This window comes from Dama dama, chromosome 32 (assembly GCF_033118175.1).
Source record: "Dama dama isolate Ldn47 chromosome 32, ASM3311817v1, whole genome shotgun sequence".
Lineage (NCBI taxonomy): Eukaryota > Metazoa > Chordata > Mammalia > Artiodactyla > Cervidae > Dama > Dama dama.
The window spans coordinates 13,283,987-13,389,211 of record NC_083712.1 but is presented as its reverse complement, the minus strand read 5'-3'; the positions used below and the strand labels follow the sequence as shown (position 1 = coordinate 13,389,211).

Here is a 105,225-nt window from a genome sequence, read left to right as displayed (position 1 = left end):
TGATGCTGAAACTGAAGCTCCAATATGTTGGCCACCTGATGGGAAGAACTGACTCTGAAAAATACCCCAGTCCTGGAAAGATTGAAGGCAGAAGGAGAAGGGGACGACAAAGGATGAGATGGTTGGATGGCATCACTGACTCGATGGACCTGAGTTTGAGTAAGCTTCGGGAGTTGGTGATGGACAGGGAAGCCTGGCGTGCTTCAGTCCATGGGGTTGCAGAGCCAGACATGACTCAGTCTCTGACCTCAGGTATAAATAGTCTCAGAATGTCTCCCCAGTTAGTAGAAGTAATGGATTTACTTAACTATCCACCAATTTGAAAAAGCATCACTGAAATCTTGGGGATAATGTGATGTTGTAACTACTCTAAACTGACACAGATAAGTGATTGCAAAATGGCACACCAAAACATCTGAATAAAAAGTTTTAGATTCAGTCAATGAAGATTTTATCTATGTTAAGGTGTTAGGTTCAGTTACTGTGTTTATAAAGACAGTTATACTAAATGGTAACGTAATATTCACAGTCAGCCAATCTTTAGTTTAAAAGTAGGTGTAACTCATAATAGAGACTGTCCCTCCTTCAAATTCCTGCTTACAAGCAAAGATATGTAAGTTACTACAAGGTGGTATCTGGAATATGTGCCAAGAAAACCTCTTCCTCAAGCTAACACTTGAAGAACAAATCTTATTAGGATTACAGTTTATTTTTACTGTATACATTTGCAATTGTACACATTAAATCCTAGGATAGACATTTTTCCGTTTTCTCAAATGTGAGTTTGCTATACATCTGGCAGTTACTTTGCACCTATGCTTCATGGGCAAAGGTTATACAACATTTCTTAGTTTTAATGGTCAATTTATTCAGATCATTTTACTGATATGGACTTATTCAGTGAAGGTAAGTATAAACCATATAACATTATGAAGGAAACAATAAAATTTATGTAACTTGGATATTACTTTGAAATCAAAGGTCCATCTAGTCAAAGCTATAGCAGTAGTCGTGTATGGATTTGACAGTTGGACCATAAAGAAAGCAGACTGCTGAAGAATTGATGTTTTTGAACTGTGGTGTTGGAGAAGACTCTTGAGAGTCCCTTGGACTGCAAGGAGATCCAACCAGTCAATCTGAAAGGAAATCAGTCCTGAATATTCATTGGAAGAACTGATGCTGAAGCTGAAACTTCCAATACTTTGGCCACCTGATGTGAAAAAGTGACTCATTTGAAAAGACTCTGATGCTGGGAAAGAAGGCAGAAGGAGAAGGGGATGACAGAGGATGAGATGGTTGGATGGCATCACCGACTCAATGGACATGAGTTTGAGTATGCCCTGGGTGTTGGTGATGGACAGAGAAGCTGAGCAATTGAACTGAACTGAACTGAATCTAGATATAAAGGAGAATTGTACCACTCTAAATGAAAAATGGCTTCCCTGGTGGCTCAGACGGTAAAGCGAAAAAAAAAAAATTACATGGAAATGTTACAGATGAAAGAAGTCACCAGTACATGTGATGTAAGGATCAGTCAGATTCGTACTTGACTCACCAACCTGGCTAATTTTAAGCATCTGACACATTTCAGTGTGGTATCTTAGTAATTACAAAATTGTCAAGCAATTAATAATTGCCATACATCTTACAAGCTTCCCTGGTGGTTCAGATGGGAAAGAATCTGCCTGTGTCGGGAAGATCCCTTGGAGAAGGGAATGGCAACCTACTCCAGTATTCTTGCCTGGAGAATCCCATGGACAGAACAGCCTGGCGGGCTACAGTCCATGGGGTCACAAAGAATCAGACACAACTGAGCGACTAACATTCATTCATACATCTTATAAAATATACGGATGACCTTATATATCCAAATTAACACATTGTATCACAATTTTGAAGATTTTAATGTACTTAAAAAAAAACTCAAAACTATTTCAGAATGCAGAGCCAATCATGAGGCCTATTTTATGTAAAGAGAGACCGTTGGTGAATTTTTGAGTCACAAAATGTTAAATGGCACAGACATCAGAGACAGTGAAAGATTTTATTCTCTTTTACTTTCATCCAAACACACCCTTTTGTGAAAAAGATAAAAGCATGCACATTGACTGCAGTCTTTTAAAGAAAAAACAAGTAACTTAGCTGTAAGTCAACAATAATATAAACAAAACCTTAAATGATATTATGTGAAAAGATTTACTGGTATATGGAGTTCTTAATTTCAGAAAATAATAATTCAAGTCATATCAATACATGTTAAAAAGAAGCTTCTAATTTTTGAAATATTTTGATACAAAAAAATTTTGAACATTTTATAGACCTTTTGTGAGAAAAATATAATGATAGTTATAAGAAACATGCTGTTCAAGTATCTTGTGCAGCTCACTTTGCCTTCTTCAAATCAGTTACAGTCAACATAATTCCAGTGGTACTGCTTCTTAAAATTTAAATTTAGAGCATATCCATGACATTCAAAATAAGTTACACAATTTACATTTATTGTGATCTAATTAGAAATAGTTCTAACTTTAGGACTGTTAAAGAGTATTTTAACAAAGACATGGCATTGACATAATTTCACTTTAGAGGGTAAGAGAAAACTGCAGTGTGGCATAAGAACAAAACTTTTACCTGCACCTCATTTATAATGAGGCCGATGGTATCCTGTGGGACTGTGTGTACACACACACATTACACACTCATGTGTGTATATACATACACATACTAAACTATGCACAAACCAGTTCATACTACCCAACTTTTCAGAGGGGTTTCTTGAAATAACTTACTCTGGTTCTGGAAAAACAGACAAAATTTATCTTAATTATTATTTCTATTTTGTTCATCATGATTTAAGAGATGTATTTCATCTGGGGCACTGATACAATTTTGCAGGAAAAATCCATTACCCGGAAGCAGAAATGGGTATCTTAAGGGACTAATAGGCAATCAAGTTTGAATTGTAACATAAAAGTAGAGCAGATCACACTTTAAAAGGTCCTCTTCTTGAGGGTTTGTTGTTCCAGGACTGAAAACTGTGTGACTGGTTCCTGAAAGATCACTCTTCTTTTCAGGTGACTCAGATGAATTACGCGGCCCCATTAACACTAATGGGAACTAAAATACACTCTGTCCTGATGGATTAAGTCTGTATTCAAGAAGTCGCCTTCTTGACATAAAACAACACAAAATGTCTTTGCTGCGGCTCACAAGAGCTTAAACGGTTGAAGCCTGCCTCAGGACTCAGCACTTCCGGGTGAGGCCTGCGTCAGGACACAGCGCTTCCGGGTGAGGCCCCGCGGCCGCTGTGGGCAGCACCTCTGCTGATGCTCTGGAGGAAAGGAACTCAAGTACAACGGAAACCGACCATGATGACATAAAAACAAGATTTTTGGATTAGACATTTTGCTGAACCCAAGGGTAACAGGCAAAAGGCACATGCTAGTAAGTCTAGTCAGGTGTCTGAGAGCTCCCACCATCTTAAATGTGGACTCAGGTCTAACAAAGGTTCACACTGATTATTTCGACATAAAAAATAACAGGAAATCTTAAGGTTTTCAAGTACTTATGGCACAAATGTCATGAAGTTCTAGGAGCTTAGCCTAAATCTTCAAAAAGCTGAGCAATTTAAAGTTCCACTACAATGAATCAGGATCACAATTTTAACTTAATTCTCTTTTTTTTTTACATTATTCTTTTGTATAGAGCACAGGGTGTGCAAATGAAGCTGTTTCAGTAAATATTAGAAATACTACTTTGCAAATATCACATGAAATCAACTAATAACACAATACAATAATAGCCCGTGCTAACACAGAGCTTCTCCCACCAACATTCCCCGGCCCTTTCCTTGTGCCCTTCTTGATTCTTAACTGTAATTTCTTTCATTGACTTGGAGAAATTAAACAAAAGGCAAAATATTTCACAGTTGCAAGACACTAAGTACTTTAGTGATAAGAATTGACCCAGTCAAGTCGTTAAAAAAAAAAAAGAAAACGAATACAGTAAAATATATTGCAAATTAATGTTCATGAATGCAGCTATTTGAATTACAACACAACAACAAATTATACAATCCTAACAATCTTCTGCAGTTGACATTAGTTCATAGGAAATGGCAAGAATAATATAAACTGTTTACCTTTTCCCTTTCCAACAGCTTCTGGACTAAAGTTGCAAAACCATGTATGTTTGCCCAAGACCAGCTGAATATTGGCTTTAGTCAGAAAATCTATTTTATCCAATGTTCAATCAACAAGGCTTTATTTACACTTCTTATTAAATTCAGGAGCAATCAGATGTAACGTGCAGCCACCAACAATAAACAGCGTAGCGCATCCCACCGCCTGGAGACAGCTACTCGTTTATGCTTTAATACTAACCCACAAGCAGCCAATCAAGGTTCCATAAATCCAGGTTTTCACATATAGTTTCCTTCCAGCCTCAGTCATAAGCAAACCAGCAGTCAAACCACTTAAGATCAAGAATGATGGTAAGGTCTTCTTGAGACTTAGCTTAGAATTAACACTTTCTCCAGGAAATTTGTTTCTTCTTTCTGGGTCCGGTGAATCATAGAATTCTATAAGCAATCTATGGCCAGAATGAAAATGAAAACTGCTTTAACTTTCAGATTTAGTCATTTCAATATTTTAATTCAACAAATATTCATTGGGTGCCTGTTAGAGAAGTTACAGGTCCTTATAAGGAAATACCCAAAGAGTTGCTTTAATTGGAGTTTCTAGACATTAAAAAAAATCATTTTAATGGTGCATCCTATAACTCATAGCTCCACTTTTTTCAAGAAGAGGGAAAACAGTATCAATATTTAAAACACAGCATTCAAAAAACAGGAAAAATATCCACTGACAGCAAAACAAACAGTGAATAAGTAATATATCCTGAAGTTTTCATCCAAGAAAATTCAATGTCTAAATATCATCTCTAAACCTAAGAGCTCAGTTTTTATTTTCCTAAAAACAAAATTCTAAAATTTCTACTTTTAGGAATTTGTGTAAATCACAGGGAGTCTCACTCACTATCCCCTGCCCCCAGAGGCCCCCACCTGGTACTTAGAATAATGGTCAGCACTCAGCAGGAGAGACACTGGGTCAACCCCAGAAACTGTTTAGGCCCCAAAACATTAACAGCAAAAAGACACTTTGGTCACAAAAATGTCAACTGCCCCTTCTTCTTCCAACAAATGCACTGGGGTCAGTTCCACATCCATGTGAGGCACCATCCTCCACCGATGGCCGGATTCTCCATGCCACGCTGGCCCTCAGGCCAGACACCCTCCCCCAGGCCTGGAGCATCACAATGCAAAGCTTTCTGTTTGTTTCTTTTTGTAAAAAAAAAACTTTACATCTTACACAAATTATTGAAATGCGGTAAATAATGATGGACAGCCCCCCATAACAAGATCTTTCACAGTGACTTGTAACTGTCAAGGTTAAAACATGAACAGACGGAAGCATGGAATGAGATTTGAGTTTGTAAAAAGCATTCTTATGACAATAATCTGTTTCACATTGTTTACTATAGTGAAGAGTTGAGCCAATGTATTCGAAGGGAGAGAACTGTCATTACTCACTTATCTTTTATTTCAAAACGCTCATGAAGCCATCTTTTCATGGATACTTGTTCTTCTGGGATATTTTTTTTGTCTATACGATCGATGTGAATATGAATTTTTGGACATTCTTTGCAGAGAAATTCTAACAAGAAACAAAAATATTTCATTTTTATTAGTTTAGAATTCAGTTATTTAAAATACCAACGAAAATGAGGTTTAAAAGTTTTAAAACAAAGTTCAGAGTCTTTCTTTAGCAAAGACAAAAAAAAAAAAAAAGAAAATAAAGATTACAAACTGGTGGTCTGGGGTTTCAGGCTGAAGCAGTATAATTTCCAAGTCTCCCATAGTTACCTAGGTCATGAGTTAATCAACCAGATGGTACTTCTCATATACCAACTGCAACAAATTGTACCGGCAGCCCAGTCAGGAGGCTAGCCTCTACCAGAAGTATGCACCCACCCTCTAAAGGGATCCCCATGTGCCAACCACCCTCGGGCCCACTGGTCGCCTTCATGGGGCCACCGGTCTCTGTTCCCAAGCCGGTGCTTGTCACATGTCACTGGGACAGGATGGATGTGCCTGGGAAAGCACTGGGCACACGGAGCCACCCCACCCCTCAGACCCCAGCACTGAGCTGTAGCTCCTGCCAGGACTCCGCAGGCCTCCACCCACCCCCCAGCTCTCTGAGCTGCCAGTGATTTCTACTCACTGATATGCCTTGCTTTCCTGATCCTTGCCGTATTTTAACATATTCTAGTTGCTCTGGGAACCCAATTTCTTTTTGTGGAATAGCTCTGGGCCTTTCAACAGCTAGTTCCTAAAAAATGCTAACCTAAAAATTAGCAGACAGTCCTTTTTTCTGCCCAGGTTGCACAAGGGATGAGGTCAGGATTTATTCCAAGATAAGAAAGAACTTTGAGCCCGGAAATTTCCTTTTTTGGATGTGACTTTCTGTGAAGACATGACAATGCTAACATAGTTAAATTCCTGGAGAAGGAAATATTGCTAAGAGATTTAAGGGGCTACTATGTTCCCTGGGTGGGCATGCAAGTAGGGGAACAAGACTGTTTATCTCAAGTGGAAATGTGCTCGCAGGTGTGTTCAGGAAACTGGCTGGTGTGTTGTGCAGCTGGAGGAAGACAGGAAGCTGATCCTGCAGGGCTCCACCTCTGGACCCCACACACAGCTCTTCTTGTGAATTCTCTCTGCAACTGCTTTCCTCCACTTCTGGTGTCAAGCCTCAGTAACGCATTTCAGTCATCAAAAATTATCTTATTGTTTATATACTCCCAGGAGTGAACTAGCTTTGATGATAAATGTGCAAAACATTGCCATAGGAAGATTGTACTTTCACAATATTTTCCTCTTTCTTCTCCTCAAGTTCCGTTTTCTTTAAACCAAAGACCAGCGTAGGAAGTGCTTTCAGGAGCAGAACTGTGCACGGGTGAAGAGCACAGACAGTGAGTCAGGCGGCCTGGGCTCTGACCCCTCACCTGCCTGGGCAGATCTCAGCGTGCAGCCTCTCTGCACACCTTTCCACGTGCATCCAGCCACAGGACGTGACGGTAGCAGACCCGGCCCGGGAGGCTGTCGTGAGGGTGAAGGGGCAGGACAGGACCCAGCACACACACTGGAGTGTCAGTGATTGGAGTTTGCTGGCTGCACATGGCTCTTCACCTAACCCTATTTCTATTTCTGATACGTAAAAATGCAGGAGCTGACACCAACTTTCCTGCCTTCCCTTAATCATCTACACCTACACCTGCCCCTAACATTTCCTGCCCCTTAATTAAGTGGGTGTCCGGTTGACACTGCATTTATCCTGGATGTCCCGAGTCCCGGGGCACAGACATACAGAATCTGCAAGGACACGAAACCAGCTGCATTTCTGGGGTCAGAAATGAGTGTGTGTGAACTCGAGTGTTTGGAACATGCCACCCATCCTTAAAGACGCCAGTGTGAGAAAGGACCCTCAAGGTCCCCTGGGTGCTTTTGGGTTTTTCTCACCTAGAAGGTACATGTGAAAGTTGCTCAGTTGTGTCCGACTCTTTGTGACCCCGTGGACCATAGCCCACCAGGCTCCTCTGTCCATGGAGTCTCCAGGCAAGTATTTTGGAGTGGGTTGCCACTCCCTTCTCCAGGGGATCTTCCCAATTCAGGGATTGAACCTAGGTCTCCCATGTCGCAGGCAGATTCTTTACAGTCTGAGCCACTAGGAAAACCTAAGAATGTACATAGTGCTTTGGTATTTACAACACACATTTGTGCACATCACTTCACTTGACCTTCGTGCACTTCTGCAGGCAAGGACCATCATTCCTTCGTGGGGGTGAAGGGACCAAGCCCCAGTGTCATCAGCAGTGGAGTCAAGCCAAGTCCCTGTGGTCAGGAATCCAGATACAGACCATACAAGCTCAGCTCAGCGCCAGCGACACCCAGGAGGTGCTCCCACCAGAGACAAGGAATGAGTGACGGAAATACTCCCCTCAGTATTTCATAAGCTCCTATATCTACTTTGGTAAAAACTATTTTAGTTGGGGCACATTTCACAGGGCATGAGCAAAAATTATCCCATAATATTTAGGGAATGTAGGGAAAATTGTTCTAATTAAGGTGTAATTTTTTTCTGACTACAGCTTTCCCAGCAGGTCCCTAGAGTATATTGATATTCCAGGGCTGTACAGGAAGTCTTCCAAGGCTCTAGACATGTCACAAGGCCTAGTCTCCGGAGGAACCGGGTCTCGGTGCTCTGTGCCTGTGGAGCCAGGCGAGAGGGGCAGAGCGGAACCCAGGGGCCCAGGGCGCCCGCGGGCTGGGCGGGGAGCTGGGGCTGGGCCCGAGCCGGCCTCCCACTCTGCTCCCTGCCTGGCTCATCACCCGCCCCCGTCCCTCTGGGTGAAAACAAGAGAAGAACAATGTGACCTAAACCCAATAGAAAACTGAGTAGGTAAATGGTTATATGTGCACACCAATGAACACTACGTAGCCATTTAAAAAAATCATGTTAAGTGTACATAATGACATGTAAAGATGTTCATGACACACTCTTAAGCCAAAAAAATAAAAAAGAACGACACACACATAAATACATACAGGCAGATATATACGCCAACATACAGACATTACAGAAGACTTTGAGAAAAATATCTGAAGTGTTATCTGGGGTTTTATCTGGACAGGTGAGTTTGTAGAGTTTTTTTTCCTTCTTCTGAGTTACCTGTAATTTTCCCCTTCAAGTATGTCTCATTTTCTTATAAGAAAATATTAAGAGAAAAAACTTACCTGAGAATTATATAACATACTTAGAGTATCAATTGTTGTCCTTTAGCTCACAATTTCTTCCAGTATAGCACTCATTTTAGAAACAGGAGTTATAAATCAATTACACTCAAATGGCCCTGTCTCACCTCTGCCCAATGGACTCTGTCCACAAGAGCACTTGGACACTGTTGGAAAGACCAGGCGAAGCACAGGACACCCTGATGGGCCCTGAGCGTACCCACCTTACGATGACACGGACCATGAAACAGGAAGGACGTGGCTCCCTGCCTCCCGCCTCCGGCTCTGCTGGGAGGCCCCGGCTGCCAGATGCGGGTCATCCCCGCAGGCTCACCCCCGCAGGGTCACCGGCACACAGCCCCGCCCCGGCTCAGAACAGCCTGTGAGCGGCCGGGCTGAGGCACGCCAGGGAACTCGGACAGAAGTACAATTCCCCTGCAGGGCTGGGAGCAACACTGGCCTATGGCACATCAATGAACGATCTGGCAACTTTGTGGAAAAAATTGCTGCACTCCTATCGACAAAGCGCAAAAGTCCCTGGGATACTCTACTCACCACAGGCATGGTATCTAACCTGTTATTTGGGGTTTCTGCCAGTTTGATAGGAAAAAATGGTTTTTAAATTTTTTTTATTATGAACAATTTTCTTCTGTGAACTGGCTGTTCTTACCCTTTACTCATTTTTCTATTGAGTGACCGATCATATCAGTTTATAGGCACACTTTGTACATTAAGGAAGTTAGTCTTTTTTCCTGCCATCCCCTTGTCTTCAGTCTTTACTCTGGTGTGTTTTTGCTTGAAGAAATATTTATTCTTAATTGACTGAAATGAAATAATTTTTTTGTACGTGGCTTCTGAGTGGAAGAGAAAAGCCAACCTTTTCAAAAGTAGAGGCCCTGTGTCCAGACGACCCAAAGCCAGCTCAGGAGCTGAACAAGCGGAGCGGTGGGAGGAAGGGCCGGGCCTGGGAAACCCAGGCCTAAGACGTGTGCCCCCAAGGGCACTTCTGGGCTAACTGTGAGGAGACGGACTCACCAACACCAAGTGCTACCTTCCATACACGCTGTGCCCTGGGAGTGCAAAAGCCCTGTGAGCGATGAGGGGCGCCTTTGTCAGGGAGAAGGTCACAGGCTCGGATGAGGGCGACGGCAGGAAGGTGGCCCGGCCTACACTCAGCCCCCAGTCTCAGAAGCCACCGCAGGCGGTGTGGGAGGGTCTCCATGATGGGCAGGAAGCCAGCAGCCCCAAAAGCCCCAAGCAGGAGGCGACAGCGTGAAGGAGCTCGGGCGGGGCACCGCGTCCCCACACAGCAGCGCCCTGGGGACCCTGGGGACGCTGCCCGGCCCATGGGTTCTTACCGTGGGACCTCGACTCAATAAAAGCAGCCTTCTAAAAAGGTTATTATGGGAATTACATCTGGTATCCATATACAAAAAAATATATTCAGTCTTGTTTTCTAAATAATGCTTGATAAACTTATGGCAATACTGTTGGATAACTACATGTCTGTCTGTCTTCAAATGTAAAACTCGGTCAGGGACTCTTTCAATGGTTCAAAAAGAGTAAAAAGTATTATATGTTGCCTTTTGTTTGTAAATTAAATTTGTACCTACAATACACAAGTGATGACGACATAGGGTACCCGGGGTTGGGGGGACCAGGGGGATGGGGTCTGGTAGACAAGCCCGCACATTTTCGCGGCAGCTCCCACTTCGCTCTGCGGTTAGGGAGTCACGAGAGCGGTCAGTGCTCCACAGACGAGGCCCCTCCGGGTACCCTTCCTCCGCCGCGGGCCGCTTCCCACCGTTCAGCCACAATCTGCTCACCCCCCTGTCCTTTCCCCTCCTTCCTCTGGGAGTCACTCTCCCTTCTGAACATCTGCCTTCAAGACATCCTGCTGAGATACTCTAGACAAGCAAGCTGGTTCCACGTCCAGCAGCTGCCAAGGGGAAATACGAGGCCGCTACCTTGAAGAGGGGACGAGAAACTCCACACGCTTCCTGCTGCCCAGCCCCACATCCAGAGGTCTCCAACAATCAAGAGTGCGTTTATATTGAACTAAAGCATGCTGCCCACTTAAATCCTGGCCCAAAGGTTCTTAATACTGAGCCCATGGTTGAAAAAAGAAAAAGTCATGTGTGATGGTCCTTCTTCTTGTCTGTGATAATAGAGTTCACAAATGTTACATGAAAAACACACATAAAGAGAACACTGACCATGAGGGCACAACTCAGTGTTGCTATTAGCATTTTCCCTGGTCACTCCTTCCTCTGCTTTATGTAGCTTTTCCATTTCTATGTGTGAACCTTGGGCAGAAAGAGGCCGAGTTAACGATACTGGGCAAATCCAAAGGACTAATGGGACAGCCGGGCAGAGCTAAAGAAATTACTGCCGTTACAGATTAATAAAAAATACACCAAATGTACATATTTTGAAAATATATCAATGTAACACAATAGAACACACTTACCCTTTTTAAAAAATATATCCCACATTCATAAACATATACGACTTACTTGAAAACAAACTTACCAGCCATGGATGGCGCTTCCTTCCGCTGCCCTTTATCATCCACAGACCCTTCAAAAGCCACTGTAACATCATAAACTGCATCCAAATAATCCTTCATAGAATCAAAAGCAACGTGAGTTGCCTTTATTCTTGGTGTCAGCACATGTTTTAATACTGGAAGGCCTAGAAGAGAAGTTGAGTCAGCATGGCCATATATTAGTTACAAAACACTCTGGTAACAGACTGTAACTTCTAAACTGTTTTTATAGGAAAGTTTAGACAGCACTCAATTTAAGCCAACATTCATTTAATACACTTACCACATACCCACATGTACAAGACCATGCAGGAAGCTGTTGGAAAACCTGCCTTCAAGAAGCTTATAGCCTCTCAGAAACCCTCCAATTTGGAAAACTCAGACAACAGCAAACATACAGTCCTCATTTCTGGCGACAGAATAAAAGTGGTAGCACCTTGCCTGTGAACTCAAGATTCAGGAATAAAATTCCTAATTGACTTCAAGTCCAAGATTCTTTCAGTTTTATTTTTACTCAAGTAGAGATGGAGTGCGATTACCCAAACAACCCCGACTATATAGCATTTGCCAAACAACCCTGACTATATAGCATTTGAACTAAGAGCTGATGTGATCCATATATAAATACTGACCTGATACTTACAGGATAACTGAAGAATCTAGTTTCTCAGTAAACATTTTTTAAAAATCTGAAATCTAATTCACACACCATAAAATTCACCATTGTAAAGTATACAATTCAGTTGATTTTAGTTTATTCAAAGGGCTATACAACCATCACCACTATCAAACTCCAGACCGTTTTCATTACTCTAAAGACCTTTCACCCCAGCAGACACAGCACGTATCCTCTTCCTTCACTTCACTCCCCATTACCACAAAGCTACTTTCAGTCTCTATGGATTTCCCAATTATGGGCAAATCATATAAATGAGATCAAAGTTGTGTCTGGTGTGTACATCAGTACTTCATTGCTTGTTATGGTTGAATGATATTCTATTGTATGGATATAACACATTGTGTTAATCCACCGCCTAGCTGACCTATGTCTGGGTTGTTTTCGCCCTTTGGCTATTATGAGCAACGCAGCTATGGACGTCCATGTAAACTGCATACGAACAATGCACACAAACAAGTCTTGGCATGAAAGTACAATTCCGATTCTCTTGGGTATATTATTTACACACACACACACACTTTTAAAAGTTTCTTTAGGTGAGAAATACTACCATTTGTACACAATAATTCAACATGTTCATCAGTGCTCCCATGAGTGCTAAGAATTGGCTCCTTTTCCCTCCCATTTCCTAGGAGTTGGTGAATGACAGGGAAGCCTGGTGAGCTGCAGTCCATGGCGGCACAGAGTCGGACACGACTGAGCAACTGAACTGAACTTCCTATTTCCTATTGCCCCCCCCCCCCATTCCTGGTTTAGAATATTTATTGACAATTTAACAGAAAAGTGTAGCTCTCTGAAAAAGTGACATGAAAACAAACCATTAAAAAAAAAAAGCTCAATTTCTACTGCTTCTCTCCAGGGAAAATTAGCTGCATAAGAAAGAACAGCTATAGCATGTTGGGATCTTCCTGCAGAAGAATTTTTAAAATGCAGAGTGGTGTGGGAAAGAAAAAGATTCCCACAACCACATATCTGACTTGAGTCCCTGGGGCAGAAACAGTTTAATTTATTCACAAACTTATAACAAAAACCTGAACAGTATACCAGGCTGGGAAACATTTGTCAATTAAATTAGTTAATACTTCCTTTTCTGCTCTTGGAATTCACCCAACTTTATGAAGTCCACAGTTCCACGGTATCACCTGTGGTAATTAATTATTAGAATCTAAGTAAGTCAGTAAGAAGGTAAGAAGACAGAAAAGTAATACTTCCCTAAAAATGAGTTATAACGAAGGTTTGGGAAAATCGACCGGCAGAAGAGTAAGAAACACCCATCACTAGTAGGTGAAGGAAGTGAAGGCAGAATGTTCTCACTGTGGAAGGCATGGGGCCGCTCCACTATCCCCAAACCTTGGGTCATTATTATACAACTAATTTCACAATAACACTATAGAGACCAGTTAGAATTTCAGTACAGAGTCAAACAATAGGCATTCACGATGGCATTCGTAATGAACTACTTGAGCTTGAGCCCACCATACTGCCTCTAGGGAACTCAGAAAACCCCTGAGCCTGAAACAGGAAAATGTTAGCGAATTAAATTAATTCTTCCTAGTCAACATCTAACCTCTGTTTTAATATCTGCTTTGTCTTGCTTCCACCTCCAGATCTCCTGACTTCTAGCTGGCACTAACAATACTCTAGCTTACCCGTGACCAAACTTCTCCCTGAGGGCCAACAGGGTGATGCTTCATAGAATTGAAATTTTGTTGTTAAGTAAATGATACCACTGAATGGAAAATCTTTATTGATCCAAGTAGGAAATTTTATATTATATATGTATGTGTATATATTGCTATATATACATACAGACATACACAGGGCTTCCCAGGTGGCTGAGTGGTAAGGAATCTTCCTGCCAAGTAGGAGACAAGTTCGATCCGTGAGTTGGGAAGATCCCTTGGAGAAGGACACAGCTACCCACTCCAGCCTGGAAAAATCCCATGGACAGAGGAGCCCAGCGGGCTACATTCAACAGGGTTGCAAAGAGTTGGATATGACTCAGTGACTGAGCATACACACACACATTCTGAGGACTTATACTTAATTTTCGGGAGTCAAGTGAGATGAGGTGTGTGTGTGTGTGTGTGTGTGTTTAGTCACTAGGTCATGTTGCCATTTCTTTCCCCAGGGATCTTCCTGACCCAGGGATTGAACCCACATCTCCTGCATTGGCAGATGGATTCTTTATCACTGTGCCAACTGGGAAGCCCAACATAAAAACATTACTCACACTTAAACATTTTTTTTCACTTACTCACACCAACTGGTAAAAGCTTGAGGAAAAGGAGCATGCTGGAGAAAGGCCAAGATAGACGCCTGTAGGGTAGAAAGTGGGGGAAAGCCCACTGGATAGATGACCAAAGGTGAACTAATTTATTTGGAAATATGAATAAGTCTTTCTTTAAAGGAATGACTACCAGTTTCAAGTAAAAAGGGAATTTAGAGATCATTCATCTAACAAACTATGAAGTACAGAGTAACACTGGGTCATCTATAGAGATACAGGTGTGAACCTGGAGTCTTCATTGTCATATAGAGTGAATAAGTCAGAAAGAGAAAAACAAATATCGTACATTAACGCATATACATGGAATCTAGGAAGATGGTTCAGATGGATCTATGTGCAGGGCAGAAATGGAGATGCAGATGTAGAGAAGGAACCTGCAGACACATGGGGAAGAAGAGGTGGGGTGAGCCGAGAGAAGCACTGACGTACACACACCACTATGTGTACAACAGATAGCCAGTGGGAATCTGCTCTAAGGCACATGGAGCTCAGCTCAGGGCTCTGGGATGACCCAGACAAGTGGGCTGAGGGGTGGAGGGAGGCCCAGGAGGAAGGGGCCGGATGGTGCAGGTACAGCTGATTCACACTGCTACACAGCAGAAACTAATGCACTTTGTAAAGCAATTATAATCCAACAAAACAACCTAAGAACACTCTAATTCAGACATACCTTAAATAACAACTCCAATTATAAACAAACATATTTTGTGACTAACATTATTTCTGAAGGAAAATACTTCTAGGAAATAGTGACAGCCCGGGCCTTGAAATATTTAGGATTTATTAGACAGACAGACATACCCACATCCACCACTTCTACCTCTTAAACCAGCCATCACCACATCAGTGGTGTATGGTGTAATGACTTCCACATGTAAACAAGTATGAAATGTTAAAAATCCAAATTTAAAAATGTTGGTTTTGGTTTGTTTTTCTATTGGTTTATTACTAAGTCAGATTCAAATGAAGGTGTACTTTAGGAGCAAAATTAATGTTTTGAAGCAAAACATACAACAAACAAACAAGAAGTGCTATTAAGTTTCAATTTTCCAGAAGAAAAATTAGCTTAACAGCTGGAAAAACGAGTTCGTTTGTTTTTATTTTCAAGCAATCTCATTTAGTTGTGAGCTAAGAGGAAAGAAAACAGGAAACACTCTTTCTAGCTATACTGTTCACAAATCAACTTCCTTTGTGTGTGGTGGAAAACAATTACCATTAGAGTTATAAGAAAATATATTTTTAATAAATAGCGAGTTTTCCCAGTTACAGGATTTAAAGAATAGTTAGTTAGCAGTTAAAATTTGTATCCATGAGAAAAATTATTTTTTCCCCTTTTGGTAACTGAGAAAGATCTGTAACTCACAGAAAAATGAACAGACCAGTAATGGTCAGTTATTGGTGACTAAGGTATTATTAGATTTTAAAAAGTTATAGTATATAACATTATTATGCTATTTTAAGAATTACTTACAAATACTTGCTTTAGCATTATAAAATTAGTTTGGATTTTTTAAACATAAGTAACTTTAAGTAGTTATATATAAGCTACTAAATTTATAACATAAATAATACATGTTTGTGGTTTTAAGTCACTACAGTGTAGGATAATGTGTTACACATCAGTGAATAATAAATACAATCATGTTTTCTCTCTCCTATTAAATCATAAACTCCTGAAAGACATTATACAGCTAGTTGTACCAGCTTAGCAGACTGTGTTACATATTTAGAAATAAAAAATGAAATAAGCAGTCGATGAGGACTTAAAGCGCTCAGGGTTAACTTCTCCCAAGTTCACTCTGCTCAACTCATTAAAAACACATGTTCCAAGACAGTTGATTCCTTAATCACAACAAAATGTACCAGATTTTACAAGACACATGAAAAGTAACAATAAAAATATTCCCAAATACTAAGTTTATTGTTTCTCTTTCATCTCATCTAACATAAAATTCTAATTCCCAAACAGAATTAAAGTGGGCATGAGATGACACATAAGAGTTTCTGAAAATTTATATAGTTTATTAGCCTTCATAACTTGAGACTTTATGAAGAGTCTCAAACAAGTTCACCTATAAACTCTTTTAAGCTTCAAAGAGTAAAATATATATTTTGTTACAGTCAGGGCTCAGCAATGTAGAATCGTTAGAGAAGGAATAATTTAGGAGAGCTGCAATATTCTGAAATCCTAAGAATTTACTCCATAAAAACCCCAAATTTTGTGTAACAATTCTAGGTCATTGTTTTCTTTCTTATATAAATTTAGTAAACAGCTCCTTAAACAAAATAAGACATTTTTACAATAGAAGTTTTCTGAGACTAATACATACGAATGTGAGTAACTCTCCAAGGAAAGGATATAAATGCAACATTCTCTAAACCCACTTGGACATGGAACCCTTTCCCCCTATCCCCCGCAAACTCTTGTAGGCTGAGTTATCACATACTTTAGAACAAGGGAATTAAGATGGCAACTTCTTAAATAAAACACAATGAACTAATTAAAAAGAATACTGCTCAGTGACTTCCCTTCAACTCTGGCATGAAGTCCAGACCACCACGCCGGACAGAATCCAGAGTCTTCTGTGGTGGCTGAACTCACACAGCTCTTCTTCGCTCATCCTGGGCTTGAAGACATCAAACTCTCTGCTCATAACTCCATGTCTTTGCTATTGTTGTTTCTTACACCTAGAATCCCTTCCTTTCACCACACATGTCGGTCTTAATTCTACCTTTCTGATGGACACCCTCTGTCAGCTGGTTCTCTTTCCCTTCAACTCCCACGGACCACTGTTTGTGCTTCTCCCACCTCACCTCTTTATACATCACAAACTATCCACTATCGTTTAAGGACTCCTCTGCTTTGTAAAATAAGTTATTTCTTAAAGGAATTAGTCTTTCTATTTTATCCCTTAGGATCAGCTATAGCTTTCTGCCATTATTAATAGATTCACCTGTGGCAAATCTCCACATTCTAAGTTAGAAGTAATGACTTAGTAAAGGTATGTATATGTAATATACATATACATATATCAGAATTTCTATAAACATTATGTCACTGAACCTCACAAATGCCCTATGAAGAAGATAATTCCTGATACAAATAAGAAAACAGACCAAAAAGTAAAGCAACTTGTCTAAGGTTATATGAATAATATATGCCCGAGAATGCAGCCCAAAGCTAATGTTCATCTAAGACTCACATTGGTTCAAGAAGGATACTTGATATACACCATAAAGCAAAGCTGGGAGAAACTCGGAGAGAGAGGCCCAGCTGACAGGTGTATGAGTGCGGAGAGAAGCCCTGCATTTGACACGCCCAGGCTGGGTCATGCCTCTGAGCCAGGCAAGTGAAACGCTGTACTGGGCGACTGTACAGGAAAGTCGAGAGTCGTGCAGACACGCGTGGGTGAGAGACAGTTTTCTGTGAGGCATCAGCAGTCAAACAAATGGTGGTGACAGCTATGGATTTAGAGGAGGGTGCTATGGATTTAGAGGGCCACCATGAAGACCACAGACAGTGAAATAAACGAAAGAGACCCGGGTCAGACATGGGAAACAGCACAGGAAACAGGAAAGGATGAAGCAGAAGAGGACAGAGAGGAGATTAAGTGGGAAGCGCCAGAAAGGTGGGAGGAAAGGAGACAAGCGTGAGAGAAATCTCGGGAGAGAACTTCAGTGAGCACCAAGGATTCCACCTCCAAGCATGATTAATTAACCAAAATTAACTAGAAGCAAACACTCTCTTTCTCTGATGCACCAGCCCATTTCAACTGCTCACTGCATAGGGGTCAGAACAGAGACACACAGCAGATTCTCAGAAGCACCACAGAGGCCCCGGCCAGCCCTGCGACAATGCACCCTCTCAGTCAGACCCCGTGTGATCCAGCCAGCCTCCCAGACACCTCTGGGGGCACAGCCCACCTGGCTAAACTGTACACCTACCGGTATATCAGCTATCCAGGTCTCTAAAAGATGGATGCTAAGAACATCCTCGTTACCGGGGACATCAATAGCTTTAAGTACTGTAGACTAACTTTGTATAATATTCTCCATTAGAAGCTTCACATTATCTTTAATCCTTACACAGATTTAGGTTTACCCATGGGAACAAGCATACCCCCCCCACCCCCACCCCCGTATCAAGTTTTGCTTTTTGGAACTTCCTGAAAAAAATTTTTAAAAATATTTTCCACCTGTGGTTGACTGAATCCATGGATGTAGAATCCACAGATCTGGAGAGTCGACTATATGTTTTTTAAGAGGTGGGCCAACTGATGCTCAGTAACATCAGGCAGCTTATGCCCATATGGCTAATAAATGTCAGAATCTGGATTCCAGTCTAGGTCTGTCAACCTACAGAAGAGAAACTCTGTCCATCACAGAGAAGCCACACTGCAGACAAAGGTTCCATCTAAATAATCATGTCCCTGGATAGATTCTACCTGAATCTATGGTACCAGAATACATATACAGCAAGCACTTAAATTTACTCTTAGACACATTTAAAAATAATAGTTTCAAATGTAGTTAATTTTTTACTTACCTTCTTGAGCAGCAAATGCTTGACTAGCTGAAATGACTTTTGTTAGTTCTGGATTATATCTTGTTCCCTCCGGAAAAATCACAAGATACATCTGTGAAGACATAAAGAAGAATTGGTTTGTTTTATGCGAGTGTTTCTGTTGTTGCTGTTAACTTGTCAATGATAACCCTGTTAATCCTAACAGTATTTCCCATGGCGGTGAAAAAAAAACTCAATTACCTATGAGCTTCATTGCAAGCAGAACAACCAAAACGCACAAATTCAATTAAGTCATGACATAGCATAGACTATATTTGAAATGCAGTCCTACATTTATTCAGATGTCAGTCATTAATAATCTAACAACATTTCTAATTACATGCTAATATTTACTAATTTAAAAGCTTGCCATGAAAGGCTGACTCATACAAAGCCTCAATTCATTAATAAAAGAGGTTCCCCCCACTAAGATTCTGTAAAATCACTTTTGAAAAGGTGCAAATTTTAGACTTCAGGGTCCCTAAGTACACCTCATCTGATGGAAACCATATATAAATATATAAATCTCCATAATATAGAAGATAATAGGTGTTCATATTTCAAAAAATTCACATAGCAATGTTTATTCAGAAGATGTATTTCTTAGTAACTTTTGGGAAAAAAATCCTGCAGTCTCTCAAATAATGTACATGCGTGCTAAGTCGTGTCTGACTCTTTGCGACCCCATGGATTATAGCCCTCCAGGCTCCTCTGTCCACGGGATTCTCCAGGCAAGAACATTGGAGTGGGTTGCCATTTCCTACTCCAGGGAGTCTTCTTGACCCAGGGATTGAACTCAAGTCTTTTATGTCTTCTGCACTGGCAAGCAGGTTCTTTACCACTAGTACCACCTGGAAAGCTTTCTCAAATAATACTACTAGTGAATAAGAGCTGATTTAATCATTAATCATTGATTTCAGTGAGGAATAAAGTCACATGGAAGTTGACTTTATAAATATATTCTACCTTGCCAATTATGTGATTAACTTTCAGAAACAAAAGAGCCTAATAAAGAGTCTGAGATATACTTAGCTGTTTCACAGCACTTAAATATTAAACAGTGAAGCGACCACCCAGATTCTATGAACGTGGCCTCATCCCCGCAGTGACCTGAGCGACAGCCACTTGCAGTGCTGCCTCGAGAGCCTGGCAGTCCATCATTCAGTGTCATTGCGTGACCACCAAAACACTAGACTCTTGCCCTTGAAATAAAGAAATGCTCTCTGGGAGCCCAAAGTGAAAGACTAGGTTATTTGAGGGCTTCCCTCGTAGCTCAGCTGGTAAAGAATCCACCTGCAATGCAGGAGACCCTGGTTCAATTCCTGGGTTGGGGAGATTCCCTGGAGAAGGGATAGGCTACCCATTCCAGTATTCTTGGGCTTTCCTGGTGGCTCTTGGTAAAGAATTTGCCTGCAGTGCAGGAGACCTGGGTTCGAGCCCTGGGTTAGGAAGATTCCCTGCAGGAGGGCATGGCAACCCACTCCAGTATTCCTGCCTAGAGAATCCCTAAGGACAGAGGAGCCTGGCGGGTTGCAGGCCATGGGGCTGCAAACAGTCGGATGCAACTGAGCGACTAAGCACAGCACACAGCAGGTTCTTTGAACTGACTTTCCTACTGAAAACAATTTAGAAAGCTGGATATTACATCATCCTAAGAGCATCCAGGAGCTGACAAGATGTAAGACCAAAACCAAAGCAAACACAGAGAAGCAGAAGCAAGCCCAGAGAAGAATTTAGCTCTACGAGATACAAAAAGTGAGGGGACAGACACCTAAGGCCACAGATCTTCTGTTAGAAACAGTAAGAGTGAAACAGAAGTGAAGGGAACACCAAAAGGGCCACACTCCTGGGGTAAAAGCCAGCCAGGTAGTCACGCAGGTCTCAGAAGGCCCTGTCTCACTGCACGGCCCGGGTGGTCCAGGGAGCCTCGAGCTCAGGCCTGGGCTCGGGTGGGCCAGGGGAGAGGCGCCTCCAGGGACCGGGCTAAAACAAATGCCAGTGTTCTCTTTCATCTTATGCTCGAGCTGATTTCTGCAAATAATTTTTCCAAATACAGTCAACAGCAAACAAAGATCACCGAGCACATGGGGAAAGGAGGCACCGTGAGCCAGGGAGAAGAGAGAGGGAAGTGGAGAGAGAGGGCAACTGGGGCGAGGAGGAGGGGACAGGCGATGAGGAAGGAAAAGGGGAGAGAACCTGAACCTGTGAGCTACGTTCCGGAGCACCAGGACAGACAACCACGCAGGGCCCCAGGGAAGGACGCTCAGGGAGGCCCGGCTCCCCTGCGGCCCTGTCCTCAGAGGGAGCGGAGAGCCACGGGGAGCAATGAGCATTCTGCAAGGAGGATGCAGAGGCTTCTTCTGCGGGCAACAAGGTTTTATAAACTAACGTCTACATGCAGCGTTCTTCATTTGCAGATATTCATACTTTTTCTGACTTTTCAAATAACTCAGTAGATACAAGAAATCCAAATTCACACTGACAGAAAACAGTAGTTCTTCTAAAACTCCACCCGACGCTGAAGAAGAGGAGTCAGAGGAGTTCCTAAGTAGCTCAAGTGTAAGGTTACAAGGGCAGTTCTGTTTCTAATTATAGGCTAAAGACACCAAATGTTCTCCTTACTCCTCTTTAAGGTCAATACTGACAACCACCTGCAAAGGATCGAATCGCCGGCAGCAACCTTTCTGATGGCCAAAAATAACTGCTTGCCTATATTTAGAAGGTTTTTTGCTGCCTCAAAAACTCTGAATTATTTATTACACATGGGATAATATATTTTCAAAATAATTCTTAAATGCTAATTTAATCCTTAAATTACAAATTGAGAGTTGATAAAAAAATAAAAATGAGAGTAATCTTACTGGAGTTCCTGCATTGATGTAGCGCTGCAGCTTTTTCCTCATCTGATTTTCATTAAATTTGGCACTTCTTTTTACATAGATTCCTCCATGCTGCCATGAAAAAAAAAAAGGGGAAAAACATATTTACTATTAAAATGTCCAATGGCCAGTCATCAAAACGGTTAACTTTATTTCCAAAGGGTGAAGAACAAAATCACATTTTAGGAATTAAGTTGTATTTAATACATTCAAATGTTAACCTTTAAATAACATTAGCTGAATTCTGTGTTTTCAATACAATTGAAATAAAACCATGTGTGGCATTTCATAGGAAACTACACAAACATTTAGTTTTGCTGGCAATTAAAAATGCTTTCTTACCTTAAAAACACTTTTTTTCCATATGAAAAATTCAATCAAATGGATCTTAGCTCTCAGTTATTCCACTGACTTCTTATGTTGAAGCCCTAACTCCTAAATGTGACTATATTTGGAAATGAGGTTTTTAGGAAAATAATTAAGGTTAAATGAGGTCGTAAGAATGGGCCCTGATCCAATAGGAATGGTGCCTTGTAAGAGATTAGAACACAGACAAAGTCACGTAAAGGACAGACAGAGAGAGAAGACAGCCACCCGCAAACCAAGCCTCAAGAGAAACCAACCCTGCTGACACTTTAGTCTTGAACTTCCAGCCTCCAGAAACTGGCAGCAAATAAACTTCTGTTGTTTAAGTCAGAGTGTGGTATTTTATTATGGGAGCCCTAGCGGGCTAATACAAACACCACCATAAAAACTGTTTAGTCACTCAGTTGTGTCCGACTCTTTGTAACCCCAGGGACTGTAACTTGTCAGGTTCCTCTGTCCGTGGAGTTTCCCAGGCAAAAATACTGGCATGAGGTGCCATCTCCTTCTCCAAGGGATCTTCTCGACCCAGGGATGGAACCCAAGTCTCCTGCACTGGCAGGTGGATCCTTTACCACTGAGCCACCAGGGAGGCCCTCATAAAAATTTAAGATAACCTTAATTAAACCTCATAAGTGAACATCATTGGAACTTTGCATCAGGTCGGTCTTTTTTTTTTTTTTTTTTTTGCCTCCCTCTACTCTAACTCAAAAACTCATCTGTAAAATTTGAACAGACTGGCTGAAATTTGATTTTGTCTTACTCAAGAATATGAGTAAAAGGAAATAAAGAGAAGCAAAGAGGGGAAAGGATATAGAGGGGAAGGGGGGCCTTAGATTCTGGATGTGAGCCTTAGATTCTGGATTCACACATGAGCTGACTTGCCTGAGTACAGAAAAGAAACTCCAAGTGCTCTAAGAGTGCAGGTACTTACCCAAAGTAAGCAGTTTGGGTACTACTCACCCAAGTAAGTAAGTAGTAGTTTGGGTACTACTTACCCAAACTAAGAAGACTGATGAGGATAAAGTCATTCTTAATGAACTCTTTAGAATTAGAGCCACAGGATACACATACTGCAATGTGAAACTGCCCCAAGCTTTCAATGACATTATGTCTCTTCTTCGCACACTATTTCCTACTAATCATTTAATGTGCTTATTAAACTCAATTTTCATTTAAAAAAAATCTGAGTTCTTTCCCAGGTATATTGAAGCTACAGAAGTCAAGACCAGCTATCTTTCCCTTTGGAACTCCCCGATTAGTGATGAAGCAAAATATGTATACGAGTGTAATATAAGAGAATGAATACGTGTCACAATAAAGATGGCCAGAATTGAAAGCAGAGTGGAAGAAAGGGTAGAGAGCTCAGGTCAGTCACAGCCGTCACACATATCTCTAGTTACACTCACAGGACTTAAATGAGAAAAAGCTCTCTAGTGCCTTTTTGATTTTTTAACACACAGTAAGGTTCCCAAAACATCTGCGTCTGGTTGGGATGAGGGAGCAAAGAGGATTCTGTTCTATTCCAAAGCTAAACTACACCTGTCAATGTTCACAAGCTGGTGGTTTAGAAATGTTTAATTTTCTGAATATCTATATATTAAAATTAAAGAGGGTGACAGAGGATGAGATGATTGGATGGCATCACCGATTCAATGGACATGAACTTGGCAAACTCCAGGAGACTATGAGGGACAGGGAAGCTGGTGTGCTGCAGTACATGGGATTGCAAAGAGTCGGACATGACTGAGCGACTAAACAACAACAAAACATTTAAAATACAACACCACCACACATAAAATAAGTAAAAAACTTGACTGTTTCCTCATATTTTGCTTGTAAGTAACTATTTTTGAATAGCATTATTTCTACTTCATACAGACTGTAAAAAAAAAAACAAGTCTGCTTAAAAGAAAATCTTACTTCTTGGCATAAAGTTATGCAACCCACTCCAGTATTCTTGCCTGGAGAATCCCATGGATGAAAGAGCCTGGTAGGCTACAGTCCATGGGGTTGCAGAGTCAGACTCAACTGAGTGGTAATACAAAGTCCACTCTTTTTAATTTATTTACATTTATACATGAACAAAATAGTTTAAAATACTTTTCATCAAAATATATTTGAATTTTATTTTCCTTTAGAAGGAAATAAGGAAAAGAAAGAGGAAATGGACAGTCAAAACTCTAACCTCCAACACCACAGGAACTCTCATCACGGGACTTGTGGGTAGCATAGACTGTCCAAGGGGTCGCCTCCAGATTTCTATCTTTTCAGGGCTTACTGTAACTTTAGCCTCTCTTCTTTAATCGAGTATTAAAGTCTTATTATGAAGCATGTCTTCCATACAAATTTCACTCTTAATATTTAGAAAATTGCAAGTGTATATGTATTAGTCACTCAGTTGTGTCTGACTCGTTGCTACCCACGGACTGTAGCCTGCCAGGCTCCTCTGTCCATGGGATTCTCCAGGCAAGAATACTGGAGTCGGTTGCCAGAGCCTTCTCCAGGGGATCTTCCCGACCCAGGGATCGAACTCATGTCTCCTGTGTCTCCTGCATTGCAGGAGGATTCTTTACTGCTGAGCCACTGGAAGCTCAGCAGTAAAAGCCCCCAGAAAATTGCATAACCATGATTTATTCAGAAAAGGCATAGAAAAATGCTAGTAATCCCCTTCTGAATATTAAAGAACCTGTTGTATAGTTTCATGACCTAATGGTTATTATGTGATTTTAAAGGACTTTTATAAAATAACATATACTGAACATTTATTATGTACCTGACATTTTTTTATATCCTACAGATAATTACTTTTTAATTTATTAAGGGTCCATCACATTGTTTACCTTTAAAATTTTTTACATGATTTTTGTAGTTTGCATTTTTTATTTAACAATTTGGATAATCAGACATATATATAAATACACACCATTAAAAATGCCAAATAAAACCACATTAACTTAGAATGAACTGGTAAACTCATTAAAAATAAACCCCCCCCAAAAAAATAAATAAATAAACCCCCAAACCTTAAACATCCATACATATATAAAGAAAGCAGCATGGAGAACAGTTACCTGAGAAAAATAACACCCATACAACGGGAGCCATTTGAGCCCATCTTTCAGCACGTAGCGCACGTGGCCGAGAGCATTCTGCCTGACGGCCAGGATATCGGCAATGATCCAGTCGACTGCGAAGACAGAACCCATCAGTCCTAAGTGATCCCCGCCACAGAAACAGAGCCTCTTCACAAGACTGTTATGAAGACGTGCTTTGAAAACATTACTCAAAGAATTTTTTAATTTTTTTAAATCAACCCCGGACATTTGAAAAATACAAATTCTGTGGGTTTTTTCAGCTTTGTTTTTACATTTCTTAAAAGCTTATTTCAGGGATATAATGCAAAAGCCATACAAATCAAAGTAATACAAAATGATGCAGGAACAAAGAATAAGATAAGCTTCTCTAATTCTTAAAGTCTCGAAAACATGAAATGATAGGCAGAGATTGGCTAAATGAAGCTGTCACGTTCAAGAAAATATTCCATATATACTAATATGCTCAACAAAAGGCAAGGACATTTTATCTTTACCAGTGACTTTCAGGACACAATCATAGGCTATAACAGACAGAATTCAAAACAAAGATGTCTCAAAGTTTACAACTATGCTGGGCACATATGTATTCTTTACATATCAAAGGACAAGTGGCCAAGCTGCTAAAAATTCTAGTTATGTAGATATATTATTACTAAAAGGTAAATAAAAACAAAAATAAGAAGGCATCAGTTAAAAAAAAAAAAAAAAAAAGGCATCAGTGAGCTGATAACACCAAACCCAAAAAACTTGTAGGAACAGAGAAGCTGTTAATTGATCTTTCCAGCAGAACAAATTCTGAACAGAGGAACGAGCCCTTCCTTGCCAAAGCAAAGAAACAGGGGCCAGCAAAGGGTGTAGAAGATGTCAAACAGAGGAGATGGTTTAAAGAAATTAAGAGAAAATGAAATGAAGTTAAGAAAGCAAATGGTAAAGAGTCTTGAAGACCAGAGAAATGTGATTTGAAAACAAATGGCTGCAAACTACTCTATTCCTTCATAAGAATGAAAATGATAAAAAAGAAATGTGAGGGAGACTGTTCTAGTATCTACAGATGAATTGGAAGATAGGGATACTTGAAAAAAACATTGATAAGAATCTGAAAGGATTCAGTCACAGGATTACAGGTATGTTCAGGGTCAGGTGAATGAGAACAAAAGGAATAGATTCTTGGAGGAATATGGTTTTGTTAGGTAGGAAGGTACGCATGAGCCATGAGGGGTGGCCTAGCTAAAAAGGATGCAAGCTGATCTCTAAAGCCCACTCCAGACACAACCAAGAGAGCTCACAGAGAGACTTTTCCAACTTCTGCACATGCACCCTGGGCACAGAGGGATACAAACTAACCACAGGGGCTTCCTCAAGTAACCTTAGAAAGCTAGAAGCCCATTAAGGGCTCATAAATATTCTATATATAAATACACCTGATTGTAACAGACTGAATTATGGGAAGACATGCACAACAGACCCTGTTGCTCCGTAACTTGCAACTGTCAGCGGCCTTGAGTGTGTGCCCACTTGCATTCCCTTTGTTGATGGGTGGCGGGAAAGCCCGATTTTGCACAGGATACGACCAATAGGAGGAGATGGGAAGTATGAAAAGGGGGAGCCGGGAGGGTCCTTACGATCAAGTTTCAACCAAGAAGGATAGCTTTCCCGAGGGTTACAAGAGGATGAGCTCTCAGCTGTGTGGAATCCTTCAGGCGCCGCACCACGCTGGACGGAGCACGTCACACAAGATTCAGTCGATTCAAACACTGAAATTATCCTTCTGGAAAGGTGTTTTATCAACTAGTATAAATCTTCCTTGTCTGAATATTTCATCATTTAACTCTTTCTTGATTTCAGAGGTACAACTAATACATCTCTAATTTCTGTCATGGCTCCCTTTAAACAGAGGGAAGCAAAGATGTCCCCTGCAGCAAACGAACGAGCCCCTGTGTCTGTCAGGCAGCAACGCCTACTCTATTGAACATCAATTATCACTTTTCTCCAAAGTATGTACCTTCCCTTAGAAGTCATCTCCCTACCCCCCTCCCCTCTAATTCAAATTAAACAGGCACTGATAAACACATTTCTTCCTAACCATGTCATAGAAACTAAATAATTAAATTTGTTAAAACTATACCTAATGTAAAAGTAGAGACTCAGAATAAATGGAGAACGCAGTGTATTGTTTACAGGCTACAGAATATTCTGAAACAAATTTTGGTACAAGGCTAAAAACAAGATTTGGTATCTTTTCCGGGGACAACCATTTTTTTAAATTTGGAGGAATTTGAAAATTCATTTTTATATTAAACACATATGGCTATACTATGGCCTAGATACACCTTCCAGTAACTTGAAGGACAAAGTGTCAAATTTACAAAATATGTCATGTTTGTAATGAACTTTCCTGGGCTATGCCCTTATACTTTTGAAATATTTAGCGAAAAAGTTTAAGAACTAACATAAGTAGTCAAAGGGATTCCCTGATAGTTGGCAAAAGAATCGCCTGCAATGCAGGAGACCCTGGTTTGATTCCCGGGTCAGGAAGATCCACTGGAGAAGGGATAGGCTATCCACTCCCGTGTTCTTGGGCTTCCCTTGTGGCTTAGCTGGTAGAGAATCGCCTGCAACGTGGGAGACCTGGGTTCGATCCCTGGGTTGGGAAGATCCCCTGGAGAAGGGAAAGGCTACCCACTCCAGTGTTCTGGCCTGGCGAATTCCATGGACTATACATACCATGGGGTCGCAAAGAGTCAGACACGACTGTGTGACTTCCATTGAAGTAGTCAAAACACACATGCTGGGTGCCTCCAATTTTTTCAACTCAATTATCTTTTTTTAAATTGTTTAAAATTCTCAACTAGGTTTCAGATAGAAGACACCAGCTGAGTTACTGATGGCTGGGATAAGACCTTCTTAATTGGCCACCTGATGCAAAGAGCTGACTCATTTGAAAAGACCCTGATGCTGGAAAAGACTGAGGGCAGGAGGAGAAGGGGACGACAGACGATGAGATGGCTGGATGGCATCACTGACTCAATGGACATGAATTTGGGTAAACTCCGGGAGTTGGTGATGGACAGGGAGGCCTGGCGTGCTGCAGTTCATGGGGTCGCAAAGAGTCGGACACGACTGAGCGACAGAACTGAACTGAATAACTATTCAGATTTTGTGTTCTGGCATGAATAACTTAATTAACAGATGAAGAAATGCAGCTGTGTAAAAATTCTTCCATGGTGATCCAGCTCAAGCAGTGCCACAGTTTATATTATTAACTTGGAAGAGAGGAGGGAAGGGCAGAGGAGAGGCAGCAAGAGAAGCGAGGCTCTTCTCACCTATGTGACTAGGGAAGAAGAGTTTCCAATTCTTAAGGGCACCGTGTTGGCTGAAAGGAACCCTGCACGTGAGGTACTCGCCTATCACGGATGCAACGTGACCTGGAGATTAGCTGTCATCAACACCATCACGCCTACTGTTGGCTGCCCTTGAGCCAGGCTCTCTGTGAGGTTAGAGCCAGGTTACGGAAACTGCCTACAAGCCCTGACCAGTAGACATGACCCACAGCTGACCAACAAGGCTCAGAGAGGCTAGGTCATTGGCCCACAGACACACAGCACGCTGTACAACGGCATACCAACTGGGGTCTGACTCCACAGCCCGGGCCTTTTAATGAAAGGCCACCATTCACGCTGTTAGTTAAGGAAAATGTCACCCAGACCAAGGAAAGGGAACGTTCCATGAGATTAAAAAGGTCCAGAGTGTTCAAAGCAGAGAGTTAAGGAGGGCGGGGGGAAAGGAACAGTGGCCACCGCAGTCCTGCTGACTCTAGAGAAAAGTCAGTCAACAGAGACCGAGAATGCAGAGACGGCAAGGGCTCACCGCAAGTGAAGACAAGGGAGCAGAGGGACAAATTCAGATGCCAGCTCTGCAGCCAGCCGGGCCAAGAAAAGCCTCTTGCGTTCTGGCAGGCCTTGGAGAGCATGAGCTGGGAAGTCTAAACTCAACAGCAGTCTTTGAAATGTTCTTTCTGCCACTGACACTTTCAGTTTATTCGATGGTGGTTTTCAGGGTCTCAAAAGGGTTTCATAAAGGGCACCCAAACAGGCCAGGGCCCATGTCCCTGGGTAAACGAGGGGCCTGCAGGACCTCAGACTGCAGGCAGAATTTTATGTGCCCATATTCTAACTGAAGCCTGCAATTCTAAAGTAATTTAAAATCTCTGTCTAGTTATGTTTCTAAGCTACGGGTTTTTTATTTATGGTCATGCCACCAGCTTATAGGATCTTAGCTCTCCAACCAAGGCTTGAACCCCGGCTCTCGCTGTGAAAGCACAGCGTCCTAACCATGGGACTGTCGGGGGATTCCCTGGATTTTTTAAAGGACTCAAAAAGCAACCCTCCCCGCTCCTAATGGCTGCCTGACGTGGGGCCGGCACCCAGGTCGGGTGAGGGTGTGGATGGCCGGATTCTCGAGGAGATGTGCAGCTTTCTCCCATCAGCCGGGGCTGACTGTGGACCTCACACTTCCCGTTCTACCCTTGCAGTCCCAAACATGGAAGAGTTTTGAAAAATCTGTATTCCTCCAAATGTTTTCCCCAAAGTCCACACTCGGGAGTAAGGGATATAAAGGCCAGCACACAGCGAGCACACCCAGGAGAGCAGTGGCCTCGGGAAATGTTCAGAGTCCTTACTCTACAGGTTTGTCCTGGGCCCACGGCTCTGTCCCTAGAACACTCTTTCCATTGAAGCCTGCAAAAAGGCAAGTTGGCAGGGAACCTAACCAAGGAATTTTAAGAGAGACCTTTTAAATAGAAAGCTAGCTCAAAGTGAAATTAACCAGGGGCTCCATATAAAGAAAAATGGGTTAAATGAACCACTCCCTGCCCTAGAACCAGAAATCCTTTTTATCTGGATCTTGGAAACTTGGTAAAGATTGGCCATCGCTAGCAGGACCAGAATAGCAAGACTGTGTCACTAATAAAAAGCTCGATAAGACTGGAGAAAGCGTGAAAATAAAGGAGGAGATCAGGCTGCTTTATGGACCAGAGTTAGAAACAGACTCTGACCATATCCTAAAGTCAAATGTAATTAAGTCAAACAGTCTTAGCAGTAAGAGTAATAAGATTCAGTTCAGTTCAGTTCAGTCACTCAGTCGTGTCCGTCTCTTTGCGACCCCATGAATCGCAGCACACCAGGCCTCCCTGTCCATCACCAACTCCCGGAGTTTACTCAAACTCATGCCCATTGAGTCGGTGATACAGGGAAATACAAACACAAATACATCAAATTCCTATTCACTCTTTGTAACATCAACTCTTGACCTAGAAAACTGAGTGTAACTACTAATAAGCTAAGTTGAGAAAGAGGCATTTCTCCTTCATAACTGTTCCGAAGGTACAGGTAGTGATAACAGTAACTGAAGACACACAGCTGACAGGAGAAGATAAAGGACAGCCACAGGCATCAGTGATTTCCCAGTGAGGTGTTACCATTCATTAGTCTGTTTTTAGTCTTGAACTTTTGCTTACTACATTTTTTTTTTGCTACATTTTTAAAAGTAATAAAAATGGAATTTAGGAAGTGTGCATCAAGAGCAGTTACAGCTTTGAAAAAATAATGAAGTCAGATGTCTTTTTGATTGAAGTATTTGGAGAACTAAAAAGTACCTGAATTTCTTAGTTTGGATACTGTAGCATAGTTATATAAGATGCCACCTTTGGGAGAAACTTGGTGATAGAGTCATGGGAGACTATGTACTATTTTTGCAAATCCTTGTGAATCTACAATTATTTCAATATAAAAAGCTTTTTAATTTTTTCTTTAAAGCACCTTGACCTAATTTAAAGTACACACTGCTATCCTGGAGACCAGAGGCTTCGGTGATTCTTCTGATAGAAAAGGGAGCTATAATTAAACCAAAACATTTGAAGAAGCAAAAGGAAGTGCAGACATCAGAAAATAATACTGTGTTTAGTAACAAATACAAATTGGTACAGCCTTTCTGTAGCCTAACAATAAAAAAATCTAAAATGTTCATATAGTATGATCCACAAATTTCACTTCCAAAAACAAAACTTAAAAAGGAAGAATACATGAGTCTTTAAAGCGATAGTCAAAGAAAGAGAAAAAAGGAAAGAAAATAGCTTATATACACCCAGCAGAGGGACAAGGAAAACTCATAGCTTTCACAGTCTTATTTTTCCTAAACAGTAAAATCACAAAAATACAAGGTCACATATAATATCTGCATTGAAAATTCAAGTTTCAACAACAACAAAAAAATCCATTTAAATATATCAGAACATTACTTTGAATTACTTCTCTACTGTGTGTGGAGAGACCCAAGTTTCATGCAAATGAAATACAAACCTGTGCTTTGATGATTTGCTAAATATATTACATTTTCTTTATTTTTTGGCAAATCTCCATATAGCAATATCTAAAAGATAAAATAAAGAGAAACATTATGTTGATATTTTAAAACATGAACTACAGTCACATACAAAATATGACAATGTCAAAACACTGATAAAAACATGATGTCATGAATAAGTCATCCACGATTAACAACTATTTGACTTCTCTTAGGAGCCTTCGAGACCATCAACAACAGCATATGACTAGAAAGAAGCTGAGCACAGGGCAGGTTAATGGTCGTTAAGAGAAACAATGATCAGTCATCCTCCAGAATTTTTACTGATTTCTCACAATATCTGAAACCCTGTTCATAAGGTACATCGTCCTTCAAAGAGCCTACAGGGGAAGACACAGGCGTGCACACAGCAACTGTGATGAAACATAATGCAAATATTATGAAAACACAGTCTATTTTAAAGACCTGTCAACCGCAGAGCTGCAGTAGCATTTGTTAGGTGTGACAACAGTATGGGAGATGATGAAGGGATGACCATGAAGAGGGGAATGAAGGGATGGAGTGGCAGCATCTGGGGCCAGCATGGGTGTGCCTGGCAGGGTCTCGTCACAGCCAGGCTGCATACAGTCAGGGAGCTGGCGCAAGCGGACCGGAGGGAGAGCTCAGCCAGAACGCAGTGTCCTCTGAAAGCCAAGCTAAAGACGAAAACTTTATCCGGGAAGTAATGGGGGAACCTGGATCCTGATTAGGACTCTATTATGACTCCATACAGAACTCCCTAGATGGACTTCAAGTGATCCCTAGGAAGGGGGGCTGCAAGAGGGGGAGGGGGTACAAGCAGGCTTCAACTCCAGCTTCCATGCTTTATGTCTTTAAGTGGGTGGTGGGTGTGCAGGGGCTCCTTACACGAGTCTTTCTGTAGTTCTGCATGTCTGAAATACTTCACAGTAAATCATTTAAAGAAATTGGGAGTATATTTTTAAAGGCTTCAAAGGAAATGACTCCTAACAGTGTAATTTTTTTATTCAGGGCATTTGTTTCCATATCTTGTCATCATGGATTATTCAAGAATATGAATTAGCTACAGATCTATCTTTTTCCTGATGCTAGGGAAAACTGAAGTCAAAAGGAGAAGGGGGTGGCAGAGGATGAGATGGTTAGATAGCATCAGCCACCCAGTGGACAAATGAATTGGAGCAAACTCCAGGAGAATTCGGAGGACAGAGAGCCTGGTGTGCTGCAGTCCATGGAGTCACAAAGACATGACTTACAACAACAACTGAACAACAACTATCTTTTTAGATAGGCACAGAGATTGTCTTTTGAATGCAACACTACTCATTAATATCTTAACAACAGAACAAACAAAAGGACTCTGTTATCTCTGTAGATACATGTAACTAGATGACAAAGTTCTGGAGACCAGGGACTCAGAATGAGATTTCTATTATCTTCCTCAGAAAACCATACAGTGCTATGTGGGTCAGTCAGTCAGTCAGTTCAGTCCCTCAGTCGTGTCCGACTCTTTCCAACCCCATGGACTGCAGCTCGCCAGGCCTCCCTGTCCATCACCAACTCCCGGAGTTCACTCAAACTCATGTCCATTGAGTCGGTGATGCCATCCAAGCAGCTCATCCTCTGTCGTCCCCTTCTTCTCCTGCCTTCAGTCTACGTGGGTAGTATGTGTTTAAATATTTGCTCAGTAATTTTTTTAATATAAACATCCCCTCTTGAGCCTCACTCCCCCCACCCCCACCATCCGACCCCTCTAGGTCATCACAGAGCACCGAGCTACTTGCTCAATAATTTTTTATTAATAAAGTCTATCAAGACCAAAACAAAAAACCAAAATCAGTGACTTGATCCATGCAAGGTTAAAAAGTGGAGTCTTAGTTTGTGAGCGATCTACCCTCTCAGCAATGAGCCAGAGTTGCTTTGGGAACTCTAGGTAGGACTCACTGGGTTCAAAGCACTGCGACCGAGAACTTCTGGCTTGACTTCCTTGGACAGGATACTCACAACGACAAGCTGTGGTTTAATTGATTCAATCGGAAAACCACTCTTTGGAGACCTGCCTGCCCTCAGGCCGAAGGCAGTACTCAAGCCACCCAGGCGACGCTCCTTCCCTTTCACTTCATTAAGAGACCACAGCCTTTGAAGGCAGCTGACAAACAAGTTATTAAAAGGATTTTTTTCTTAGTTTGATTGTGGCAGTCATTTCATAACGCATACCTATGCCAAAACATCACAATGAATAACATGAATAGGTAGAATTTTTATGTGTCAAAAACAAACTTAAACATTTAAATAATGGCTGGAGAAGGAAATGGCAACCCACTCCAGTACTCTTGCCTGGAAAATTCCATGGATGGAGGAGCCTCTAGGCTACAGTTCATGGGGTCACAGAGTCAGACACAGCTGAGCAATTTCACTTTTACTTACATCATTTACTAATGCTTTCTCTTCTTCCCTGCAACCAACCTGGTCCAAACTATCACCTCACTTGTGCAATACCCTTCAACCAACTTCGTTCAAACTATCACCTCACTCATGTAATATCCTCTTAATCAGTTTCCCCAGATCTGTTTAAAAAAAAAAAAAAATTTAAATAATGGGTATTCACAGGATGATAGTTATCACTCATACAGAAAACATATAGCACTGCAAACTTTATTTCCTATACAACTAAATATATTCCACTTTAAAAGAAAACAAGCGTGGTGAGGTGAAAAGAAAACCACAGATGTAACACAGTCATCTAATCTCATGACAAACAGTCTCCAGCAGTGAAACCGGTCAATACACGCACCGGCAGCAGACCGGCATTTGGCCATCACCTGGTCCAGCACCACAGCCTCACACGTCAGCAGGCCTAGCACAGAACCACCACGCTGCCTTGATCGGTGACCCGTGATGAGTCAACAGCACCACTTAAGAAGATCCCACACCATCACTACTTGGGCTGAGTCCACATACTATATGCCACATTGGCCTTAAAACATCAGGTTCCTACTTTTGTTTACAGACACAACCATGAACCAAAAAGCTTTGCAGGAAAGCCACCTCTGCTTTCCCTGAGGCTCACTAATTTCCCCCATCCTTAAATAGCTTCCAAACAACTGACATTTTCAAAATGTAGTTTGATTATCTCAATAACAAAGTTCAACAGGCCCAGTGTTTAAAAACAGATCTTCAGTGGTATCTAGAAAAAATAAGACAAGTAACGAATTCTGGAGGGCAAAACAGGTGAGCAAAATGTGAAAGGAACAAAATCTTAATTCATAGCCACTAAAGGGAAAATAAATGCATAGTTCATACTTTTAAAGATTATTCTTCAATATGCATCTCACTGAAATAAAAGCTATTTCCAATTGAGATGCAAAAGAAGATGGTAAGCCTCTGACATGAATTAGGATCTCAAAGCAGGTATTTGTATTCAATGCCTTTAAGGTTTTTTTTTTTAATTTGTCACTATAATTTGTTTGGAATTCAACAGAAATGAAAGTTACAAAGAACTGCCCTTAATATTTGAAAATGTAAAAGCTCTAAAAGCAAAGTAAGTGAAATGATGAACTGCAAACCTTACTGCAATAGATGCAGCCCTTGATTACTAAGTACTTCAAGTAAATATTGATTAGCCAAAAAAAGAAATACATGATTGTAATGTTTATGTACCAAACATATGGGCATATGTACAAAAGACTCTTGAGAGTCCCTTTGACTACAAGGAGATCAAACCAGTCAATTCTAAAGGAAATCAACATTGAATATTCATTATAAGGACTGATGGTGAAGCTCCAATACTTTGGCCACCTAAAGTGATGGGAGCTGACACTTGAAAACACCCTGATGCTGGGAAAGATTGAAGGCAAGAGGAGAGGAAAGAGGGCAGCAGAGGATGAGATGGATAGACAGCATCACCAACTCAATGAACATGAATTTGAGCAAACTCTGGGAGATAGTGAAGGACAGGGAAGCCTGGCATTCTGTAGCCCATGGGGTCACAGCACTTAGAAAATACCCATACATTTACATTGTTAAATGACTATGATTAATTAAAAGCCACCTGCACTCTCTCATTGCAGTCATCTTAGATCAGCTTTTTCACATTTATTCACCTCCTCACAGAAGCCCTCCTGCCTCCTAATAAGCTGGACCCCAAGATTCATCACTTCCCCTTTTGCATCACAGTAAACCCTGTCTCCCTGTGTACCCCTATCTCTAGTTCACATCACATTCCCCTTGAGACCCACAAGCTCCTCAGGGGCAGGGACCTCATCCCCGTTCTGCCCAGAGCCCAGCACCCAGGTGCTTTTCAACAGATGTTCACTGAATCAACAGGCTGCATCTGTATTTCTCACAAGTGGATAAAGCTACGCCTCACTTTCAGCAGTAAAGGGTTGGGGTAGAAACAAACACTTTAAATGCACCAGTGACTTATTTAAGGCATCATTCTGTGAGTCTTCTGGTACATGTATTTCAAATTACAATCACTTCACTGGCAGATAATTTGTTCCTTCAAACAAGGCACATGAAAAACATGGCCCTTTTGGTTCTTCCTAAGTTTCTGAGTAATTTTAGGTTCATCACAATTGTTCAATTTTGGGTTCATCAATATTTTAAAAACTCATGTAAAATCCCTCTAAAGAAAAATAACAATGTTCTCTTTTAATTTTATTAACTTAACAGACAATGAAAATGCTCTTTGATTACCTTCACTGTGACTGAAACACACTAGTTACAGCTCTGCTCCAGTCAAACAAGCTCACAAAGGTTGCACAAAGAAAGCTTTCAGCTGACCTGGGTTTAGGCAACACTGTCCTCTCACCTGGATCTCACCTTTACCTTTCTTTTGGTTTGTTCCCATGATTTGTAAACTACTTGGAGACTCCCTCATTTGTATCCTGAAAAGGGATGGCAGAATGGAATCTAAAGTAATCATGTTTCTCACACAGTGGAATATCCACCCAACAATGCCTTGGGGACATAAAACACAGTATACTTTCTCTTCAAAAAACAAACAAAATTCTTCATTTATCTCAATATTAAAAAGCAGAGACACTACTTGCTGACAAAGGTCCATATAGTCAAAGCTATGGTTTTTCAAGTAGTCATGTATGGACATGACAGTTGGACGGTGAAGAAAGCTGAGCACTGAAGAATTGATGCTTTTGAACTGTGGTGTTGGAGAAGACTCTTGAGAGTCCCTTGGACTGCAAAGAGATCCAACCAGTCCATCCTAAAGGAGATCAGTCCTAACTGTTCATTGGAAGGACTGACGCTGAAGCTGAAGTTCCAATACGTTGGCCACCTGATGGGAAGAACTGATTCACTGGAAAAGACCCTGATGCTGGGAAAGATTGAAGGCAGAGAAGAAGAGGGCAACAGAGGATGAGATGGTTGGATGGCATCACCGACTCAATGGACATGAGTTTGAGCAAACTTCAGGAGGTGGTGATGAACAGGGAGGCCTGGCATGCTGCAGTCCATAGGGTTGCAAAGAGTTGGACTGAGTGACTGAACTGATCTCAGTAATATCTATTTTCTTTCAGCATGCAAACTGAAATACAAATTTTGTAAAAAAAAAAAAAAAAAAAAAAACTTCCTTCACTGTCCTTCAATATACATGATGCTGTAGAAAGGGCTCAGAATATCCACCCCAAAATATGCCACTTTGACAAGAGGATTATTTTGAGCTGAAGGCAACTGAGAAACAGCACACATAGCTCGCTGTTCTCCCCCTAAGCTTCCCTTTGTAAAGGTGACACTAAACTCCACTCATCAATGGGTGTTTACACCCTTATCGTGCATCCATTTCCCAGGGACCATCCCACCATTTACCAGCTTCAAGAACCCAACACACCTCTCCTCTATCTAGTTGTGTCTCCACAGTCTATTGTCCTTTGTTATTAATAAAATGATATACACACCCCTGGGCAGAAGAATTCCATGGACAGAGAAGCCTGCAGGCTATAGTCCACAGGGTCACAAAGAGTCAGACAGGACTCAGCGACTAACACATATACATCCCTGGGCTGAGTCTAACCACCTCTTATGGTTTTTACTTCTTTTCTGTGATGCTCCAATAAAAACACGCTTATTTAACATGTAAAATACTAAAATATTTTTTAAATACTTACATCAATGGAATTTGTATGCCTTTTCTTCTATTGTGACTTCTGTCAATTTAATTTGTGGGCCCAGCTACAGAACATTTTGCCTCCTCTATGCTGCAATATAATCATTATTAAGACACAAACAGAAATGTTCAATTCACACGAATGAAGACGGGGATTTGAATCCTAGTCCATCACCTTACCAACTTTATGAACTTCAGCACAAGTACCTAACCTCTCCTTGCCTTTTTTTGTTTTTTGTAACCTGTAAAATTAATGTAATAATAGTAACTACTCCCCACAGGTCCTGGTGAAATAACCGAGACCATGTAAACTACTCCACATTATTCCTAGTAACGCTTCCCCCAAAACGGTAACTGTTGCTATGAGTAGTAATGTTAGTCCCTCAGTCATGTCTGACTCTTTGAGACCCCATGCACTGCAGCTCACCAGGCTCCTCTGTCCATGGAGTGGGTTGCCATTCCCTTCTCCAGGGGATCTTCCAGACCCAGGGATCAAACCTGGGTCTCCTGCATTGCAGGCAGATTCTTTACCATCTGAACCACAAGGGAAGCTCATGTTGTTATTATTATTATCCAATAAGTTGAAACTGTTCACTCAAAACTGTGTTAAATGATGAATGGGTAAGAGAAACAGATATCTAGTTTATCTTCCTTTAAAAAAAAAAAAGGTCTGATTATGTAGAAATGCAGCTATAATTTCAGCATAAATAAGTTCACATATGTAATTCACACTGTGATTATTTATAATTATTTAAAGTGAATTTTTAAATGTATTTCTATGTCAATGAAATACATTATTTCAAGATCACACACAAGATTTCTACTGTAATACACATTAAACGATGGTCTTTTTCTGCCCAGTTTGAAACATTTCCCTGAACAGGAAAAGTATGATGCCCTTCTGAAACAAGGTTAAAATATAAACATAGTCATTTGTCTAATAATCAGTATAAAAATAATTATTATGCAACATTTAAGTGGAACCTTACAAATCACAAAGCTCTCTTTATACAATATATTCATCACAGGTATCGCTTGATACTGTCTTCATTTACAGATAGTGTTTTTCCTGAGTATCTGTGATGGATCTGTCATTGAGCTAAGCAGCTTCACATATTATCTCAGTGTTCAAAATAACAGGAAAATCAGAATTCCACTTAAGAATGAGAATACTGAGTTGAAAAATTGGTTTACTCAAGTTAACAGAGAATGGCAAAGAACTAGGAATTACACCAGGTTTCTCACGCAACATCCAAAAATCTTTTGAATATAACAAATTACCTGCAAAAATTCCAAATAAAAATTGTCAAATGAGAAGGAGTCCCGTGTATTAGAAGCTTATGCAATTTTTTTCACTTTGAACATTAACCACAAGGAGGTAAGAAAGCCTTGAGTAAAAATTTAAAAACTGACATAAAATGTTTTCCTACAGAAACACAAATTAAGAATGGGAGCAAAGCAACATGTAAACACATGAGGAACTGGCTTCATCACATAGCATCTAACACAGAAGAATCACCTTCCCCCAGTGAAGTAACCACTTGTATTCAGTTATACTCCAGTGTTTCCTCCACTCTTTGCTCATTTTGTCATTTTGTAACATCCCATTATACATTCATTATTTAAAAAAAAACTGACTTCTTTCTAACTGCTAAATTGTATGCTGGGAGCAGAGGCTATTTTATCAATGGAAACGGTGCCTCACATGTGGTTAGCACTTAATATCACCCTGTTTCCAGGTATCACCCCCATCATTTCTCTCTGCTTCTATCACATACACTTACACACACACACACACATATAGCCCTCTAAATCTCCAGGCAACACTTATTTATTTGGGGTTTTCATTGCTAATTCATGGAAAGAAGCATAGTAAACAAAATAAACCTGACAGAACTGGTTATTTTTAAAAATTGCAAAGAAGTGCAGGTTTTTATTGACAAGTATACAAAAGTATCGATACTTTTGTATCGATACTGTTGTATTTATATTTTGTAAGTATACAAAAGTCTCTATATTGCTAGATGTTTCAGAACTCCTTTTATAAGGTCTCTGACCTTATTCTCAGTCTTTGGTCAACTATTAGGGCCATTCAAGAGCCCCCATGCATTAAAAGTGAGATGTGCCCGCATTTCCAAAGAAACACAGATCGGCGTCCCTTGCAGAGTGCTCTGCCCTTTTGCTGAAAGGGAACCATCAAGTCAAGTCACTCTTGCCACTTCCAAGGAGCTACAGTCATGGAAAGGGGACTATATGTATATATATTACAATATGCCCCTGCTATGTTAATATTACAGGTTAATGTTACACGTAAGTGATCCTGACATTGAGATGGGGTGAGATCGTGACAATCGAAGAGGAAAAGTGCCTGAGCTGGAAGAAAGCATACTGAGAGAAGAGCAGCGCAAAGGCGGATTCTTGAGAAGGCACGGTGAATGGGGGAGCGGGTGCTGGGAAGGAAGCAGCAGTTGCGCAAAAGTGAAATCAGTGAATGGAAAAGCTGGCCAGGGCGGCACTGTGACAGCCTTGAAGGCCATGTGTAGGAGTCTTCATTTTTACTCAGTTATCAACGGAATAAAACACAGCATGTTACTCCTGCTTGAAGTATAAAAGCTCAGAGTGGTTCCTAACAATTGCTACAGCCTTCTTGAATAATCTAGCAGAGTCACAAAGACTCTATAAAAGACTCTATAAAGTCTATAAAACTAGACCAATTTAGGAAAGAGGGAGAGTAAACTGGATATACAGAGAGTCCTCTTTTCTTTTGTTTTCCATCATAATGGCACAAAGGTGTCCCCAAAGGTTAGAGTATATTTAGTGCTACTATAAAACCCATCCAAGAAGTTAATTTAAAATGGAGAAGTCTCTCCACAATTCATACATTTATTTAAAAGCTCCTGGTAGAAATCCAAAGTTACACACCAAACTGTTGCAGGCTGGAGGAGGGAGTGTAGATAAGGGAACTTTAACTGTCTCAAAATCTTTACGCAGTGTTTGAATATTTTATTGCACCTGTAACTTAGAAAAATAAGGTAATTAAAAATTTTTTATATGGATGCAACCCAAAATAACTGTGTTGCTTATAGTCCAGGATTGATATTTCTAGACAGTATAAAAACAAGGTTCTAATTACACTTCTCTAAGATTTTCTTATAAGTCTGTTCCCTGGCCGGACTTAAACTGTGTTAGATTGGAATCATATTTGATTGAGAAATGTTTAATTTCCTCTTTCAAAGGCTGTGTCATTCTACTTAAGCATCTTCCGGGTTCTGTGCCTCCTAGCTAAACTGAAGGTAGTAGTCTAAGGTCTTTAAAAGTCTTCACGAGGATGATAAATACGTAGAGAAAAGAGAAAATAAAAGGAGACAAGGAAAAATTTATATTCTACATAGGACCACTGATACTTGAGAAGAATCTGGGCAACATTTTAGCAGAAATGCAAAAAGAATCCAAACGTGATAAAGAGCTTGGACTTGTGAGGTCCCTTCTCTGATTCTAAACACACGATTCATTCTAATAACTAAGCTGCTTTTACAAGCTGCATGCTCAGTCATGTCTCACTCTTTGAGACTTTATGGACTGTAGCCTGCCAGGCTCCTCTGTCCATGGGATATTTCAGGCAAGAATACTGGAGTAGGTTGCCATTTCCTTTCTCCAGGAGATCTTCCTGACCCAGGGATGGAACCCGTGTCTCTTGCATCTCCTGCATTGGCAGGAGGACTCTTGAGCACTGCGCCACCTGGGAAACCTGCTTTTTACAGGATACAGAATACAAATTTATCTCATTAAGAGTTTAGCACTACTTTTGAGGACACGGTGCTACCAAAATAACTACTTATAAACGGCCTCCAGATATGAAGGCCTTGAGGGTTTCTGAGGAACTTGAAACAACCTTTCAAGTAAATGTATAAATTATTAGAGTATTCTAATTGGACACATTATATAAACATCAAAATCTTAGACTTAATTCTGTCTTACTTCTAGTGTTATTTGAACTATTTTATATTTGAAACAGGTCAATTGAAAAACTAAACTTATTTCATATCAAATTTCATATTTGACTGTTACAATGTATCATGTTAGCATTTAGGGAGGTAGGGATTAGCAGTCATTAGTGTAAAATCTATTTTAAAGTAAAACAGTTGTTACTAACTGATTTAAGCAGGAAGAAAATGGTAACTAAAACACTTAGGTTTTAATGAGGAGGCATGTTGCATATCACTACTTATTTCGGTCTGCAAATATCAAAGTTCAGTTTTTCATCTGTTCCAGTAGAAGGAGGAGAAAGTGCAACATTTTTTTAAATACACAAGAAAAATGAATCCTGACATTTAGAAGATTATCACTAGATACTGGTTCTTTATGTATTTATAAAAGGATGTCCGATGGTCTCAAGCATAATTCAAAATTTTATTTAGCATGCGTGGGTCCTTGATGAAGTCTGTTAGGAATCCTTGAATTGAACAGAACTGATCAACAGACTAAACTCTTAAAAAACCACATGCTGAGGTCTATACTGAACAAGATGTGAGATATACAACTTCAGAAACACCGGAAAGTTCAGACCCATTTTTTAAAATAAGAAACTTATTATACAAATTACTTCAGCTATATATGTCGTATTGCATGGGACATGTTACACGCTTTTAACCAAAATTAAAAAACAAAAAACAAAAGAACACTGTAGGTAGAATTATTTTTCAAAGAGGTAAATGACTGTGTTATATTGTTTTGAGTCTGTTTCCCAGCCTGCACCTACTGATATATGATGTAAAATTAAATATGTATCATGACAAAACCATATGTTTAGACAACTGTGGTGAAGTAAGAACACAGTGGGGAAATGACTGTTCTGAATTAGTGAAAATTTAAATGAAGCCCATTGTAAAAGTCAAAGATCAGCAAACCATTATCCGGAAAAGCAGTCTTTCTTTCCTAGGAAACACAAATACTGATTTAAACAGAGGCCCTGGCTTCTAGTTCCCACCCCCCAAACCTCCAACTGGGGCAAGTTCAGAGTCATCGGGCATTAACAACAAGGCAACTGCAAATTCAAAATAGTAGCTGGTGGACAAGAGGGTATAAGCAACAGCACTAGGGGGTAGTAGAAAAGACAAAATAATGCCTTCCCACTCACTCCAATCCATCCGCAACAAGAAAAGAAGAGGGCCGGGTATAAGGAAAACCAAGAATTAAGCTCTATTTCATCCCCCCCCCCCCCCCCAAGTGGAGAACAAAAGGAAAATTAACAATTTTTTCCCACAGTTGCTATTTTTGTGTAAGACTTCAAAAAATTAAATAAAAAGCGTGTTCTACTTTTGTTTGTTTTACAAATTTAATCTACAAATAATCCATTCTCTACAGAGAAGGAAAGGAACAGAAAGACAAAAAAGATTAGCCACACACTTAAGCCTAGTCAAAGTTGGCAAGAAGGTTATCTCCGGTAAGGCTTCTACAGTAACAAATGTATTACTTTTCATGCTCAGCTTTCAATCATCCTGCAAAAGAACGCGAAACACAAAGTTGCACTGCCTGTCCAAAGAGTAACACCGATCTGTCTGCAGAGAAGGTCTCCGATTTCTAAGAGCGCACTTTCGAGTTCCAGCATGACCATCTCCTCTCAGACCAAGCGCCAGAAACTGTCAACTGCCTGCCCTACTTAAATGTCCATGTGCACCGACTTCGCCAAGCACGAGACAGACAGCTACAGAAGCTGGGAGACGGCGAGGGGAAGTGGTTGATCCCACTTGTGGCCCCAGAACCGCGTTCCTGCAGCTATACCTAGAGACTCGGGGTGCCCCCACCGAAGCATCGGGCCAGACCCCGAAGCGCGACCGTGAACGTGGCGGGCGAGGATGGGGTGGCGGCACGTGTTCCCAGGGTCGGACCTGCACCGGCCGGGAGACAAGGGGCGGGTCGAGGCTGGGAGATGCGCCCGCGACCCCCCACCCCGCCGCCGGGACCCCCGACAGCGGCAGAGGCGGCGGCCCGCGCGCGGGGACCTCACCTGCACCCCGGTGTAGTTCTCGAAGAAGAAGAGCACCATGCTCTGATAGACGCAGTAGAGCCGGTCGTCCACCGCCTGGTAGAAGCGCGAGGGCAGCAGGGCGGAGAGCAGCCGCCAGGCGCCCCAGGCCAGCACGTAGGTGGGCGCCGTGCCCAGGAGCACGGCGGCCGGCAGCACGCAGCGCACCGAGTGCATGTGGAGCACCAGGGACAGCAGCATCCTCCCGTCTCCGCGCGCCCGGCGCTCCGCCGGCCCTGCGATGCCCCGCCGCCTCCCGCCGCCGCGAGGCCCTCGCTCGCCGGCCAATCAGCTGGCCGCGCCCGGCCCCGCCGCCGCCCCCTCACCTCGCCCGGCAGCCCGCCGCACCTGAGACGCCCGGCCCGCGCCCGCTCGGGCCTCCGCCCCCAGCCGCATGGGCCGGGCCGCCGCCGGAGGGCGGGCGCGCTGGCGAGCGAAGGGCGGGGCGCGCTGATCGCGGCCCGAGGCAAGGGACGCCGCGGCCCTCAGGGGCTGGGGAGCTCAGGACCGCTCACACCCCATGACCCTCTGCCCCGGCCGGGGGCGGGGCTCCGCGCCAACAACACGCCTCCCGATAGGCCGCCCGTTGCCATAGTCCCCCGCCGGGGGCGGGGGCCCGCGGCAAGAATTCGCCTCCTGATTGGTTGAGCGCTGTACACGGTTGAAACGCAACGGCTGCCCAGCCGCGTGGACGGCCCTGTTCAGGCTACTGCGCATGCTCCAAAGGTCTCCCAGCCCCGCCCCCCTCTGGGGGCGCGCGCGCGGGGGCGACGCGGTGACTGGCTGTAGCGACGCGGTGAGGTTGGTCCGGGCCGGTGAGGGGCTCGGGTGGCCGTGCTCCCCGTGGTCGGGCTCTGGGCACAGGTGGGCTTGAGGAGACGCCCCACCACCTACTTGCACGTCCGAGGGCCCCTGGACGCCGGGATGCGCCCTCGAGCCGAGACGTCCCCTTCCCCTGGGGCGCACAGGTGAAGCTCGGCACCTAGAAGGTGCTGCACACCCTGGCTGCCTGGCTGAGAGATTCGTCAGGCCGGCTGGGTCAAGGCCAGCAGGAGACAATTGGGGTAGTTACAGAAGAGCCACAGGGGCTCTCGGGGCTCTCGCCCTGGGTTCTACAGTCAGGCCGCGCTTCCTTTTCACGGCGGCGCCCACCCGCTCGCTCGCCTCGGCTCTGCCTCTGCTCCCCGCCGGGGTCCCAGGACCCCGCTTCCTGCCCTTCACTCGCCCTCTAGCGTGTGTCCGAATCAGGTCCCTTCTTTCTCATCACTGTACGTTCACGCGTAGCTGGACAGCCTTTTAACAAGGTTCATTAGTTTGTCTTATCAGATTCACTCTTATTCTTTTTTTAAATTGTTGGATGCCAAATTTTGTTTTTAAACTTTTTATTTTATATTGCGGTATAGCAGATGAACGGGCTTCCCTGGTGGCTCAGATGGTAAAGAATCCGCCTGCAATGCGGGGAGACCTGTGCTCTGATCCCTGGTTAGGAAGATCCGCTGGAGGAGGGCATGGCAACCCACTCCAGCATTCCTGCCTGGAGAATCCCCATGGAGCCTGGAGGACTACAGTCCATGGTCCAAAGACTCGGACAGGACTGATAAGCACAACACAGCACGTAGCAGATTAACAATGTTGTGATAGTTTCAGATGGACAGCAGCGGGACTCAGCCATGCATATACATGGATCCATTCTCACCCAAACTCCCTTCCCTTCTAGGCTTATCAGATTCACTCTCGCTTCACTTTCCCAGGCCTGGCTGTTTAATGTCTTCCTAATAGCTTATGCTTAGCCTCATTTTTTGTGTAGTTTTTGAAGGTACTTGCAGGGTGGTGGTGGTTCAGTCGCTTCAGTCGTGTCTGACTGCGGCCCCATGGGCTCCTCTGTACACGGGATTCTCCAGGCAAGAGTACTGGAATGGGTTGCCATGTCCGCATGGACGTGTGGAATAAAGTACTGACATACTTCTGTGACCTTCACAAAAATCTAAGACATCAGGGCAGGTGTTTTATTGTTAATGAAAACAGATTCGGAGGCCTTCTGAATTATTCTACCGTCCTTTGACTACAGTGCGTGTGGTTTACTGTGTAATCCTTTAAGTGAAAAAAGGAAAAACTTTTTTTTTTCCTAAATGCAAGCCTGTGAAAGTGTCTGACTCTTTGCAACCCAAAAGACTGTAGCCCACCAGGCTCTTCTGTCCATGGAATTCTCTAGGCAAGAATACTGGAGTGGGTTGCCATTTCCTTCAATAGGGGATCTTCCCGACCCATTGATTGAACCCAGGGAAGCCCAGCCAAATGCATTTAGTGGCATTTCAGTGGAAAATTGTAATCAGGTCCAGAACAGTGGCTACCTGATTTGACTGTCTGCACACAGTTGACATGGAACATGACTGACAAATGGTCACCCTGAGGGACAAAGCCAGATGCATGGAAATTGCTCAAGGAACAAGTGTTTGCACAGGTATATTGCCAGCAGGTAAGCATCCACAGTACAGAGATTTTCAACAGGATTTTCGGTCTTTTCTTTCTTTTTTTTTTTTTAATATGGAACACTTCATGAATTTGCATGCCATCCTTGCACAGGGGCCATGCTAATCTTTTCTGTATCATTCCAATTTTAGTATATGTGCTGCCAAAGCGAGTGCTCCCCTCTTTCTGTGGAAAGCAATGCCCAGTGAGAACTAGATTCGTACTGGAGGGAAAAATTCATGTGCACAATCAGTGGTGTCCCCATGCTTCCTTGAATTAAATGAGACCAGACATCTGTACAATTAGGGAAATGTATGAAGGGATAAGCTTCCCTGGTGATTCAGAAGGCAAAGAATCTGCAATGGAGGAAAGCAACAGAAAGAAATCTTCCCAATCCCTGGGTTGGGAAGATCACCTGGAGAAAGAAATGGCAATGCTCTCCAGTGTTCTTGTCTGGAGAATCCCATGAACAGAGGAGCCTGGTGGGCTATAGTCCATGGGGTCAGAAAGAGTCGGACACAACTGACTAAGCACACAGACATGAAGGGATAAAACTGGTTCAGTGTTAACATTATAGTCTGTACACATGAAGTCAGTAAATGTGTGTGATATGTGTAAATATGTTACTTCTTGTGGATTATCCCTGTATTACTGTTGGTCACCAGGTTGTAAAGTTTTGTGCAAATTCTGGCATGGGGACATTGAGAACTTGAGCTGCCCTTGTTTATATCCAAACTCGGCCCCTTCGATTATCCCCTGTGCTCTGTGGCCTCCTTATCTGCAGACTCCGTCACAAACTTACTCTCCTTTCCGCCTGCCCACCTCTTAGGCTGTACTCAGTCCACACCTTCTGCCTCTACTTCCTTACCTTGTACATACTTTAACCCTTTGCAGTGGGGTGAGCTTTATGTAAAGGGGGAATTCACGGTACCATAGGGACATATAATAAGGAGATCTCATTTAGTCTGGGCACATAGAAGCCTTCTCAGGTAGAGTTGACATGAAGTTCTAGGGGGAGCTTGCCAGGGTAAAGCTAGGGATGAGGAAGAAGCACCTTCCAAGTGAGAACATGTCTGAAGGACTGAAGTTAAGAGCTAACAGTTTCTCAAGGCTGAGGAAAGCTGTGTGCAGCAAGTAATGTGCCCTACTTTTTTTAAAATTCAGATGCCCCCTAGAAGTATGTTGTTTATTTCCCTCACTTGTTTTTAAGCTAATATCTACAATTATTTTTATCATAAGTTTGATCAGTTAAAAAGTAAGTTCCCATGAGTAGTGAATAAAATTTTTAAATTAAATGATTACAGAATTCTTTTAAGTGGACCCCATGGGTTGGCTTAGTGGGTAAAGAATCTGCTTGCAATGCAGGAGACACAGGAGACTCAGGAGACTCAGGTTTGGTCCTGGGGTCAAGAAAGAGCCCCTGGAGAAGGAAATGGCAATCCACTTCAGTATTCTTGTCTGAAAAATCTCATGGACATGGAAGGCTGGAGTGCTGCTGTCTATGGGGTCTCAAAGAGTAGGACACGACTTAGTGACTGAACATCAACAAGATTTTTCCCAATTAGAATTTTACATTGATCCTTTATCTCCTTGAAAACATTTTCATTCCACTTCTGCCACATCATTTTATCTTCATGGGATATATTTTATGCTTCCAAATCTTTTATTGATCAGACTGTGTCATCAGGGTCCTAAGAGTTAAAATTTCTTCTGGATTGAGCTATGGCTGTTAGCAATGTACAATTTAATCATTGTATATCACAAAATCTGATAATTATTGTAAATAAAGTTTGTGTTAATGATACCTCAGTTACCAAGTCAATGGACATGAGTTTGAGCAAACTCCAGGAGATAGTGACGGACAGGGAAACCTGGCATGCCACAGTCCATTGGGTTGCAAAGAGCTGGACATTACTGAGCAACTGAACAACAACAGTTAAAGCAAGTTGTCTGTAAGGCAATTATCCTTCAATAAAAAATCATTAAAAAGGAAATTAAGTTACCCTCTGTGTGCTAAAGTTATTACATCTTTCCCATCTGAGTGCAGAATGTTATGGAAGATGGAGGGAGGGGCAAGTGAATGGGACGTTGTGAAATGCAAGGTGTTCTGGACTCCTGGAATCTTCCCAGGCAGATCAAATGGACAGATATCACTGACTCAATAAATCTAGTTAAATGAACAGTCAGTAGCAGAGTGTTTACATGAATACACCAAGATGACATATGAAATGAAATGCTACAAAGCAGTTTAAAAAGTAGACCCAAATATATCATCATAGATCTGCATGTTAGGTGAAAAAAGCAAGTTGCTGGATAATGCATGCTCAGTAGAGTCTGACTCTTTGCAACGCTATGGACTGTAGCCTGCCAGGTTCCTCTCTCTCTGGGGTTTTTCAGACAAGAATACTAGAATGAGTTGCCATTTCCTCCTCCAGGGGATATTCTGGACCCAGGGATCGAATCCGAGTCTCCTGTGTCTCCTGCTTGTCAAGCAGATTCTTTATCACTGAGCCATCTGGGAAGACTACTGGATAATATATGCACTATTATCCCATTTCTGTTTAAAAAAAAAAACAAAAAAACGGTATTTCCAGATGTAAATATCTTAAAAACTACTGATGACAGTAGTTTTCTCAGGGGAGGGGAAGTAAGATTAGATGAAGGTCAGCTGGACTTCCTGTATCATTTCAAGTTTTTACAAAGAAATATTGATTTAGCAAGTATGTATCCAGCATTCATTCCACATCCCACTTCTTGCAGGGTGTCAGAGATAAAGAGAGAACAGATAAAGAGGCCATGACCTTTGCTGGTCTGAGGTGGGACGATGGGATTAATTTGTTACAGAGGCAAATAAAAATAATACAGAAAAACAAGCCAAGAGGTGACTTTGGCAAGAGATAGCCAGAAGGTGTGATCCGAGGGAGTTACTTGACCTTAGTGATAAGGAGGGGAGGGAAGGGTGAAGGATGCCTCTCCAGTTTCAGGCTTGAGAAAACCAGGTGGAGTTTGGTTTCATCCTTGAAGGGTGGAAACAGGTTCTGTGGGGCATGGAACTTCCTCAGTTGGGACAATGGAGAGCACTTTAAGAACATAAGTTTAGGGAGGGGAAAAAAAAGAACACAACTTTACAAATACAAAATTGGATTTGAATGTGGATATTTAGAATGAGAAATGTTTACGGGCTGTCATACCACAAAAATAAAATACTCAAAAATATTTTATTATGTAACTGTATCATGCGAATGTCTGCATGCTAAGTTGTTTTAGTTGTGTCTGACTCTTTGCGGCCCTTGGGACTGTAGCCTACCAGGCTCCTCTGTCCATGGGATTCTGCAGGCAAGAATACTGCAGTGGGTTGCCATGCCCTCCTCCAGGGGATCAAACCCATGTACTTACATCTCCTGCATTGGAAGTGCCATCTGGGAAGACCAGCTGTATCATAGATTGGTGATAAAGTATAACTTTATTTTGATTGTGAAAAACATTTTATATTTTATGTACAGGAAAGTACTCACCTTTCCAGCATGGTAAATGTAAACTTGGTTTTTATCCTTGATTATTAGGGTTCATGATATTCAGCCTCATAGTTCAGTTCAGTCACTCAGTCCACCTCTTTGAGACCCCATGGACTACTGCACGACAGGCTTCCCTGTCATGCACCAACTCCCAGAGCTTGCTCAAACTCATGTCCATCGAATCGGTGATGGTATCCAACCATCTCATCTTCTGTCGTCCCTTCTCCACCCACCTTCACTCTTTCCCAGCATCAGGGTCTTTTCCAGTGAATCAGTTCTTCACATCAGGTGGCCAAAGGTTTGGAGCTTCAGCTTTGGGCATCAGTCCTTCCAATGAACACCCAGGACTGATATCCTTTAGGATTGACTGGTTTAATCTCCTTGCAGTCCAAGGGACTCTTGAGAGTCTTCTCCAACACCATAGTTCAAAAGCATCTGTTCTTTAGCTCTCAGCTTTCTTTGTAGTCCAACTCTCACACTATGACATTTCACCTCACACCATGACTTTAATTTTTTTTGTTGTTCAGTTGCTCAGTCGTGCCTGTTTGTGACCCCATGGACTGCAGCTGGCCAGGCTTCCCTGTCCTTCACTATCTCCCTGAGTTTGCTCAAACTCATGTCCACTTAGTCAATGATGCCATCCAACCATCTCATCCTCTGTTACCCCCTTTTCCTGCTGCCCTCAATATTTTCCAGCATCAGGGTCTTTTTCAATGAGTCAGCTCTTCGCATCAGGTGGCCAAAATAATGGAGATTCAGCCTCAGCATCAGTCCTTCCAATGAATATTCAGGACTGATTTCCTTTAGGATGGACTGGTTGGATCTCCTTACAGTCCACCAAACTGGTTTTATTTTGTGGGGGCGAGAGATGCAAAGGAAAAGGACATAGCGGGACTTAGAACAACAGGACAGGAAAGACTAGAGATACAAAGGGGAGGGACTTAGAACAACAGGACAGGGAAGACTAGAGATACAAAGGGAAGGGACTTAGAACAATAGGATAGGAAAGACCAGAGATACAAAGGGAAGGGACTTAGAACAACAGGACAGGAAAGACTAGAGATACAAAGGGGAGGGACTTAGAACAATAGGATAGGAAAGACCAGAGATACAAAGGGGAGGGACTTAGAACAACAGGACAGGAAAGACTAGAGATACAAAGGGGAGGGACTTAGAACAACAGGACAGGAAAGACTAGAGATACAAAGGGGAGGGACTTAGAACAATAGGATAGGAAAGAACAGAGATACAAAGGGGAGGGACTTAGAACAATAGGATAGGAAAGACCAGAGATACAAAGGGGAGGGACTTAGAACAACAGGACAGGGAAGACCAGAGATACAAAGGGGAGGGACTTAGAACAATAGGATAGGAAAGACCAGAGATACAAAGGGAACACATGTCCTTTATCGTGCCCGTGCAACAATGGGCATGGTAAAGGACAGAAACGGTATGGAGCCAGCAGAAGCAAAAGATATTAAGAAGAGGAGGCAAGAATACACAGAAGAACTGTACAAAAAAGATCTCACTGACCCAGATAACCGCGATGGTGTGGTCACTCACCTAGAGCCAGACATCTTGGAGTGCAAAGTCAAGTGGGCCTTAGGAAGCATCACTACAAACAAAGCTAGTGGAGGTGATGGAATTCCAGGTATGTTAACTCAAATCCTAAAAAAATGATGCTGTGGAAGTGCTGCACTCAATATGCCAGCAAATTTGGAAAACTCAACGGCCACAGGACTGGAAAAGGTCAGTTTTCATTCCAAACCCAAAGAAGGGCAGTGCCAAAGAATGTTCAAACTAATGTTCAAACTACTGCACATTTGCCCTCATTTCACATGCTAGCAAAGTATGCTCAGAATTCTCCAAGCCAGGCTTCTGGCTCAATGTATATTCAGCCAGTATATGAACTGAGAACTCCCAGATGTTCAACCTGGATTTAGAAAAGGCAGGGGAACCAGAGATCAAATTGCCAGCATTTGTTGGATCATAGCAATCTGATCTCTAGTTCCTCTGCCTTTCTACTTCCCAGGTGGCACCAGTGATAAAGAACCTGCTTGCCAATGCAGGAGATGTAAGAGATGTGGGTTCAATCCATGGGTCAGGAAGATCCCCTGGAGGAGGGCATGGCAACCCACTCCAGTATTCTTGCCTACAAAATCCCATGGACAGAGGAGTCTTGTTGGCTACAGTACATACGGTCACAAAGAGTCAGACATGACTGAAGCGACTTAGCACATACGCATTCGTTGGATCATAAAAAAAGCAAGAGAATTTCAGAAAATATCTGTTTCCTAGACTACGCTAAAGCCTTTGACTGTATGGATCACAGCAAACTGTGAAAAATTCTTCAAGAGATGGGAATACCAGACCACCTTACCTGCCTCGTGAAAAACCTGTATGCAGGTCAAGAAGCAACAGTTAGAGTCGGACATGGAATAATGGATTGGTTCTAAATTGGAAAAGGAGTATGCCAAGGCTGTGTATTGTCACCCTGCTTATTTAACTTACAGGCAGAGTACAGCATGCGAAATGACAGGCTAGATGAAGCACAAGCTGGAATGGAGATTGCCAGGAGACACATCAATAACCTCAGATATGCGGCTGACACCAACCTAGGGCAGAAAGCAAAGAACTAAAGAGCTGCTTGATGAAGGTGAAAGACGAGAGTGAAAAAGCTGGCTTAAAACTCAACATTCAAAAAACTAAGATCATGGCATCTGGTCCCATCACTTCATGGCAAATAGATGGGGAAACAATGGAAACAGTGACAGACTTTATTTTCTTGGGCTGCAAAAATCACTGCAGATGGTGACTGCAGCCATAAAGTTAAAAGATGCTTGCTCCTTAGAATAAAGCTATGACAAACCTAGACAGCATATTAAAAAGCGGAGACATCTCTTTGCCAATGAAAGTCTATATAGTCAAAGCTCTGGTTTTTCCAGTAGTCATGTATGGATGTGAGAGTTGGACCATAAAGAAGGCTGAGCACCAAAGAATTGATGCTTTTGAACTGTGGTGTTGGAGAAGACTCTTGAGAGTCCCTTGGACTGCAAGGAGATCCAACCAGTCCGTCCTAAAGGAAATCAGTCCTGAATATTCATTGGAAGGACTGAAGCTGAAGCTCCAATACTTTGACCACCTGATGGGAAGACCTGACTCATTGGAAAAGACCCTGATGCTGGGAAAGATTGAAGGTGGGAGGAGAAGGAGAAGACAGAGGATGAGATGGTTGAATGGCATCATTGACTAATTGGACATGAGTTTGAGCAAACTTGGGGAGATAGTGAAGGACAGGGAAACCTGGCGTGCTGCAGTCCATGGGGTCTCAAAGAGTTGGGACACATCTGAGTGATTGAACAAAAACAACAAGGAAAAAGTGCTGTAGGGAATTCCCTGAGAGTCCAGCACTTAGGACTCCACAATTCCACTGCAGATGGTGCGGGTTCCACCCCTGTCTGGGGTCTTTTCTAGTCCCCACATTTCACCCTGTGCCTCCAAAACAAAAGAAGAAGAAAGAAAAAAGCATTGTAACCTTGTAGGGAAACAATCAAGCATTTTTTAAAAGGCATAATGAGCTTTGCAGGCGCAGTGATGGCCATCCGAAGACATCCATGTAGTTTCTGAAGCTGGTGAATACGTTAATTTGCACGGCAAAAGAGAATTTAGAACACAGACAGAATCAGGATTGCCAGTTCCATGACATGAAGGAGGCAGTCCTTGGTTAATCAGGTGTTCCCCATAGAATCACGAGGCGCCTTAACATGTAAGGAGGGGCCAGGAAAGGAGCTTGCAGAGATGCGCGGAGGGGAGGACTCACCTGGGCCCCTCGATCGGCTTATAGGATGGAGGAAGGGCTGGGGCCGGGGGGAAGGTAAGACGAGAGCACGGACCGTCCCCTGGAGCCCCGGAAGGACACAGCCCTGCTCGGGACCTTCAGGACCGCAGTGGGGCCCATTCCAAACTTCTGCCCACAGAACAGTAGGATAAACTAGTTTTATTTAACTTTCTAACTGTGGTGATTTTTGTAGCAACAGTTTGTAGCCTGAGGAATTTTCCCAGTAGGCACTACAAGTATCATAACGTGACCGTGATATTATGTTGCGAGTGAAGAGGCAGACAGCTCAGAAGGGCAAAAGTAAGTCTTTCCCTGGTACTACTGTGTCTGTGTATTTTGTGTTGGGTCTCACGGAAGTGGCATCAAAATCAGAGGCGAACGAATGAATTAGTCAAAAGATGTCACTACCTCTGTGTATTTTGGGGAAAGGTTATAAACATGACAACCTACATGAAAATAAAAGCCAGACAGTGGGGGAACTTATACAAAACAGTTAACCTAAAAAGTAAAAAAGCATACTAGAAAAAAAATACAGGGTAATCATTCTGCAATCTTCACATGGAGGAGATTTAACTTGGCGCGATACCAAGACAGAGTATTGAATCTCCAAAGGCTTGGCGTCTCCACGGAGCAATCAGGGAGCAGGGTGGAATAAACATGGTTGTGTCCATGTGACAAGCCACAAGATGCACACACGGAATGCTGTGAGGTCTGTGTGTCAGGGCCCTGGGCCACCCTGGCTGATGCTACCTGAACTCAGGTGTGGAACGTAATTAAAGAAAGCTGTAAGCTGATCAGTCGTACTGTAAATTGACTACGCCCTAGTGGTAACAGAAGGGTGTGATCTGAACAGTAGCACCCACAGAAGCAAACGGAAGCTCGTCTCCGCCTGCAAGATGAGGAAAAAGAATGACATTTCCTCACAAGCAGCTTAGAACGGAGTCCAGTACTCCTCCTCCACTCGAGGTTTGTTTTTTTTTTTTTTCAGAATTCAGATTTATTGATTTCCACCATATTGACTTTTAAAAATGGTATGAAGCTGACTGCAAGAAAGGGAACCAGTGATTTTAAGTTAAAATTAAGCTAATGGTGGAAGTACATCACCTCTGGCTTCAGTCACCACATCACCTCAGATTGGATATAGATATTTTTGAACAAAGTTCGAGAACTCGGAAATCCCGGGATGCTGCAGGCCTCTCCCAGCAATGTCCTTCACTTTGGGACAGTCTCCTGGGCCAGAGGTGAAACTGCTTTCAAAAATACTGCCATTTCCCCAGCACGGTGTCTTTGATTGCATCCACATATTGAGTTGGAACCCAGTACACCCAGTAGTAAGAGGTTTCCGTGGGGCCCAACTGAAACGCCATCATGTGGTAGTCCTCGTGTCCTCCAATAGGCTCACTGACCACATTTTTAATGGAACCCATGGGCAATTTCTCAGTCCGCTCTTCAGTGCCGATCCACAGCTGACCTTGTTCGAGCATAAAGGTAAGCTTCACTTTTGTTCATGCGGGATAACGGTGCAGCTGGCAGGCGCTCCTGAGCACCCTGAATAGACGGCATCACGTCTTCAGGTTTTCCTTATCCAACACTTTCCTGTGTTGTTTCTGCCTGCAGAGGGGCTCTGTCTTGTTCTCTTCGGCCTTTGCGTCCTGCTGGACAGCATCTTTGGGCGTGGAGCTTTATTTTTACCTGTAAAACTGAAACGAGAGGGCATTCTGGTTCTGAAAGGCTTAAACACTGTTTGGAGCTTTGAATGAAATGAAGTTGCCCTCACAGCTGTCTCGAATCCAACCTGCGCATGGTTGTAATAAACAATATAGTTACTGTCTCGTGCTTGTTAGTGGAGGACCGTGAGCCTCCTGGCCTGTTTGCCTCTTGAGAGCCCTGAGATTCCCATTTAGATCAGATATCTGCTCCTCGATACAGCCCACATGCTTTGGGGAAAGTTGACTCCACCCCCTCTCCCAGGACAGGCAGGGATTTCTCATGGGTTTCCTGGTTTTTGTTTCTGTGGACACTGGACCCTTGAAGCTCCTCAAGACCCTTTCAGATGGTCCAAAGTCAAAAATATATTCATAATGACACTGAAACATTATTTGTGTTGAACTTGGAGTAATGTTGGCGGGTAAACCCACTAGCACCTTGGTATCAAGGCCAAGTTGGCATCAGTACCAGAGTGCATAGTGGCCACGTGTCCATCACCATGGACTCTCAGTGAGAAACCATTCATTTCATTTAAGAATACCCTTGATCAAGCATGGTAATGGATTTATGGCAGGTCCTCCTTGGTGGGCCTCTCATAGTGTACCCATGCCAGAGAAAACAGCCTCGAACCATTGCCCAGTCTCTTTACCTGTGGGCTGTGAGCACTGAAAGCGGTTGTACAGTGAAAAAAAAAAAAAAGAATACCCTTGATGAAACAACAAACATTAATTAAATTATGACCTTGAGTACACTTCCTTTATTAATAACATTGTGTGAGTAAATGATACATTTGCGTGAAGCCCGTTTGATGCACCCCGTCTGATGCATCAGAAAGGAAAACACCAATACAGTGTACTAACGCGTATATATGGAATTTAGAAAGATGGTTACTGTGACCCTATATGTGAGACAGCAAAGGAGACACAGATGTCTGATGTACCATAGTTCTTCAGAGAAAAGAGTTTGATTTGTGAGCTCAACTAGCTAGTATTTTCATAGGACAAAATTTTTACTTGAGTAACAGGTATACCTGCCAGAATAACCATGATTTTTTTTTTTTTTAATCAAAAGTGAACAAAATGGTGCTGTCCCTTCAAGGAAAAGCAACTGACTCTATTGCTGATAATAAAACTTGAGCTTTTAAAATTAGAATGTTGAAAAACCTACTTTTGCTCTCATGAACTTGATATGTTCCCAATAATTGAACTGATTTTTACTTCTGTGGTGATAATTCTTGTGTTTTCAGTATCACATCAACATTTAGAAGGCCAGCATAACTCAGTGAAGCATTTTTTTATAAATCAGTGCTTGGGGTCTAAAAATCTTGCATGGGTAAATTTCAAAGTGCAAGGCAGACCAGTGGATTTCAGTGTAACAGCATTCAAAAATTTGACATGTCAAACTCTACATTGCTAACAACTTTTAAGAAATGACCAGTTCCTGTGTTTTAGTATAATATGAAATAGTGTTCATATTATTTGAAGGCTATTAAACTCCTTCCCGTTTCCAATCATATCTAACTAAGTCTGGATTTTCTTCAGATGCCTCAGCCAAAAAAAAAAAAAAAAAAAAACTATGGCAACAGATTGAATGTGAAGAATCCAGCTATATTCAATTAAGCCAGACATTAAAGAGACTTAAAAATGTAAAAGTGCCACTCTTCTATTTCGTTTTTGAAATTTTTTCCTATAAAATATATTAACATATAATAGGCTTATTACTGTTTCCTCAAAAGTTACTAAATATTTTAAACTTCTCACTTTAATTTCCAATATAGTAAATAGCAATCAGTATAACTTGGGTTTAAAAAAAAATAAACTCCTTGTAAAGGGTTCCTGAACCACCACTCCTCTGGGATAGCGGTCCCCAACTTTTGGCATCAGGGACTGGTTTCATGGAAGAAATTTTTCCACAGACCGGGGGGGATGGAGTGGGGGATGGTTTGGGGATGATTCAAGTGCATTACATTATTGTGGACTTTATTTTTTATTATTACATCAGCTCCACTTCAGATCATCAGGCATAGATCCCGGAGGCTGGGGATGCCTGCTCTAGGACGAAGTGGCTGTAGGACAAACCAAACCATAATTTGGTTTAGGGATGAACTAGCTGCCCTGGGGCTCCTGAGACTCAAGTGGAGGTTATTGGGGGCCCTGGAAATGAAACTTGTTGACTCTGCCAACGATGCTACCAGAAATGCTCCTTCCTGTCTTTGGGCTGATGAATTAATACTGGGGTGAAACTTGGAACTCTGTAGCCAGAAAGTCTGCTTCAACCCGAAGGCAGAGTCAAAATAGGACAAGAAGCCTTTGATGTAATCTTTAGGGTGTATTTCACAGCTGGTTTGATTCAGCAGATCATATCTCAACCTTCTTGTTAATGAGCAAACGAGCTTCTATGAAAGCCACGTTGAGTTGGGTTTCTCTCATTTCTCCAGACTGCCATGCTGGAAACCTAGAGGTTATTCTGTATCCCTGCTCCTCACCCGCTACGTCCACTGGCACTAGGTCATTCATTCATTTGCTCACTCACTCATTCAGTCACATTTTTGAGTGCTCGTTATGTGCCAGGCCCTGATCTAGGATCTACTAATACAGGCAGGCCCCTATGCTGCATCTCTGCCGTGTCAGCAGTGAGAGACGGATCGAGTTACCAGGACATGCAGTGACTTCAGACAGGGTGACGGGAGAGAGGGTTCTGCAGCTGCTCCTGTAAATCACAAGGTCAGGAAACACCTCTCTCATAAGGGGACACTGACGGAAAGGAAAACACCAATACAGTGTACTAACGCATACATATGGAATTTAGAAAGATGGTAACTGTGACCCTATATGCGAGACAGCAAAAGAGACACAGATGTAAAGAACAGACTTTTGGACTCTGGGAGAAGGCGAGGGTGGGATGATTTGAGAGAATAGCATTGAAACGTATATTATCATATGTGAAACAGATCGCCAATCCAGGTTGGATGCATGAGGCAGGGTGCTCAGGGCTGGTGCACTGGGACAACCCTGAGGGATGGGAAGGCGGGGGAGGGGGGTTCAGGGTGGGGAACACATGTACACCCATGGAGGATTCATGTCAATGTACGGAAAAAACCACCACAATATTGTAAAGTAATTAGCCTCCAATTAAAATAAATACATTTATTTTTTAAAAAATGGAATGAGGAGCAAAAGGAAAATGAGAGCATTTCCAGCTGAGAAAACAAGTACCAAGGTGCTGAGGCTGGATGGAAGGAAGGAGGTCAGTGAGCAGCAGCTCTAACTGACCAGCGGCTAAAATCCTCATAGTCATTCTTGTTTTTAAAACTTTTTTTTTTTTCAAATTTATTTATTCTAATTGGAGGATAATTCGTTTACAGTACTGTGATGGCCTTTGCCATCTGTCAACATGGATCGGCCGTAGGCTACGTGAGTCTCCTCCCTCCCAAACCACCCTCCCACCTCCCAACACCTCACCCCTCCAGGTCATCACAGAGCAGCAACTTCGGGTGCCCTGCATCATACATCAAACCCCCTCTGGTTGTCTATTTTATCTATGGTAATTCAGTGCTATTCTCTCAAATCATCCCACCCTCTCCTTCCCCCACTGTGTCCAGAAGTCTGTTCTTCATGTCTGCATTTCCTTTGCTGCCCTGCACGTAGAATTGTCAATACTACCTTTCTAGATTCCATTTCTATGCATCAGTAAATGATATGTCTTTCAGACTTACTTCACTCTGTATAATAGGCTCCAGGTTCATCCACCTCATTAGAACTGACTCAAATGCGTTCCTTTTTAGAGCTGAGTAAAATTCCATCACGTATATGTATGACAACTTCTTTATCTATTCATCTGCCGATGGACATCTAAGTTGCTTCCATGTCCTCAGTTCAGTTCAGTTCAGTCGCTCAGTCGTGTCTGACTCTGCGACCCCATGGACTTCAGCACACCAGGCCTCCCTGTCCATCACCAACTCCTGGAGCTTACTCAAACTCATGTCCATTGAGTCGATGATGCCATCCAACCATCTCATCCTCTGTCGTCCTAGCTATTTAAATAGCACTGCAATGAACAATAGGGTACCTGTGTCTTTTTCAGTTATGGTTTCCTCAGGATATATGCCCAGTAGTGGGATTGCTGGGTCGTATGGTAGTTTTATTCCTAGTTTTTCAAAGAATCTCTGTACTGTTCTCCACAGTGGCTGTATCAGTGTGCATTCCCACCAAGAGTGTGACAGTCATTCTCGACATCCAATTCCTCAGTGTACTATCATTTCACCATCTTCCTTTCCCCACCTCATCCACGTGTGGTCCTGGCTCACCTGAGTCAGCTTCGCAGCCCCCATATATCCACCCACCAGCCCCTTCCTCTCCCTAGTCACTGCATCTCCTGCATGGCAGCCACCGTGGGTCAGCTCCATCCCCTGCAAAATCCACGTGGTGGGGTCCTACCCCCAGCCTCTCAGGACATGACTGTATTTGCAGACAGGTCTTAGAAGTGGTGGGTAGGGTATAATGAGTTCCTGAGAGTGGGCTTAAATGCAAAAGGACTGGCATCCTTATAAGAAGGGGAAATGGCGACACAGACACACCAGAAAGAGGTGATGATGGAAAGAAACACAGGGAAGTGACAGCCATCTCCAGGCCAAGGAGAGAGGGCTGGGACAGGGCCTTCCTCGCGGCCCTTGGGAGGAACCAACTCCACCAGCGCCTCGGCTTTGACTTTTTAGCGCTCAGAACTGTGGCAAAGTGTCTGGTCTTTAAGCCCTTGGTCTGTGGAGCTTTGTTACAATGATGCAAAGAGCCAACTCATTGGATAAGACCCTTTTCGCTGGGAGAGATTGAGGGCAGGAGGAGAAGGGGACCACAGAGGATGAGATGGTTGGATGGCATCACTGACTCAATGGACGTGAGTCTGAGCAAACTCTAGGAGATGTGAAGGACAGGGAAGCCTGGTGTGCTGCAGTCCATGGGGTCACAAAGAGTTGGACACGACTGAGCAACTGAACAACAATAATAAGCCCTCAGTCTGTGGAGCTGTGTTGCAGCAGCTGGAATGAATGAATACAGCAACCAAGGTGATCCTTCCGTCAGTTCTCTGCTCGAGCTAGTTGACCCTTGAAGAACTCCAGGAGTTAGGGGCATGGGGCGCCACGTCATTGAAAATCGGAGTATTTAAAGGTGCTTCCTTGGGTAGTATAGTGTTTACCATTGAAAAAAGTCCAGGATTAACTGGACCCTTGCAGTTCAAACCTGTGTTGTTCAAGGGTCAACCGTCCTCCCATCTCGGAGTAAAACCCAAGTTAAGTCCCACCTGTGTCCCTCACCCCTCCAGGCTTCACCAGGAATCCCCTCCCCAGGGAGGGCGAGCACCCTGGGTGCAGCTGCGTAGTAAGTGTACTAAGTGTCAGGACTGAGCCCTCCTCACCTTGACTTTACTCTTTGTCCCAGGAAGATAGTGTTGTCAACCAATAACTCTGCTGTTTTCTTTGGAAATCTCTCAAAATTCCACTGAAGGGCAGCCAGGCAGCCTCTCCTCTGGACAGCAGGCAGCTCCTCTGGGGGACGGTCCCTCCACAGGGCAGCTGAGCAGACAGGGGCTTGGACCTCAACCTGGTTCAAGGGTCCTTGCCTGCCACGTCCACCAGATGGGAACTCCTATAGTGATAGGAGTGATATAGTTAGGTGTTCACGTTGAACAGCCTCCATAACCCACTCGAACCCACACCCCCAAACCCATTAATGTCCTCTCTTCTCCCATCTGCATGAGGATATTCCTTACTGCAGTGAAGAACGGGTCTCACTAGGTCCCTGATTTCCTCTGGTGGTCATTTTGAAGAGCCAGCAGTCCTGATCTCTGGCAGCACAGGCCTTCCCAGGACCTGGTACTTTCCTCCCCATATAAGGACATGCTTGTCCCTTCTCTCTTTCCCAGTCTCTGTTAAATGTCCTCACAGAAACTCTCTTAACCGTCTTGAGTAACATGTGTGCCACTTTGTCATTCTTTGCTCATATTGCAACAGACACTGCTAGTTTTCCCCAGTATCCACACTGCCTGTTTATAATAGATTCCTGATGTTTACCCAACATGACTACCTAAAATAAAAGGCTGTTCCCCAGTTTTTCTGCACCTAGATGACTTGCCTAGCCAATGAAATATAAAAGAAAGTGGTGTATGTGGGGTATAAGGTGTGTTGTGTGTACCTCTTATTGGGTGAAATCATACGCAATGGCTGGAGCATCAGCAGCCACATTGGCAGGCACAGCAGAACAATCATACAAAAATAACTTGCATTCCTGATACTGTGGAGCACCATACCAACACTGCACTTACTACCTCCAGAGTTCTTGTAAGCAAAAACAAAAAAAAAGGCTTCTTAACTTGTTCAAGCTTGTTTTAGGATTGTGTTATTTGTAGACAAACCTGATCCTAATCCCCCTTTCCTCTGCCTTATATTACACTTACTTCTATGTGACATAGTATGCACTGTCTCCCCTTGTAATAAGGTAGGCTCCTAAAGGGATAGGACTTTACGTTTTTACTTTATTTTCAAGGCATTGATCCAGGCTGTAGAAACCATTAAAAGTTGAATGAATTAAAGAGAAAATTTGCACTCCAGGAAGACGTGCCACGTTTTTTTCTCTAGGATTTACTGATACCCCAACACACTGCCACTATGTAGAAGCACAGAGGGTGCTTTCCTAATCCATGCCCGTCTCTGGCACTGCTCCTCAGAGGCACTGAGACAGATCTATAGACCCGGGTTTGTACAAGGGAATCCCTCTCTCCAGCCTCCAGTGTTGGATCCAAGATAACGAAGTCACCGACCACCAGGTACAGATTATGAGCCAAACCGGACTAAACACTGGAGCATAGAAGTCATGTGGGATTGCAGTCACAATTGGTGCCTTGAAACCCCAACCAGACATGTCAATACTTTGGGAGAAGAACAAATGACCTTTCAGAGAGACAAAGGCACATTGCAAGCAGCCCATGTGCCCCAAAAGAAGGAGGGGGAGGAAGGCATGCCCACTCTCTGCTGTGATTTCCAGCAGCAGGTTCATGCAAGTCCCTTGGTTCTTCATGATAAATTCCCTTACCTAATCCACTCTCAGTAGGTTTGCATGGCTTGTATAGGAACAATCCTGCTAAGACTTGTTAAAACTTTTTAGGGTATGTGCTCTTAAGGACACCTGTGAAGCTCTTCCCAGTCTGGTCCAGACCTGCCTTTCTATTAGCACATTCCATTGCTCACCGCCTTCTAAACTAAGCTGCACTCACACAAGCCCCTTACATCGTCCAGGACAGCCATGCTGTTCAGTACCTTAGCGTTTTGCAAGCACCATCATTTCTGCTGGAATAGTCTTCCTCTCATTCAACCGTCTGGACCTGACTCAAACTTTCTTCATGCGAAAAGTGCCCCAGTCCTTGTCCCCTGCCCCTTCACTAGAGCTAGTAAATGCCCTTGGCCATCAACCCTCCCCGAGGGTGCCTCTATGACAAGACTTACCCTCAGTTACTGCAGTTCTTTGAGATCCCCATTGGTGTTTCTCTCACCCAAGAAGGTACTTTTAAAGCCATCTTTTCCTCCACTTTGTCGCCTCCACCCAGACCACTGTCCCCACGTCAGATGCTCAGTCCTTCACTCAGCCTTTTGAAGGCTGACTGTGATCAACCTTTGCCTCCTGAACATGCCCCCCATGCCATCCCACTCTCAGCCCTTCTAGCTCCCCAGACATCCTTGAGTGAGTCTGTTTCCATCTCTGGTTTTGGCTAATCCATTGTTTGCTAATGACCCCCAAATCCACAGACATCTTCTGACCTACAAACATTCAAACAAACAAACAAACTGCCCTCTTGACATCTGAGCCTGGAAATTCGACAAGAACTGTAAATATTCTTAGCAGAAACTATCTCCAACTATCTCCAACTCTCTCCAACACCACCACCCTGCTCTTTTCCCTGAAGCGTCTCAGTTTGGTGCTAAGGAACGGGGAACTGCCTTCAGTCTTCCTCTAGCTTCATACGTGCACATCCCACCCTACATATCATCCACTTGGCTGGCGGCCTTTCTTTATTCCGATTCCTTTCTTAAGAGATGCCTGTTGACTTCCGTCTTCTCCATTGCTACCAGGGACTTGGCTGAGTCCTGATCAGGTTTCTGCTCGCCTGCGCTGCTGTTCTGCCGCCCAGCTTCAGACCCTTCCCACCCTGCTGCCAGCGCCCCGTCGCTGCAACAAGCCTCATCTCACTCGCCCTCTCTGAGAAGCCTTCAGGGACTCTCCTTTTCTAGGTTAAAGTCACACTCTTCGTGGTCTCCAGGGCCTTTCGCGGTCTGGTCCTGCTTGCTCTGCAGCTGAGCCAGGCACCATTCAGGTCCCTGGCTCTGTACCCAGACGCGGGCCTGACCTCCAGCCGCCTCCGAGCCGCAGCCGCTCTGGCCACCTGCTTGTCCTGGATCCTGCCTCAGACGTGACTCCTGCTCTGGCAGGGAGCTTCCGCTGTGACACATCCTTTCTAATTCTGGCTCCGTGACATATTTAAGCCTGACATACGGTGAGAACTTGTTTTGTGTGTACATTTCTGTTTGTCACAGATAAACTATGTGTAACTTAATAGAACAACTGACAACGATGCCTGCAGTAAGAACAAGTAGTAAGATGAGAGCGTTGAGGAGGCGGCAAGATGAGGTCGCTGGCCCGTAGACCTCTCCATGGGGAGACCACAGCTTTATCCTGAAGCGGGCTTTTGGAGCCCGGTGTACAAAGAAGTACAAATCGTCTTTACATTTGACACTAGAGAATATCAATAATAAATATGTAATAAGCAAAATTAGCAACAGTTGCCTCTGATATATGGACACACAGCTAATGGTTACCACGTACAGCACAGGATGCTGACTGATAGAAGGCTCCTTAATGGTCTTGCCACATCCAGGTATAAGTGGGGATCTGAGTCAGCTGAACTGTGATTTATACATCGATAAGATAGACAACCATATCTCTTCTCCCACACCCTGAAAGAGGGAACATGCACTCGTGCACGTGTGTGCATACACACACACACACACACACACACAAGCAACTGCAGTAATAATTGCAGGCATCTACTGATAGGCCTGGAAAAACTATTTTGGCGTTGGTAGCACAGATTCCCAATATCAATTCTCCCCTTCTTTGTGGAAAGAATCTAGAGTCAGTCTGGGAAGACGGCTGTGTAGCTGGATGACTGCCTTTCCTAACTCCCCCTTGTAGCCAAGTGTGGCCACATTGACTACATTTTGGTCAATGTAGTCAAGTGCAGGTGTTGTGAGACCTCTGGCAAATGCCTTGGGAAAAAGGAGTGCTTCTCTTCTTTCCCACTTATCTTTTCTGGGTGTTGGAATGAAAAAGTGATGGCCAGAGCTTGAACAGCTACTTTGGGCCACATGGCAGAGGCGTAAGATGGAAACAGTTGGGATCTCGGAGCGTCTAGGGTCATTGCTGAGTGTGTGCGTGTGAGAAAACTGTAGTTAAAGCTAATCCGAACTGAGAAGAAGAGGATGGTACCTGGAAGCCGGAGTCCATGGCTCCCCTCGTGGGTGACCATGAAAGATTAAGGTAGACAGAGGCGATGATTTCACATGTTCACCACCCGGCACCTTGGAGAAGGTTGACTGTTCCTGTGTTAACTCCTCCTACATGTTGGGCAGGGGAGTTTTTGCCTCTATATGGCCCAGCCAGGACTGTCATGGTGCTATGGAAAAGAACAAAAAGGTGGTTGCAGATACTAAAAACTGCTAAATCATCTCAGGTTTCAGTGTAATGTCCTCTTTCCACTGTATTTTTATTTTTAGTGTGCACAGAGGTGCACGTCCTAGGGATCATTAACTTAGCGACATCAACCCCCAGGACTCAAGTACAACTGACGATTTATTGCTTTGCTGTTGAGCAAGCCTCCTTTGTTTCATGAGTTAAGCAAGCCTGCTTTCTTCTCTCTCTTTTATTTCTTTTTAAATTGTGGTATACAATTTTTTTTTTTTTTTACAACATTTTACAGTGTTGCATTAGTTTCTGCCATACAGCAAAGTGAATCGGCCGGATGTAGACATACACCCCCTCTGTCCTGAGCCTCCCTCCCACCCCCCTCATCCCGCCCACCTAGGCCGTCACAGAGCACAGAGCTGAGCTCCCTGGGCCGTACGGCAGCCCCCCACCAGCCCTCTCTTTTCACACACGGCGGTGCACACAGGTCAGCCTCCACCTCCCACTTCACCCCACACCCCTGTCCTCCCAGGGTTCACACGTCAGCTCCCTACGTCTGCATCTCTTTCTTCTCCTGCCCTGTGACTAGGTTCATCAGAACCATTTTCCACTTGTATGTGTTAATAGCAGAGACGTGGACGGGCCTAGAGACTGTCCTACAGCGGGGAGGAAGCCGGAAAGAGAAAAAGCCTGCTTTCTGGAGCGATCACTAATTTACCGGGTTCTCCCAAAGGACCCTCTCTACCTATGCTCCCCCAGTGGGACTAACTATTTAATCACCTACTTTGTCCCTTCACCCTGTCGCTATCAAAACCCTTCACTTTCCAGGGGAAGCTGGAACTTACAAGTCCCTCCTGAATGTGTCACTGTGCCAGGGGTGGGGTTGATGTTGAGACTGAAATGGGCAGGAGTGGCTAAGACACAATGTGGGTTTCTTTTCTCATTTGCTCAATGCACAGGAGTTGCTCAACTAGTTTCTGGATTACTTTCGGAGGAAATTCTTCTTATTTGTCGCTGTAGATTCGGTGTGTCCATGGGAAGAGGTGAGTTCAGGATTCTGGTTGCAGAATCCACCTGGTTTAATTTTTCAAGGAAACTGCATATTGTCTTCCATCACGGCTGGACCAATTTACACTCCCCAAAGCAGTACACAAGGGTTTCCTTTTTCTACACATCCTTGCTAGCATATTGTGTCTTATCTATGTAAAGATAGCCTGCTAAATGTTATGTGGCAGCCTGGACAGGTGGGGGAGAAAGAATACGTGTATATGCATTACTGAGTCCCTTCACTTTCCATCTGAAATCACAACGTTGTTGATTGGCTATACTATAATATAAAATAAAAAGGTAAAAAAAATAGTCATTCAACAGATCTAAGGTGACATCTAATTTTGGTTTTGATTTGGAGCCTTTAGGAATTTGAATCAGTTCAGTTCAGTTGTTCAGTTGTGTCCAGCTCTTTGCGACTCCATAGACTGCAGCATGCCAGGCTTCCCTGTCCATCACCAACCCCTAGAGCTTGCTCAAACTCATGTCCAACAAGCTGGTGATGCCATCCAACCATCTCATCCTCCGTTGTCCCCTTCTCCTTCTGCCTTCAATCTTTCCCAGCATCAGGGTCTTTTCCAATGAGTCAGTTCTTTGCATCAGGTGGCCAAAGTATTGGAGCTTCAGCTTCAGCATCAGTCCTTCCAATGACTATTCAGGACTGATTTCCTTTAGGATGGACTGGTTTGATCTCCTTGCAGTCCAAGGGACTCTCAAGAGTCTTCTCTAACACCACAGTTCAAAAGTATCAATCCTATAGCACTCAACTTTCTTTATGGTCCAACTCTCACATCCATACATGACTACTGGAAAAACCATAGCTTTGACTAGGTGGACCTTTGTCAGTAAAGTGATGTCTCAGCTTTTTAATATGCTGTCTAGGTTAGTCATAGTTTTTCTTCGAAGGAGCAAGCATCTTTTAATTTCATGGCTGCAGTCACCATCTGCAGTGATTTTGGAGCTAAGGAAAATAACGTTTCTCACTGTTTCCATGGTTTCCCCATCTATTTGCCAGAAGTGATGGGACTGGATGCCATGATCTTCGTTTTTTGAATGTTGAGCTTTAAGCCAGCTATTTCACTCTCTTCTTTCTCTTTCATCAAGAGGCTCTTTAGTTCCTCTTCACTTTCTGCTTTAAGGGTGGGGTCATCTGCCTATCTGAGGTTATTGATATTTCTCCCAGCAATCTTGATTCCAGCTTGTGCCTCATCCAGTCCAGCATTTCACATGATGTACTCTGCCTATAAGTTAAATAAGCAAGGTGACAATATGCAACAACACAAGAGATGACTCTAAACATGGACATCACCAGACTGTAAATACCGAAATCAGATTGATTATACTCTTTGCAGCAGAAGATGGAGGAGCTCTTTTAAAAGGAAGAGGAACCAGAGATCAAATTGCAACATTTGTTGGATCATAGAAAAATGAAGAGAATTCCAGAAAAAAACATCTACTTCTGCTTCATTGACTAAAGCCTTTGAGTGTGCAGATCACAACAAACTGTAGAAAATTCTTCAAGAGATGGGAATACCAGACCAACTTACCTGCCTCCTGAGAAATCTGTATTCAGGTCAAGAAGCAACTGTTAGAACTGGACATGGAACAACGGACTGGTTCCAAATTAGGAAAGGAATTTGAATATATATATATATATATATATATATATATATATATACACACACACACATATATATTCTATCATCAAACAGAGAAAATTTAAATTATTTCTTTCAAATTCTGATGCCTTTTATTATTATTATTATTATTTTAAAAATAATTTTATTTAATTCTTTTTGACTGTGCGGGTCTCTGTTGCCACGTAGGCTTTTCTCTAGCTGCGGTGAGTGGGGGCCGCCCTGGTTGTGGGACGCGGGCTTCTCCCTGCAGGGGCCCCTCTCGCTGCGGAGCTCGGGCCCTGGGCACACGGGCCCCCTGGCTGCAGCGGTTGTAGCCCGAGTCTAGAGCGCAGGCTCAGTAGCGGTGGCACAGGGGCTGAGTTGCTCCGCAGCACGTGGGATCTTCCCCAACCAGAGGCCAACCCGTGTCTCCTGCATCAGGCAGATTCTTTACCACTGAGCCACCATGGAAGCCCATCGTCTTAGATCTTTTTAATGTGTCCTTATATTTACTGTGTCTTTCGTGAACAATCCACAAAGAGTCAGACATGACTAACAACTGAACAACAACAACAACAAACAGTACATAATTGAGCTGTTAATAAAAACTCCCTCTAATGGTAGCATTTCAATTGGAATGTTTAGTTTACTGCCTTGCTGGGTTTTGTTAAGAAGACAAATTTCCCATTTATTTGGAATGCTTGTTTCTAGAAACAAATTGGGCTTTATAGCATGGATAAAAGTCTCAAGTAATTTCAACCAACACATGCACAGACCAGCTCTAAATCACAGCTAGAAAATAAACATCTACAATTTTAACTTTCAATTACCACTTAATATGTAATGAGATAGCTTTAAAATATGTGTGCCCAACAGCCACAAGTTGATGTTTTATTAATCCTGACAACGAGATTCTCTGATTCTCTGGTCTGTACTTGGGCTTGGTGATTGGCAGTCTAAGTGTCAATGTATCATATAACATTTATACAAATTAGTCACACTTTCTGGACAGAAGATGTTTTCCATCATTTCACTGGCAAGGTACTTGATACTAAGGCATGATACATTCTTCTGCAGTTGATGCTCAGATTGCAGAAAAACCTTTTTCTTTCATTCTCTTATTTATCAGTATTTATATATTATTTACAACCTGGACTGTCATCTGACATTCATTTAAAACCTTTTGCATTTGGCTCAAAATAAAGATGATTGAGGAATCATTCCTTGTCTCCCTTCCCTCCCCAATGCAGATAGATACCTTTGCCCCAAAGTACACTGGTGAAAATTGATTTTCTGCCACATACCATAAATTCACCAGAAAAACACAACATAAAGCAAACATTTACCCCCACAGGGGAGAGTGAAGCTCAGTTATAAAGTGGACATCAGCAAAGTTCATGGTTTAGATTATAGGTTAATGAAGTGTTCGTTAAAGGTTAATGAAGCTCCAAATTAAAACCCTCTGCTTAAAATCAATTACAGACACTGTCATTCTACTTATTGTTTTGATTTCCTAACAGATGTTTAAAGTAAGACTTTACGTGCAGATGGAGAATGTCTTCAGACCTGTGTGGGCTGGGCAGAGGGTTATATTAATATGTGCAAGCTATTGTAAAGAAGCCATTTGTCAATTCGGGAGATGCAAGAGACGTGGGTTCGATCCCTGGATTGGGAAGATCCCCTGGAGGAGGGCATGGCAACCCCCTCCAGTATTCTTGCCTGGAGAATTTCATGAACAGAGGTGCCTGATGGGCTACAGTCCATGGGGTCACAAAGAGTCAGACATGACTGGAAGTGACTGAGCATGCACAGTAATGTAATTAGAATGAAGAACGTATTTTTCACGGGAAAAAAATCTTAACAGCAATAACGACAACAAAACAGTCACCAATCCACAATTTAAAATATTACCTGGGAAAAAATAGCAGGGAATAAAGGTGGGGCACTTATCAAAGGCACTAGATTAGTTGATCCCAGAGCTGTTCTGGATCCTTTTATTTTTTTCATTTTATCCTTTTATTTTTTACTCAGATATAATTGACATATAACCTTATATAGTATTAGTGTCAGGTTAATAATATAATGATTTGATATTCATATATACTATATGATAATATATATACTACTATTTATTATATGTATTATTATATATTATCACCCTTACCACTTTGAGTCAACACCGTTGGATGTCCTAGCAAGAAAAAATATTAAGTGGTAATTGAAAGTTAAAATTGTAGATGTTTATTTTCTAGCTGTGATTTAGAGCTGGTCTGTGCATGTGTTGGTTGAAATTACTTGAGACTTTTATCCATGCTATAAAGCCCAATTTGTTTCTAGAAACAAAGTCTAGTTAACACTTGTCACCATACAGTCACAGATTTTTTTCCTTCTGATGAGAATTTTTAAGACTCCTTCTTAGCAGCTTTCAAATAGGCAATACAGTATCATTAACTTGTCACCTTGCTGTGTATTACATCCCTATGAATGACCACCTTCACCCATTTCTCCCAACTCCCACCCCACCTCCGGCAACCACCAGTCTATACTGTCTCAATGAGTTCATTGTTTTTTCCCACATTAACTTAGGTAAGAAAAGGAAATGGAGTCATTCAAGTTGGAAATGAAATAAAATTGTTACTATTTGCAAGTTACATTATATATATAAAACTTTGAAGACTCTGCCAAATAACTCTTAGAATAAACAAATTCAGTACAATTGCAGGATACAAAATCAACATACAAATCTCTTGCATTTCAGTATGCTAATAATGAACTATCAGAAAGAGGAATGAAGAACACAATTCTATTTATAATTGCATCAAATCAAATGCCTATGTGAAAGGCATTTGGATGTGAAAGGCATAAGGATGTGAAAGACCTGTACACTGATAGATAAGATATAAATGAAAGAAATTAAAGAAGATGCAGATCAGTGGAAAGGTATTCTTCACTCAGAAATCAGAAGAATATTGTTAGACTGTCCATACTACTCAAAATAATAAACAGATAAAATACTATCCCTACAAAAATTGCAATGGCATTTTTCACAGAAATGAAACACACAATTCTAAAATGTGTATAGGACCACAAAAGACCCCAAAGAGCCAAAACAATCTTGAGAAAGGAGAACAAAGATGGCGGAATCACACTTACTGATTTCAGGCTATGAATCAAAGCTAGAGTGTTGGCATAAAAATAGACATGTAGGTCAATGCAACAGAATATAGACCCCAGAAAGAAATCCATGCATTTATGATCAATTAATTTAAGACAAAGGAGTCAAAAATATACAATGGGGAAATGACAGTCTGTTCAATAAATAGTAATGGGGAAACTAGACAGTTACATGCAAAAGGATGAAACACGACAGTAATTTAAACTTTAAACAGAAAAATAAAACACTTGAAACCATAAAACTCCTAAAAGGAAACATACAGGATAAAATTCTTGACATCAGTCTTGCTGATAATTTTAATTGACACCAAAAGTGAGGGCAACAAAAGCCAAAACAAACAAGAGGGATTACATCAAACTAAAAAGCTTCTTCAGAAGAGACTGGCAAGGATTGATATTAATTTGTCTTTAAATGTTAGAATTCCCCAGTGAAGCCATTTGAGCCTTGACTTTTTTAGTTTGTTCAGATTTTCTATTTCTTCATAATTCATAATTTTATATTTTCTTCAAATTTATATAATTTCTTCACATTTTTAGGAATTTATGCATTTATTCTAGGCTATCCAATTTATTGGTATAATTATTTATAGTAGTCTCCTATGATCTTATATATATTTTTTGGTGTTAATTATAATGTTTCCACTTTCATGTCTGATCTTCATTCAGTCCCCTCTCTTTTCTTGGTGTCTTGCTAAATATTTGTCAATTTTGTTTACCTTTTCAAAGAATAAGTTCCTAGTTTCATTGATCTTTTGTATATTTTTTTAGTCTTTTAAAAATTTATTTTCATTCTTATCTTTATTTCCTTCCTTCTCCTAATTTTGGGCTTTCTTTGTTATTCTTGTTTAGTTCTTTCAGTAGTTAAGTTAGGTTGTTTATTTGAGATGTCTCATTTTTTAGATGTAAGCATTTACTCCTATAGACTTCATCCCATGAGTTTTAGGTTCATACCATCAGTTTTAATATGATTTATTTCCATTTTAATTTGTCTCAAAGTGTGTTTTCACTTCCCCTTTGTTTCTTAATTGACCCATTGGTTTCATAACATGTGCAATCTTCACGTATTTGTGAATTTTCCAGTTTTCCTATTGTAATTTCCTAATTGTAATTGTATGTATTTCCTATTGTAATTTCCTATTGTAATTTCCTATTGTAGTCAGAAAAATTCTTGCTAGGATTTAAATTTTCTTAAATTCATTAAGGCTTGCTTTGTGGCTTAACATGTGATCTATTCTGGAGAATGTGTATTGATTTTGGATGAAATATTCTGTATATTTTTGATTAACTATCTGATCTAACATACCATTTAAGGCCAGTGTTTTCTTACTGACTTTCTGTCTGGAAAATCTGTACATTAATGTGTGTGGGATATTAAAGTTCCTATGATTGGATTGCTATGTCTCTCCTTATTTCTGTTAATATTTGCTTTATATAATTAGGTGCTCCTTTGGTAATTGCCTTAATTTGTAAAATGTTACATCCCCTCGTTGGGTTGACCAATTTATCACTTTGTAATGCCCTTCTCTGTCTCTCATCACTGTCTGTGTTTTCGTGCCTGTTTTGCCTGAGAAGTTAGAGCTACTCTGCACGCTCGTGGTTTCCGTCACATGAAAGGTTGGTCTCCACTCCACACCCTCTCTGGCTCCCCTTCCCCGTCTCTCTTTCCCCGTCTCTCCCTCCTTACCTCTCATTTTAAAGTTTATTCCTCACAGTGTCTCTGGCTGTGCTGGACTTTCTTAGGTGTGCGGCGGTGGCTTCTGTGCTGAGCATGGGCTCCAGGGGCTTGGGGAGCTGCCCCTCGCGGGCTCTGGGGCGCAGGCTGGTGGTTGTGGGGGGCAGCGCGGCTGCTGGCCGCATGTGGGGTCCTCCCCACCGGCAGGGCATTCCCATTCAGCACAGCCGGGAGGTCCTCTCAGGGTCTCGGGGTCCGCTCTCTGCACCCCCTGCAGCTGTCTCCCTACCGCTCTCTCTTCCCGTGTCTCCCCCGCCCTCTCTCCCCCCCTCCCTCACACCCTTTTATCTCCCCCCACCTCCCATGCTCCTTCCTGCCCCCTCTCCCTCCCCTGTTGCTCTCTCCTGCTCTCTTCCCCTCTCTCTTTATCCCTGTTTCCTTTTTCCTTTCTTTCCCTTTCTGCCCCCTCTGCCCCCCCCCCCCGCTCTGTCTCTCTCCCTCTTCGTCCCCCCACCCTCAGCCCCTCTTTCAGTCTTTCTCTTGCTCCCCATCCCTCTCTCTCCCTCTCTTTCGCTCCCTCTCTCTGTCCCTTCTTTCTCCCCCCTTCCCATCTCCTCCTCTGTCCCTCTTCTCTCTCTCTCTCCCTCCCTCTCTCTCTGTCTCTCTCCTCTCCTCCTTTCGCTCTCTCTGTACACTTAAAACTAAAGTAAATCTTTTGTTGCAGCATTTAGGTCAGTCCTGTGTTTTAACCCAATTTAGCCACTCTTTTAGCAATCTACTTTCCTGGTGGCTCAGATGGTAAAGCGTCTGCCTACAACGCAGGAGACCCGGGTTCAATCCCTGCGTTGGGAAGATCTCCTGGAGAAGGAAATGGCAACCCACTCCAGTACTCTTGCCTGGAAAATCCCATGGACAGAAGAGCCTATTAGGCTACAGTCCATGGGGTTGCAAAGAGTCGGACACGACTGAGCGACTTCACTTAGGAATCTACTAACATTTAAAGTAACTATTGATAGGTAGTTACTTATTACCATTTTAATTGTTTTCCACATGTGTGCATGCTCAGTTATTTAGTCATGTCCAACCCTTTGAGACCCCCTGGACTGTACCCACCAGACTCCTCTGTCCACGGGATTCCCCTGGTGAGAATATTGAAATGGGTTGCCATTTCCTTCTCCAGGGGCTCTTCCCAGCTCAGAGATCATACAGGCACCTGCATTACTGTGTCTCCGGCACTGCAGGCGGATTCTCTACCCCTGAGCCATCAGACTGTTTCATCATTCCTCCCTTTTGCTTTCTTCCTTTGGGGTTTGATGACTTTTTTTAGTGGTATGTATGCATTGATAATTTTTTTTGTATCCTGTATGTCTTCTGTAGGTTTTTGCTTATGGTTATAAGGAGGCTTAGAGCTCCTAGATGGCTCAGTGGTAAATAATCCTTTTGTAAATCAGGAGATGCAAGAGATGTAGCTTTGATCCCTGGGTTGGGAAGATCCCCTGGAGTAGGAACTGGCAACCCACTTTAGTACTCTTACTTGGGGAATCCCAAGGACAGAGGAGCCTGGTGGGCTACAGTCCATGGGGTTCCAAAGAGTCAGACATGACTGACCAACTGAACACGCGCGCACAATGAGGTTTCTTGTTGTTCAGTTGCTCAGTTGTGTCTGACTCTGCAATCCCATGGGCTGCAGCACGCCAGGCCTCCCTGCCCCTCACCATCTCTGGTAAATTGCCCAAGTTCATGTCCATCGACTCGGTGATGCAATCCAATCATCTTATCCTCTGTCACCCTCTTCTCCTTCTGCCTTCAGTCTTTCCCAGTATCAGGGATTGGAGCTTCAATTTCAGCATTAGTCCTTCCAAGGAATATTCAGGGTTGACTTCCTTTAGGATTGACTAGTTTGATCTCCTTGCTGTCTAAAGGACTCTCAGCATCACAATTTGAAAGCATCAATTCTTCACCACTCTGCTTTCTTTATGGTCCAACTCTCACATTCGTACATGACTACTCATAGCTTTGACTGTATGGAACTTTGTTGGCAAAGTGATGTCTCTGCTTTTTAACACACTGTCTAGGTTTGTCATAGCTTTCTTTCCAAGAAGCAATCATCTAATTTCATGGTTGCAGCCACCATCCGCAGTGATTTTAGAGCCCAAGAAGAGGAAATCTGTCACTGCTTCCATCTTTTCTGTTTCTATTTGCCATGAAATGATGGGACTGGGTGCCATGATCTTAGCTTTTTAAATATTGACTTTGAAGCAAGCTTTTTCACTCTCCTCTTTCATTTTTATCAGAGGCTCTTTAGTTCTTTCTTGCTTTCTGCCATTAGAGTGGTATATCTGCATATCTATGGTTGTTGATATTTCCCCCAGCAAACTTGATTCCAGCTTGTAACTCATCCAGCCCAGCATTTCGCCTGATGTACACTGCATACAAGTTAAATAAGCAAGGTGACAGTATACAGCCTTGTTGTAATCCTTTCTCAATTTTTGACCAGTCAGTTTTTCCATATAAGGTTCTAACTGTTGCTTCTTGACCCGCATACAGTTTTCTCAAGAGATAGGTAAGATGGTATTGATAGCTTACGGTGAATGGTGTTGGATTCGTAATGGCCAAAGAAGATTTAGCTTTGGGATCAGGGACCAGGGAGCAGGCTTGATCGCTCAAGAGCTTTTGTGTAGCAGAGTTTTACTAAAGTGAAAAAGGGACAGAGGAAACTTCTGACACAGACATCAGAAGGGGCGGAGAGTGCCCCCTTTGCCAGTGTGAGCAAGGGAGTTATATACTTTTTAAGTTAGTTATTACAATAAATCAAAAGAATGTCTCAAGGTTGTAAAGATCTTACTAGACCCACTCCCATAACTTACATTTTAAGATAACAGGATTAGCCAGAAGGTTTTCAGGAAGGAGAAATTGTCCTCAAGCAGGATACATTGTTGTTAGACAATCCTTAGTACAGAGTTTAAACTGAGTTGTTTGTTGTGCTTAAAGAAAAAAATGTTTTATGTGACTAAGGAATGTAGAGAAAAAAAGACATTTGTCCTTTCCTCCTCCTTGAGATCCCCAGACCCTCCTTTCCTCCTCAGGGACCCCAAAATTTTTATCAACCTGCCTAGGAATTGACGCAATATGGTATTCCCATTTTTTAAAGAGTTTTCCACACAGTCAAAATTTGTTATGATCCACACTGTCAAAGGCTTATAGTGTAGTCAATGAAACAGAAGTAGATGGTTTTCTGGAATTCCTTTGCTTTCTCTATGATTCCATGAATGTTGGCAATTTGATCTCTGGTTCCTCTGACTTTTCTAAACCCAGGCTGTACATCTGGAAGTTCTCGGTTCATGTATTACTAAAAGAATTTGCACATACCCTTCCTAGCATGTGAAATGAGCACAACTGTACGGTAGTCAGAACATTCTTTGGTACTGCCCTTCTTTGGGATTGGAATGAAAACTGACCTTTTCCAGTCCTGTGGCCACTGCCAAGTTTTCCAAATTTGCTGACCTTGAGAGCGACACTTTAACAGCATCATCTTTTAGGATTTGAAATAGCTCAGCTGGAATTCCATCACCTCCACTAGCTTTGTTCATAGTGATGCCTCCTAAGGCCCACTTGACTTCAGATTCCAAAATGTCTGGCTCTAGGTGAGTGACCACACCATCATGGTTATTGGAGCCATTAAGAACTTTTTTGTACAGTTCTTCTGTGTATTCTTGCCACCTCTTCTTAATATCTTCTGCTTCTGTTAGGTCTTTACTGTTTCTGTCCTTTATTGAGCCCATCTTTCCATGAAATGTTCCCTTGGTATCTCTAATTTTCTTGAAGAGATCTCTAGTCTTTCCCATTCTGTTGTTTCCTCTATCTCCTTACATTATTCATTTGAGAAGGCCTTAACTCTGCTTGCTATTCTCTGAAACTCTACCTTCAGATGGGTGTATCTTTCCTTTTCTCCTTTGCTTTCTGCTTCTCTTCCTTTCTCAGCTATTTGTAAAGCTTCCTCAGACGGCCACTTTTGTCTTCTTGCATTTCTTTTTCTTTGGGATAGTTTTGATCAATGCTTCCTGTACAATATTGTGAACCTCTGTCCATAGTTCTTCAGGCACTCTGTCTACTAGATCTAATCCCTTGAATCTGTTCATCACCTCCACTGTATAATCATAGGGAATTTGATTTAGGTCAAACTTGACTGGCCTCGTGGTTTTCCCCACTTTTTTTAGTTTAAGCCTGAATTTTGCAATAAGGAGCTGATGATCTGAGTCACAGTCAGCTCCTGGGCTTGTTTTTGCTGACTGTATAGAGTTTCTCCATCTTTGACTGCAAAGAATGTAATCAGTCTGATTTCGGTGTCAACACTCTGATGATGTCCGTGTGTAGAGTTGTCTCTTGTGTTGTTGGAAAAGAGAGTTTGCTATGACCAGTGCATTCTCTTGGCAGAATTCTGTTAGCCTTTGCCCTGCTTCGTTTTGTACTCCAAGCCAAACTTGCCTGTTACTCCATGTATCTTTTGACTTCCTACTTTTGCATTCCAGTCCCCTATGATGACTAGGACATCTTTTTTTGGTGTTAGTCCTAGGAGGTCTTCTAGGTCTTCATAGAATATGGCCAACTTCAGCTTGTTTGGCATCGGTGGTTGGGGCATAGACCTGGAGTACTGTGATGTTGAATGGTTTACCTTGGAAATGAACTGAGATCATTCTGTCATTTTTGAGACTGCACCCAAGTACTGCATTTCAGACTCTTTCATTGATTATGGGGGCCACTCCATTTCTTCTATGGGATTATTGCCCACAGTAGTAGATATAATGTCATTTGAATTAAATTCACCCATTCCTGTCCATTCTAGTTCACTGATTCCTAAGATGTCGATGTTTACTCTTGCCATCTCCTGCCATTGACCTTGATTCATGGACCTAACATTCCAGGTTCCTATGCAATACTTTTCTTTCACCCGACACATCCAGAGCTGAGTGCTGTTTCTGTTTTGGCCCAGCAACTTCATTCTTTCTGGACCTGTTGGTAGCTGTCCTCCACTCTTCCCCAGGAGCATATTCGACACCTTCTGACCCGGGGGGCTCATCTTTTGGTATCATATCTTTTTGCCTTTTTATACAGTTCATGTTGTTCTCATGGCAAGAATACTGGAGTGGTTTGCCACCCCTTCTTGCAGTGGATCACTTTTTGTCAGAACTCTCCACTCTGACCCATCCATCTTGAGCAGCCCTACACGGCAAGTCTTGTAGTTTCATTGAGTTATGCAAGCCCCTTTGCCATGACAAGGCAGTGATCCATGAAGGGGGTTTTATCTGGATACCCAGTAACAAATTATTTTTCTTCTTTTGTCTTTTACTCTTTAAACTAGCTTTATGAGTGATTAACCCACTACTTCTTAACATATTTACAGTTACCAGTGGGGTTTAGACATGTGATTTCTTGTTACTCTTTAGTGCCTTTACTTTTTAGCTTGAAGAAATCCCTTTAAGATTTCTTATAAGGCTGATCCAGGGTCTTCCATGCTTAACTTTTGCTTGTGTGGAAAGTCCTTTATCTCACCTTCAATTTGGTATATCATCTTTCCTGGATAGAGTGAAATTAGTTGGAAGGTTTTTTTGTTTGTTTGTTTCAGCACTTTGCAGGCCATAAGGGAGTAAATATATTAAAAGTTTCTGTTAAAAAAATCTGCTTATAGACCTTTGGGCATTTCCTTGTGTATAACAAGCTCTTCTCTTACTGCTTTTAATGTTCTTGGCCTTTAACATTTGGCAGTTTAATTATGGTGTATTTTTGTGTGGGTCTGCTCAAGTTTCTCTCATTTGCAACTTTCTGGACTTCCTGGTTATGGATGTCTATTCCCTTTCCCAAGTTAGACAAGTTTCCAGCCATTATTTCTTCACATAAGATTTCTGTCCCTTTTCTCTCTTCTCCTGGGACATCTGTAACGGGGATGTGAGTCAGCCTGATGCTGTCCTGTGGTTTCACTCTTCTTCATTCTCTTTCCTGCTCTGATCGAGTAAGCTCCACTGCTTTATTTCAAGTTGACAATTTTTCCCCCTGCTTCATCTAGTTTGCTGTTAAACCCTCTAGGGTATTTTTTAGTCAACTTATTCTGTTCTGCAGCTCCGTGACTTCTGTTTGGTACATTCTTACATTTTCTCTTTGCTGAAGTTCTTAGTCTATTCATCCAGTGTTCTCCCAAGTCTACTGAGCGTCTTTACAGCCATGACATTCAGCACTTTATCAGGGAAATTACTTATCTCCATTTCATTAAGTTTTTTTTTTTTCATGGTTTTATTTTGCTCTTCTCTGCTCGACACTGTGCTGGTTTCTGCACATTAGATAAAAGAGATGCCGCTCCCAGTTTTGAAGGCGTTTCCTCATGTAGGAGATGAGCCCTGTGTTCATCAGTGTTTTCCATCCTGGCTGTCTCTCAAGCCTTATCTATTGTGGGAGCAGCCTCTTTTATTTGTAATAACTCCCACTTGTTGAGGGTGTGCCAAGGTCTGTCAGGTTCCCAGAGGGGAGACGCTCAGTCCACACCTAGATCTGGGCTGATTGGATGACAGATCCACAGACAGCAGCTTTTGGAGTAAGAAATTACAGGGACTTCCCAGGTGGTCAATGGCTGAGACTCCATGCTCCCAATGCAGCGGGCCTGAGTTCAATCCCCGGTCAGGGAACTAGATCCCACATGCTACAAAGGGTATGCATGCCACAACTAAAGACCCTGTGTGTAGCACTGAAAACTGAAGATCCCATGTGCCACAACTAAAGACCCTGTGTGTAGCACTGAAAACTGAAGATCCCATGTGCCACAACTAAAGACCCTGTGTGTAGCACTGAAAACTGAAGATGCCATGTGCCACAACTAAAGACCCTGTGTGTAGCACTGAAAACTGAAGATGCCATGTGCCACAACTAAAGACCCTGTGTGTAGCACTGAAAACTGAAGATGCCATGTGCCACAACTAAAGACCCTGTGTGTAGCACTGAAAACTGAAGATCCCATGTGCCACAACTAAAGACCCTGTGTGCAGCACTGAAAACTGAAGATCCCATGTGCCACAACTAAAGACCCTGTGTGTAGCACTGAAAACTGAAGATGCCATGTGCCACAACTAAAGACCCTGTGTGTAGCACTGAAAACTGAAGATCCCATGTGCCACAACTAAAGCCCAGCCCAGCCAAGTAAGCAAGTAGATATTAAAAGCAAGTAAGAGTTCATCAAAGTTGCTAAACAGAATATCAGTCTACTAAAAGCAATCTGTTTGTATACATCTGCTACAAACATCTAAACATTTTTAAAAAAATTAAAAAAAATAAGCAAATATAGTTTTCCCATGTGGCGCTAGTGGTAAAGGACCTGCTTGCCTTTGCAGGAGACATAGGAGATGTGGGTTCAATCCCTGGATCAGGAAGATCCCCTGGAGAAGGGAATGGCAATCCACTCCAGAATACTGCCTGGAGAATCCCATGGACAGAGGAGCCTGGCAGGCTACAGTCCATGAGGTTGCAAGGAGTCTTATACGACTGAAGTGACTTAGCACTCACAATGGCTCATGGGTTAAAAATTCACTTGCAGTGCAGGAGATATAGAAGACAGAGGTTTGATCCCTGGGTTGAGAAGATCCCCTGGAGAAGGAAACGGTGACCCACTCCAGTATCCTTGCCTGGGAAATCCCATGGACAGAGGAGCCTGGTGGGCTACAGTCCATGGGGTCGCAAAAGAGTCAGACACGACTGAGCAAGTAAGCACACACCACAGATACGCACAGTCCTGGGGGACTGCTGATGTTAGTCCTATTGGTCATCAGACCTGGGCGATCTGGAGGTGTCCCTTGGGCAGCAGTCACAAAACTCAGGGCTCCAGAGGGGTGTGAGCGCCAGCCTAGGACACAGCAAGCAGGCTGCAGCAAGGCGGAGGAGGAGCCCAGGGATGGCATCTCTGAGGGTTCCTCCTGGGCCCTGCACGTGGGTCAGCGCTAAAGCCTGCCCTTCGGGCTGAAGGTCCCGGTCAGCAAGCAGGCCTCTTCCACAGACAGCCTGGCAGCACTTAGGCTGCTGTCTGCGTGTCGTCCTCAGGGTGGGAACCTGCCAAGAACTGTCCTCCAGTCGTCACAGCCTTGTGGGACCCAGGAGCAGTCCTCCTAGGCCACCAGAACCGGGTGATCGAGAGACGTTGCCTGGAGGCAGAGGGCGGCTGCAGAAACGGGGGCACAGGCACCCCTAAAGCTCCCGTTTGAGAGTCAGCGGTGCTCCCGAGCCTGGTAGGGGGAGGGTGCGGTGACAGGGCCGCCCCTGGGATCTCGCCATCGGGTCACCGGCAGCCTGGGTGTGCGTTTAGTTAGAAGCCACCCCTCGGGCGGCAGCTGTGATGATGACCTGGTCCGGTGCATCCCCAGGAAGATGGCGCTCTGGGGTCTGTTTGCTCTTGCTGTGACCTGCGTCTGGTGCCCGGTGAAGAGTTTCTCCATCGCTTACAGTCCTGTGAGCCCTGCAGACGTGCGCACCTTGCCCAAATAGGAGGCAGGTGATGTCCAGGTGTCCCCTGGTGGCAGCCAGAGGAATCGTGCTGGGAACGGACCAGAAGGTGCAGTGAGGCAGGGAGACGGTGTGAGGATTGCATTGTTCATCCTGATTCCCAAGAGCCACTCCGTGGGCCCCTGCGCATGTGCCTACCGAGAACCCACCCCAGGTTGCAACCCCATGGACAAGCAAGCGGGCCGCTTTCTCAGAAAGACGAGGGGTGTGTCTCCCTTGCTGCCTGTGGGCAGGGGGCCCACCAGAGACTCTCAGATCATCACAGTCCAGCGGATCCCAGCAATGCAAAGTGCCCTCACCTCCCCAGCAATCAAGGGGTTTCTCCTTGGGGGCAGCCACAAAAACTGTAGCCCCACCTCACCACCCCCCTGACATGAAAACTGGGCCACAGATGTGCATGAAAAGTACCTCCCCCCCAATTCCTGGGGAGGTCTCTGCGCTCTAGAGCTGCAGGGGAAGAGGGAGCAGACATGCCTGATGCCCGAGGCAAGGTGAGGGAGAGCAAAAATGAGGACCTGGAGTTCCAAGAAAATACAGCATGCTGGAGCTCGGCAGAGGGGGACATCAGACGGGGTAGGCTGGGGGCAAGGCTTGGGTTTTGGGGGGAAAAAAAGATGGCACGGGTGGGTGGTCCCACCAGCTCCAGTGGGTACCCCTGCAGGCATCTGAAAGTGAAAGTCGCTCAGTCGTGTCTGACTCTTTGTGGCCCCACGGTCTATACAGCCCATGGAATTCTCCAGGCCAGAATATTGAAGTGGGTAGCCTTTCCCTTCTCCAGGGGATCTTCCCAACACAGGGATGGAACCCAGGTCTCCTGCAATGCAGGCGGATTCTTTACCGCTGAGCCACCAGGAAGCCCACAAGTGAGATGCCGGTGCTCTAAGTTCAGCCCGTGAGGCTCTTGCACGTGAAGCCCTGGTGTGATGAGCTGGGCCCTTCGGCAGGTGGGTCCCAGCGGGTGAGCCCTTTGAGGGCCATTCCTCAGACAGCCTTTGGGCCTCAAGCATAGCAGTCCCTTTTTTCAAAGCTAGTTGTCCGGGGGCTTCCTCCTCTGGAGGAAGTCTTAAGGGTTGGGGTGCCTGATGTGCGGCCCAAACCCTTTGCTTCACGAACTGGGGTTGTGAGATCCCTCCCCGGGGTGCGTGGTGGTAGCACCGTGTTGACCTCTCCTGGTGGATGTGTTGTGGCTTTGATCTCATGTGCTCCATGTGTAACCATCACTCAGCTGCTTTTGAGGCTTTTCTTTCACGAAAATACGAAATTGTTTGCATGTAGCTGTAGATTCAGGCTGTCTGTGGGAGGAGGGGGGTTCAGAATCCCTCTATGTTGCCATCTTTTTTTTTTTTTTTTGACATGTACACACTGCTATAATTTTGGCTGTGCTGGGACTTTGCTGCTGCAGGGAGGCCTTCTCCAGTTGCGGACAGCAGGGGCTGCTCTCCAGCTGCAGTGTGAGGGCGTCTCCCGGAGGTGGCTTCTCTTGTTGCGGGGGCTCAAGTTCTCGGCTGAGTGGGCTTCAGCAGTCGCAGCGCAGGCCCCGGTGGTTGTGACACAGGCCTGGATGCTCCAGAGCATGTGGAAGCTTCCCGGACCAGGGACCGAACTCGTGTGCCTACACTGGCAGGTTGATTCTTATCCACGGCGCCATCCGAGAAGTCCTATATTGTCATCTTGAACTAAAGCTGTTTCCTTGGATACTGGATGATGCCATTCAGGTCCAAGATTATATGTGAAAGTGGTACCCCATGGTCACCCATGTGAGGATGTAGACGCAATGTTGGGTCTGTCTTCCAACTCCGTAACCAATTTTTTTTTTTTTCCTATAAACGTGTGGATCATCAAACCTCTACCAGGGGACTCTGAAATTCTTAAGCTTTCCTTTGCAGCAGCACCAGAATTGGAGAGGAAGTTCTAAAAAGAGTATTGCCTTTGCCAGCAAAGAGCATTTAAACTGTTCTTTTGAGAAAGAGCATTTTTTCCCCTTGTCCCTCTGCTTCCTGTTGGATTCATGCTCCAGCACTGACGAGGTCCCTGATGGCCCAGGCGTGGTATCTGAGTATCCAGGCTGCCCTGGCAGGGGAGGAGGCCTGGCCCCTGACACCTTGAACTTCCTGTGTCTCTGGTTGGCCTGGGTGACCACCTTAATGCAAAGGCTACAACTCAGGGCAGCCATAAGGGTGCGATGCATAAAACCAGGTATGGGGCGAGGAGAGTGGAGCCAGGACAAAAGAAAAGAAAGTGAAAGTCGCTCAGTTGTGTCCGACTCTTTGCGACCCCATAGACTACACAGTCCATGGAATTCTCCAGGCCAGAATGCTGGAGTGGGTAGTCTTTTCCTTCTTCAGGGGATCCTTCCCAACCCAGGGATCAAACCTAGGTCTCCCGCATTGCAGGAGGGCTCTTTACCAGCTGAGTTATCAGGGAAGTCCTGTGGAGTCAGAATACCCTTTCATTTCTAGGGCCATCATCCTCTCCACCACTTTCACAGGTTCACCAACCAGAAGATCTTGCTGTTTTTTCAGCATTAAAAAAATTCTTTTGAAAAGAACTAAACAGACATTTCTCCAAAGAAGACATACAGATGGCTAACAAACACATGAAAAGATGCTCAACATCACTCATTATCAGAGAAATGCAAATCAAAACCACAATGAGGTACCATTACACGCCAGTCAGGATGGCTGCTATCCAAAAGTCTACAAGCAATAAATGCTGGAGAGGGTGTGGAGAAAAGGGAACCCTCTTACACTGTTGGTGGGAATGCAAACTAGTACAGCCGCTATGGAGAACAGTGTGGAGATTTCTTAAAAAACTGGAAATAGAACTGCCATATGACCCAGCAATCCCACTCCTGGGCATACACACTGAGGAAACCAGATCTGAAAGAGACACGTGCACCCCAATGTTCATCGCAGCACTGTTTATAATAGCCAGGACATGGAAGCAACCTAGATGCCCATCAGCAGATGAATGGATAAGGAAGCTGTGGTACATATACACCATGGAATATTACTCAGCCGTTAAAAAGAATTCATTTGAATCAGTTCTAATGAGATGGATGAAACTGGAGCCCATTACACAGAGTGAAGTAAGCCAGAAAGATAAAGAACATTACAGCATACTAACACATATATATGGAATTTAGAAAGATGGTAACGACAACTCTATATGCAAAACAGAAAAAGAGACACAGAAGTACAGAACAGACTTTTGAACTCTGTGGGAGAAGGTGAGGGTGGGATGTTTCGAAAGAACAGCATGTATATTATCTATGGTGAAACAGATCACCAGCCCAGGTGGGATGCATGAGACAAGTGCTCGGGCCTGGTGCACTGGGAAGACCCAGAGGAATCGGGTGGAGAGGGAGGTGGGAGGGGGGATCGGGATGGGGAATACGTGTAAATCTATGGCTGATTCATGTCAATGTATGACAAAACCCACTGAAAAAATAAATTAATTAATTAATTAAAAAAATTCTTTTGAGTTATAATATACATTCAGAAAAGTACACATATCCTGAACATACAGCTGGTAAGCTTCTATGGCCTAGCCAACTCCAAGTCATCAATACCCAGATAACAAGGCAGAATTACTAGGACTCGATCCCTTTCATTTACTGCCTCTGCCCAATAACCACTCTCCTAACTTTTAATATTATAGATTAGTCTTTTAAAGTCATTTTTTTCCAATTTATTTAAACTAAAAAAAAAAAAAAAAATTCTCCCACCCCCACCTCCAGCAACTAACCAATCTGTTCCCTGTATTCATGAGTTTAAAAAAATTATTATTTTTTTAATTTAAGATTTCACATGTAAGAGAGTTGTTTTTGTATTTGTCTTCCTCTGACTTTATTTCACTTAGCATAATGCCCTCAAGATCTATCCATATTGCTGCAAATGGCAAGATTTTGTTCTTTTTATGGTTGTATGATATTCCACTGTGTGTGCATATATGTACCACATCTCCTTTATCCATCCGTCCATTGATGGACACTTAGTTTGTTTCCATATCTGGCTACTGTAAATAATACTGCAGTGAACATGGAGGTGCGTATATATAAAGTTAGTATTTTCATTTTGTTTGGATAAGTACCCAGAAGTAAACTGCTGGATCATGTGGTAGTTTTACCTTTAATTTTTTGAGAGCCTTCCATACTGTTTTCCGTGGTGGCTGTACTAATATGCATGCCCACCAATAGAGCACAAGTGTTCCCGTTTCTTTTTTTTTTTTTTATATTTTCACATTTAATTAACTACAGTATAGACCCTAGAGCTGCCTCATTCCTTCCCCTCCCCCACCCCCCAGGACAGGGTCAGGCCTTCCCAGGAGCCCCTGCCTTTGCCGCCTGCGCCCGCTGAAACTCCTGCTGCAGCTGAGCAAGGGTCTCCCTCTGTTGTTCTGACTGCCGCTCTAGGTCCCGGAGCTGGGATTCATATCGCTTAATCTCAGCTGTGATGTAGTCCAGCCTTTTCCCCACTGTGGCCCGAGCTTCCCCCAGCTCCTGTTTGACCAGCACCGGCCCCAGAAGTTTAAACACCACGTTGGACCCATCCAGCAGAGCCAGTTCCTCCTTCACGATATTATTCTCTGTTAGTTGTGCCTCTAGTTTCTGCCTCCCTGACATGGATTTACTCAAGTCCTTCTGCAGCTGTTGATATTTCTCCACTTCTCCCTGCAGCTTCTTCTGGATTAGCTCAGCCATGGCAGGGACGAAAGCGCTCTCGCTTCAGTATTGGTGAACCCCGTGTTCCCGTTTCTAAACCTCCTCACCAACACTTGCTAGTTTTGTCTTTTTCATAATGAGCATTGCGACAGGTGTGAAATGATATCTCATGGTGGTTTTGATTTGTGTTGCCTTGATGATTAGTGATATTGAGCATCTTTTTATGTCCCTGTTGGCGATCTTTATATCTTCTTTGGAAAAATATGTCCAGACCCACTGCCCATTTTTAGATCGTTGTTTTTTGCTGTTAAGTTCTATCAGTTCTTTACGTATTTTGGATATTAGCCCTTAATCAGATATGTGACTTGCAAATATTTTACCCCCTCAGGTAGCTTGCCACTGCATCTCATTGACAGTGTTCCTCGCTGTGCAGAACCTTTTTAGTTTGATGAAGTCTCACTTGTTTATTTTGCTTTTGTTGCTTTTGCTTTGGGTGCCAGATTTGGAAAATCATCACCAAGATGTATGCCAAGGAGCTTATCACCCATGTTTTCCTCTAGGAGTGTTATGATTTCAGGTCTTATATTATGTCTTTTATCAATTTTGAGTTCATTTTAGTGTCCAGTGTAAGATGGTGGTCAAGGTTCATTCTTTTGCATGTGGCTGACCATTGTTCTCAACATCATTTACTGAAGAGATCCTCCTCTCCCTGTTGTATAGTTCTGTCTCCTTTGTCATGAATTAATTGACTATGTTTATGTGAGTTGATTTCTGAGCTCTCTATTGGTCTGTGTCTGTTTTATGTCAATACCAAATCTTTCACCTACTATAGCCTTGAAATGTAGTTTGAAATCAGGGAGCATGTTGGCTCTAGTTTTCTTCTTCTTTCTCAAGATTGTTTTGGCTATTCAGGATCTTCAGTGGTTCCATGCAAATTTTAGGTTTCTATTTCCGCAAAACATGCCTTTGGAATTTTGATAGGAACTGCACTGAATCCATAGATTGCTTTGGGGAGTATGGACATTCTATAACAATATTGGTTCTTCCATTCCATGAACATGGGTGTCTACATATATTTGTGTCATCTTGGATTTCTTTCAGTAATACTGTGTAGTTTTCAATATACAGATCATTCACTTCCTTGGTTAAATTTATTTCTAAGTATTTTATTCTTTTTGGAAGTTATAAATGGGATTTTCCCCCTTAATTTCCATTCGTGATATTTGTTACTAGTATGTAGAAAAAACAACAAATTCTTGTACATTTTGTAACTTACAGCTTTACTGAATTTGTGAGGTCTACTAATTTTTGATGGAGTCTTTGGCTTTTTAATGTATAATATGTCATCTGCAAATAATGAAGTTTAGTTTTTTCTTTCCAATTTGGATTCCTTTCATATTTGCTTTACCTAATTGGGACTTCCAATACCATGTTGCATAAGTGGCAGGATTGGGTATTCTTGTCTTGTTCCTGATTTTACAGGAAAAGCTGTAAAATGTTTTTCACCATTGAGTAAGATATTAGCTGTAAACTTGTCATATATAGCTTTTGTTGTATTAAGGTATGTTCTCTCTATACTCACTTTGCTGAGAATTTTTATCATGAACTGACTTTGTATTTTTTCAAATGCTTTTTATGCATCTTTTGAAATGATCATATGTTTTCCCCCCTTCACTTTCTTAATGTGGTGTATCAAATTGGATTGTTTGTGAATTTTATACCATCCTTGCATCTCTGGAATAAATCTCACTTGATAATCGTGTATGATCTTAATGTATTTTTGAACTTAGTTCAGGATTTTTGCATCTGTGTTCACCAGGGATATTGGCTTGTAATTTTCTTTTCTTGTGGTATCTGATTTTCATATCAGGGTAATGCTCACTCCATAAAATTAATTTGGGACCATTCCCACCTCTTTTGCTTTTTGGCAAGAGTTTGAGAAAGATTGATGTTCTTTGAATATTTGGTAGAATTCACTATTGAAGCTGTCTGGTTTTGAACTTTTGACTATTGGGAAGTTTTTGATCACTGATTAACTCTCTTTATTAGTAACTGATTTGTTCAGATTTTCTATTTCATTTCATGATTTAATCTTTGTAGTCTGTATGCCATAGGACATTATCCACTTGTTCTAGGTTGTCTAATTTGTTGGCATATAGTTGTTCACAGTATTCTCTTAGGATCTTTGTATCTCTGTATTACTTGTAATTTCTCCTATTTCTGATTTTATTCATTTATGCCTTTTTATTTTCTTGATATGTCTGGCTTAAAGGTTTGTCAACTTTATCTTTTCAAAGCACTAGGTCTTAATCTCATTGATCTTTTCTATTGCTTTTTAGTCACCATTTTATTTATTTTTGCTTTGGTCTTTATTATTTCCTTCTACTAATTTTGGTCTTTGTTCTTCACTGTCCAGTTCCTTTACATGTAAAGTTAGAATAACCTGAGATTTTTTTTTTGTTGTTTCTTGAGGTGGACTGTACTGCTGTTAACCTTCCTCTTCCCTGCTTTTGCTACATCCCATACATTTTAGAATCTTTGTTACCGTTTTCATTTGTCTCAAGATATTTTTAATTTCCTTGCATGGACAGAACGCCTTTTTCCATCCCTTCACTCTTTGTGTGTGTCCTTACATCTGAAGTGAGCGTCTTGTCAGCAGCACGTAGATGGGTTTTGTATTTTATCCGTTCAGCCACCCTGTCTTTTGATTGGAGCATTTAGTCCATTTGTATTTAAAGTAAGTGTTGATAGGTGTATGCTTATTGCTATTTTATTGTCTTTGGGTGTTTCTGTAGTTTTTACTCTGTCCCTTCTTTTCTTACTCTCTCTTTTTGTGGCTTGAAAACTTTACTGATATTTTTATACTCCTTTCTCATTATCTTCTGTATATCTACTATAGGTTTTTACTTTATGATTACAATCAGGCTTCCATATAATAACCTATATGTGTGTGTGTGTATGTGTATGTATGTTTGCTTTTTGGTTGATAACTTAAGTTTGCACTCTTAAAAGCCCACATTTTTACTCTTCTCCTCCCATGTTTTATGTTCTGATTCACATTTTACACCTTTTTAAAAAAATTTTTTATTTTCAGTAAATTAAATTGACTCATAAAAACATTTTTAAAATGTACAGTTTTTTGTTTTGAACAAAGTATATAAAACCTAAGAACAGAATACTTGACATTTACAATTCAAAATCAAATTAGCATAATATTAAATATTTATAAAATGTATCTTTTAAAAATATTTATAAAGTTACATGCAAGTTACTATAAAGTTACATACAAAAGTTACTATTTTGTAGAATAGTCATAAAAGAATGACTCAAAAATGGGAGAATTTTCCTGCATTCCTAAAGAGAAAATATGTCCAGTAGAAGCTGTGAAGATTCTTGAGTACACAAGTTCTTCAGTTTCACTACCAAAGCCTGTCTTTGTACATCAAGAACCTTCTGAGGTTATCGTCACCATCTTTCTAAATTCATATATATGTGTTAGTATGCTGTAATGTTCTTTATCTTTCTGGCTTACTTCACTCTGTATAATGGGCTCCAGTTTCATCCATCTCATTAGAACTGATTCAAATGAATTCTTTTTAACGGCTGAGTAATATTCCATGGTGTATATGTACCACAGCTTCCTTATCCATTCATCTGCTGATGGGCATCTAGGTTGCTTCCATGTCCTGGCTATTATAAACAGTGCTGCGATGAACATTCGGGTACACGTGTCTCAGATCTGGTTTCCTCAGTGTGTATGCCCAGAGTGGTATTGCTGGGTCATATGGCAGTTCTATTTCCAGTTTTTTAAGGAATCTCCACACTGTTCTCCATAGCGGCTGTACTAGTTTGCATTCCCACCAACAGTGTAAGAGGGTTCCCTTTTCTCCACACCCTCTCCAGCATTTATTGCTTGTAGACTTTTGGATAGCAGCCATCCTGACTGGCGTGTAATGGTACCTCATTGTGGTTTTGATTTGCATTTCTCTAATAATGAGTGATGTTGAGCATCTTTTCATGTGTTTGTTAGCCATCTGTATGTCTTCTTTGGAGAAATGTCAATGATAACCCTATATGCAAAACAGAAAAAGAGACACAGAAGTACAGAACAGACTTTTGAATTCTGTGGGAGAAGGTGAGGGTGGGATGTTTCGAAAGAACAGCATGTATATTATCTATGGTGAAACAGATCACCAGCCCAGGTGGGATGCATGAGACAAGTGCTCGGGCCTGGTGCACTGGGAAGACCCAGAGGAATCGGGTGGAGAGGGAGGTGGGAGGGGAGATCGGGATGGGGAATATGTGTAACTCTATGGCTGGTATGAAAAAACCCACTGAAATGTTGTGAAGTAATTAGCCTCCAACTAATAAAAAATAAATAAATAAATAAATAAAAAGAATTTTAAAAAAATAAATAAATAAAATAACTTCTAACTAAAAAAAAAAACCTTCTGAGGGGCTCTTTGCAATACTGGGATGAACTGGCCGGCACGCTCTTCCCTCCAATAACTGTGTAGTAACATTGACCTTTGGCCTCAGCCAGCACAGTATGTAGTCTGTGAGTGTTGATTAAAGGTACATCTTTTAATGTGGTGTATCCCTTAACTAATTATTGTTGTTATAGTTATTTTTACAAGTTTTGCCTTTAGCTTCACAGGTGATTAACTCACTACATTTACTATATATTTACCTTTACAAGTGATTTATACTTCCATATGTCTTCTTGTTACTAATTAGTGCCTTTACTCTTTCCTTTAAAGAATTCCCTTTAACATTTCTTGCAAGGGCATTTTAGTGGTGATGATTCTTAACTTTCGCTTGTCAAGAAAACTCTCTTTCACTTTCAATTCCAAATAATAACTTTGCTAGATAGAGTATTCTTGGTTTGGGAGTTTTTTTCTTTTCAGCACTTTGAGTCAGTTCAGTTCAGTTGCTCAGTCCTGTCTGACTCTTTGCAGCCCCATGAACTGCTGCATACCCGGCTTCCCTGTCCCACCCCAACTCCTGGAACTTGTTCAGGCTCATGTCCACTGAGTCGGTGATGCCATCCAACCATGTCATCCTTTGTTATTCCCTTCTCTCCCTGCCCTCAATCCCTCCCAGCATCAGGGTCATTTCTGAGGAGTCTTTGCATCAGGTGTCCAAAGTATTGGAGTTTCAGATTCAGTATCAGTCCTCCCAATGAATATTCAGGACTGATTTCCTTTAGGATGGACTGGTTTGATCTCCTTGAAGTCCAAGGGACTCTCAAGAGTCTTCTCCAATACCACAGTTCAAAAGCATCAATTCTTCGGTGCTCAGCTTTCTTTCCGGTCCAACTCTCACATCCGTACATGACCACTGGAAAAATCAGAGCTTTGACCAGACGGAGCTTGTGCTATTTCTTTCTGTTCTGCAGTTTCTGTTTAAAAATATTACAGTCTTTTTGGGATTGCTTTGTACATAACAAGTTGTTTTTTTCTTGTTGCTTTATTTGAATTTCACCAGTTTTTTTCCAGTAATGTCCTTTATCTGTTCCACAATCCAATCCAGAGTCAAACTGCATTTGCCTGTTCTTTTTTGGTTTTGCTATTAATTAACAAATTTTTCCTAATTTTTCTCTATTAGCTTTTAGTTACACAGTTTCATAATTATTTTTGAATGTTTATCTTTGAACAAAGTAACATACTTTCTGGAATGTGCTAGTTCTTTATCCTTGGATAACAAATTAAGTTGCCTTATTTTATGTTATTGTTTCTCAAATACCAGTTACAAGTTGGGAGGTATCTACTAAAAATGACAACCTTTGTTTTAGGATAATTGATACCTGGCTTTATTTCTAATGGTTGCAGGGCCAGTTATCTATTTGGAGTCTCCTAGTGTATGACATGGGCTTTCCTCACAGCTCAGTGGTAAAGAATCCCCCTGCCAGTGCAGGAGAAGTGGGGGTGATCCCTTGGAAGATCCCTTGGAGAACGAAATGGCAACCCATTCCAGTATCCTTGCCTGGGAAATCCCATCAACAGAGGAGCCTGGAGTGCTACAGTTCATTGGGTCACAAAGAGTTGGCCAAGACTTAGCGAGTAAACAAAAGAGTATGTTATAAGCTGTGTCATCTACATGTCCAGAATATGCATCCTCCTATTTTATATGGAAGATGGAGAAACAGCCCAGTCAACCAACTTTACAATCAAGAGAAGCCAGGAAGAACTCCTGGAATGTTGAGCTGGTCTGTTATCTTAAAGGTGAGGGAATCGAACCTGAGAAATCCTGAGCCTGCCCAAGTCATGCAGCTAGTCCACGGCGAAGTGAGACTGAGCTTATATGACACCACCCGTGCTCTGCATGCCTCCTCACTCTTGTATTTTATTTGCACTTGCCTTATGTGTTTATGTACACGATAAATCAATACGAATCTTCATGCACATTTAAATTTGGCTTCTGTTTATCTTGGTAGATAAAATTGGACTTTATAGTGACCACTCTGATTTCTTTCTCTGCAGCTTAGCTTCCATTGTATTACAGCACATCCAATGGGACAAAAATCACAGTCGAGAGACTGATTACAGGTTATGATTAATTTGCAAACAAAAAAGTATAAATTTCAAGATTGCTCCATTGGTCAGAGTTTACTACAGTAGCATGGAAAGTTATTCCCCAGCTTTCCATATGAGTTACTGGAAATCATTCAGTTTATTACTGGGGTCACTAGTGCTATTTCTCCCTCCCCACCTCCCCCACACCACGTCTCTTTCTGCATGTCTATAATCCAAAAATAGCTCCTCACACTGGCTAGAAATGGCAACCATCCTGGTATATTCAGTGTTTCAGGCCTCTTATGCTTTAATGTTGAAAACCATTTAAACTGTTTTTCAAAAGTTGTTTCTTATAGCTTCAAAATTTCTGAAATAAGACTTTCAGAAATTCACATCATTTCTCAAGTTGGTACTCTTCTAATAATTTACGTGATTTAAACATATTGTTTTTTCTATGTTGAAAGAAACATTTTGGAAATGTTTCATTTTGCCCTTGCTTTCATTTCTGTAAAGAAAACACCACCGCTGGAGGCAGACCATTTGTGTGACCTGTAGCTATTTGTGACTAAACATCCATCACACTCATGTTCTACTGAAGAATCCCCTAGATAATTCCCCTTGTCATCTGCCAGGGGATGTCAACAGCCATCCTAAATAATGTTACTCCTTCTGTACTGATGACCCTCGATATGTCACTTGCCTTGACCCGTGACCATTTTATTATCCAGCATCTGAGTGTCTTTCTGAAGCTTCATTTGGAAGAGGACTGACATTTTTCAAGGCCATTTAGAAAGGGCATCTCCCATTGTCTCTGGCTTTCAACCCTTTCATTATGCATTGTTCAGAGTGGACAATAAAGCTTCCTCCCTTCCTTTATTTTCTACAGTAATACACTCTATTACTGTTTTTCTTATCAAAAGCTAAAGCCTAGAGTTTTAAATGACTGTTTTTCCTCTTTTGGAAATCCATACCAATTTCTATTGTTTACTGAACTGTGTATTACTCTCAGATCTGACTCTGTGCCAAGAGCTTTATGCATTATTTAACATTACAACAGCAAAACTCCTCTGCTTACATCCTGCAAAACCCTGGTGTGTGTCAACAGAGTTTTTATCATCAATCTCATGTCTCAAGCAAAAAATCCATCATGCCTACATCATTAGCTCACATTTAGACATTCTATACATATCCTTGGGTAACTTCTTTTTTTCTTAATCACTTCAATATTTTCTCATTCATTCTTCTTTGCAAAATGTTATTTAATTAAAAAACTATTTTGATCTCATCATGTACGACACTGGATCAGGCACCAGTAACATCACATTGGAGAAAACAGACACTGCCCATCTTCATGGAGCTGACCACCCAGTAAGAGAGCTGGAGGAGACTGACTTTTTTCATTTAACAAACATTTGTTAGTCCTTAACTCTCTCCATTGTAGATAACATCTCCAGCAAGGATGCAAATGGCAACTCCCTGAGGACTGAAGAGTAAACAATCGCAGGCAGATTGAGGGGGAAGTAAAAACTTGAAAAATGATCAATACCAGTTGAATGTCCAGGAGTTTTTTCCTTTTATCTCCAGACTTTCACCTGAGGGTACCTGGCAGTCTGCATTGCAAAACTTACACAGTGGGTGCAGATAGTAAAACCTCTAAGAGAAACCCCACTTTTCTAAGGAAAGGGGGCCCTGTGTGCTGGAGAGAGCAGAGAATGGGAAAGCTGTTTTCTTTCTTTTTTCCTCTCTCTCTCGGCCTAGCCATAAGGCTAACTCTCTTTGCAACTGTTATTCAGTCGCTCAGTCATGTCTGACTCCTTCGACCCCATGGACTGCAGCACGCCTGTCCTTCGGGACTGGCTCCCCTGTCCTTCACTATCTCCTGCAGTTTGTTCAGACTCATGTCCATTGAGTCGGTGATGCCATCCAACCATCTCATCCTGTTGCCCCCTTTTCCTCCTGCCCTCAATCTTTGCCAGCATCAGGGTCTTTTCCAGTGAGTCAACTCTTCGCGTCAAGCAGCTAAAACCCCAAGAGAAAACTATCTTTATGGTCAGAGGACCCGAGAGAAGAGGCCCTGGAGAGTCAGACAGTGTCAGGGAAGTCCAGAGAGGAGTGAGTTTGAGAAGGTCATCTCCTGAGTCTGTAGGAATCTGCACAAGCCCTCTGCTCATCCAGAGCTATGAATGCATAGAACAGACCCAATGGAGAAGAGAAAGGCTTGGAAGACTGAACTGAGATAGAAAACACTACCCACCAAAGGCAAAAAGGAACTTTCCGTCTCAATCTAAGTAGGCGACTGCACAGCACAAAATCAGCATTCTCAAAGGACTTAACTGCTACTGCTAAGTCACTTCAGTCATGTCCGACTCTGTGTGACCCCATCCCTGGGATTCTCCAGGCAAGAACACTGGAGTGGGTTGCCATTTCCTTCTCCAATGCATAAAAGTGAAAAGTGAAAGTGAAGTCGCTCAGTCATGTCTGACTCTTCTCGACCCCATGGACTGCAACCTACTAGGCTCCTCCATCCATGGGATTTTCCAGGCAAGACTACTGGAGTGGGGTGCCATTGCCTTCTCCGACGGGACCCCAAATCTCACAACAGAACATTCAGTTATGTCTACGTTATAACGCAGAATTACTTAATACAAAACAAACTAGGAAAATCTGACCATTTCTCAAGGGAAATGGCAATCAAATGCCAACAGTGAGATGAGTCAGATGTTGGAACCAGCGGACAGTGTCTTTAAGCAGTTATTATAATCATGCTTGAGATAAACAAAAGGTACAAATAAGTTCCCAACAGAGAGATACTTTTTTTTTTTTAAGTGAATGTTTTAGGACTGAAAAATACAATATAATACACATTTTAAAAAATTTTCTGGGTGGGCTCAATAGAACAGACACATCAGAAAAAGCCACACTAGAAAACAATTGAAATTATCCAGCTTGAAATATAGAATGAACACAGATTTAAAATAAAATTAACAGAGGCTCAGAGGCCTGTGGGACAGCATAGAAAGTTCAACATTGATTGGGGTCTCAGAAGGAGAAAACGACTGGTATGGAAAAGAGATTTGGAAAAAAGTTGGCATGTTTAAAGCTTAACAAATTTGAAGGGAACACATAAACCTCAGTGAAACCCAATCAAGGAAGACTTGAAGGAAGCCATGCCAAGGCACATCCTAATCCAAGTGCAAAAGGAAGGAGGGATAGAGTTGGAAGATAGAAGAGGAAGGGGAAAAGGAGCAGAAAGAGAGGAGGAGTGACAGAAAGAGACAGAAGGAGAGAGAGGAAGAAGTTAAAACCGATGAAAGCCGTAGATAGTAAAGACAACACATTACATACAGACTAAAATTATGAATGACAGATTTCTCACCTGAAACCATTATGGCATGAAGATGGTCAAACATGTTTAGACTGCTGAAGGAAAGCAAAAAAAAAAAAAAAAAAGATATCAACACAGAATTCCATAAGACCTAAAAATGTCCTTGGGAAATACAAACTACACTTCAATGAAGAAAGTTCAGCGAATTTGATGCCAGCCCTTCTGCTGTGAAAGAGGTGCTAAAGGAAATTCTCCTGGTGATGAGAAACTTGAAACTCAAGGAAGAAGGAATAGCAAGAGAAATGATAAATATCTGGTTAACACAATAAAGTATTTTTTTTCTTTTAGCTGCTTAAAATGAGCATGATTGGAAGCAAACAATCTAGCATTGCATAGTGAGATTGTCAGTGTACATAGTTGTAACACTGGGTTGGCCAGAAAGGTTGGTTGGAAACCTGAACAAACTTTTTGGCCAACCTAAATACCTTTGACAATCACATAAAAGGAATGAGGGAAAAGGGACTGACAGGCTTATAAGGCTTCTATTTCTTGCTAAAAAAGAGAAATTAACTGAAACTGGACTATAAAGTATGCATGTTGTAATAGAGCTACCAGTTTAAAAAAATGCAATGAAAGATTTTTTTAAAAAAAAAAGATAAATTTAAATGGAAAAGTAATAAATATTCAAACAATACATTCCAAAAGGGCAAGAAAAAGAATAGGATGAACAACAAAAACCAAGATAAACAGAAAACAGAGTATTAGCCTAAATTCAGACACATTAATAACATTAAATGTAAATAGTGTAAATAGCCGGTGTATGACAGGTTTTTATATTAGATAAAAATAAGACTCATTATTACAAGAAACTCACTTTATATCTAGTGACAGGTTAGAAGTGAAACTATGGGAGATGTAATATCTAACCACTAGTCCAAAGAAAGCTGAGGTAGACATATTAATATGAAAAAAGAGTAGAGTTCAGAGAAAATTACCACAAATAAAAACAAAATACATAATGAAAAAGGGATCAGTTCATTAAGAAAACATAACAGCCTTAAACACGAAAGCCCCTGACTATAGGATATCCAAAGATACAGAGCAAATTGTGATAGAATTAAAGTTTCAAAAACAACAAAGACACTTTAGAGCTAATAAACAAGTCAGCAAAGTTCCAGGATAAAAAAATTAACACAAAATGGGTTTCATTTTTATATACTAGACAATCCAAAAAGGAAATTAAGGAAAAAAAGTTCATTTATGATAGAATCAGAGCAAAATACTTAAGGATGAATTTAACCAAGGAGACAAAAGGCTTTTTACACAGAAAATTACAAAAATTGCTGAAAGAAATTAAAGACATAAATAAATGAAGAGATAGCACATGTTCATAGATTGGAAGATTTAAAATTGCTAACATGACAAACTGCCCAATATGATTTACAGGTCTAATGAAATCCCTCTCAAAATCTGGCAATAGGAAAAAAAATACATAAAATAGATAAACTGAAATTTATCAAAACTTAAACTTTTATTCATCAAAGGACACTACCAAGACAGTGAAAAGATGGACACAGAATGGGAGAAAATATTTTCAAATCATATATTTGATAAAAAAATGATTTTAGAATATACAAAGAACCCCCCACAACTCAGCAGCAAAAATCAACACAATTCAGAAATGGGTGAAAGACTTAAAAGGACATTTCTCTGAAGAACACATACAAATGGCTAAAAAACACATGAAAAGGTGCCCAGCATCACTAGTCATTATGAAAATGCAAATCGGAACCACTAATTCACATGAGATACTAATTCACATGTAAGAGGATGGCTAGTGTAAAAAAGAGAGGAAAAAAAAAAGATCAGCATTGGTGAGTATGTGGAGAAATTAGAACACTTGTATATCAGAACCCACAGTATTCCACTGTGTATTGCCAGTGGAAATATAGAATGTGCAGCCACTGTGGGAAAACTGTGATTCCTCAAAAAGTTAAGCAGATTCACCACATGACCCAGCAATTCTGGTTCTAGGTGCATATTCAAAGGGATTGAAAGCACAGACTCACATTCTTGTACACCAGCGTTCACAGCAGCATAATGCACAACAGCCAAAAAGTAGAAGCAACCCAGATGTCCATCACTAGGTGAAGACAATTTTTTAAAATGGACCACATACATACACTGGACCATTACTCATCCTTAAAAAGGAATGAAGTTTTGATATATGCTTCAACATAGATAAACCTTGAAAACATCAGGCTAAGTGAAATAAGCCAGACACAAAATGACAAATATTGTATAATTCCATTAATATGAAGTATGCAGAACAAGTAATTCCCTAGAGACAGAAAGTAGACCAGAGGTTACCGGGGACTATAGCGAGGGGGCTCTGGGGATTTAGTGTTTAGTGGGTTAAGGGTTTCTGTTTGCAGTGATGAGAGAGTTCTGGAAATGGATAGTGGTGACATTTGGATAATGCTGTGAATGGTTTCAATGCCGCTAAATTGTACACCTACAGGTAATTAAAATGGGAGACTTTATGATATGTATTGTTACCACATTAAACAATTTAAAACTTTCAACAAATTTCTTTATTTGGCTGTGCTGGGTCTTAGTTGTGACACTTGGGATCTTTAGTTGCAGCATGTTGGATCTAGTTCCCTGACCAGGGATCGAACCCAGGCCCCCTGCATTGGACCGTGGAGTCTTAGCCACTTAAATATGAGAGAATTTAAAAGAGATAAATCTGCAGTTCTACGCAGAGACCTGAAGACATCTCTCTTGGTAGCTGATAGAACAAACAGACCGAAAGTCAGCAAGGATGTAGAAGACCTGAGAAACATTACCAGTCAATTTGATGAAATTAGTATTTTTCAAGCACTTCAAAAATAGGATACATTTTCTTTTCAAGTGCATAGGAAACATTTACCAAGATAAACCATATTCTGGGCTGTAAAACATCCATAACAAATTTAAAAGCATAAATGGAAATTATTCCAATTGTTTTCTCTGACCATAATGAAATTGAATTTTGTTGTTGTTCAGTTGCTCAGTCGTGTCCAGCTCTTTGCAACCCCATGGACTACAGCACGCCAAGCTTCCCTGTCCTTCACCATCTCTCATGGTCCAACTCACACATCCATACATGACTATTGGAAAAACCATAGCTTTGACTGGATGGACCTTTGTTGGCAAAGTAATGTCTTTTCAATATATTGTCTAGGTTTGTCATAACTTTTCTTCGAAGGAGCAAATGGGCTTAGTTGCTCAGTCAAGTCTGACTCTTTGTGACCTCATGGACTGTAGTCTGCCAGGTTCCTCTGTCCATAGAGATACTCCTAGAAAGAACACTGGAGTGGTTTGCCATGCCCTCCTCCAGGGGATCTTCCCAACCCAGGGATCGAAGCCAGGTGTCCTGCATTGCAGGCAGATTCTTTTACCATCTGAGCTACCAGGGAAGCCCTCCAAGAAACAAATGTCTTTTGATTTCATGTCTGCAGTGATTTTGGAAGCCAAGAAAATATACTCTGTCGCTGTTTCCATTGTTTCCACATCCATTTACCATGAAGTGATGGGACCAGATGCCATGATCTTTATTTTCTGAATGCTGAGTTTTAAGCCAGCTTTTTCACTCTCCTCTTTCACCTTCATCAAGAGACTCTTTAGTTCCTCTTTGCTTTCTGCCATAAGGGTGGTGTCATCTGTATATCTGAGGTAACTGACATTTCTCCCAGTAATCTTGATTCTAGCTTGTGCTTCATCCAGCCTGTATTTCACATGATGTACTCTGCATATGTTAAAAGGCAGAGTGGCAATATACAGCCTTGACGTACTCCTTTTCCAATTTGGAACCAGTCAGTTGTTCCATGTCCAGTTCTAACTGTTGCTTCTTGATCTGCATACAGGTTTCTCAGGAGGCAGGCAAGATGGTCTGGAATTCCCACAAAATTCTTCAAGAATTTTGCACAGTTTGTTGTGATCCACACAAAGGGTTGAGCATAGTCAATGAAGCAGAAGTAGATGTTTTACTGGAATTCTCTTGCCTTTTCTATGATCCAACAGATGTTGGCAATTTGATCTCTGGTTCTTCTGCCTTTTCTAAATCCAGTTTGAACATCTGAAAGTTCACAGTTCATGTACTGTTGAAGCCTGGCTTGGAGAATTTTGAGCATTACTTTGCTAGCATGTGAAATCATTGCAATTATAGGGTAGTTTGAACATTCTTTGGTACTGCCCTTCTTTGAGATTGGAATGAAAACTGACCTTTTCTACTCCTGTGGTCACTGCTGAGTTTTCCAAATTTGCTGGCACATTGAGTGCAACACTTTAATAGCATCATTTTTTACAATTTGAAATAGCACATCTGGAGTTCCATCACCTCCACTAGCTTTGTTTGTAGTGATGCTTCCTAAGGCCCACTTTACTTCACACTCCAAGATGTCGGGCTCTAGGTGAGTGATGACACCATTCTGTTTATCTGGGTCATTAAGATATTTTTTGTATAGTTCTTCTGTTATTCTTGCCACCTTTTCTTAATATCTTCTGCTTCTGTTAGGTCCATACCATTTCTGTCCTTTACTGAGCCCATCTTTGCATGAAATGTTCCCTTGGTATCTCTAATTTTCTTGAAGAGATCTCTAGTCTTTCCCATTCTATTGTTTTCCTTTAATTCTTGTATTGTTCACTTGGGAAGGCTTTCTTATCTCTCCTTGCTATTCTCTGGAACTCTACATTCAGATGATATATCTTTCCTTTTCTTCTTTGCCTTTCATTTCTCTTCTTTTCTCAGCTATTTGTAAGGTCTCCTCAGACAATCATTTTGCCATTTTGCATTTTTTTTTCTTGGCGATGGTTTTGATAACTACCTCCTTTAAATGTCATGAACCTCCATCCATAGTTCTTCAGATCTAATCTCTTGAATCTATTCATCACTTCCACTGCATAATCTTAAGGGATTTGATTTAGGTCGTACATGAATGGTCTAGTGGTCTTCCCTACTTTCTTCAATTTAAGTCTGATTTAATGAAATTAAATTACAAGTCAATAAGTGAAAAATCCCCAAATATTTGTAAATTAAATGGTGTACTTTACACACTGCTATATTTAAAGTGGATAACCAACAGAGATTTTTTGTGTAGCACATGGAACTCTGCTCAGTGTTATGTGGCAGCCTGGATGGGAGGGGATTTTGGCGAGAATGGATATGTGTGTATGTGTATGGCACAGCCCCTTTGCTGTACATCTGAAACCATCACAACACTGTTAATTGGCCATACTCCAACACAAAATAAGAATTTAAAGTGCAAAAAAAAGTTTACTTCTAAATAGCCAATGAGGCAAAGAGGAATTTTCTAGGGTAATTACAGTGTTTGAATTGAATAAAAATGAAAGTTCAATATAGTGTATTTGTGGAATATAAAAGAAAGGAGAAAAAAAGAGTAAATTAAACCCAGAGGGAAGAAACATTAAAATAACAAAAATAGCAGAAATAAATGAAGTTCAAAACAGAAATGGAGAAATCTGAACCCAAACTAGTTCTTTGAAAAGATCAATAAAATTAATAAACTACCAACTAGGGTGACCAAGAAAAACACGAGAGACTAAGCAGCTTACCAATATCAAGGAGTGGAAGATGAGATCCAGTACTGATCCCGTAAACACTGAAAGAGCAGGGGAACACCACGAAGAACTCTAGCCTCGAATGGGTCAATTATTTGAAAGACACAGCCACCAAATCTTGCTTAAGACCTGGGGTGTGGTGATGCCTTTTTAGATAGAACACTAAACACACAGTCCATGAAAGACATGATAGATAAACTGCCTTCATGAAAATTTAAACCTTCTGCTCTATGAAAGACACGATCAAGAAAGTTAGAAGATTGGACACAGACCAAGCAAAAATATTTGCAAAAGACACATCTGATAAAGAATGGTTATCCAAAATATACACAGAACTCTTAAATCCTAAAGGTGAGAAAACAAATAACCCAATTAAAGAAATGGACCAAAGACCTTAACAGATGCTTTGCTAAAGGAGATGTACAGATGACAAATAAGCCTGAGAACAGATGTACCACATCACATGTCAGTGGGGAAATGCAAGTTCCAACAAGGAGGTACCACCACACGTCTAATAGGAGGGCCAGAATCTGGAACGCTGACAACACCAGTGCTGGGGAGGCTGTGGGGGAACAGGGACTCTCACTGCGGGTGAGGATACAAAATGGCACAGTCACGAGAAGACAACGGCAGTTTCTTGCTACACTAAACATACTCTTACCATGTGATCCAGCAGTGATGCTCCTTGATATTGACCCAAAGGAGCTGAAAACTTAGGTCCGCAGAGAAACCTGCACATGGATGGTTACAGCACTTTTTTTTTTTTTTTTAGCAGTTTTATTTTATAAGTGCCAAAATTTGCAAGCTACCAAGATGTACTTGTAAAAGGATAAATACACTATGCTATGTGCAGGCAATAGAATATTATTTAGTTGTAAAAAGAAATGAGCTATCAGTCTATAAAAAGAAGAACCTTAAATGCATATTATAAAGTAAAAGAAACTAATCTGAAAAAGGTTACATACTGTATGATTCCAATTATATGACATTTTGGAAAAGGTGAAACTATGGAGACAATAAAAAAAATCAGTGCTTGCTCAGGGTTGGAGGGAGGAAGGGATGAACACATACAGCACAAGGAACTTTTAGGACAGTAAAATTATTATTCTGTATGATGTTATAATGGTGGGTACATGTCTATGCATTTGTCAAAACCCATAAAACACACAACACAAAAAGTGAACTCTCACGTAAACTATGGACTTTAGTTACTGTTCAGATTGGTTCTTCAATTGTAACAAGGGCACACCACTAGTGTAAGATGTTAGAAATAGGGAGGAATGGCTGGTCTCTGAGGAACGCTCTACTTTTTGCTCACTATTTTTTGTAAATCTAAAACTAAAAATTGTCCATTAATTTTTATGTTTAATTTAAAAAATTATAAAGAACAAGATGGTGGAGGAGTAGGTGGACATGGAGTACATCTCTCTCCATGGATACATCAGGAATACTCCTTCCAACACAGAAGTGCACGCAGAACACCAGCTGGGAGTGCACAGGAGTACCTGACCACTGGGAAAGACTATATGCAACCACGCAAAACTCGGCAGGATGAAGGAACTAGGGGGAAAAGCAGAAGTGTTAGTAGGACTGGACTTGCCCTTGGCGGGTGGGGGGACTGAAGCAGGGGCCCAATCCCCACATCAGGGCAATTGCCTGAGTCAGAGGAGAAACATTTAAGGCTGAGAGTGAAGCAGCTGATCTGTGGCAGCCTCATTGGGATGAGAATCAGACAGTCCTTGCCACAGCCATGCCTACCCTGGACAGGGACAGGGGTCACCTGGAAGGTGCAGCAGCTGGGAGCTGGAGTTTGGGGAGTGTGGGGTGATCCCAGGGTGAGAGCTGTGGAGAGACGGATCGAGGGGAGGTGAGGGAGGAGACTGTGGTGGGAAATGCCTGTGAAGGCAGAAATACAAAGGATTATAAGAGACTCCTATGAAAAACTATATGGCAATAAAATGGATAACCTGGAAGAAATGGACAGATTCTTAGAAAAGTTCAATCTTCCAAGACTGAACCAGGAAGAAATAGAAATTATGAGCAACCCAATTACAAGCATTGAAATTGAAGCTGTGATCAAAAATCTCCCCCCAAAAGAGCCCAGGACCAGATGGCTTCACAGGAGAATTCTATCAAACATTTAGAGAAGAGCTAATGCCTATCCATCCTTCTAAAACTCTTTCAAAGGAAGAGGAAGAAACACTTCCAAACTCATTCTACAAGGCCACCATCACCCTGATACCAAAGCCAGACAAAGACAACACAAAGAAGAAAACTACATGCCAATATCACTGACGAACATTGATGCAAAAATCCTCAACAAATTTTAGCAAACAGAATTCAGCAACACATCAAAAAGCTCATACACCATGATCAAGTTGGGTTTATTCCAGGAATGCAAGGATTCTTCACTATGCATAAATCAATCAATATGCACACTATATTAACAAATTGAAAGATAAAAACCATATGATCATATCAATAGATGCAGAAAAAGCCTTTGACAAAATTCAGCACCCATTGATGATTAAAACTCTTAAAAAAAAAGAGCATAGAAGGGACCTACCTCAACATAGTAAAGGCCATACATGATAAACCTACAGCAAACATTATTCTCAATGGTGAAAAACTGAAAGCATTCCCCCTAAGATCAGGAACAAGAAAAGGGTGTTCACTTTCAGCACTATTATTCAACAAGTTCTGGAAGTCCTAGCTATAGCAATCAGAGAAGCGAAGGAAATAAAAGGAATCCAGATTGGAAAAGAAGTAAAGCTCTCACTGTTTGCAGATGACATGCTAGTGTACATATAAAACCCTAAAGATAGTATCACAAAATTACTAGAGCTAATCAGTGAATTTAGCAAAGTTGCAGGATACAAAATAAATACACAGAAATCACTTGCATTTCTATACATTAACAATGAAAAATCAGAGAAATTAAGGAATCAATTCTATTCACCATTGCAATGAAAAGAATTAAATATTTAGGAATAAACTTACCTACGGAGACAAAAGAACTGTACACAGAAAATTATAAGACACCAATGAAAGAAATCAAAGACGACATAAACAGATGGAGAGATATCCATGTTACTGGGTAGGAAGAATCAATATTGTGAAAATACTACCAAATGCAATCTACAGAGTCAATACGATCCCTATCAAACTGCCAATGGCATTTTTCACAGAACTAGAAAAAACTTTCACGATTCATATGGAAACACAAAAAACCCTGAATAGCCAAAGCAGTCCTGAGAAAGAAGAATGGAGCTGGAGGTTCAACCTTCCTGACTTCAGATTATAATACAAAGCTACAGTCATCAAGACAGCATGGTACTGGCACAAAAACAGAAATATAGACCAATGGAACAAGATAGAAAGCCCAGAAATAAAGCCATGCACCTATGGGTATGTTATTTTTGATAAAGGAGGCAAGAATATACAATGGGGCAAAGACAACCTCTTCAATAAATAGTGCTGGGAAAACTGGACAGCTACATGTAAAAGAATGAAATTAGAACACTTCCTAACACCATACACAAAGATAAACTCAAAATGGACTAAAGACCTAAAGCTAAGATCAGAAACTATAAAACTCTTAGAGGAGAACATAGGCAGAACACTTGATGACATAAATCAAAGCAAGATCCTCTATAACCCACCTCCTAGAGAAATGGAAATAATAACAAAAGTAAACAAGTGGGACCTAATTAAACTTAAAAGTTTTTGCACAGCAAAGGAAATTATAAGGAAGGCAGAAAGATAGTCCTCAGAATGGGAGAAAACAATAGCAAATGAAACAACTGACAAAGGATTAATTTCCAAAATATACAAGCAGTTCATACAACTCAATGCCAGAAAACCAACCCACCCAATCAAAAAGTGGGGAAAAGACCTAAACAGACATTTCTCCAAAGACATACAGATGACTAACAAACACATGAAAAGACACTCAACATCACTCATTATTAGAGAAATACAAATCAAATCTACAGTGAGA

General features: G+C 42.0%; 2 protein-coding genes and 2 non-coding genes across 4 annotated transcripts; 1 reads left to right on the top strand and 3 right to left on the bottom strand.

Moving 5' to 3' along the window:
* Nucleotides 1–2,027: 2,027 nt before the first annotated feature.
* Nucleotides 2,028–44,052, bottom strand: AGPAT5 (1-acylglycerol-3-phosphate O-acyltransferase 5). The gene is made up of 8 exons (XM_061134497.1): nt 43,779–44,052; nt 31,629–31,698; nt 25,249–25,364; nt 21,794–21,883; nt 18,915–19,005; nt 11,384–11,545; nt 5,591–5,714; nt 2,028–4,590 (listed from the first exon to the last, which is right to left on the bottom strand). The coding sequence occupies exons 1-8, from the start codon at nt 43,995–43,997 to the stop codon at nt 4,365–4,367; spliced, it is 1,098 nt and encodes a 365-aa protein (XP_060990480.1). The 5' UTR covers nt 43,998–44,052; the 3' UTR covers nt 2,028–4,364.
* Nucleotides 44,053–46,334: 2,282 nt separating this feature from the next.
* Nucleotides 46,335–46,441, bottom strand: LOC133050686 (U6 spliceosomal RNA). Its single transcript, XR_009691667.1, has one exon. It is a non-coding gene; the product is annotated as a U6 spliceosomal RNA (small nuclear RNA).
* Nucleotides 46,442–55,876: 9,435 nt separating this feature from the next.
* LOC133050701 (small nucleolar RNA SNORA42/SNORA80 family) lies at nt 55,877–56,010 on the top strand. Its single transcript, XR_009691679.1, has one exon. It is a non-coding gene; the product is annotated as a small nucleolar RNA SNORA42/SNORA80 family (small nucleolar RNA).
* Nucleotides 56,011–85,350: 29,340 nt separating this feature from the next.
* On the bottom strand, nt 85,351–85,837 carry LOC133050351 (prefoldin subunit 6). Its single transcript, XM_061134507.1, has one exon. It carries the CDS (start codon nt 85,800–85,802, stop codon nt 85,413–85,415), a length of 390 nt encoding a protein of 129 aa, XP_060990490.1. The 5' UTR covers nt 85,803–85,837; the 3' UTR covers nt 85,351–85,412.
* Between the last annotated feature and the right edge of the window lie 19,388 nt (nt 85,838–105,225).

Bases quoted from the DNA above. Each gene is read 5' to 3' on its own strand.
- AGPAT5 (XM_061134497.1), bottom strand. From the start codon at position 43,997: ATGCTGCTGTCCCTGGTGCTCCACATGCACTCGGTGCGCTGCGTGCTG. The intron at 31,699-43,778 runs GTGAGGTCCCCG...TTTATCTTTTAG, and splicing joins AGAACTACACCGGGGTGCAG to ATATTGCTATATGGAGATTT. The intron at 4,591-5,590 runs GTGAGTAATGAC...TTCTGGCCATAG, and splicing joins CGTTTTGAAATAAAAGATAA to ATTGCTTATAGAATTCTATG.
- LOC133050351 (XM_061134507.1), bottom strand. From the start codon at position 85,802: ATGGCTGAGCTAATCCAGAAGAAGCTGCAGGGAGAAGTGGAGAAATAT.